At 38.0% G+C, this 144,179-nt stretch overlaps 2 protein-coding genes and 1 non-coding gene across 4 annotated transcripts; 1 reads left to right on the top strand and 2 right to left on the bottom strand.

Annotated features, from left to right (window-relative positions):
• Window positions 1-43,639: 43,639 nt before the first annotated feature.
• LOC145999380 (glycine receptor subunit alpha-2-like) lies at window positions 43,640-76,164 on the top strand. Its single transcript, XM_083136325.1, has 10 exons — window positions 43,640-43,655; window positions 47,531-47,626; window positions 49,526-49,614; window positions 51,008-51,075; window positions 53,475-53,710; window positions 58,009-58,091; window positions 66,439-66,570; window positions 68,432-68,636; window positions 72,040-72,259; window positions 75,083-76,164. The coding sequence occupies exons 2-10, from the start codon at window positions 47,598-47,600 to the stop codon at window positions 75,317-75,319; spliced, it is 1,299 nt and encodes a 432-aa protein (XP_082992451.1). The 5' UTR covers window positions 43,640-43,655; window positions 47,531-47,597; the 3' UTR covers window positions 75,320-76,164.
• Window positions 76,165-78,295: 2,131 nt separating this feature from the next.
• On the bottom strand, window positions 78,296-117,198 carry BHD (folliculin). Of its 2 annotated transcripts, none has more exons than XM_083136547.1 (9): window positions 117,116-117,198; window positions 114,552-114,786; window positions 106,740-106,886; window positions 105,465-105,945; window positions 101,975-102,222; window positions 95,880-96,099; window positions 84,774-84,876; window positions 82,311-82,505; window positions 78,296-79,935 (listed from the first exon to the last, which is right to left on the bottom strand). In XM_083136547.1, the coding sequence occupies exons 2-8, from the start codon at window positions 114,744-114,746 to the stop codon at window positions 82,328-82,330; spliced, it is 1,572 nt and encodes a 523-aa protein (XP_082992673.1). In that variant the 5' UTR covers window positions 114,747-114,786; window positions 117,116-117,198; the 3' UTR covers window positions 78,296-79,935; window positions 82,311-82,327. The 2 variants fall into 2 exon arrangements, with proteins under 2 accessions (XP_082992673.1, XP_082992674.1); XM_083136548.1 differs by lacking the exon at window positions 117,116-117,198 and adding an exon at window positions 116,909-116,925.
• TRNAT-UGU (transfer RNA threonine (anticodon UGU)) lies at window positions 110,918-110,992 on the bottom strand. Its single transcript has one exon. It is a non-coding gene; the product is annotated as a tRNA-Thr (tRNA).
• Window positions 117,199-144,179: the final 26,981 nt, after the last annotated feature.

Genomic DNA, 144,179 nt, shown 5'->3' with positions numbered 1-144,179 from the left:
TTGTTTTACAATAATTGCTACCACAATTTTTTAACCGTTAAAAGATAAGTAGTGTTACATAATTAAACATGAATGTGCTGAGGGGTTGCCAATAGAGGAAATATAGTGCTTCTTGTTTATAATAGTGATATCCCTAATATTTTATATGCATCGAAAGATGTTTTATGCTGGCTGATACAGGATTTGAACTGAGAAGTTTATGTACAATACACTTCCCAAGCACAAATCCCATACCGTGCCTTGCATTAATGCTCCTGAGTCTGGATCCCAGGGAAGCCAGAATGAACTTGGAACCTGAGAAAAATAAAAAATATATATATAGTTTGCACATGGTAATGAACACATAATCGTCACAACAAACTCTAAATGTTTACATGTGTTTGTGTCAGTACAGTGTACTGTTTTGTTCTAGCAGATAATATGTGCTCTATCTACACTATGCCCTAAGTATACAACGTGCTCTATCTACACTATGTCCTAAGTATACAATGTGTAAATAAAACCTGCTGTAAAGTACAATTTTTATCCACATCTAATTTTTAAATGACATATGTTTCAACAATTTGTATTAATGCATGATCATTATAAAAATTATTTCATAATAAATGCATAATTATTGTGCTGTGAAATTTAGTTATAAATTAAGTAAATGCTTAATAAATTTATGTAAAACTATATTTCACACAAATCTTGAGCACTGCACAAAGAAGAAAAATAGCTCTCATGGGACTTCATTGAAGCCCATGTTAACAATTGAGACGGTTAGGTTGATTTGATTTGCTTTATTTTGCTTCACTTTTGGCTAATTTGCGAAGATGGGAATGAGGGATGATATGATGAAATTGATGGATGGACACTCAGAAACAGCCATGCCCAGGTCAGGATTCGAACCCGGGACCCCTAGCATCATAGCACGATGTGCTAACCACATCGTTGGCAATTGAGAAGGCGAATGGAATGGCATGGATAAATAACAATAATAAAAACATCATCACAACGATTGTACATAACTGGCAAAAATATAGGCTGCTATGATAAGTGGTGTGTGTACTGTGAACATTTTCGATGCATGCGTTTGTATGATTTAGCAACCTTAAGTAGCCTATCAAGAGTTTTCATTTCTTTTCAGAAATGTTTTCACTATTTACTTTTGTCCTGTTACAGCCATCAATAACCTATGCACATTTTTTTTTCACTTAAGTTTGTGCTGCTTCTTCTCATCCGTCTGCCTGGAAGCACGTTCGTACAAAACCAAACTGCATACTGTTAGGGCTTGACTTCCGTATAATTACGATTTTGTCATGGCTTATGGGATGCATAAGATTCAAAATGAGTCGTTATTATTTATGGTCTGTAGAAGATGAAATTGCTGTTTTTAAATCGCATGAAATCCTAGGTAACAGTTCCGAATGTTTCATGATTTTTCACAAATTTTATAGGAGTATTAGGAAGTGTTTACAAAACTGGAAATGATTGTGGGAGTAAGTTAGAAACTTGGAGAAACTAATTAGCACAGTTAAAATTTGCACAAAGTATTAATTACAAGATAAATTATGTTTTGAAATGTATTGTGCACGAGCAGGAATGCCTGCAAAGAGGTGCTAACAAATTATGCCTACCAAACTTAATCTGCTCGTGGAAGTGTATTTTCATATAAATTAGTGCAAGATATGGATAATTATTATTATTACTAACTTGGATTACAGGAGGTTGAGAGAGAAACAATCCTTTTGTTGGGAAAATGAGGTTCCACAATTTTGATCAATCCGGCACCTCCTGTTCAGTGACAAATTACTATGAAGATATTTTCGAAACAGAAAAAGGATTTCCGATATCTCTAAGATGTGTTTTAAGTACACGCAAATGCCCACTGTCATTTCCTTCTGCTTTTCGAAAACGTGAAAACACAGATTATGGGCCATTTTGGAAGCTCTATTTTCTTCTTTGAAGTTGGATGTCATACACAAACACAGAATATGACGAATGCAGTTCGCTGTAGCCCGCTCTAGGAGGGTTAAAAAGGGTCCTACAAGAACTGTCTACAACTGTAGCCCGATATGTAGTCGACTGTAGCCTGTAGACCGCTGTAGACAGTTTCAAGAATCGCAAATTCAGGAAATGACTACAAATTTGACCACAAGCCTGACGCGGCTACATATTAGACTACATATCGGACTACTAACAGTTCGTGAATCGCGCCGCTGGTGTCGCTTGAAGTAGTCAATAGAAAAATTGTTTCCACACTTAGAGCACAGTTTGGTCGCACATATTCGCTTTCCCGGCACACAAGTACGACAGTGCCTTTGAAAATTTTTACTTGACACAGTAATTTGGCACGTAGGGCAATTTTTTTCAGAACGCATAATGCAGAGATTTTTTGGGGGTATGTTATTTAATACCAAATGCTGTGCAATGCAAAATATAATTGCTCACTTTTTTTAACTATTTTCTATGACCTTACTTTGGGTTTTTTTTTTCGCCAAATTATATGCTTCTAGTCTCCTATACAATACAATATACGTACAATATATTGTCAACAGTATTATATTTGAGCGGGCCGCTTGTCACCTAAACACTACAGCTCACAGGTCGGGAAAATCTGACATGAAAGCAGATAATACGTTTATGCCTTATTTATATATAATTTTTACGGGGCGTTCAATATTGTCAACAGTATTATATTTGAGCGCGTCGCTTGTCACCTAAACACTACAGCTCACAGGTCGGGAAAATCTGACATGAAAGCAGATAATACGTTTATGCCTTATTTATATATAATTTTCACGGGGCGTTCAATATTGTCAACGGTATTATATTTGAGCGGGCCGCTTGTCACCTAAACACTACAACTCACAGGTCGGGAAAATCTGACATGAAAGCAGATAATACGTTTATGCCTTATTTATATATAATTTTCACGGGGCGTTCAATATTGTCAACAGTATTATATTTGAGCGCGTCGCTTGTCACCTAAACACTACAACTCACAGGTCGGGAAAATCTGACATGAAAGCAGATAATACGCTTATGCCTTATTTATATGTAATTTTCACGGGGCGTACAATATTGTCAACGGTATTATATTTGAGCGCGTCGCTTGTCACCTAAACACTACAGCTCACAGGTCGGGAAAATCTGACATGAAAGCAGATAATACGCTTATGCCTTATTTATATGTAATTTTCACGGGGCGTTCAATATTGTCAACGGTATTATATTTGAGCGCGTCGCTTGTCACCTAAACACTACAACTCACAGGTCGGGAAAATCTGACATGAAAGCAGATAATACGTTTATGCCTTATTTATATATAATTTTCACGGGGCGTTCAATATTGTCAACGGTATTATATTTGAGCGCGTCGCTTGTCACCTAAACACTACAACTCACAGGTCGGGAAAATCTGACATGAAAGCAGATAATACGCTTATGCCTTATTTATATGTAATTTTCACGGGGCGTTCAATATTGTCAACGGTATTATATTTGAGCGCGTCGCTTGTCACCTAAACACTACAGCTCACAGGTCGGGAAAATCTGACATGAAAGCAGATAATACGTTTATGCCTTATTTATATATAATTTTCACGGGGCGTTCAATATTGTTAAGAGCGTTAGTTTTTGTAGAGCTCTCTTTTTCCATCTTTCCTCTATACAGTAAAGTTGTAGAAGACACAATTAGCTAACCTAGCATACAACATACCTTCCTAATTAATATGGATATTGTCACACATTCCTCTTATTTTATACTGTTGTAAATGGAAAAGATTATGTACGGTAAATGTTTTGTACATTATAGGGAAAAAATGCAAAATATCCCCCAATTTTAATTCGATCCACCTCTGAATCGAATTTTTACATATTCTCACGCCACCACATATTGTCCTATTTGCTTCTTTTACTTGCCTTGCTTAATTAACTCTCGCTAATTAGCATTTTTTTGGAAGAAGTCAACTAGAACAACATATGGCGGTATGAGAAATATGCAAATCAAAGAACATTTTAGCAATATATGGGCCCTAGCAATTAGCTTCGTCGACTAAGAGTACTCCTTCAAACATCTTCAGCTAGATCGTATTACTACGCGAGGACGTTTAAAATTTTTGGGTGTTGAAAAAGTTTGACGCTACTTTTTATTTCTATTGTTTGCTAATAGATGGCGCTAATAGTACCCCCTCCCCTGCCCTCTCCCCTCTTCTCCTCTGCTGTATGACAAATAGCACAAACATAAAAATCAAGATTTTGGAGAGCAAAACATAAAATTTGCATGCATCTGATATCGAACCGGGAACTTTTATCTTTCGGGGAGTCAACATTATTTTTTTACTCAGTCGTCATATAACATGAACACACGCAAAAATTCACATGTGCTTTTATTATTTTGTGTTCGGTAAGTACAAGTATATTCTTACATAAATTATTGTTTAATTTAATAAATTGTAAACTCGGAGCCTGCTATACTAACACTCCTTCTGTATTTCATTAAACTATTGAAAGCGAATGTTGCGTGCATGCGGAAATAACACAGAAAAAAAAAGCGGATGGAAGCAATTTAAAATCACTGGGGCAAGGTCAGTATTACGAGAGCGTAAAAACATGTGCTTCCATTCAACTTCGAAAAATAAGAATGAATGTGTGCATACAGAACACATATGCTTTCTTTTCACAGTTGTAAAATCATATAAATTGTACATGAGGTAAGTTACGGGAAGGCTCTCTCTTTTATGCCTGTGTATATGTTGTACAATTAGGTACAAGTATTGTACAATTAGGTACAAATTGTTGTACAATTATTTTCCCCAGTTGTCCAGTTGGAGTTGGGGGGGGGCATAACACTGGTATTATTTGTAATCACAGTGCTTACTCATGTATTTTGTTTAATATTTTATTTCAAATTCACTGTCAGAAACTAGTGTTGTTAGTTTCTGCATGTAGGTTTATTTACTCTGTTGGTTGTCACTGTCAAGTTTTTAGTATTCGTACAGCATAAAAAGCTATAACCCCCCTCTCAAAATATATACATTGTATACGCCAAGATGCCCAATAGCCTGGCAACACATCATGAAAAAACATGCCAAGAAGACCCAGTGGGTTTATAAGTCAGTGCTGCCAATTCCTATTTGTAGGTTAGCTTAGCCAGTGAAAGATCATATAGTAGAATTTTTGTAGAGTGGGTGTTTGCGAGTTCCGCGACGCCTTGCCCGAGGATACTCTATGCAGTGTCATCCTGATTGCAGAGAAGTCCTTCGCCTACGACGTGAAGAACGAGAGGGTCACAGAGCAGTTTTAAAATTCATAAAAAATTGCCACATACTAAAAATCAACATCCAACACATTTTAGGTTATATAAAATTTGTGAAAACCTTATAATACTGAAATATTAAAACAAACAGAGTCCCTTGTAGGTTAGTTCGGTGCGTAAATAAAAAAATGATAGGTTAAGTTATATCACTTAGGATCGTAAAAAAAATTAAAAAATCGTAAAAAAAAGGATAGGTTAAGTTGTATCACGTAAGATCGTGATATACCTACCAAGTATAAATGGAAAAAATGAGTGTAGTGAAAATTTGTACTAAAACATCGCTAAACGCTATAACATCGACAAAAAATTGTCAAAATATGTCAAAAACTTATATTCGATTGATAAAAAAAAAATACCTACAAAATATGATCCTCAAATGATGACGTTCAAACAGTGCATAAATAAAAAAATGATAGGTTAAGTTATATCACTTAGGATCGTAAAAAAATTAAATAATCGTAAAAAAAGGATAGGTTAAGTTGTATCACGTAAGATCATAATATACCTACCAAGTATGAGTGGAAAAAAAATGAGTATAGTGAAAATTTGTACTAAAACATCGCTAAACGCTAAAACATCGACAAAAAATTGTCAAAATATGTCAAAAAGTGATATTCAATTGATAAAAAAAGAGGATACCTACAAAGTATTGCGTTGAAACAACTAATATACACTACTGACATTTTTTTAAAAAATATATACATATATCTTTAAATGTTTTAATGCAGGAAAAACATTTTAAACAAATAAAACATTAAAAAAGTCTAAGACGAATGGTCGACAAGGTAGCTATTAATCATCGAAGGAAGGGCTGTGTTTCTAGTGCAGGAGGCCTTAGAAAGAGCATTTCGCGGGCTAACAGCAGACGTCGCTCGCACACTATTGCCGATACTCTCGTGTCGTCTGCTCCTCAGCCGAACAAACAGGCCGAGGTAGCAAGAGGCAGAGGTCACTCACCCGTCCAGAAGGGTGCAGCAAGCTAGCTGTGGCAACCGGGCTGCGTATTTACAAACCCTATAGTGCTGCACAACCTCCAGCGATGTGTGGCTTCTGATTGGCTCTTATTCCGGAAGTTAATCCAGTGTTCCCTCAAGATAACGCTAGATGGCAGGGTTGAAATTGACAATGTTAAGAGATCCATCCCAACAAGATAAGAAAGCCCTTCAAACTGAGGTTAATTTTGAGCACTATTTTTAAAAATTAAGGTTTTGAAAGACAGAAAGTCAGAACTCTTCTAGAAGTTAATGGTTTTCTTATTTAAAGTCACATTAGTGCAAACATTGTAACTACTTAAGTATATATTTTGTATGTCACGTCCATGGTTGATTATACAGAAATGGATTTATTTAGTATATTTCAAGATTTCAAGATATGAAATTTCTCCTTTAATGCAGTAATCACTTCGTATAAGCTACAAGTGCTTTCAGAGATATCAACATTATTATTCACGATGGCTTCATATTGATTTTTATCACCTGCAAACAATTCAATAACATTTTCAACATTTTTTCCATACAAATATATATTCGTAACATAATTTCGACAATTTGATTACAAATTTTATTTCTAAATAATCACGAGTCTGATCTTTCCATACTTATCCTGTAAACAGACAAACAAGGAACGACGGACAAGGAACATAAACTCTTCCGGTGCGCACAGCCAATAAGACAGCGTTATGTACAGTCATGGAAAAAGTTCTTCCCCATAAGGCTTTAATAGGAGCAAGTAATGCAGGAGGGTAGGCAACACATATTGCACCCTTCGATGATCGGGTGATTTTGCCTGTCTTAACACCGAGAAATGTGTTCCACGCGAAGGTCAACATGACAGGAAAGCAAAGAGGGTCACGTGACTATTGGTTACGTGGAGTGTTGTGCTTCTCCACGTCCCCAGTTCTTGATCCACATTGCAGAAAAAGTAGAGCTGCATGCAATATATGGAAATAGGTTGTTTTCAACTACACGCTTAATTATGATTTTCCCAATTGTAAATCTATCAGACGTGTCTCCCGATTTAGTCGGGACAGTCTTTTACTTTGAATTCCTGTTTGTCATAGGCGTAACTTGACGGGAGCAGAAAGGGCATTTGTAACCCCCCCCCCAAAAAAAAATCAGGTTTCTTAAAGCTGCTAAAACAGGAATTAAATACTATGATTTGACGCGTCCAAAAAAAGTATTATATTGAAAGATTGTTCCCAAATACGTAGATAGCAATTTAATACTTTGAAAGTGTCTCAGATTTGTTTATTATGTCACATCTTAGTGTGGCACAGGTCTACTACAAAAGTGGAATTTCGTAACAGAAATATGAACCCACTCCTTTTATTTCGTAGCCGATTTTATCTTGAAACTGAAATTAAGAATATTAGTTAACAATGTCATTGGTAAACAATAAAAAAATGTGTTAGACCCAATTCTTTAATACCTTATCATAATCTTTATCGCAAGTTTAAATTTTGTTGCAAGTCCACTTTATGCAAAAAAAAAAAAAGGTAAAGTTATCACCTGTGCTTAGCGCTACGCCATGAAGTCGTATAGGGGGTGTGGGGGTAACGCCCCACACTTTCTTGATTCGTTCGTGAGTGGGGGTGATGTGATCAGCATCACGCCGCCCCACACTTTCTTGATTCGTTCGTGAGTGTGGGTGATGTGATCAGCATCACGCCCCTGACCGCCTTTACCCCCAGGGTTTCCCCCAGGTACCCATGTCATTCGACGCTGGGTGGGCGCCGGGGTCGCTTCCAACGTTAGAAAAGTTCCCGGGCTTGAACCGGCCGGGGATCGAACCCGGAGCCTATAGCATGGTAGTCAGACGCGTTACCGACTGAGTCACCGGCACAGATAGACTAATCTGAAATGCATACAGTTTAAAGTGGGATCCGAACCACTATGTGCGATCACCTGGTATCGTACCCGAGACCCCTTGATTACAAGGCCTTATCACTACGCCATCAGTGAGGCGCACACAATCTTTGTATTTCGACCTTTTTAAACCTATATGTATCATATAAGAGGTTGTTTAACGTTGCTATGCCTCTATGGATTATATTTAGCCAGTATTCGAGCACATAGCTTCAGGTTTCATAGAATATAAGCTTCTCTTCCGTGTTTATGGTTTCCTGTCTGCAGTAGAAAAACTGGCAGGTTCCCATTGCTTTTCATTCAATAGTCTTCCAATGGTTGCATATCATATCACTCAAATTTGATTCATTCGTTGCGAACACAATCCCCGATGGCGGAGTGGGATCGTGGGCGCCTTGTAATTAAGGGATCCCGGGTTCGATACTCGGTGGAGGAACATAGTGGTTCGGATCCCCCTTTAAACTGTAGGTCCATTCACGATTAGCCTAACAGGACATAAAGTGGACTTAAGACACCAAATCAAGCAACCAACACAATCCCGTTATTGTCCAGATTATCGAATCCAGAACCTTCGTCGCGAATAACATAAGCAGGAAGACAACGTGAAATAACCGAACAGAAACAGAACCTAAAACCTACATCGGATAGATTGGATTAAGTCGACGATACAGCACGGGTTCTGAAATGAAAAAGAATACGAAAGTTGAAGGACCTCTATACGCACCCACTTTTCCTCCACTCAATGGGGAAGATATCCTTCTAGCTGAGAAGCCTTTACGTAGGAGTGCCCTGAGGGAACTTCAAGGCCACGACGATAAAGTGTTCTACGTGCAATGACGGGACCAAATCATACGTCAGATAGCTGTGTTCCTCCTTATTTCATACGCCATTGATAACTGGAACACGTGACCTCGTCTTTGGTAGAGCAGAAGCCTGCTTGCTTGCCACCAACCTTTAGTTCAGTGACCTTCGCCCGTAGTCAGCAAGAGTGAATGACTCACCAGATACTTGTTGTCTGTGAGGCTACACAAGAATAGATATTTCGTTAGTGGCTGTAAGTATTGTTTCATCTGCAGTTATATCAGTTAACATTTCAATAGTTTCCTAATGGTTACGTTAGTGATAAACATGTAAATTAGTTCTCGAGAGTGAACGTTTTATCTATTTGAACGGGGGATTTTTATACAGCCTGCATGTATTATTTTTTCCTGAAACAAGAAGAAATTCGAAGACGCAAAAAGAGTTGTATAAGAGTAGTTAACAAAAGGAAAAAAGAAGAAGAAAACGAAAATGTAAATGCTGAAATAAATTATGGTAGAGATCGAGTGAATAACATTTTGTCATGGGGCCTCCTCGATGGCGTAGTGATAACGTCGTCGCCTTGTAATCAGTGGATCCCGGGTTTGATACACGGTGGATGCACATAGTGGTTAGTATCCCACTTTAAACTGAAGGTCGAGTCCTGATTAGCATATCTGTGCACCAAACCAAAACTAAGAAAGAAATTGTCACAGTGTAAGAAAATTTCATGTTCAACCAGATACGAAACAAAAGGGAATAATATATTGCAGGTTGGAGTTCACATCTGTAGCATCTAACCAGCACAATTATGAATCGCAACATATTGTATCAGATCCATTTTTATTATACATGTATGATAATATAAGGGAAGTAGAGGAAAGAGAAAACCAAGCGAAACATGGACGCCTTCTCCAGAATTTCAAATCTCGTTACGTAAGGTTCTGGGTTGGAGTCCCGAACAGGCATGACTTTCTTGTTCTTGCCCTTTTATCTGCTTCATTTCATCATAATTAATCGTTATGGTTTACCTGCAGGGAAAGAATAATGACAATAATTGCCAATACAAAGCCAATGACAAAACAGAACAACTCGATTACGGAGGTGCCAAGAAGAAACGAGACTTGACAGTTTCTCCGTCTCTCGGTTTCTCGAATTGAAAATTGTTCTCCCGTTCTCGGTCTCGATTAGTTAAATATAGAAATCGAAAATGTATGTGAATGAATATACATGTATTTTATATATTCCGGTTTTGTAGGAGATTTCGTGAGAGATTAAGTAAGTACTCTTCCATCGTATTTATTTTTATAATTTTTATTCCCTGTTCGATGATCGCGACGATAAGGACGAGTGACCATTACATGAAATTGATGACGAAATAGTCAAACACCCCCGGCAAGGACGGTACTCAAACCCGGGAACTTTGGCGACAATATCGAATGTCAATCACTTAATGAGCTTGACCACCGAGCCTGCTTAATGTTGTTTCTGTCAGGTAATTCGTAATAACTATCATTTGCTTCATAATTTATCTTATTGTTGTGATTAACCTGAATTCAAAGAATTAGTTGAAAGGCAAAAATGCAAGATTGAATGTCTCTGATGTTACTTCGTGCCGAATAATATGACGTGGTATTATGATATGAATTTATTAATCATATAATATGCCTATTCATTCCATTGATTGATCCCAATTGAGCACACAAAATATGCTATAATGTCCACTCCATGGAGGAGTGGTTAGCACAGCGCGCTACGATGCCATGGGTTCCTGGTTAAAATCTCGACTTGGGCGTGGGTGTCCTTGGTAAGTGTCCCTTCATCAATTTCATCACAGCATCACTCATCTTCATCGTCGCTATTTGCCAAAAGTGAAAGAATAGCAAATCTAAATAACAAACATCCAATCAAATCGAACATCTCTACCGATTTAATTCTATACGGTACCGAATTCCCACTTTATTACTGCATCTTAAGTCATTTTACAGCATCTCAATTGTTTTCCGATTCGAAAACATTTGGAATGTTGTTTTGTGCAGTTGATTGTGCATTGTTTCGTTGTTTGGATTGTTTAATTAGCGTCGCATTAATTAGTTTTAGACCAATCGTGACGGGGGAAGCAAGAGCACAAAGGAAGCGAAAAAGACAAGGAAGAGACCACGGCTTTCTTTAGAGATAGCATCCCGTGAATACAACTCAAGTGACTGCAGAATATTATGAATAAAATTTATTTCGCTTTTTCCTTTTATTTCTATTTCAGTTATTTTACTTCGCTTTTCTTCTACCACTCGCGTTACTCGTGTCGGTGAGGAAGAATTATAAACTCGTGAAATGGACGATGGTACAAAAAAATATATGCCTCTCCCACGGTTCGAAACTGTCAGTACAAAATATTGTCTTATTTTTAAAATTTACGGGCAAATATGGTTTGTCACGTAGCAATTTTCGCTTATCTCTTTCTCAAGGGATTCCATTGCCTCTCTGATGTCGTAGTGGTAACGTCTCCGCCATGTAATGAAAGCCTTCCGAATTCAATACCAAATATAGAGAGGATTTGGTTCGGATCCCATTTTAATCTGTAGGTCCAGTGCATGAACTGGACTTAAACAATTAACGTGTGGCATGTGGTCTGTGATGAGAACCATCATTTCAGCGAACCTTCTTGACAATGACTCTAATATCACTTGAAAGAATAGTATTTCCTTACGAGTAGCTCTTGTCAAGAAACCAGTTCCTGAAATTTTCTTCTGGAGGCATCGTAGCACCCAGCTGTTTGTTGTGGCTGGGGCACGAGTCATGTGACTCATGCTATCAAAGCTCAATCCTTCCCGAGAACTCAGAATCACCAGGCAAACTTAAGCGAATATTTTGTTATTTGGGTTGCATAAACAACAGGCTTTAAGACGTTACGAAATTCTACGTCCCGTGGCCCAGGTATTTTTTTTCTAAGACTGTACATCTGGTTCTGCAGCACACTAGGGTTTGTAAATACGAAACCGGGCTCGCTCATTCGCGGACCTGATTGGTTCTCGCAGACACACCCCCATATTGTCGTCTGCTGCAAGCCTGCGAAGCGATCTTTCTAAGGCCTCATGGAGTATAACTTCCTGAAATGCCTGTTTATGTTGCTTGTAAACGTCGCATATGTGGTGTTCGATACGGTTCAACTATTCTAAAGTTGGCAGGCCCCACTCTACTATGGTTAATACGAACAGATACGGTAGATCTATGGACCGTTTTGCAGACAGGGGTGTACGGAGTAACCCTTTATCAAGACATCTAAGTCTCAACCTCACTTCCACGCAGTACACCCTGGACTGCATTTTGCGGACTAACGAGGCTCTGGCGTCTGAATCCATGACCAGCGTAATCCTCAATGGGACTTGTGTTTGTGTTGTCCATATGTGTGTGTGATCGTCCCTTCATCTACGTACTTCATCTAATCCCCATCTTCGCAATTAGGCAAAAATGGCAGAAACGCAAAGTAAAATAAATTAAATCAATCAAATGAACAAGCAGGCACGCTGACCCTTACGAAATCTAGAAGACGTATTACCAGTAACAGATCCACACGCATCCAAAATTTCAACACACCCCTCCTAAATTTTTCTCAGTGGTAATTTGGCTATAATATTACGCTTAAACCTCGTAAATACGAACTTACACACCCAGATGTAAATTTCTAGAGAAAAAGCCTCGTAGCACGTCTAGAGATTGGCTGGCCAATAACCATTCACCTTCTTACAGTAATCGGGCTCCACACGCGAAAACGAATATAATTAATAATACCTCAAGTGACAATTGCCGTGGACAATTACGAGAAGATGTCCATTTCCACTAATGATTTTCTTTTTTTTGTGCAATGTTCTTTATTGATCACTAGGGCTAGGATGTTTATGACCTAAAAATCACCAAAATATGCATAAAATATGCTCTAATGACCTAAAATTTTACAAAATATGCACTATAATTTGAAAAATATGGCCTTATAACTAGACTGTTTCAAACATCAAAATCTAACTTATGCTGAAATATTTCCATATACATACTATTTTTAGTTCACTTTATGGGCCCTGCTGAATTGAAATGCACAATGAATACTTCCTGTAAATTTTCAATTAAAAATTAAAAAGATTTTGCTACAGTAAAAAAAAACCTCGAGTAAACATGGGAGTAAGAACGAATCCACTTGGAAAATGACTGTATATTTCTTGAAAATGTGAAAATATGCTGAAAATGACCGAAAATCCATTAAAATCACGTAGAAATGGCCAAATATGCTAAAATATGCCCTTAAAAAGCACCTTAATTCAATTAGTTTCTTCACAATATGAATTTCTATATATTTAGGGAACACATCGCCCTTACCAAAAAAATATGCTAAGTCATAAAATAGCCCTATTGATCACTAACTCTTCGGACTTTTTACCATAACACTCAAGGTAAAGGCTGGCCTCATGGTGTGACAATACAGTCTTTAGAAAGCTCTATGATGTTTGTACGCCAAAGAGTAATCCTAGGTAAGAATTTATATCCACAATATAATCATTTATAAAGTAATATAATTAAGTCTTGTTTCCATATTAAAAACTCTAAGTTGCTGACCAATGCAGTTTATTAAGATATAAAAACACCTAACGTGTAACGTTTCAACTCTGTGTCAGGGTCTTCCTCAGACGAAGAACTAAACTAAAATGACGAAACACACACACAGCTGATACACGGTTGAAACGTTACACGTTAAGTGTTTTTATATCTTAATAAACTGCCTTGGTCAGCATCTTAGTGTTTTTTTTTTCATTTATAAAGGTTTTTTCCAAGTATATATGTACAAAAAGGGTGAATACATGTGAAACGGTCTTCCGTAAGATGTTAAAATTCGAAAATCAGTCAAATTGATTTGCATTGGAACCGTTAAACTTTCCCCTTGCATAAGGTCATGCCTGTAATATTTAACTTTGAAAATATCAACAGAAGAAACATAACATCTTAACTTGTGCTGAACTCTAACATGTTTATTCCAAGTTCATTGATTAACCTTCGCAAATATGTCGACAGAAGCTAAACGTAGTTTCGCAAATACTGATCCATCACCGTCAACAAGAGCGTCTGCGCTATTTTTATCAACAGTTTTCTCGCCTGATTTCTTATGATAAGGCATGATAATGACATACTCTTTCCAAGACTGCCCGGTAGTGCAGATCGTGTAGATTGCTGTTTTGATCCATACATAATTTCCTTGCATGTCTCTCAAGTTTCTTGCAAATTAATCATTCTGTAACGTCTGTTATCAGCTTTCCCGCACGTCAATAATTCAGCTTTAGAAATGTTGGGCAAAACTCGTCATAAACATCCGTTGATCGAAGAATGATCAACAGTGAATCGTGTAATTTCGAATCATTATGTTAGATGTTGTTCTGAAAATATTACACCTTTGCTGGCCGAATGAACGAATTACCTTGGATCGTAAGTTAACTCAACGCAACAAAGTTTTATTGGACTTACAGCTTGGATCGTAAGTCCAACCAATGTTGGTGGCACGTACAGGTGAGTCCGTCGAACAGTTGCTTGTGTCTGGGAATTTTCTTGCGAGATGGGCCTCATAAATTTACACAACACAATTCTAGACTGTCGTTTCTTCCAATCAAGGTTTTTCAATGGGACGCAAAAACTCACACCAGTGATGAAAATAATGCAAAGAGAGATTATTGCTTCTAAATACCGGTGCCTTCACGGAGTGTTAAGATAGGTCACTTGCCCCACTCTCCGGAATAAGGAAAAATTGCCTACTTATCCGTTCCTTTTTATATTTGATTTTTTTTTTCATATCTTGTATCTTCTTTATAGCTTCCCATCTTCATTTGTCGGTGTTTGCATATCTTGCTTCATTCTTACTCTCTCTCTCTCTCTCTCTCTCTCTCTCTCTCTCTCTCTCTCTCTCTCTCTCTCTCTCTCTCTCTCTCTTTAGTAATTTATTTTCCTGTTGTCTCATTTTGCAGACATGAAATTAGGCGGGTGGCAGAAGTTGGCGCTGTTGCCACGTCGGAGCACAACCCAGTGTGTTCGGAGGTTTACGAGAATGAAAGATCTCGTTGTAGAGTTGGTCTTTGTAATCCGTATGATGCAAACCGACAGTATTTGCTCGATAGGTCAGGGATGACACGAAAGTGCCCCGGAGAGAGGTCGGTCTGACGCTCGAACTAGGCAACGCAGCCCCGTTGACGTTGCCACACAGTGCGTGGGAATCGGTAACTTTTGTCCCGCTCTCGCTTTGCTTTTCCCATATGTGGCACCTGCGCAATTCTGCTCAGCCGCCTATTTTCATGGCCGTGCGTTTAGCTGACTTTCGACTTCCATGATTTCAAACAAGTTAACAACAAGTGCAGTAAACGAGTACGCAATCTCGAGTACTGCATGTCGCAGGCTCGTTTTATTGGCGCTTACTAACTGCACTAGGTGACGTCACTTCCGACGTACATGAAGCCTGTTTTTTGGATCTTTCGGATACAGTTTGAGGCAACAACCTCAAAGTTGGAGGTTCATTTTTTAAGTAACAACAACTAGCTAACTGAGTTATTCATATCAATAGAACCCGGCCAAGCTAAGTCCAAGTAAGTTGTTTACCTACGAAAAAAGGTGCGGTCAAACAGCCAATTAGGCCTACTGCTTCCCTCCTGTTTGGGCAACAAGTGGCAACTTTAGAATCCCTCCTCCACGACATGGCCAGCAGGAAAACAGGACTTTGTCGAAATAACCGTTCTGTGGTGTGAATTGAGGCCGGGGAATAGTGGTTTTTTTTTAGTAGGCCTATTTATATAACTGTACGTGTTTATTCCATTTTCCAGGATCATCGATAAAATAACAACATCTTGATTGAGTTTTTTATAGTTACGTGTTATAATAATAGAACGAGCAGCTGAATTAGTCAACCAACTTTTTAGCAACTACTGAATAATATAAAGGAATCCACAACTCTACCTTGATGTCTCGGTGAGTAACGAAAATATTACTAGAAGAGCGGGGAAGAAAATCAATGATTAAATTCGATCAGTAACTAGATATGCTGCTGATGTTGAAACGTCGAAACAACAAACATACACCAATCGAAAACATAGTAGCAATTAATGGACCGAAGAGGTGGGAATTTAACCAGGAAAGAGGCGCAGTTTTCACGCAACGTGCCCTTACCTTATTCCTCAATTATTGTCTTTGTTTGAGTAGAGCAGTATTGGTAGCGCTAGTGTGTACATACTTTGAAAGTTCGTGAGTTCATCATACAAGGTAATCTGTGATCAACGCGAGCAGTAGAAACATTACGTGCTGTGGAGTTATCAATCATTACAGTCGCTTGAGAATTATTTTCGTTTGTAGTGTAACGCGAAAGAAACATTAGCAAAAGTGGTATCAGTACATCACTAAATAGAACAAAACTGACAAATTGACAAAGTTGTTACATATGCGACAGAAGATAAAATATTTTCATTAACTCGAAACTAGGAGTAATGTAGAACAGCAATATGCATCAAGAATATTGCATGTACGTACATTCTCATCTGTATAGGCGAAATAACATTGCTGACATTTTACAGTTCAAGGTAATCGTTAAAATTCAATAAGGCAGATGAGTATACGGGACGTTGGCCGTTAAAGTAAGTGTACTGTCACCAAATGGATCGTTTTACGTTCGTTATGTGGATGGATTTTAGGGGTGTTTCTTGTCAATGTAATTTATTTTCGAAATCCCCCAAGGATATGACTTGTCTAATAAACGCTATCATGTTCTGCAGTAGTACTCCGCGCTGCATACGCGTGTCACCTGTTCCTCACGACAGACTACTGGGTGTGTGCACGACCTGAACAGGTAGGTTTGTGGACAGTTGTCAGTGGCGTCTCGTGGCCTCAAATTTGGCCGGGGCTTATTTTTTAAAGAATTTAAAATATAATGACAATTCACATGAATTACAAAAAATAGGTATTTTTTCTTCTAGACTACAAAACTGGACTTACTTTTTTGAAAGAATTTAAAATGTAATGACAAATTACATGAATTACAAAAATACGGGTATTTATCTTCTAAACTACAAAATTGGACTTATTTTTTTAAAGAAATTAAAATATAATGACAATTCACATGATTAGAAAAGAAACAGGTATTGTTGTGAAACATACCTTTCTACGAACGTTGATTCCTGTTCTTCTGCTCAGCAAATATTGTTATTCCTTTTTCGTTGAAGCCCTCTATGTTTGAAATGTATTCTATCTCTATTGTAAGCAAGTGCCAAGGCATTTGGTCTGTCTTGTCCCATTGCATTTCTTAAGCAGGTTTTAATACGCTTCAATGTGCTGAAACATCGTTCAGATTCAGCTGTTGCCACTGGAGTTATTAAAACTATGTTTGTCATTTTTACTGTTTCTGAAAAGGTACCCTCTAAATAATTTTAAATAAAAAATGAATGCAATCTACTGATAGAGTTTGTGTGTTTCACCTCTTCACTACAATAAAGAACACGACGTTACCTCTTCTATGAAGGGATAATAAATCTGGGAAGATGCCTCTGTTTAAAGATTGTTCTCTTTCATTATGTCCTCGTAGAGCAAGTTCATGTCGACCACAGAATTTTAAGCAATCGATAATTCTATTTAATATATGCCTATTTTTCCGGACAAATTCATTGTGTCTTGTAATTGACAGCCTATGTCATCATCAATTTGTGTTCGAACATCAACCCTTCCAAACTTACTCAAGCATAGCGAATGAAAGCCACCAAAACACTACAGTACAACACGCGAGATCGAACGTGACGCGAAGGAACTAGAGTGCGCGTCAAATCTCCTGCATATGACCTTGAACGACTGAACAGCACCAGCGAATCACGGACGTGCAGCGTTGCCTAGTTCAGAAGCTGTTTCACCTCGCTACTAAATCGTGTACCTGGCGCTCGGATATAAATATATTATTTCAAGTGTCAGTAGTTCAACAGATGGAAAGATAATGAATTTGCGAGTATGTACGAAAAACAAGCGTGATTGTAGCTTATACCGTTCCCTCTGTAGAAGCAATGTTATTATAAACGTATTTGCATTGTATCCTTTTTGCTCTCCCTTCGTTCCTGTTGCATTCTGAAACTTTCCGATTAGCTAAGGGAACAGGGCAGGTTCGTTCCCAGTGATGGCAGAAGAAGTTGACGAAGAGGATACCGTCATTGTTCGTTTTTTTGTTCATGTGTTTAGTGGGTGTGTGCAGCATGTCGTTGAGTAAACCAAGTGGTAGTGATGGCGAGAGAAGAGGGAAAAATACAGTGTTGTACGAAGCCAGGCACGACAGGTGATTTTTCAGGTGTACATTTTTTTTAAAAAAAAAAAAAAAAAAGTGTTCGAGTGAAGAAGAGAGCAGTAAAATCGACTTTAAGAAGTGCCAGGATCTAACAGCTCAAGCGTGTGGTGTGAATCAAGCTACCGTTTCTCGGATATGTTCGGGGGCAAAACAATGAGGATCGGGGCCTGCTCCAATGTTTCAATAACCTAGACTAGAAAGCACATTAACATACCGAAAAGAACGACAAATTTAGATGACTTTGAAAAAAGACGTAGTTCGTAGAACAGTCTTTGAAATTTACGATCGTGGCGAATTTTCTACTACCAAAAAGATAACGTACTCTTACAAAGGCTCTACAACTTCCACCTTGAGAATATTGAAAGAATTATGCAGTCCCTAATCAGGTATGTTCTTTTCTCCCATTATGTTTATTATATGTTATATTATCTAATGTTCCGTGCTCTCCGTGACAAGGCGTTTCGCTCGACCACGCTGTCTCTTTCCGTGTGAGATTTCGACATGGCACCGCTGCAGTGCGCTGCTATTGGCTATCGCCATATGCAGGAGATTTGACGCGCACTATAGCCCCGAATCAGCACTCAAATCCATTGGACTCTCCCCTTCTCTCTCTGCTAGCATGTGACCTTCACTGTAGCGTAGGCCATGCCTTCCTTTGCGACGTGCCCCGGAGATGGATAATTGACATCAATGCCACTAGGGACGCTGTCGTATCCATTGCAACAGACGACAAATTTACGTGGCTAAAAATCGCCTTTTAAAAGACTGTGTGATAGTATGCGTTATGGTGATTGATAATTACGTGAATACGTCTGTTTTTCTTTAGGGGCTAAGCCCCGGAAGCCCCAAGGGACGAGACGCCACTGACAGTTGTGGCAATTAGTGTCCTTGTTCACACGAACCATGTAATGCAATCTTAGTTCCATTCTTTTCCAAACAAGATACGCTATTAATGCTCAATTTGGGTGCTCTCCGTCTGGTAAGGTCATGGACACTTCTGGGTGATAACAATCCCATTGAAACTCAATGAGATTGATTGTTACAACCCAGAAGTGTCCGTAACTACAATTTTTAAACGATGGAGCGGTCAGTGGAGTTAGTTCGCAAACAGGAAGAAAAAGACCTGTGACAATGATTACATTGTTAACAAGTGCTTTTAACTTACTTACGTTTCATCAGTTCGCGAAGTGAGGTTGTTTACTTGAGGCTACGGCAATAATTCTTGGCCTGTGGGAAAGGAGATGACGGTAAATGAACTTGAGCAACAATTTTAAAAAATAATAACATTCGCCAAAATATTGTTCACATGACATTAATGGCAATCTTTTAGAATTTACCTTGCTCATTCCAGTGTAAGCTCAGTCACTTGATTGTGTATTTACAACTTACGCAGAATACGGACAGATGGATCTAGTGCAAATCGCTATCCTGCTGGCAACGCTGCAACCAGGTCACTATGTTAGGGGGAGAACGAGAAGTACCAGGTCTGGCCATAAATACTGTTACGCACTATTGTGTGAATAAATTGAATATGGTTCTAGATTTTTAAATGTCCTTTTAGTATGTTACACTTACCTATATTACACACAAATAGCACCAATCAGTTTTCAAAATGTATACTTTTCGCCCTCACACAGGCTCGAAGTCTCCTGGCCAGGCATCTATTGCAGCATGGATGGTCTTGATGGGAATGTCCGCCCCTGCTGCTATCAAGGAGCGCTTTTAACTTTCAATTATAAGGTGCCTCTTCTTGCAGACAGTCCCCCCTATCTCTGGGCACAGTTTGTAGTCCAAGGTACTGAGACCATGGCTACCAGATGGCCAATCAAAAGTGGAGGTGAAATCCAGTACACTGGTCTCCCGTCACCGTCGCGTCATCCTTGCCTTATGAGCTGAGGCAGAATATTTCTTGAACATCTAGGATTCATTGTGAAACATTGTTAGGTTCAACATTGTCACGAGAGGGTCCAGGACACTTTCCACACACACTTTCGCACGGCTTTTAAGCCCTTTTCTCAAAAATGAGGCCTGGTGGAACTCTCATAGCTCACCCCCCACCAAACCATGACAGGAGGGCTGGTGGCATCTCTGATTTTTGGGAACTCTCTCACAAACTTCTCGACAGTTTGAAGCATACACCCTTTCATTTTGGCGGTTAAAACTTTGTTCAGTGGTGAACAAGTTCTTATCGGTAAAGAGAATCCTGCAATGTCTATTGGCAACTTACCGCTGCAGATGCCATCTCGATTTCAGTTCCCTCTGCTTCTTCACTTGTGGTGTCAGGAAATTTCCAGTACTCCACCGGTAAGCTCCAATTCCAAGGTCTTCATTAAGTGCCATGAACATTGATTGTTGTGAAATGTTCAGCTCCTGTGCCATTATCACTTGCTTCCGGATGGGATTTCGGAGGATGCGAGTCACCACTGCTTTAACAGCAGCCACTGTTCATACGGTGTGAAGTCGACCAACCCTTGGGCGATCTTTCATGCTACCAGTATCAGTGAATCTCTGGATTGTCTGATACACAAACCTTTTGCTGATCTTCGGGATTTTTAGGGGTTGGACAATCTCAGTGAGTGACTTCCCAACCATATGCAGAGCAATTAGGGCTACTCTGCTTTCATATTCGCCCCACTCCATGCTATAAGCAAAAGAAGATACATGCTTACTCTTTCACAGCTGAACACACAATGGTCAGGAATGAACTTCAGCACAAGCATGGTTCATGAGCCGGATGTATAGTCCAAACCGAAAGTTTGTAACAGTATTTATGGCCAGACTAGGTAGAAAGCAAGGACACAAATGGTACAGGGCCGCGTAACACGATGTAAGATTGTAACAATAGATTTTTGTGTGTTTGCAACACTACACCTGTCTACAGTTTTATATTTCTTGTTGATTAAGTTACTTTCCTAGATTAATCGCATGATGGAGATGAACAGTGAATCGATGTATCGAAGCGCCTTACAAGCACAATAATACATCCACTACCTCCCCAGAATTTGAATTGGATTCCTAAATTGGTAACTCAATACGTGAAGTGCATTTCGCCAAGAAGGCCTGGTTACTGGAATATTTTAACCAGTTACTGGAAGTAACGGTTACTTTTTAAAATGTAGCTTAAGTTTTTCGCGATGTAACGTAAAGAGCAATTAGTTTTATTAAAAAGGTTGGGCAAATATGAATTATAATTTCATCGTAATTCAATATAATTAGGAGATAGGCGATACCATGGAAAGTCATCGTTCCTCATATCGTGTTTGTCGCTGCGTAGACAGTTAGTAGAAAAGCGACGCAGATGTGTGCGTTACCTTGAAACAGCAGATTATCATAAAAGTCCTCATTAAAGAAAGTTGTAACCGTCGGAAATCTGTTCTGGATTGAACAGACAGTATCGTGGGGAAACTGTCAAATCTTAGTGTGTTAAAGTGGTGCAGTGAGTTTCAAAATGGACTGGAAATGCTAGAGAATGAACTGCATGGGTGTAGTTCTAAAAAATTAAAAACCACATAGTCAGCTAGGAATATTATGGGTGCGTGCCGAAAATCTTAACGAAACGAACGCATTTCAACGAAAATAACTGAGCTCGTGAATCTGGTGAAACCAGTTATTTTACAGACTTATGGGACACACTGGGCGAATGCGCAGGCGCAGCGTTTTGTTTAGAGAAAGTTTCCACATGGCGTCCAGCGGAAGGAATGTCCTTATGGCAAAAATAAACTCTACTGTGGACACTGTTACTCATTTTAATCACATTCTAAGAACGGCTAAGGCATACTCATCTTGTGCATGTTGCTTCATATCGCTATCTGTTAAAAATATAATACATTTTCCGAACTAGTGCAGTTTGAATCCATCAGTACGCGCGTTGTCTGTAGGCAGCAGACGATTCTCACCGAACAAACCAGCCTCCTGGCCCTGATCTTTCACGAGACGCACGGAATGCGACTTTTGGGACAGCATAATGAAACTCGCGAAACGCACGGAAGCACTTATGGGACAGCCAGTTACCATAACTCGTTTAACGCGTTAAACTCGTGCGACTTTCGGAACGGGCCCTATGTATGGCCACCTTCTTCTAAGAAATTGAAGGGGCACTGTATGTCGATTCTCACATATTGTACACCCAACGGCGAAAGAAACGGTAGGCGAATTGTAAACCACCATTTTCATTCGGTCTGTATTACACAATGTGATGACAATGAATTGACATAATGACTTCAATAAGCAGAGAACAATGCCTGCTTCGAACCAACATAGTTCCCTTCCTTAAAACAACACAGCATGTAGAATAAAAAAGTAATGAAAATAGCGGTGGACAATTTGCCTACCATTATCTTTGCCGTTGACTGTACAATAAACTCCGGATTTGCTCGATACTCCTCGAAGGGTTTTTTTTTAATAGGGGAAGGAACCCCTGAAAGTAGCTCAGTCTTCACCCGCATACATTCAGGGGTATTAATTATTAATTAATTCCTAATTTAATTTATTAATTAAATCATACTCCGCAGAAGAGATGCAATAAACTAGACAACTCTATTTATATTTGCTGGAGTTGTAACGCAGTGCCGCCTGGTAATAACAGGTCCCAGTCTCGATCCGGAGACACATTGCGTCCAGTCAGGGGCGATTCCTCCATGTAGGAAGTGAGGAACTTCCAACAGTTCATTTACACTTATTTACAGTTTTCTACATTTTTAGGAGTTTAATGCGCGTTATTAAATTATGAGCGCAATATGCGTACCTTTTACTAGGTTTGCTACTGTTCACTGTCACTCGCTTGCTCCATCTGCCGCCCAAAGACGACAGTTGTTCCTGCTGCTAAGGAACCTCGATCTTCCACCTACAGCGGGATGGGCGAGGGGTTTGGAAGGGACGGGGTTGCTCGGTTAAATGGCCAGCGAGGAAGCATCGATGGCTTCCTACACTCAGTGATGCCAACCCTGGATTATTGTTTTAAACCTAGCATAATTTGAACTTCGCTGGCATCCGGCACCCTGTGTTTGGCAAAGTGCTCTAAACGCGCGTCTTTGGGAGACAGATAAATTTAAATTCAAAGGAAGATACTTTGAGGAAAGATATTTTACATCTCATTTGTACTCCTCTAGTGAGCTTGTTCCAAACAAGGGAAAGTGTGTCGACTAAAGGACAAGGTTTTACAATCACATCCCGGTCCATTCTCTTTAATCTTTTCTTTATACTCCCCGATTAGGAAATGAACGTTTTATGAAAGGAAATCGGTAGAAAGTTGGAGGTCACAAATAAAACGCCGTTCCCAATCGTCGAATTTTCTCCAGCTTTTTCAAGCACACTATACATTGTAATTGATTTGATGGGCGAAATTCTCAATGTTGCTTAACTGTAGTAAATAATGGATAACCCAAGTTCCACAATTCCAAAATACCTGCATAAATTGAACTTAAAACTACATAATTAGTTGCATTTAGCATAATTCAAGAGTTGAAGCAGCAATTCTTCTTATCAGGAGGTTGGCAACGCTGTCCTCAATACACACGAAACAGGCAAGGAGGACTCCACGAACGTCAAACCAGCTTGGTTCACTCAAAAGTTCTAGGTTGTTATCGAAACAAGTGGCGCGGTGTGTGAATTTTTGCAAGCCAAGTAGGCCCATACTCAGGTCTTTATATTCTTTTAGAGGGGAAAGATTCGAAATACTGGTGGAATATTAGATGCGACAACGACGCTACGGTAGTATTGAGGTGGACATTGCAGAGTTGGGAAAAAATTAAAACTCCCCCTCCTTTCCCAACCAGACAAACAAGCAGCAACGCAATCGCTTACAGACCAAGGCTGTCACACAGAGTACAATTTGGTGCTTCTGGTTTACACTTAATTCTTGGAAGTATTAGAATAGTACTGTATTCCGAAAATTGACATATTTTCAAATTTCCTTTAATTTTCTTTTACCAGTATCATTGAACAGCCACGATAATTCTATATTTAGAAAATAATATATTTATAAATTAAATGATGTAGGCCTACGTATTAGCAATGATTCTTGTAGTGGATTTAAATCGGGTATCGGGACGTCTGGTAGCCTTTCATCAATTGTTAAAAAATTAAAACGACCAAATATTGCAGACTTCTGGAGCATCTCCACAAACAACCCATTCGTTTACGCAAGAGAAAAATCGAAATTGTTTCATAATCTGAAAAATTGTCAATGTTATATTTTCGTAACGTCTGGTGAAAAAATATTGCACAAAAAGAAAACTCTGTGGTCAAGGGCAAAAACGCACATATGTAAAGTCCGCGCGTTCATTATATCCCCATCGGCAACCCTTTGATAAAACTTAACACTGGAAACAATAGCCAACAATAGCCAGACCGCTTCCGATAAGCGCGTGCACTCAGACGTTGTTGCCACATTTTCTTTACATTTCTTGTAGTTGCAAGGCGGAGCAGGCGGGTGCGTGAGTCTTTTCTCTTTACATATTGTTTAATTTGTTTGTTTCTCTTTCTTTTTCTTTACCCTTTCCTTCAATTTGGCAACATCGCTTTCCTACTCCAGTTTCTTCAAAAGAAAACCGCCCGCTTGGGTGTTTCTTTTAACAAAGAGCACCGCTCCCTTTGTTAACCGCTGGGGATATAATGAACGCGCGGACTTTATTTCGTGTGCTGGTTGGTATACAAGGGTGGTATCTGAACATCAATGAACAAACACATTCACACCGAGTCTGCTGACCTTGCGACAATTTTGGGCACTTTGTGCATAGATGGAGCAAATGTTGATGTATCAACATCGCGCAAGCATCTGCGGATCCGCTGGATGAGGGTTGCAACGGTTGGTGGTTGATAATTATTGGCATACACCATCCGCTTTAAATTTTCCCAGAAATCTTCAATGGGCCGCAGTTGGGGAACATTGGGGAGATTCTGTTCTTTGGATATGTAAGGGATACCTAAGTCCTCCATGGCCGCAAGACTTTGTGCGAGTAATGGCAGCTGGCTAAATCTGGTCAAAAAACAACATTGTCCCCACGATGGTATTCATTGATAAACTGCTTCACTTTAGGCAAACAGAACTTTACATACCGGTCGGCGTTGAGTGCAAGGCCAGCCTTGAAAAACTGAGGTTTCGACAGTCCTTTCTCACTCATGGCAAGCCATACCAACACCTTCCGTGGGAATTTGGTTTTGGCAGCAAAACGCACTGGATCGGGCACGGCAGCAGTTCCAGGATCATAGTGACACAATATTATAAACCGTACGACGGAAAAATCCTACACGTTGAAAATGTTTCACAAGCTCGGACTTTCGAACATCACGATTCTCTGTCCAATATTACAAGATCATTTTCCGACGGTCGTCTTCTTTCAGCTCCATACTGACTTGTTTTTACGCCATCCTTCTTCTGCTCTTCACACTACATAACTGGTAGACGTACGATCCTACACAGCTCCAATGGTGTGCCAGTGTACAGTATTGCCAGTTCCGCAGGGTTGCAAACTTTGTGCAAATTTTTTTCACCATACGTTATGCATTTTTAGGATAACATGTAAATATTTTATTGTTAGAGGGGCATGGCCCCCTTGGGTATAGGGTTGCAGCTAACATTCTAAATCCAGTGGACAGCACAAGTGATACGTGTGCCTGTTTAATTGAACACATTTTCAAAGTATTTTCTTTGTTATCTCTTTTGGTCTGTTGATCATAACTTCCTACAGCTAAGACAAGCCACGACTCGCCACTGGGTCCAGTCCCGATTAACCTATCTGGGCAAGAAGTGGACTTAAAACAAACTTTTAGCAGCGGAATGCAGTGAAATTTCGAGCGCCATGGCAGTGACTTTACAATTTTTCCATGTGGCAACACTGTTAGATTGACAGCAGAGACACGCGCTTCAAGAACGCCTACTTTCGAGCGTATGTACACAAATATCGCTGGTTACCGACCAATTTGCCACATTAAGGGAAATTTCCCTTTTGCAGGGAAATTCGGACCGAATTTTAAGCGAAAGGGAAATTCGATTAAAAATATCACAATTTCAGGGAAATTTGAAGACATCAGACTCTATTTTATTACAGTTAATGTTAAGTTACATTTTCATATCCACATTTTCAATTTAATTTTATTTATTTATTTTGCTGTTCCTTCTTATTTCTGCTCCTTTGAATACAAGCCTATATCTATTTATATTTCCATTAAGTTTATTGTACGTCGCTTTTCTGAGCCTTCAGGTAATAGTAACGATGAGGATTGACGGTTAAAGGATTCTTGACCAGGATTCAAACCTGGGACATCCGGCCAGGAAGTGATGAAGCTGACATCTACAGTATGTGAAAAATTTGTTTAACATTTTTTATTCATAGGAACATGGACCAACGGAAATACTACTGCTGCTACTACCACTAATAATAATAATAAATTATTATTATTATTATTATTATTATTATTATTATGCGATTTGTTTAAGTGAAGGAAAAAATTGGTCCAAAGAGAGAAATTTTTCCCCTTGGAAAGGGAGATTGTGGCAACCGACTCAACCATCACTTCCCAATCTGGAGAAAGCCGAATGGCTTGTTCAAGTCACGTGACCAACGTCATCATCTGGACTCTGGAGGCGGGGGTCTCAGTTATCGCACAACACTTGAGCACCCTTGTGTTCTGACGTCACGGGACAACGCTTTTAAATTTTAGGCTAAATTCATAAGTTGTTAGGTTAGGCTAGCTATGCTTAGTTTTCTTAGCCTAAATAATAGTTTTTCATTGTATTAATGCTAATGGAACCTAACCTAACCTCGTAGGCATTACTCATCTGACGTCAGAACAGAAGGTAGCAAAACTGTTGTGCGACAAGGAAGACCCCTGGAGGCGGGCGAAACAGCCGCCATGTTTGATTAACTTGGTGGAAGCAATGTTGGACCTTTTTAGTGAATCTTGAATTGTAATGCAATTTTAAGAACTGTAATGGAGTTTAAGTGAAGTGTCAACAATAAGGAATATGGTTTATAAATGTTGTGTGCCCAATTGTAGAGTAAATTATGATGAGAACAGTAAGGCTAATGTATTTACATTTCCTCAAGACGTTGCTGATAAGAGAAATGGATTAGGGCAATTTCATGTAATTTTGTCCCTACGATCAAGGGTAAGTAACACAGATTTTATACTTATAAATAAATTAGAGAAATAGTTAATTTATAATGTAAGGATTTAATGTGCACGAAATAGGCATCTAATATTCTTTTAGATTTGGTCAAGTTCTACTTGTTGCTTGCAAACAATTTTTCACCAGTATCGAACCAAGCTCATTTCTTTAGAAATGCCAAATAATTTAGCCTGAATTACCAAATTTTTGTTAACGTTACATCGTTATTTATCGTTGCAAAATGAATCGTTTGTTATAAAATATTGTCACATCTACCAAAGCAGTCTAGTGCTTCGATAACATATGTACATATATATTGTTCAATATCAACACTTCCATATAATTTACAAAAAAATTCAGCTTCAAAGTATGCTTAATGAAAAAAAAACTATATAACTGAGCAAAATTGAATAATATGCACATTTATTTTCTTATTTTTAACCTGCTTTTGTGCCTCTTAAGGATAATCTAAGATAATGGAAGACAAGTTGATATTTATGTTATGCACTGAAATACAAAGTACACTGTCAGGGTGGCTACAAACAAGCAAAAATGAAATTCCCTGACTTTTCCAGGTTTTCCAGGACAAAATTTACATTTTTCCCTGACAATTACAAACTAAACTAAATCGATGTTTTTGTAAATTGAAATAATAAACTCATACAGATCCATGCATGGATTTGTTAAACACCAATATTATCTTCTATGAAATTGACTTAATTCCTCTATTCTCTATGATTTGAATTCAAACTGCAAAATAGTGAATTTGGAAAATTATTACAATTCACAAGCTAGGGAAGGATTGATTACGGAATTTTGTCATACACAGTAACTTTAAAATAAAATACTTGATTATTTTTAAAGTTACGACTAAATGAGATAAGAGTGAAGAGTGAATGATTAAGAAATACAATTTGTAATTTATCAGTCTCCTTATCCATTCTCGGTATTATATGTTGATATTTCCACTCAAGTTTGGAACCCTCTGCTTGAAAGAACCATGAGTGCGGACTCATTTTTCAATGCATAAAGCTACTTCTCTCTTCTCTGTAAAGCAAAGAACTTAACTCTTTCATATAAGTGAAACAATTGAATCAAACAAAATAAAGTGTCATATTTCCTTACTTTATCCATGGGATTTCTGCTTCAGTACAGTATATCCAAGTGAAGTACTGTGAAATTAACAACATGCAGTTATACCTTTAATGCTGACGAAAAGGGTATGTAGGTATTAGAAATTTAACGCAAGAAATTTATAGAATTGCATTGTATAGGTACCTGATTTAGCTAACCACACATTAAAACAGGAACACTCTAATAATAAAAGCTTCTGAAAGTTCATATACGAGGGGCCTCCTGAAAAAAAACTCCAATGGTGCCTATACGGAACAATAGTGGTCGGAGAGTGACACACAAACATGCAGGCAGGAAGAAGTGGCATGTAGCTGTAATCTGGTACAGTTGTAATGCAGACGTTTTAGGACAGTTCTAGGTTAAAGATTGCAGCTATCATACAGTATCCCACAGACTGCGATGTAGCCTACATTGCACGCTCAGAATTTGGCACAGAGCCACCAGCAATTGTGTGAGGTATGTAGACCGGATGTCGTGAATGATAGCATGGTCAGACGATGGTGCAGACAATTCACGGAAGGCCAATCGAATGTGCACAACCCCATACAGCACAACACAGGCCCTTTGCATCACTTCATGTGAGAGATCTTGGACCACTCCCTGTACAGCCCTGCCCTTTAATGTACTGGCTTTCATCTCCTGGTTTAACTGAATAGGTTTCAGGCAGGGCAAGGATTTGACAGCTACACTGCGGTAGAGATAGTTCCAGTTGTTTGTTTGTCAGACACATATACCATGGGCATACAAAATTTAGTGCCATGCTACGACAAATGCGAGAACAACGGTGGTGATTATGCCGAAAATTAAGTTAGGACTCACTGTTACTAATGCAATAAATTACTACTGATATTATTGTTTTATTTATGCCTAATTGGTAGGGACCTTAATATTTTGTTATTTTTTTAAAATTGGTGTATTTTCTTATTTTTTATTTTTTACTATACAGTGTTATTTTTCCCAAAATTCACATTTTCATTTTAGCGCATTTTCTGGCAAATAGCTGAAATTACCTATACCTTCATGGTGTTTTTAAACTACTGTTTCAAATTGTAAGTCACATGGCTTACGCCTCTTCGTGAGAGTTTGATATCTTGAAAGTTATTTTCCATACCCCTTTTTTTTAATTTTAAGGTAAGGATTTTAGATAATGGAATTTTCTCCGTATATACTGAAGGGTGCATAATGACCATAAGTGGCGACGCACCAAAAAATTAAAATCAATCAATCTCACGTGACAGATACCGATATATTATAGCACCAAAAATTGGCATTATCTTTTTTGACTTGTTAGTGTTACGTTTCCCAAAATTCGCGTTTTTGTTTTAGAACATTTATCTGCCAAACATACCGAAACTTAATACTTCATTGTGCTTTTAAACTATTATTTTAAATTGTAGGTCACATGGTCTACGTATTTTCGTGACAGTTTGATATGTTGGAACAGATTTTTGAGGAAGTAAAAGTAAAGTGCTCCCCTGCACTTTTCCATGAAGGTGTATAGGGGTGTGGAGTTAGGGTCCCACACTTTCTTGATCACGGCTGAAGGTGGGGGTGATGTGATCAGCACCACGCTCCTGGCTACCTTTATCCCTCAAAGTTTCCTCAAGGTACCAGCTTCGTATGATGCTGGGCGGTCGCCGGAGCAGTTTGAATATGTGGAAAACATCCCGGTTCTCCACCGCAGGGGATCGACCCCGGGTCTCTCGCATAGCAGTCAGACGCCCTAACGACTGAGCTCCATTATTACTGGCTCGACAAATGCCGATGGTGCGCACTTAGGTAATTCAAAACATATCTTGTGTGACACATACGAAGATGTGGCTCCCGTGTGACGGTAGATATGCACTCGATCTCCTGTTAGAACCCTGCCACTTTGCTCTGTGATGCAAATGGTTTTGATCGTGGGAAATACATGACTTAATGTGTCTGTCGGAATTATTCCATGTTCGTATAACTCTACAATTTACTCTTGAGTAAAATGTTGGAAAACTTGCATGTTCTATGTACACAAACATGGCCTACAAAAGACAAGAATGTTGTATTTCATGGAATTTTTCGTTTTTTAGGACATTTCTTTAAAAAAAATCGTTAAAAATGCCAACAATTCGCATTTTATGCCAAATTCGCATTATTTCGATATTTCAAATGGGCGAAAAATGTGTCCAAACATCACTGCACATTCCTAAACATAACTTCGCAGCAATTACCATTTTTCATGGTTTTGGCGTTTGCGAAAAATCAATGTCCCTACTAATTGGAAATTACTTTCTGGCCACCCCTCATATAAATAGTAGATGGAAAGTGAAAATTTAGCAGGGCTGGCAGAGAAAATTCAATCCTTGAAGAAAGTGATTTGCTTTTATGATTGAATGAATCTAGTAAATATGATATTAAAATATTTACGTATTTATTATTAGTATTTTGTTTCATAATATTGGACATTAACGTTACCCTGTGAGAGATTAATGACCATCTCTCACGAGTTTAAACAGACAGGACAGAGAGTGGCGTTAATTTCAATGCAATACTAGTGTTACAGTAAATTTGAGGTTGGGAGCATGCTCTTGCCAATTTTTATAACGTTCACCATTGCAGATTTATGTTTAACTTTTTCGTGATAGTATTCAATATATATATCCCGTTTAGTTGAATTCTTCTTGATATCTAAGAATAGTGCATGTCATTGTAAACGTATGTTAACTTGTGCGAAACCAGTAATACATCAGGATGATGAAAGAAGACCTTCATAAGCACTGCTACATTAAATAAGGTGAAGTGAGCCAGAAGAGTAATAAAATTCCAGCCGCATATTTGCAGTATAAAGCTCTTGTTGTTTATGCATTCGATTTTTGTTGGATGTTGCAGTCCATGCAATTTCTGTCGCATGTTGTAGTGAGATACCTTGTCAGGTGGCGATATTCAACAAAAATCGTATGTATCAATGGAACCTATTTGTTACCATGTTCCTTCAGTTTGTCCAACAAAATGCCTTACTACGTGACAAGTCCCCTTACTACTCCCATATGGACAAGAAAAAAATATAATTCAATGCATTTTCCACGTAATATTTAGAGGCTTAACCTTTACTACCCCAATAATACCATATGGTATCATCCGAGTAACGTCGTACTGGCCTGATGATAGATACCATATGGTATAATTGTGCTGATTACGAAATGAATGTGCTTTTTGGACGTTCATACTCTTATGTTTGGGTGGAAACTCTGACACAGGTCTGGAGCAAGCCTGGGAAATTCATATTGATGACCAACCTCCCCCTTCTCCCCCCCCCCCTCCGCAACATATCCATTCCACATTTCCGAACAGAGTTTCACATTTTGGCTCATTATTCAATTTGTATGGCACCCAGGAACATGAAATATGTTTCAATCTCTTTGGAAACGTCCATTCTTTGAAGAGAATACTAAGATTTGCGCCTTCTCCCTAAAATAGCGGGAGAAGAGGGGGCAAACTTCAGATATTTATGTTTTTCCATTGAAATTCGGTGGTCGCGCCCTCAAACCCCATTCCTCCGTTCGACAGTCTGAATTGTACACAGTTGCATGCTCTGATGTTTTATCTGTAAAACAAAACTTATCCGAAGTAGATTGCTCCCATAGTGCCCGAGTTATAACAATTCTCCTCCAAAAATGCAAATTACGTATTTTTCGTAAAAAAAAAAAATATCACATTTTGGCTTATTATTCAACTTGTATAGCACCCAAGAACCTGAAACATGTTTCATTCTCTTGAGAAATGTCAATTCTTTAAAAAGAATACTAAACTTCGCGCCTTAGTCCCAAGTAGCGGGAGAAGAGGGGGCAAACTCCAGATTTTTATAGTTTTCCATTAAAATTCGGGGGTCGCGCCCCACAACCCCCCCTTCCTCAGTTCGGCGTTCTGAATTGTACACGGTTGCATGCTCTGATGTTTTAGCTGCAAAACAAAACTTTTACCGAAGTAGATTGCTCCCATAGTGCCCGAGTTATAACAATTTTCTGAGCAATATGCAAATTACCTATTTTTTGTAAAAAACAGTGTTTCACATTTTGGCTTATGGCACCCAAGAAGATGAAACATGTTTCATTCTCTTTGGAAACGTCCATTCTTTGAAGAGAATACTAAGGTTTGCGCCTCATCCCCAAAATAGTGGGAGAAGAGGGGGCAAACTTCAGATTTTTATGGTTTTTTCCATTGAAATTCGGGGTCGGGCTCCCCCAAACCCCCCTTCCTCGGTCAGGCGTTGTGCATTGTACACGGTTGTATGCTGTGATGTTCTATCTGAAAAACAAAACTTATCTAAAGTAGATTGCTCCCATAGTGCCCGAGTTATAACAATTTACCTCCAAAAATGCAAATTACATATTTTTCGTAAAAAAAATCACATTTTGGCTTATTATTCAACTTCTATGGCACCCAAGAACACGAAACATGTTATGTTCTCTTGAGAAATGTCCATTCTTTGAAAAGAATAATAAAGTTCGCGCCCTCTACCCAAAATAGCAGGGAAAGTAGGGGCTAACTCCATTTTTTTGTTTTTTTCATTGAAATTCGGGGGTCGTGCCCCCAGCCCCCCTTCCTCGGTTCGGCGATCTGAATTGTACACTGTTGCATGCTCTTGTGTTTTATCTTAAAAACAAAACTTATCTGAAGTAGATTGCTCCTATAGTGTCCGAGTTATAACAATTTTCCTCCAAACATGCAAGTTACATATTTTTCGTAAAAAAAAATATTACATTTTGGCTTATTATTCTACTTGTATGGCACCCAAGAACATGAAACATGTTTCATTCCCTTGAGAAATGTCCATTCCTTGAAACTAATTCTAAAGTTTGCGCCTTCTTCCCAAAATAGTAGGAGAAGAGGGGGCAAACTTCAGATTTTTGTTTTCTTTATTGAAATTCGGGGGTCGCGCCCCCCAAACCCCCTTCCTCGGTCCGGCGTTCTGAATTGTACACGGTTGCATGCTCTGATGTTTTAGCTGCAAAACAAAACTTTTACCGAAGTAGATTGCTCCCATAGTGCCCGAGTTATAACAATTTACCTCCAAAAATGCAAATTACATATTTTTCATAAAAAAAAAATAATAATCACATTTTGACTTATTATTCTACTTGTATGGTACCCAAGAAAATGAAACATGTTTCAATCTCTTGAGAAATGTCCAATCTTTGAAACTAATTCTAAAGTTTGCGCCTTCTCCCCAAAATAGTGGGAGAAGAGGGGGCAAACTTCAGATTTTTGTTTTCTCTATTGAAATTCGGGGGTCGAGCCCCCCCAACCCCCTTCCTCGGTCCGGCGTTCTGAATTGTACACGGTTGCATGCGCTTATGTTTTAGCTGCAAAACAAAACTTATCTGAAGTAGATTGCTCCCATAGTGCCAGAGTTATAACAATTTTCTGTTCCCGTGCAGAGTTCCATAACGATATCTTTAAATAAAAAAAATTAAAAAGTCAATGAAGACGAAATTCCCTGACATTTCCCTGACTTTTTTTGACACCTCAAATTCCCTGACTTTTCCCGGTTTTCCAGGTTTTCCAGGTCTGTCGCCACCCTGACTGTGTAACAACAAGCACTTTGATTGAATATTTGTGTGTAAAATTATGCAAGAATGTATTGATTGTAAAATAAAAGTTTTCATTTTTACACAATAGCATGCTTTTTACCCAGTTATGTGAATCAACAAACATAGTCATTTTCTTTATCTTTGTTTTTCTTGAGTGTATTTAATCAAATATTCTTTTCTTGCATGTGCATAAATTATTTTGACTCTATAAACTTTTGTGGGGCACAATTTTTTGATATTCCTAAACAAAATGACTAAGAAATTTTCACTGATGTTTGATTATTAGAAACAAACATCGGCAAACTGTTCAACCTATGCCACGTCCTCTCACGTGAGCATCTACCAGCTTAGCACACAGGGTAGAAACGATGAGATAGCTCTGGGTACAGATCAGGGTGACTAACACTACGAATATATGGAAAGAAACAATAGATTTAACCCACTACGGAGGGTACAATTCGTAATATATTTTTGAATAATCATGTACAAATATTAGATAACTTTGGAAATCTTGTTATACAATAATTTTCTTCTATTTTTATATCTCATTAATTGTAGCCAATCTTCTTCTTTGGGCTTCAACTTCTTGTAATAGCTAAGGCTTCTTCTTATTATTGCTAAGGCTTCTTCTCCTTGTAATTAATAAGGCATCTTCTTCTTATTACTACTATGGCTTCTTCTTCTTGTAATTACTAAGGTAAGGCTTCTTCTTCTTGTAATTACTAAGGCTTCTTCTTGTAATTACTAGGTCATCTTCTTCTTGTAATTACTAAGTCATCTTCTTCTTGTAATTACTAAGGCTTCTTCTTCTTGTAATTACTAATGCTGCTTCTTCTTGTAATTATTACATATTGTGTATTTTTTCTTCTCTGGACTTCTTTGTCGATCTTATCCAAATTGACGTAAATATTAAGAAAATCGATCTCCCAGACAAACAAAGAGAAAGGGTTTAGTTAAAGATCGCCGCCTGGCCGGCGCTAACCTTAACTTGGAGCTGCAATAGATGCGCCTACCAAAAGTGCCTGGGTGCTGCCGTGAGATGGCGCTACACCTGGGAAAAAACAACCCAAAAGCCACACGAAACTCTCAGTTCGTGGGAACCGAAAAAGACCCAGAATCGTAATTACAATTCGACTTCTTTACTTTTATATAATGATCGCATATGTTATTACTGAATATTAATTACCCTTTCCACCTTATTTATATCCTGTTATTGTGCTAAGTTCATTTATTTATTTCATTCTAATTAGTATTCATATCTACAATCATTATTTCACCACATCATCTCTTTTCTTTTTCTCTTTTTACAATTGTATACGTTTTCTTGAGTGCTGCCATCTCTGGCCATTTTCAACATTTGTTTAACGTCTTCCGTACAATTATATCTTTTTACATTATCTAGATTCTCTCTTCTTACTTCCTTTGACACCGTGTCTTGTATAACTATAGTATTCCTAAACGTATGTAATACAATATACGGACCTTCATACTTGAAAAACAGTTTTTTAATTGTGCGATCAATGGCCTTACTTATTGGGTGTGTTTTACAATAAACTATATCACCCCTTTTCACTTCTATCTTCTTCCCTTTCACTTCCTCTTTGGACGTCCTCTTCTTTCTTTGGTTATACAAATCATTGAAAAATTCTTTCCTCGTTTCCCTTTCCATAACCTTCTTTGGCCATTCTAAATCATCGAACATCATCGGCTCTGCTTCATATCCCAAGAAAATTTCTGTCGGGCTCATATTTGCCTCAGCTGATATAGAGTTATTTAATAATCGAACTATCCTGTTAATTACTGCACACCACCTTGTATGATGATCAAGACAGTACATTCTAAGTAATCTCACAATCTCTCCATTGTAACGCTCAATTGGATTTGAACTTGGATGATATCTTGTAACATTAATCAACCTTATCCCTTTGAAATATAGATATTCCTTGAAATATTCTGAAGTAAATTGAGTCCCGTTGTCTGTCAGCATTTTCTTTGGGCTACCATAATGTTTGATGAATCCTTCATCCAAGGTCCCGGGTTCGATCCCCGGCCGGTTCAAATCCGGGAACTTTTCTAAGGTTGGAAGCGGCCCCGGCGCCCACCCAGCGTCGAATAACATGGGTACCTGGGGGAAACCCTGGGGGGTAAAGGCGGTCAGGGGCGTGATGCTGATCACATCACCCCCACTCACGACCGGATCAAGAAAGTGTGGGGCGTTACCCCCACACCCCCTATACGCCTTCATGGCGTGGTGCAATGCACAGGGGAGCACTTTACTTTTTTACTTTTTCATCCAACTTCTTGACTATTTCTTTGGCTGTAGCTTTCTTTAAAGGATAGCACATGATAAACTTGCTACATACGTCCACACACGTCAATATATACAAAAATCCCTTAGACCTAGGTAATGGTCCTATTAGATCTATGGAAACCATGTCTAATGGCCAGTTAGCGATAATATGTAATTCTTCTTTCCTGAATTTTATCTTTGAAGGTTTAGTTTGTATGCAAACTGTACAATTTCTGACATGGTTAACAACGTCACGCTTCATAGTCTTCCATACGTAAAATCTCCTAGCTAATCTCAACGTTTTATCAACTCCGAAGTGGCCAGATCCTTCATGCACGACCTCAAGTACTCTTCTTATCAAAGTTCGTGGTACACTTATCCTTACTTGGTTCGGATTCTCATAGCTTACTTGGAAAACGATGCTATTTATAATTTTATATCTGCTCTTTATCTTAGACATCCTTGTTTTCTTGTTTCCTTCCTCTCCTTCCAACACCTTGATAATATCCTTTAATTCCTCATCTTCCTCTGTTCCAACTCGCCATTCCTCTTCTTTAATACCATTTACTTCTTCCTCAGCGATAGCGTTGATTTCTAGCCTAATCACTTCCTCTGGTTCCTGATTTCTCTTCAAAGGTGCTCTACTTAGAATATCTGCAACATGGTTTTCTTTTCCTTTTATATCCATAACATCAAAACTGTACTGTTGCAGTAAGATCGCCCATCTCGTCAGCCTTGCATTCCACTGTCTTGCAGAATTTAACCAAACTAGACTCTTGTGATCACATACCACCTTGAATCTCCTGCCTTTCAGATATGCAGAGAACTTTTCTATTCCAAATATTATCGCCAGACACTCTAGCTCGCTTATCGTATACGCTCTTTCGAAGTTCTTCAAGCTTCTGCTAGCATATTGTATCACAATCTCTTCGTTGGAGTCGTTTCTCTGAAATAGGTATGCTCCCAATCCAATGTTCGATGCATCTGTGCCTAAAAAGAACGTTTTCCCAAAATCAGGCTGGCTTATAGCTGGCGCTTGTATAAGGTCTTGCTTAAGCCTTTGGAAAGCCTCCTGTTCGTCTCCTTCCCATTTCCATTTTATATGTTTTCTGAGAAGTTCATATAATGGCTTGGCTTTGCTTGCGAAATTGTGTATAAATTTCGATCGCCAATTACATACTCCCAGGAATCTTTGAAGTTATTTCCTTGTGTTTGGCCTTAAGAACTTGCTTATCGTGTCATTTTTGTCTGGGCACATCTTTATTTCACCTCCAGATACTACATGACCTAGGAAACGTATTTCCTTCCTTGCAAAAGAGCATTTTTCCAATTTGACAGTTAATCCTGCTTCTGCCAATTTACTTAATACCCAATCTATTTTTTCTATGTGTGTCTCCCAATCTTTCGTATGTATACACATATCATCCACATATATAGCAAGCCATTCTCTTGTCTCTATACTAAATATTCTATTTAGAGCCGTCATAAAAGCTGATACTGATGAATTTAGACCGTATGGGAGCCTTCTAAATTGAAATAATCTTGATCCATATCGAAACGATGTATATTTTCTAGACTCTTCTTCTATTTCTACCTTAAAATATCCCAAAGTCATATCAAATGATGTGAAGTATATGCTGCCTGAAAAAGTGTGTAGTAGGCCTAATTCATTTATTCTTTCTACTTGATTTCTGGGAAGTAGCACGTGTTTATTTAGCTCTCTTAAATCCAGTACGGGCCTCACACCTCCGTCCGGTTTGTCTACCACGTGCATTGGGCTTACGTGTACGCTATTGGAGTTCTCTATTATCCCCCAACTTAACCATTTCTTCAATTCCTTTTCTACAGCTTCTCTCTTTGCAAAGGGTATAGGATATTGCTTTGACACTATTGGACTCGCTGTGTCTACCTCAATCCTATATGTGTATACATCCGTCACTCCTGGGCGTTGGCTAAATATTCCCCTATGTCTCAACAAAATATATCTTAAATCTTCTTTTTCATTTTCTGAGATCAAATGACACTCATCCACTTTGGCTTGTATTTCTTCTTTCGATGCGTTGTATTTATGGTACTCTATTTCGATCTCTTTTTCATATTCACCTTTTACATTTTCATTTTCAATTATATCATCGTAGTCTTTCTTCTTATACACTGCATCATGTTTCTGATATACAAGACTTTGCTTCCTAATGCCTATTTCGCTCTCGGAACCTTTTATTTCATCCTCCATAGGGACATCTACTTTCATGTTCTCCATTGATTCTAGATTTAGCCGTTTTCCTTTTATGTGTATGTGCCCATTGTAATTTTCTAAGACCCGGTGGAGGCACATAGTGGTTCGGATCCCACTTTAAACTGTAGGTCCAGTCCCGATTAGCCTTACTGTGCATAAAGTGGACTTAAAACACCAAATCAAACAATCAAACAATAATTTTCTAAGAAAGGTACTCCTAGGATTATATCACACCTCAAACCCTTTATAACCAGAAATTTTACTTCGAAATTAGCTCCTCTGATGCTCATCATGATGCGTACCGTGCCCTGAATTTTGTATTCTTCATTTCCCGCAGCCAGAACTAATCTGACTTTGTCCTTTTCAGAAGCGTCTAATTTTGCTTGTGGGTATTTCTCTTTAATTCTTTGCCAACATTTATAGCTCATTACTTCGACTACACTCCCACAATCGATCAAGCATTTAACCTTAATTTCTATTATTTCTGCTTCCACATACAATGATCTTCCAGGTTTTAAGTTTTCAAAACTCGGCTCTCCAATTAAAAATAACTTCAGAATTCCTTCTTCATTTATCTTAAGTTCTCCCTTCATATATTCATGATTTTCCTTTGCTCTCACACCTGAGAGTTGCTGCGAGAGCTCTACAAGTTTAGCCTCTCGACCGATTCCACGTTCCTCGACTCCTCATTTATCTGCTGCCAACCAGCATTTCCTACTTCGTTCTGCACTTGGCTTTTGACTAATTCCACTGTTTCTCTTCGCTCTTCATTTATCTCAGTATTTCCCCTCTCGTTCCTCTCGTTGTAATTGTTTCCTCTAGGTTGCCTTTCACCTATCTCCATCCTTCTTTCTGAGTTTCTTCGATTCGCATTTTGCCAATAATCATTTCTTCCTCTATATCCGCGGTTTCCTCTCCACGGTCCTATATTCCTTCTATCATAATTTCTTTGCTCTTCCTGAACATTATTTCGCCTTCTGCCGTTTCCGTTATCTTCTAAGAATCCTCTTCCTCTGCCTCTATATGCATTTCTGACTTCTATGTTCCTAATCCCGAATTCTTGTTTCCGGAATTTCTGCTCTGGACGTTGTTCCTCTTCAGGATGATGCCTCTTAGGATAATATCTACCTTCCTTTTCTTTATCCCATGACCTTTGAGTCTTTTTCAGCATGTCATCTGTTCTGAGGTAGTCTATCAAGTCTTCCACCTTCCTTATCTTTACTACAGCCACCGCTCTTTGCGTCCATATTGGTAGTGTTTGTATCACTTGTCTAACCAACTCTTCCTCATTCCATTTTTCATTCAAATTTCTGAAGCTCCTTAACGTTTCCCATGTGTGTGCTTCCAAACTCTTAACCTTGGACCAATCTATATATTTTCTTTTCAATGTCTCCAATTGCCTTTCCTTAATTTCCTCACTACAATAATATTCCAAAAATCTTTTACTAAACTCTTGGAATGTTCCAAACTTGTGCTGATTTAACTGATACCAGCCTGCCGCAGACTTTTCAAAACATCCTTCGATTAGGTCCAGTATCATATTTCCTGGTATCCTCATTAGCTTCACGTTAGTTGTTAGTTCCTTCAAGAATTTTCGTGGACACTTATGAGATATATTTCCATTAAACTTGGGCAAGTGTTGTAATTCATTAGGCTTAGGGATTCTTGTCTTATATTTTCCCACTTCCAAATTACTTCCGTTTACTTTTTCCAACCATCTTCCGTTGTCGCTCCCTTCTTCACTACTTTTCCATTTCCTTTTCTTCCTCTGATGATTCCTTTTATGCTTTATTTCCTCCTCTGTAGTCGATTCGTCGCTACTACTTTCCTTTTTTATTCTGATCTTTTCATATTCTTCTTTTCCATCATTTCCTTCTCGCTTGAAGCCTATTGGCTTATCTTGTATTCTCATATCCTCTATTTTAGGGATTATTCCTCTCAATTGTACTTTATTCTCTTTCTTTCCTTTGTCGATCTTACTTTCGAGGGTTTGAATCTTCTTATTACTCTCCTCTAATTCTTCCCTCACTTCTTGTCGCTCTCTAATTATCATTTCTCTAAATTTCAAAGTTTCTTTTACTATTGTTTCTTCTGTCACAATTTTCATTTCTTCTACTCTATTTTCTACTTCATCTATTTTAGAGATTTTAATATCTATCTGCTTCTTATTTGCCAAAATTTTGTTTTCTAAACTTGTACTTCTCTGCTGGCATTCTTCATTCACTCTTGAAGCTTCCTTTTCAATCTTTTTATTGGTTTCTTCATGTCTTTCATCTGACATCCTTATCATTTCTTCTATCTTTCTCTCAAATGCTTTCCTGTTTTCTTCGCATACTTCTGCAATCTCTTCTAACCTTTCTTTAACTTCTTTGCTATTTTCTTCCATTTTCTCTTCCAACCTTCTGCTGTTGTGATCTTGACTTTCTTTTATTTCCATCATCGTTTTCATCAACATCTCCATCGTGTTTTGTCCTTCTTTCTTTCCTTCCTTTTCCTTTAACTTTACTTTCCTGCATTCCTTGCATTCGTATCCTTCTCCCCTTTCACATATCTTCTCATATTTTTCTTTCCGGATTCCTTCACATAACCAGTGTTTCATTTCTTCACATACCTTACACTGTATTATTTCTTCCTTATTTCCTTCTTCGCCACAACATATATATTTTCCTTCTTCCATTTTTGCTTTACTTATCTTTCCAAATTCTTATTCTTTGCGTTATTTCAACCTCTGGTCTGTATCGTGCACCACACGTTGGTCGCCATTAATCAATGCCACGTCCTCTCACGTGAGCATCTACCAGCTTAGCACAGGGTAGAAACGATGAGATACCTCTGGGTACAGATCAGGGTGACTAACACTACGAATATATGGAAAGAAACAATAGATTTAACCCACTACGGAGGGTACAATTCGTAATATATTTTTGAATAATCATGTACAAATATTAGATAACTTTGGAAATCTTGTTATACAATAATTTTCTTCTATTTTTATATCTCATTAATTGTAGCCAATCTTCTTCTTTGGGCTTCAACTTCTTGTAATAGCTAAGGCTTCTTCTTATTATTGCTAAGGCTTCTTCTCCTTGTAATTAATAAGGCATCTTCTTCTTATTACTACAATGGCTTCTTCTTCTTGTAATTACTAAAGCTTCTTCTTGTAATTACTAGGTCATCTTCTTCTTGTAATTACTAAGTCATCTTCTTCTTGTAATTACTAAGGCTTCTTCTTCTTGTAATTACTAATGCTGCTTCTTCTTGTAATTATTACATATTGTGTATTTTTTCTTCTCTGGACTTCTTTGTCGATCTTATCCAAATTGACGTAAATATTAAGAAAATCGATCTCCCAGACAAACAAAGAGAAAGGGGTTAGTTAAAGATCGCCGCCTGGCCGGCGCTAACCTTAACTTGGAGCTGCAATAGATGCGCCTACCAAAAGTGCTTGAGTGCTGCCATGAGATGGCGCTACACCTGGGAAAAAACAACCCAAAAGCCACACGAAACTCTCAGTTCGTGGGAACCGAAAAAGACCCAGAATCGTAATTACAATTCGACTTCTTTACTTTTATATAATGATCGCATATGTTATTACTGAATATTAATTACCCTTTCCACCTTATTTATATCCTGTTATTGTGCTAAGTTCATTTATTTATTTCATTCTAATTAGTATTCATATCTACAATCATTATTTCACCACATCATCTCTTTTCTTTTTCTCTTTTTACAATTGTATACGTTTTCTTGAGTGCTGCCATCTCTGGCCAACTTTCTAAACTGCTTTATGCATAATCAAACGTAAGTGTCGTTCTTCTTGCATGCTGCCATCTACCTCAAACAACAACAATGCAGTTTGTGTACGTGACACCTAACCTTTTTAGTTAGTCGCCAAACTGTCAACCTAACCTTTTTCGTTAGTCTATGCAAATATTTTTGTTCTGTGTATGAATAGTAACCTGAATCCTTAAACCGTTTTGTAAAAAATATTGGTTCAAAGAAATAATTTTAAAAAATAGCATAGCTACTAGTTTTGGGACATGCTGATGTCATGTTTTATTTTTTTTGGCGTCACTTTCTACCATTTTTGGTTAATCGTGATGATGAGGACAAATGATGAAATTGATGAAGGAACCCTCACAAAGATCATCCATCCCCCAGCCTGGATTCAAACCCGGATCCCCTGGTGCTGTAGCATGCAGTGCTAACCTCTCAGCCATGGAGGTCGACTATCAGGTGACCTACAGGAGAGAATATTATTTTTCTTTCAACAAAAATATTTACATGTCTGCTTGAGGACAGGTTAAGTAACTAAATACTGTAGATGTGCATTGTTAATAAATTGGAAGAGCTTTCCCAGTTTGATCATTTTATGCTGGTGAAAGTGAACGTCATACCTGCCTGTGGTTTTCTTACTGCCAAAACCTCACGTCATGGCTTTTCTGAAAATTTTCATGGTAACCACACACTTGTATTTCTATATTTCAAAAACTGTCACAATTTCTGCATGATTTCCATTCTCTTATAACTTAAGTTCTGCTTGTATAAAGCAAGTACCCAATAGTCCACTTCATTCTAAAGTCCCCACTTTACCTTCATGTTCTCAGTTATAATGACACTGTTTCCTTATGCTGTTTCCAGGTGTGACAAGCACATTTCAAGACTGTAGAACTTGAATGGGATACTGTGCATGTGGATGACCGTACACGAAAAATCTTCAGAGTTGCAAGGCCTCAGATCCGTCCCGGTGCAATTCCATCTATTTTCCCTGGTTGTCCATCATACCTGCCTTCTGGAATGCAAAATGAAGAGGTGCGAGAATGTCCAGAAAAGAAGAAAGAAAAGAGGGAGGCACAAGCTTTAAGACAGACAGTATAGAGATGCAGTATAATGCAACCCACAGATTTTCGACCTTAAGTGAACTGAAGTGAAGGGTCATAAGTGGTCTGTTAGGAAAGTAATGAGACTGGCAACACTGTGCACGAACCGGCAACGCTGCTGCCCCCACCTTCACACGGCAGGTAGGTGAACGCTTCCCATTGACTCAGTACAAGTTTCAACTTGCTACAGTTGCTACACGATTGTTGAGAGCGTCTGACGCCAAGTGTTTGTGAGGTGCGTTACAAAAATGGACTGGCAAAAGTTTGAACAACGTTGTGCCATTAAATTTTGTGTTAAGCTTGGCGAATCCACTACTGTGACTTATGAAAAGTTGCATAGGGCTTATGGAGAACATGCACTATCTAGGGCACAAGTGTTCAGATGGCACAAGTCCTTTTTAGAAGGCCGAGAACAAGTGGAAGACGAACCTCGTGCGGGAAGACCTTCAACCTCAAAAACGGATGACAATGTGGAAAGAGTGAGGTCAGATCGTCGATTGACAGTGAGAATGATCAGTAGTGAGTTAAATTTGAACGTGTGTACCGAATGAAGTTCTTGCAAGACTCAGGAAAAGGGTTGCACATGTGCGACCAGACATTGCACGCACTTGGATTCTACACCACAACAATGCAGCATGTCACACGGCAGTCTCCATAAATTCATTTTTGGCACAAAAAAGCATTCCTGTGTTTCCTCAGCCCCCTTATTCACCGGATCTCAGTCCCTGTGACTATTTTTATTCCCCTTGCTCTAAAACCACTTGAAAGACCGCCATTTTGATACTTTGGATAATATCCAGAAGAGCGTAACCATCGAGCTAAAAGGTATTCCAGCAGAAGCCTTCCAGCACTGCTACGAACAATGGAAACAACGCCTCCATCGCTGTGGAGCTGCCCAAGGGAACTCTTTTGAAGGGGATAACATTGATTTGTAAAAATAATAAAATTCATCGTTTACAGAAAATCAGTCTCATTACTTTCCTAACAGACCACGTATTAACAAAATCCATCATCCTTCACAGTGGGATATTTTGCAAAAGAAAGGTTGCATTATTTTCTTATCCCTCAACCTGTCTGAAAAACCACATGCAGTTAAGTATGTTGTAAATGACTCACTCACTTTGTCAATGCTTTATCGTGGAGTTGATATTAATGCAAAGAGATTTTCACGAAAGGTTTCAACTACACATGTTACTGAAGATGCAATACATTTCCTTGAAATGTTCAACAGTGCAGAATCAGCATCTAATATCAGTAATATTTTGGAAGCCATTGAAATTCTTCTGGATAATGTAAAAGAGACTGTGCATGAAAGCAATGTGTCATGCTTCATTTTATAAAATCACAAATATGGTTGTTAAATGTTCGCAAAGAACGGCTGAGACATGATTCTGAAATTATTTTCTTATCTTTGTTGAATTTTATGGCTCCATGTGCATATAAGTTCATCCGTGATTCAAATATTTTATTTTACCCCATCCAAATACTTTGAAGAAATTATGTTCAGATATCCATGCAAGTTCAATTTTAGAGCAAAGTGAAGGTAATTTTCTGATGCATATGCAAGAAAAAGTGGTTCATCTTAAAGACCATGAGTTGTACTGCTCATTGATATTGGATGAAGTTCATATCAAATCCTACATCGATTACAAGGAAGGTACAATTGTTGGATCTGCCTCTGATAGTTCTGAAGCTCCAAAAAGTGCCCATGTATTTAACAGTGTGCTCTCTAAGAACAAGGAAGTTGTGCATATATTAACCGTGAAAACTTTAACTGCTCAGTCCATTGCATTGTGTAGTTAAGAATGTCATATTGGGCCTTGAAAAGTTAGGTATTAGGATTATATATGTTGTTTCAGATAACAACTTGATAAATAGGAAAGCTATGTCTATGTTTAATGTTGAACATAGACAGAACTTTGTATATGTTCATCAAACTGATAAGAAGAGGCCTTTGTTTTAGCTTGTGGACACTGTGCGCTTATTTAAATGTGTTAGAAACAACTGGATCAATCAGAAAAATGAAAATGTGAGTGTTGTTTCATCAGATTTTGAAAACCTGTGATGCATCATTTACAACTTTAAGAACACTCTTCAGAATGGAAAGTGATAATATCCTAAAATATGCTCAAAATTTATCATTAAAATCTCTGTGGCCAACTTCCCTAGAAAGGCAAAATGTGAAACTAGTTGCTCAAGTTTTCAACCACAAGATTATTAAAGGTTTAAAGCAACAAGGGCCAAAACACAATTTGCCGAACTATGATGACACTGCAGAGTTCATTAAGATTGTTTTAAACTGGTGGGAAGTAGTCAATATCAAGTCTCCATGGAAAGGTGTTAGATTAAGAAACATTTTACAGTATCCTCTGACAAACGAAGCCTCAGATGAGGGACTCATGCCTACATGAATTCCTTGATTGGTTGGAAAAGTGGGAAACTTTGAACGTCTTCATCAGGAAAATCACCAGAGAAACTTCCAGTGCACTGAAAATAACCACATATGGGCTAATTGAAATAACCAGATATTTTACAGAAGAGATAGGAATGCAATACCTTTTGCCAGGAAAATTTCAATCAGACACGCCTGAAGCATGATTGGCCAATACAGACAGTACAACATATCTCTCCATCAGATTTTTGGGACGGATGGAACAAAAACTGTAACTTGCCAGCAGAACAAAGTTGAAACTGAAGTCACTAAAATATGGTGACATATTTGTAAATCAAATTGACGAGCATGGTACATCTGAATTTACCCTGGCAGTTACAGACTTGACTGTATTTTAGAGTTTGAATATTTGTGCTGCAGATATTGTGGAAGCAAAGAAGGATCTTTCTATTTTGATGTACCTAGCAGGATATTGCTCTTACATTGCAAGAAAAAAAATTGATGTGTGATGACTGTAGCAACATTCTAGTTTTGGACAAGATTATGCAAGAACTTCCAAATAATTCATTGGATTTCATAAAAAGGTTTGGATACAGGTGGATTGTTGTGTCCTTCAGAGGCGGTTGTGGATATTGTGTTGATAAATTATGTTGTTGTCAAAAAACTAATAAGCCATGAATATGAAATGGATTCTTGTAAGCAGCAAACCAACGGGAAGTGGCATTCGATCTGAGCCTTGTGAAGTTGAGAGATGAAGATAAGTGGTGGGTGACCTGCAATAATAGACACGAATGCGAAAAAGTTCTGAGAATAATTTTGTGGTCCTCAACAAATGCTTTGTTAAATAATTATTGTAAAAGAGTAAATAAATTTGTTGAAGGCCAACACAAAAGAAGGAAACTCTCCTCACGTGACAATGTTCCACAACATGAAGTTGGGATCATTCAACAGACCAGGAACAAGGTTGGTAGACAGGCCCATCCCCTGCTAGAAATTTACGACACGGCTAGACGGAGACCCAATTTCTGTGACCATCAATCGACAATTTTAAAGAATTAGAGCTTTTAGAAATATGGAAATATACATGTGGCATGGCAGTATAAAAGGGGTCCAAACCCCTCCCATTGTTTAAGTGCACATTTTGCATTAACTGAATAATGAAATAAGAAAATTATAATTTCACTATATTATTTGGAAGAATTTTGAAAAAAATGTATAGTTTATTAATTTATTCTTCAATTAAAATAATGTTATTTTCTTCATAGCCTGAGCATGTTTCAGAATTTGTTATGGAAAAAATATACTGTAATTGTTGTGAGTGAGAATCATGAACACATAATCAGGCAATGCATGTTACCAGTAGTAGCGATTGGGTGCAAAAAAATGGGGGGGGCAAGGGCAGTTTACTTTCTCTTGGTAGCGGAGACCATAGTTTAGTTGGTAAAGTGGCAAAAATTGGGGTCATGCCCCTTCACCCTGATCGCTGCCACTGCATGTCAGTTCCCCTGACTCTGTGGCTAGTTGGCACCAGGCTCAAAGTAAAGAAATTATAGATCATAATGGATCAAAATGATGTATTGTAAGCAAATGTATAACAGTGTTTGATGCTCCATTTCTTTTGCAGGAATTTACCTTTGATAAACTACAGTAAAATCTAAACACAAGGGTCAATTAATAAAAGTACACTCTACATGGGAGCATCAATTTACTTATTAATATGGTAAGTGCACTTCTATATTATATGGCTCCAATTTGTATTCATGTGTGTGTAGTTATACAGTGCCTTTCAAGTAACACACGCAGGTCCTCTTCCAAAATTACTTCAAATTCTCTCCTGATGTTTCCTTTCAATTCTTCTAATGTATGGCTTCGGGTTTAAAAGTTTGGTAGCTCGCCATGCAAATGTCTGTTTCTTGTGCAAGGCACCGGAGAGATTTTTGAAAAGTGTGTACCAATTGTGCTCCAACGTCATCTAGTTTCTTCTCAGTAAGCACACGCCCTTCACTTCATATCAAAAACAGACCCTGTTTCCCTAAATTTGCTCGTAAGTTCTCAAACATTGTCTCCGTGTGGGACAGGACCATCTGGGAATTCTTCTGCCAAACACCTTCTGACTTCCCTACAAGAATTCCTAATGACGTAAGAGTCGTACATAAAAATCCCTTTTTTCAAATTGTATGCAAAGCGTGGCATTATTAAACTGCAGAAAAGCCACCAGTAATACGTAAAATAAAACAAAACAATCTTAAACACTTGATAACATCTTAACACTTCACAAACACATGCAAACCGACACTAGCTATCTGGATTCTGAAGCACTGATGCATCCAGTACCAAGGTCAACATACAGCTGTGGGTCTAAATGCCAGCCAACGCCCTCCCACTGCCCGGTGTATTAGCCACCACTTCACAGAAGACTCGACAGTGAAAGGCACTGTATATAATAGGTATGTTCTACCTAGGCTGCCAATCATTTCATACGTAATAGACTGAATATTTAATAATTTCTTCAAATTTAAATCGATCAAGCTGTGACTCCAAGGGGATCAGGTTTGAATCCCAGCCTGAGCATGGGTGTTTCTTAGTGTCCCCTCATCATAGGGGTCATTCCACATGAAATCGCCCAGAGCAGGTTGCTTCACAGTCATAGATTTGCTTTATTTTTGTATTTTTTACTGATAGATACTGGTCCAATATGACAAATATGCAACATTACACTTGTTCAACAAATACATTGAAAGTTACACATTTTTGAAACTTTTAATATTTTCAGAAATTGTGTGGGCAAACAAATGCACCACGTGGCAAAATGTGCCATATCTTGGAAACTCTGTGGAATATTGTGATGATTTAGGTATTGTTGGAGAGGAGAAGGACAGTTTGAACAGAAAATAACTGTATTACCATTCTTGCCTGATCAGAAAAGTAGAAAAATGTTTAAAGAATGTGATTTATTGTGATCAAGAAGACACTGAACTTTGGATAATTGTTTGATAGGGAATCCCAGGTTTTAGCACAATGAAAATTGTTAAACATCATAATCAATGCATGTCAAACATAATATAAAAAAATCAGAAAGGTAAAATTTTTCATAGTAAAAATATCACATGTTTCAGTTTAAGCTCTATGAACCAATTTTCCACTGCCATACAGCTATATTTTTTAAAAAAATTGCCTAAAACACTTAGAAATGATCAATTATATGTCCCATGTTGAATTTGTATACAATTTACTCTCTTGTTGCAAATTTAAACCCTGGTTGATGTATTTTTTTTATGCCATACCCCAAGCTTCAAAAGAAGAATTATTTGAATGTTCCTCTTCCACTTATTTCTTTTAAGCGACATGTTGGACAGTAGTAGCAAATTAAATGTTCGTAGAAAGCTCAATAAACTTTTTCACAGAGAAATCTAAGACTATTTCTAAACACACACAAGTTTTCTAAATTTAGTATCAGAGTGAAACAAGAGATACTTTTGAAACCAAATATTACAAACACGTACAAATCATTCTGCCATCATGTTATATATAATGTACCTTTAAAAATTAAATATTAATGCACAAATATGCGACAGTAAATATGCAATGTAATATTACAACTCTCATATTTGTTACGCAGCCTTCTTCCAACATTCACTACTGCATCTGGACCTCCAGAGGTGGACATACCGTCAGAGTATGAGGCAGACAAGCCTCCTGCCAAAGATGGTAAGTAGCAACACTTATTTTTGTAGAACCATAAAACATGGAAGCTACTGCATGTGCATGTGTTAGCTGGATGTTGGATTCCAGTTAAAATTAATAACTGCTAAGACAGTAAGTTCATTAAAACTGATGCAAAACTTCTTTGACAAATGATTTAAGGGAAAGAAAGATGCAGTAGTGAATTAATATACTAAAATAAAGACCTCATTTATGCACGAAACTACGTTCTATTAATTTTGATGGTCACACTCGTCAAGCAACTGTATAAGATCCCATGAAGGTAGCCACCGAAATTATTGGAATGTCATAATCCTTCATATCAGTATATTCTTGGATTATATTTCTTTACACTCAGACTCGACAAATGTCCAGAGATAGGGAGTGAGTAACAATTGATTTTGTGGAAATTATGTTAAACTTCAAGACTGTTCCATGTTTCCAGAGTAGAATTAATAGATAAGAAAAAGAAATGTGCCTTAGGTAGTTTAAAAAAATATTTTATTGGCTTTCCAACACAAGATACAAGTGTATTTTTAAACTGAAATTAATAATTTAAATATATACTGTTTTCACATACAGGGTGTTTCACTCGCTCTCAGTTCCTGATGTTCCCTCATGACTTTCAAATTAATGGCATGCCTTGCTGTACAAGAAGCATGACAGCCTCATAGCGAGTGTCAAAAGTGATTGTCATCAATATTGAGGCACGCCTGGTCACGTCTCTCCATGTTAATGGAATTTATTTATAATTGGCCTTCAATTCATGCAGGCGTCACAAGAGCTGCAGTAGAGAATAGTGCCGCCACACTTGTATCCTTCCGTAACCATGCATTTCATGTACCAATGTATATCCGTGTGAAATTTCACTGAATTGCGTCCATTAGTACGAAAGTTACAAGGGAAAATCAGGGACCGAGAATGACTGAAACACGGTATTATATAATTAATATTATTTTTCCTCTTGAAAAGTACACACATACAGGTATTGTGTCAAAACACTATGTAGGTCACTAGAAGTATACTGACATTATTTTTGTTTCACATTATTCAACTGTATTATTGTCATCAGTTTACAAGTGTTGACAATAATGGCTATATCAACCATATTTCCATCTCTAAGTATTGTAGTAATGCTGAACGGAAAATTTTACTGCTATCTTGACAGGCAATATCAGAGCTTTTCTTCTTTCTACTTTTACACAATAATAACAGAATTGAATACATTATAAATCTCCGAGACTATACAAAGCTTGTAATTTAGGCTCTGTGCATTCTTATGCCTTAAGAGGTGTGTTATCAACCACATTATTTACTTCAAAAAGAATTAATGATAGGATGGGATAAAATCCATTAGCTTAATCAAATATATTTTGTTAACTGTGTTAGTTCTTCACAGGATACCCAGCAAATGTTACAATGAAGATAGAGTTGGATACATATCCCAACATTCAAGAAATTAATGAGGTATGTGTTATTTTCACAATTTTAGCATATAGAATATTTCAAAAGTTTGCCAACCGTAACATTAATCACTTGTAACATAAGAACTGTACAAGATTTTTTTTTAAAAAAATTGCTTTGGTTGCCAGTTTATGCCATACAGGAAATTCTACGAATCATTTCATACTTCCCTCTTATAGACTATCAACTCGACTACTAACAATAGTCAGTATATTGTTCTGGTTACCCGAATATCTGATCCAGTAAATTGTATTGTTTTGTAGTATCATTGTATTGTATTGTACTGCAATTATAAAATAAAAGAAAAAGAAAACGGGGGAACCATAAAATTCCCTGGATATGACGCCCTGGTTTTTTTAAAGACACCAGGGCACTAAGTGCATACCCCTGGATGTATGCAGGTGGAGGTTGGGCTGCTTCAGGGTCCCCCCCCCCCCTTTTCTTTCATAAATTAATCCTAGATACATACTAGCAGTCCAGAATTTAAGCAACAGTTTTCACTTACTGAATGCAAATCATGCTGTAAACATAGAAATTTTACAGTTCAATTGTGATTTTATTTCTTATGGGAGACTCGCAGATAATACTGTGTAACTAACCACAGGAAATAGATATTCATAACTATTGGATATTATTGGAACATCAATACAGCAACTTCACCAAATTCACTTTTCTGTACAACCTGCTTTTGCCCTGGACTGTACTATGGTAATACAGTTATGGGGCGAAGTGTATAAACTAAAGAAAAATGCAACTGACACTATTATGTATAGCTTTTCTGCCACTTTTGGGAAATTCCGACAATGAGGATGAGTGATGATATGATGGAACTGATGAAGGGACACTCGTAAAGAATGGTCATGCCCAGGTCAGGATTCAAACCTGGCATCATAGCAACCATGGAGGTCAAATCAGCCTTCCACAAAGCAAATTGTAAACAAAAACCATTGCTTTAATAAATACTAACTAACTCTCTCGGCTTCTTAAACCCGAAGGTATGTGGATGCAGCAACACAAGCCTTCCATCTGTCCCTATCCTGGACAAGATCAATCCAATCTTTTCCATTCCTACCAATTTCCTTTAGGTCCATCTCAACATTATCCCTCCATCTTCGTCTTGGCCTTCCTACTGGTCTTTTACCATCAGGTTTCCCACCAAGAATCCTGTAAACTCTTCCATTTTGTACCACATAGCCTGCCCACCTAAGTCTCCATGATTTAATTATTCTAATAATATCTAGAGAGGAATACAAATTATGCAGTTCTGAATTATGTAACCTTCTCCACTCACCTGTCTCTTCTTTTGTTTTAGGTCCAAATATTATTCTGAGGATTTTATTTTCAAAAATATTGAAAAAATGGATACTTGCAACTTAAAAATACCCCTTGGGTACTCATTACATGAATATAATACATAATCTCATTTTTGAGATGCTGATAAGCCATGTAATATGATTTACTGACTTGATAACAATAGTTCTATTGTTATTTGAAAAGTTTCAAATGCACCAAATTTCTCTGTCTGTCTGATTGTTAATTTAGACTTCCATGCACCAATCAAGGCAATAATGTTGCAATAAGATCTGGTGTTCCACAAATTTCTCTTCCGGAAGATTATCACCTTGAGCAGAATATTGATCTTTCACTTTATACAGCATGTCCCAAAATAATTATCAGAGTTTCAAGTAGTTGGTATATTGCGACAAAGGTGAATGTTTATACGCACATGTACGATAAGAACAGCTGTGGAAGTTTCCTACCCTATCATTTGTTTCCTGTCAGTCACAGCAGCATAGGTGTATTACAAGATAGCGACTCCTGTGCAGAAGTCCTTTTGTGTGATTGAATTTGAAAGGTGTGGTTCTGCTGTTTCAGTTCAGCAAGCTATTGGTCGGCAATTTGGAAGTGATCCTCCGTCCGATAACAAAATTTGTTGATGGTTTAATAATTTTCAAACAACTGGATGTGTCTGCAAAGGGAAGAGTTCTGTACGTCCAAGTGTGTCAAGAAAGCATTGAGAAACATTGGACTACCGGATGAACGTGTGCTGTGTCACGAAAGGTGCTCACATTGAAAATTCATAAGGTACACTATGTAAACTTGTTGTTTACTCCCACTTAAGCTTTGTCCTTGTACCCACATATAAGGAAAATTAAACACTTAACTATGAAAAGCCGATAATCATTTTTGGACATGCTGTATTTTGCAAGAGTTGTGAAAGTTCAAAAATTCAAATAAAATAAGGTTGAGTTCCATTTGCTATGTAATAGTGATAGGTTCCATGAGCAAGAATGAGTTAATTTGCATCAATCTGATAAATTGTGTTTTTATAGCTCTTGTATTTTCAAATAGTTATAACTAAATTCTTATTGTTATTAACTTTTCTCTCTTTTTACGTGCAGGTAATTAATATGCATGGGGCGTTTGTCTTTTGTTGGAAAGATCACAGAATAACAAGCAATCACACTAATGGAAGGATTGTTAGTGACTCGTACGTCCAGAAACTGTGGACTCCTTCACTCACAGTGGAGCCAGTGAAAGATCTCGTGTTAACCAATGCTATGAAGGGAAAACAGAATTCGCTTTGGATGTTCTGTCCTGGTTTGAGTGATCCTTGTAGTTTTTGCTACAATATACGGTAAACGTCTTTCCTCTTATCCATGTAATTTTTATTTTAGAGTATGATATTGAAGTTGTGGTGATAGCCAAACCAATTTTATCCACACCTTCCAGAAACCACATAGTTATTTTGTCAGTTAGAACGTGCATATAATCTAGGCATTTGGAGAAATTTAATGCAGGCTTGACCAGGACTCCAAGCTAGATGTGTGTAATTGCTCTATCAAATGAGCCCTGTTTTGTCCGATTCCACAGCTTTACCTGCATGAAAAATCAGGCAAAGCATGGGCTGATTCGATAGCTCAGTTGCTAGGGTAGTCAAAAGTTCAAAAGTACGATGTTACATTTAACATAAATTTATTGTAGCTTGTAGCTTTTTTTTAATCAGTAGAAAAACAAAAAAGAAAATAATGTCACCAAGTAATGTGTAGCATGATATGTTTGTTACTTAGCAAAAAGTATAAATAGCTTTGACTTTAGCTATTGATCACGGTTGCCACTGATAATTTTCGTTCAAAATACTGCCTTCATTAAATAATCGTTCCTAATATGAATATGTTATATATAAGCATAAATAATTTATCAAATTATATTTATGCATTGATGTCAACGTTAATTTGTGAAACATCCTAATTGCAATTCTCAGATATAAAATTTGAATTGATAAAACTATTTATTTATAGGCAGCTTCTCAATTTCGAAAACTAATAAAAAGTTACAGATGGTAGCTAGCAATGCTATCAAAATATATCAAATGATTGGTGTCATTATGATAAATAACAGAGTCTATTACCTAGGAAGTACAGAGGGATGCACAACTATTGCCCAGCAAATTGTCTGTGACGATTTTAATTAATTTTTACCTTGCACTTTGCATGTTCTTAAAGATTGAATTTACATATGCTGGGGTAAATGTACTTTTGTCAGCAGCTTGTTGAGGCATTTTGTTTCAAACTACCATTGCATACACAGTGCGGTCCATAAGTTCCCGGACCAAGGCAATAACAAATTCAAAGTCAAAGGCGTATGAGTTGTGACTGTTGATTTAACAGAATCCATTTGATGTGATACATTGCTCAGCACGAGTTTTCAATCTCTTCATGGCCTCAGAAAAGTCTTCTTTCGGAATTGTCTTGAGTTGGTCAGTCACAGTCTTCTGGATCTCCCCAATCGAGTCGAATCTTGAACCCTTCAAGTGCATTTTCAGTTTTGGGAAGAAAAAATGGTCCGGAGGTGACAAATCTGGTGAATAAGGTGGATGGTGCAACGTTGAGACTTGCTTTTCAGCGAGGAACTGGCGATTTATTGCTGCCGAATGAGCCAGGGCATTGTCGTGCAGCAGGAAAAAAGCATGAGGGGTGAAGAGGTCTGGGTGAACTCGTTGAATTCGAACTAGCAAGCGTTTTAACACTTCCTGATAGAATTCCTTATTTACTGTTCTACCTGGAGGAACGAAAAACACGGTGAACATCGTGTTCACCCTTGATTTATGGAAGAGCAGTTTTTTTGGTCTTTGTGTCATGTTTGTGCTACACAAAAATGGTTGTCAGACTCAGTGCTGACTCACTGTACGCCTTCTGAATCAGTTCAAATGTCTTTGTTGCAGAAAAATCAGCTTTGCAGCAAAATTTAATTGCTACCTGCTGTTCCCCCTTCTCGTCCATCTCCCGAGTCTGACACACACACACACAACACCAGGTTATATCAGACATCCGCACTCTTCAACAACAACGTCTAGACTAGACTGATGCCTCTCAGCATGCCTGTTCGAAAGGGTTCAAACTACGTAGTTCAACAGTCGTCCGCTAGATGGGGTTAATGAGGAGGCTGCAAAAAAACTCAATCCGGGAACTTATGGACTGCACTGTGTATAACAAGTAAATTAACATGGTGATGGGCAATTTGATCAGTAATACTTATGCATCTCACTCTACAACTGCTAAAGGCGTTTGTTGAATATCCTTACAGTTGTTTTATTATTTGTGCAAAAGTAGCAAGTAGCACATATGAACAGCTATGGCGAAGTTACGTTTTGGTAAATGTAGCTGCAACTATAGCAATACTACTTTTATAATGTAGCATTCTCATAATTGTGTAAATATATTACAAACAACTTCTAATTGCTACAATGTCCATGCTTAAAGCACTGGCATCAGTCATAAGCAACGGCTCAGTGGCTCAGTCGTATAGCAATCGCATGGTATGCCAGAGAAGTCCTTGTCGAGCCTGCATTTTTCACTGAAAATTCTACAGTACTTTCTTGTTCTCACGATGATAATAATTCAAAGGCATACTTGTAAATTGGTTACCATTGCTTAACGCAGAATTGAATAAACTAAATTTTGATGTAACTTGTTTAGTCTGCTGACTAATATGAGTCCAAACTCGCCCATCTTTAACTTAATTCAATAGTGCAACAGAACATCCATTGTATACATGTTGATAAAATGTCAACTAAACTGTTCAGAGTTTGTGTTTTAAGTCCACTTTATGCACAGTAAGGCTAATCGGGACTGGACCTACAGTTTAAAGTGGGATCCGAACCACTTGTGCCTCCACCGGGTATCGAACCCGGGACCCCTTGAGTACAAGGCAGCAACGCTACCACTGCACCATCGGGGAGGCCCTAAACTGTTCAGTTTGCATTGTGTCTAGCTGGTACAAATTCTGCATTAAAACGAGTTTTAAGTTTAATTAATACGTATCCGTCTGATGGGATAAAATTCATTTTAGTTTTGATAGTGATTTTTATTACTGTTGTGAAAATTCGCTTCAATCTATCATGCTCGAATTTTATGATTGTGTGATGTCAAGTAGAGAACTACTGCTTATTGAAGAAAAATATAAACTGAATTGTCCCAGTTTTCCCCTTGGAGAACCTGGTCACTCTAACCAAGTGCGCAACAGCTACATTAAAGACTGCCCAGGAGAGGAGGTCACAAATGCCTCACTGAAAATCATAAATAAAATAGTCAAGGACAATTGGCCAAATGATACCTGTAGCCAACTGTACTACAGCAGAAATGTATATTGTTGTAATCCATAATAACCCTTTCCGGACGAGTGATGGGCATAGCACGTCGTACATTATTGTCAATACGACAACGGGCATAGCCCATTGTTCACTATAAAATTGTATTGTGAATGAATGATGGACTATAATTGTATCTCGTGTGCAAGTGTGTTTCAAATTTCAACCGCTAGATGTCACACTTTCTTTGTTGCTGAATTGTACTTGCACTTGTGTCGAATTGTTAAGATGATTCAACTCGAATCTCACAGTTAGTGATGATTTCGATCCTAAAAGAATTTAGGTTATTTTCGTGAATCAATTTTATGTTACCTATTAAAAATATGTTTCCAGTAACTTTTATACAATGTTATATTTTTTCACTTTCAAAATATTGTTACAGAAAAAAAATCATAAATGTGAGAAAATTTACATAAAATGTAACATTATTAGAGGCATATTTTTGGTAAATGAAAAAGCAAAATTTCAGTACAAAAACAAGAGTGGATTTCGGGTTCAAAAGCGGTAAATAAAATAAAATTTCGGTGTTATAGCAGTGAATAATCACGTCAAAAGTACTATATGAAATGACATTTTGGTTTTAAAATTGTGAATACAATCCTAAATTTGATTTAAAAACTGCACTTATTACACAAAATAAACTTATCCCTTCTAATAGCACATTTATGTAGTTACCAGAGTATTAAGTTCATTCCTGTGTAAAGGGGTCCATTTTTGCTTCTCTAATATTTACAGCCGAGTTAATCAATTTTCCGTGAATTGCATAGGATACTTCAGACTTCAGAAAGAAAGTGTCATGTCGGTAAATAAAGTGTAGATTTCGCGTTTAAGAGTGTATTTCGCATTTTGCAGTTCATTTTGTATTATTTCGTGACAAAACAGGGTAGAAAAATAAATGCACCTCACACCTTTCAGAAACATGAAAAATGAACATTACAGCATGTTATTTAATATTTCGTTTTTTTCGTCAAAAAGGAAATGTGCATGCCTTTAAACATTATATATCTGTAGAAAGAGGAAGTGTTGTAGATATTAGAAAAAAATGTTAAATAATACACTTCACAATATACTTTCTATGATTTTTTTTAAGAACACTAAAAAAAAAAAAGTCTCTTGGGGAAAACTCAATATCCCAAGTCCCATCCGGAAAGGGTTAATCTAATAGCAGAGGTGAAATATTTATTGTCAAATTATTTCTCTAAAATTATCAAACAGCTCGAAAGAGGACCATTTCTATTTATGCATACTTAAAACACTTAATACAATTAGTATCTCTTGTTTTCTAGGGCTTCTGTGACCCTCATTTGCAAAATGGATTTCACTAACTTTCCAATGGATGTACACGCATGCAGTTCTTCATTTTTTTCTAGTAAGTAAAAATATTTTATATAAAATGTAATAAGCATGCATGGTTGAGTTCAGTTGTTGTTAAGTCCAGTTTATACACAACAGGGTAATCGGGACTGGAACTACAGCTCAAGTGGGTTCCAAACCACTATGGGCCTCCACCAGGTATTCAACACAGAACCCCTTCATTACAAGGTGACGACAATATCACTACGAGACCCGGGAGGGCCACATGTATGGTTGACTCGCATAGGTTTCCGCCTTAGGGAAACAAACTTCATATTTGTAAATTTACTGAATAGAAAACCATGATATGAATTATGCCCTTACCTTTAAAGCAAAAATAACAATTATGTTATAACGGTCAAATCTTGAGTAAAAGGTAATTGCCCGTTATTAAGAATTAATTACAATAGGTAATATTAAAATCCGTCGCGAATAAAGATGTCTAGCAAATGCTTTAGCCAAGGCGAGCTTGCTCAACCACAGTTTTTCGCCCGAATCCTGATTTTACATGCATTCATATGGAGAATAACAGGGAAAGAGGAACTTCTAAACTACTGGACCGAATTGGATGAGATTTTAACCAGCGGAAGACCACATCATGCAAGTAGAGATTCCAGAATTTCAGCCTAATCAGAACCGAACTACGGGAGTAATAAATTATTAAAGATCCAATGCTGGATACAATGCAATATGGCATCCCCGTTAATAGAGGCCTCGCTGGATGTGCGAGACACAATAGCGGAGGAGTTAGCCTAATCTCTGCACGAGGGGCTGATAGCAGAGGTCAAGGAACAGCATTAGCACAGACCAGGATAGGAGGACAACGGTCAAAGCACCAAAAACAATAAATAGGCAGCTAAACACAGAGGCTAGAGCGTCACCACGTGCAAATCTAGAATGAAAGAGATGTTTGGAGATAGCCCGAACACAATTTTGCCAAGAATCGACACCGGAGTGTGAGCTACGTGCGACCTAGCTCTGAATCGCGATCAGACCCGTGGTCTGGACTTGTCTTTTTAACACGAGCGATTGTTTAAAGCCATGGAGTAGAGCAAAGTAGACCCAGGGGGTTGTTTCCCCTCGCCGTCAATGCATCTGTGTACATATGTGTGGTTATGTGAGAATAAAACCAGACACGTCCACCTGTGTCAATCATCCGGAACAACGCCCTAAGTTAGTAGAAGTTAATAACAATTGATAGCAAAGTTAATACCGAAGTACATAACAGTCAATACCAAAGTTAATAACATTTAAGATCCATGTGTGTCCAGGTGAAACCGCGAATGGCTCATTACGTATGTTCGTCTCGACACCTAAGCCATGTAATCTCTACGTACGAGTGACAGCGAAGGACTGACCTACAACTGCGCTAGTTTTCGTATGGAGTCGACAGTGTGCGAGTACCGTCATCGACATGCCAACGAAGTGAACATGTGAAGCCAGCATCCGATGATGCCATATGGAACTGCCGAGTGATCCACTTTCGCCGACCAGGATAACCGCGAAGTACAACACCGGAGTGTGGACGCCTTCTAAAACTGTAGGACCACTTTCACCCTACCCAGGTCAGAGGGAATGCAGCGAAGGTAAGATCCAACCATGTGTGTGTCTGAGAGATGACACCAATCTACCGTGAATCTGCGTAAATCATTGCATAACTTAACTGTGCTATGGCATAACTAGACATCCTTATTCCGGCAGACAAAATGAACGTTATAGAACAAAGTATATATTAACAGCCAAACAATAGTTAATTGAAATATATTTGTACCTCCAGAAATGATAAAAGGGTTCGCACAAAGAACAATTAATCGCATTACACCTAAAACTCTAAACAGTAAATTGTAAAAGGCAATGTAGCCAAGAAATCATATGAGTATCGTCAAAGTATTAATTAATTTAACATTTGTAATTGTAATAGTGTCCCAATATGCCATGGAATGTGTGTATGAATGAACGATAGAGTGAAAGAGGGCATGACGTACTGTTTATGTACATGCATCTGTGTTTTAATATATGTGTATATTCTGAATCACCGTAGTACTATGTCACGTCATTTCAGGTGCTTGAAAACAAATCCTCCTAGGTTTATTCTTAGTAGCTCCGACTGTAGGCACTTATCCTGACCGTTTTATAATTCAGGTAATGGTTTACTTAGTGTGACAGGTGTGTCACGGTAAGCAATTCTGTGTTATTTTGTTTAATTATGCGTGGAAAAGAGTTGTTTCACAATGTAATTGGATGATCCTATAGTAAATATCTCTCAACGGTACAAGAGCATTCTTGAGGTTAGGGCTTAACAAGTGGCTTTTTCATTGAGTGACTCATGCATTTGAGTCCATTACCCCACTGTTTTCTGGCTTTCGAGACTGGAGCCTACTACTTTTCAAGTAGCTTCCCAATTGTCCTCACGATGCTGGGTCAACACCAAAATTTTGGAGTGGTGTATGAGTATTTTCACTTCACTGATATTCAATATGAAGTAGCGTATGTGACCTATAAGTAAGGCTAAGCTACATGCATACCTAGAATAATGAAGGCTTTCCCTTTTCTTTTTTAAAGTTGGGTTAAAAAAGCCTTGGAAAATGTAGTAACAGAATTTTAATACTTTCCATAAATTGAAGTTACAAGGTATGGCATTTGAACATCTGCAAAATCTCATTGTGTATGGTTTGATTTATTTGGTACCCAAGTCCATTTGGTGTTCTCATCAAAACTGCGAGTTTCCTCAACATATTATTTAATGAAACCCAAGTGTTACCAAGTGATTTTTTAAATGTAGCAGTGCATGCAGCTTAAAGATAGGCTATTTATTTTGAAGGGTCAAAGCTGGTAGTAGATATTATTTTATGTTGTCTGTATTTTCGACCTATTTTTTCCAAGGAAAGACATTCGTGGAAGTAGATATGAGGCAATCACAGAAGATTCAAATACATGTTTTGATAGGATGAGAGACAAGCCTGGAGTTGATCTGTGCATGAACAATCTATGATGTCATTCTTCCTTTGCTAATGTGCTGAGAAGAAGTAACTTGTGAATATTTGTTATTTGTGACTGGAAATTGAATGTTCTGTAGGGGTTTTAACTGGAGAGGACTATTGTAAAGGCACTTTTGGTAAAGTAGCCAAAGACGTAATTAATCTTAACGAACCTAGTAGAAATGATAAAATACTGCTCAGGTCAAGGCTATAGGTGGATGGCATGGAAACATGCAAATACAATTCAAAAAAGTTCTTAAGTATAAATTTTTGTGTGGTAAAGTGTGTTGTGATCTTCTGAAATACTACTTAAAGGTAACATTAAGGGAATTTTTAAAATCAAATTGTGTCAATTTGGCAAGGTCAAATAGTGTCAACTGTCAAGTAAGTCTTAGACCAGATACATCAATATGCCCACCACGTTATAGTAAAATTTTCATCTCTGGAGAAAGTGACTCGCATAAATCCCAGGATAGAAATGATGAAGTCTTCGTGCCATCTCGGGAAACACAGAAGTAATTGTATGAAGTCTGTTCTGTTTTTGATGTGTCTTCTGTTTCAAAACTGAGGAGGCTGTAGAAAAACAATAAAGGGCTCTTGCTCGCAAAACTATTTGCCTCACACAAGGTGTGCAAAGGAAACTAGAAAGTTTTTTTTTCATAAAATATTAGAACTGAAGAAATAGAAGGAAAGTGTGACAATTCTTTGATTTAGTTCGTGTTTCAACTCTACTCTGTGCACAGATAGGCTAATCGGGACTGGGCCTATAGTTTAAAGTGGGATCAGAACCACTATGTGCCTCCACCAAGTATCGAACCCGGGAACCCTTGATTTCAAGGTGACGACATTACCACCATATCATCAGGGAAGCATCCTTTGCATGGACAGTACAATCATTTAATTGAAATGTTAAAAAGTAAAATGTAAATAAGCAAAAATAATGTTGTAAAGATCAGAATCATCAGTTTGACTTCTACCACTTGGTCAAGAAAAGATGTATGTTATGAACTTAAGGTTTTTGATCATTTAGTGAAAGTGAGTAGGAACTTTGTGAACGAACAAGGAATTCGGCCTAATTTGACAAAGAGAATGAATAGGAAACTATAGGTTCTACACAAATGGACTTGGGTACCAAATAAATCGAACCTTACACAATGAGATTTCGCAGATGTTCAAATGCTACACCTTGTAATTTCAATTTCTGGTAAGTCAAGTATTAGAATTCTGTTATTACATTTTCTGAGGCTTTTTTAACCCAACTTTAAAAAAGAAAAGGAAAAGGCTTCATTATCCTAGGTATGGATGTAGCTTAATCTTACTTATATTAGGTCACATACGCTACCTCATATTAACCAAACGAGTTGAATCTAAAAGTTGAGATTTTCACTATGAGTTAGGTTCATGCAGGGCTTCCTTTATGCCAAATATCAGATTTTTTCATGAGAACCCATCGGAGATATTTAACCCGAAAATTGTCAAAATTCGATAGACGGCCATGTTTGAACTCATGCTGAGGAAAAGGGGGTGCATTTCTAAGCATTCATATTTTATTTGCAGACACCCTGCAGGTAGGTCTAGACATAAAACAAATTTCAAGCCTTAGACTAAACCCCTTCATTAAAAAAATCTGACTTAAAATCCATTTTTTAAACTATTGTTTCCCAAATTTCTGCCATAATTTTCACACTTACACCCGGTCCTCACGGGCAGAAAGAATGCTTAAAAAGTGCTTAACGTCTAAGCATTCTTTCTGCATTGTGTCCGTAAGGTAATGCAGAGAAAATGCTGACACTCAGCAGAAACTGAAAATACATAACTACTATTCAAGTGACAGCCAATTATATTTTGGTGAGGAATGTAAACATTTAAAAAATGATATTTTCACAAAAACAAAAAAGTTGAGCCCCTTCCCTTTTTGGGAGATGAGGATGGCTTTTATGTTGGTGTATTTTGAGATATTTACTAGTAACTTTTTTTTTAATTACTGATCCGAATTAATGTGTTTGCATGCCGTGAGTTACGAATAAGCTCTCGTACACGAGTCATGACTTACCAACAAACAGATTTCCTCTCTGCATCTGAAAGCTGAAAAAAGGTTTCTGGACCGTATTAAAATTGATGCGTGGAAATAAGGTTCCTGGACCGAAACTGGTTGCTACCTTATTGAGCTGCACTATACCTATAGAATTGGCAAATCTACGGCCAGAAGGGTTGTCTGAACAGTTTGTCGTGCAATATGGGACACTCTACAGAGCCAGGGCTTTCCTCACCTCAACCAACTAAAGAGGGGAGGAAGAATATTGCAAACTGCTTCGAATTTTCCACACTACATAGGAGCAATAGACGGGAAGCATGTACATGTGAATAAATCAAAGATGAGTGGTTCGTTGTACTAAAACTACTGAAAGCTCTGTGAAGTTTGGTAACAAAGTACAGCAAATTTCATTCCACACCGAATCTTTTCGGTTTTTATATTCCTCACACCGAATATCCCAAATGCATGGCCTCTTTTCCACTTCCATAATAAATACTTCTGTGTCTAATTTATCTATATCCAGATCACCCATCTTCACCTGCAAAAACAACTCAGCACTACGTGGTGTGAAACAATGCACAAAGCACGTGACGTGATCATTCAGCCCCGCAGACGTTCCGCTCGTGTGGACAATACCATAAGATGCAATAGAAATAGCAGTAAGCCCAGTCTTCGTTCCGCACTTTGTCCGCTATGGGCGATGCTTACAGAATGCGGCAGACGTTCAGCATCCGCAGGGTAGTCAGTCCGTGTGGCCGATCCTATTACTTCCTTCAGCCATAACAACCAATGCTTAAAGAGTACTGAAATGCTAAGCACTCCTTAAGCATTCTTTCCGTCCGTGTGGACCGGGGCTTAGGATGCAATTTTCAGCAAAACAGTTGAATATCGTAGAAAGTATACTTCATTAGCTAGAAAATTAATTTTGTCTCGGGTCTCTACCTCTAACGGTTTTGGAGATATTAAGGTTTCTGTATACTGCTACATGAGCAACAAAAGTCGTGCACCATGTTGAAAAAATGGCCACCTCAAGAGAACCAAGGACAGGAAATTTTTTGAACACTGGTTTTGATATACAGGGTAAGTCAAAATGATGGACCTGATTACAGAAATTTATTCTGTGAATTCTAATAAACATATGTTATTGTGAGACATGCTCTTCGAAAGGTTAACTTGCAAAGTTTAGTTTCCACGCAGTGTTTCCACTTTCTACCGCTAGGAGTCAGCAGCGAGCAGGAAAATGGTGTTGACTGGAGAACAGAGATCTTTCTGTGTGCTTGATTATCATGTGAACAAGTCTGTGATTAGTGTGCAACGGCATTTCCGTACCAAATATCGGGGAGAACCACCTACAGGGAAGGCCATTCGTAAGTGGTATGAACATTTCAGAGATTCGGGCTGCATCTGTAAACGAAAATCGACTGGACGTCCGTCGACTGGGGAAGAGACAGTGGAACGAGTGCGCACATGTTTCTTGCAGAGTTCACAGAAGTCCACCTACCGGGCAGCGAGAGAACTTTAACTTCCACAGAAAACTGTCTGGCGGGTTCTGCGGAAACGTTTACAAATGAAACCCTACCGCTTGCAACTAGTTCAAGCCTTAAAAGACACTGATTATGCTTTGCGCGTGTCCTTCTGTGCTGATTTCCTCGCATTAATGGAAAGGATGGGTTGTCCGAGAGGTTAATTTACAGTGATGAAGCAACTTTTCACCTTTCAGGGAAAGTAAATAGACACAACTTAAGGATTTGGGGAACTGCTAACCCCCATGAATTTGTGGAACATTAACGCGATTCTCCCAAAGTGAATGCCTTTGTGCCATTTCCCATGAAAAGATTTATGGGCCCTTTTTCTACCATGAACGTACTGTGACAGGACTTGTTTTCCTCCATATGCTGCGACTATGGCTCCTTCCACAGCTTGCAGAGGATAGCGCAGATTTCATTCTCCAATTGGATGGTGCCCCTGCGCATTACCATGGCAGCGTTCGGGACCATCCCAATGGGGCATTGGAACAACGTTGAATAGGCCGTGCATCTCCAGAGGATCAACCTCTCCTTCATTGGCCACCTCGTTCCACCGACTTGACCCGATGTGTTTCTTCATGTGGGGTTTTGTCAAGGATCATGTTTATGTACCACCAATTCCAACAACATTGGATGACTTGCGTGCCCGCATCACAGCAGCCATTGCTGATATTGACCGCAACATGCTACACAAGGTTTGGCAGGAGATAGACTATCAGCTTGATGTGTGCCATGTTACGCGAGGTGCTCACATAGAACACTTGTGATTTGTTTGAAAAAAACATGACAGTTTACCTTTCTTAGCACATGTCTCACAATAACATTTGTTTATTATATTTCACAGAATAAATGTCTGAAATCGGGTCCCATCATTTTGACTTACCCTGCATCTAGAAACATGGGTAACAGTTCGGTATATCGGAGACACATTTCTTCATTTTTACACAAGAAACTAGTTACAGAAATGAGTTTCTCTAAGGTTTTTAACGTTCGTCGAGGTATTTTCTTTCATCGTGGAATCTATTTGACCTGGAAATCATGTATTTTGCAAGAGAAATGTCCCACCGACGCATAATTGCCATTGCTTTCCTACGTGAACCAGAAGCTTGATACGTTTGATGACGTAACCTTCTGTCAGTGTTTCCAACCCCCTTTTTTTTTAACTATGCTTGCCCAACCAAACCTAACCTAACCTTATCAGAAATGGTTTGTGGGGCTATCCGTGAATGGTTCGTGGGGCTATCAGTCAGCTACCCGTGCATAATGTGCACATGTGACGAACACGATAGTAGGTATTTTTCGGTGAAGAAGGTTGAAAACACTGCATACCCACAATGGTAGTCAAGTGTCCGCCATATTGTGTGTTAGGGAAGCGAAAAAAACAATAACAAAAACTACTCTCTATGTGAAAAATTGTGTTTGTTTTCGTGTAAAAACCTTGGCACCTTGAACTATGTTCCGCAATATACAATTGGTAAGTACGAACCATGAGAAACACAAAATATCCGATTTTAATGTGTCTCTGATATAACAAACTGGTACCGAAACATGTACAAACCTATGTATTAAAGATGATTTTTTTCTAAAATGGTCATGCAACCAATTATTATTTTAAAATTAGTTGATTTGGCATGGAATGACCCAAAGATCTCACCCCAATGTTTGTTTCGATGCCAAATAAAAAATATGTTAGTAATAACATATAGTACTGGGCCCTAATGGGAGCATAAAATTGTGATCCACTTGCGGTAACCAAAAGAACATAGTTTACAGAAATTTGTAATATTTATTTATATTTATATATATATTTTGTTATATTTGCAGCAATTGCCCAACATTTGCTAAATTTGAAATGGGACAAACCAGAAATAGCTGAAAGAGACAAGCCAATAAAGAAGAATGAACTAAGTCTACCAAATTACATTTTCAAGTACATGACATCATCTGAAGTTCATGGTAAGTGCATGTGACCAAAAATGAGTGATTCCTCATGAAATCAGTCAGTAACATGAACCTAGATGTTATGGATTTCACTCATTTTCTGGAATATTTGTACCTCATTATGAGATAAAAAATATATATTTCTAGACTTTTTTTTTAATATTCAGTATTAAGTGACTAAATTTAAACCACAGGGAAAAATTATGCATAATCCTTTATTGGGAATTTTTAAGTTTCACAAATCGCTCTGGGGCTCATGCAACCTTTCATTAGAGGGTACCTGTGGGCAAATCCGAAAGGAAGTTTCAGAATTTCATATTCGGTAGGCTCTGGAATAAGGAACGTTTTACGAGTGAGAATCTGGGAGTTGCGGTGTTAAAAGTTTCCTTGTGTTATGTCCACGCAATCCAAAGGAGAGCTTGTGGAGTGGGAATGCTACATCTTAAATTTTCATTAATGATCATGCATAGTAATTTCATGTCTCCAATGTATCTATGAGATTCTGGGGTTAAAATATGAAAGTTTCCAAATAGATCTCTCTTAGGAGAGGAAAAAGCTGGGAACGCTGTTGATCTTTGAGGTATGGGAATGGACAGCCACATTCCATACGAGTAAACAGTATTCTAGAATAGGGGACAAAACCTTCTTAATATGAGATTAACAGCCAAAGCATTACGATTTTTTACACGCAAGAAAATCGTATTCTTCTTGCAGTACTATTAAAGATGTTCCTAACTTCTCCCACAGTCAACACAAAAAATTCAGTGATCCCATTGCAGGGTTTGGAAGAAAAAAAAGGGTGGGTTTAATCGTTTTTTTTTTTTTGGAGTTTTTTTTTCAGGTTTAATTGGGTTTTGTCGAGCTTTTATAAATAAAATGTGAATACATATTCACATTTGTAATTGCCGCTCAACCTACCCACTGCACTTCTTCACCCGGCACACCAACTAGCAGACCACAACAAACTGCTAAACCATAGAAATGTTTATTTTTTATCCTTTATTCTCTTATGATTCCTGGTTACCTCCGATAGAAAGTTTGTATGTTTGAATTGATATTAGCAGATGTTGTTATCAATAATGGATACATTACGATATAAGATACATTACGACTTTTGTCAGAAGCATCAAGAGATCAATTGCAGTTGTGTACTATTATCTTGTCACAAGCATAATAAAATAGCGGTAGTAATTATATATAGTATACATAGTATTTCCTGATAGTAGATAGAAAGAAACTGACTTCAGATCTGAGTTCAGTGACTTTTATTTACAGCTTTACTTACAGCTTAATATAAGCCTATGTAATTTCTTAATAAAGATTAAATGTTTGTATTGGTGTACTGAGCTCTGATATTTTGTTCTACTTCATATCAATATTACAAGTGTTGTGCATTTTAGATAGCAAAATTAATCTCGACTTATAATGACAGTCGTGATCGCATTCTAAGAATCTAAAATGCAATCTTCATTAGTATACACCTCTATGGCGTTCCTTCATTTCAGAAATCACTGAAATACCAAAGTTAATAAAAAACCCACTGGGTATTAAAAAGTTTTTTTTTTTTTTTTTTTTTTTTTTTTCAAGTGTACTTGGCGAACCCTGTCTTATTGGCAATCACACCCAAGACTACTCACAAGGAATATGTAGAGTTTAAGTCCGCTGTATGCTCAGAGAGTCTAATCAGTATTGAACCTATAGTGGGGACTCAACAAGCCATGGTGCAAAGAAATGTGAAACAGGCTTCCCTGGGAATCGAACATGGAACCCCTGGATTACAAGGTGCCAACTTTAGCCACTATATCAGGAAAGCCTCAAATGCGAGAGAACTAACAAGTGTCCAAGAAATATAGCAAAAACCTCGTATTTCTTACAGGTAGCACTTATCCCAAAGTACTGAAGCTAGAAGTCTCCTTCTACAGACACCTCACCAACTACGTGATAATGACGTACTTCCCCAGTGGATTGATGGTGGTTATCTCCTGGGGCAGCTTCCTCGTGCCTCCCGACATCGTTCCCGGAAGGATGGTCCTGATGGTCACCAATCTGCTCACCCTCGTCACCATGTTTAATTCTCTTAAGTAAGTATTTCTATTTTACCTCTACATGCATAAAAACATCACTTTTGCCCTAGTTTAAGTAACTATTTTCCTTGGCTTAAGTTTGTCACCTAAAAGCGTGGGATGGTGGAACATGAATTTTATCTTTTTCAGAGGTCCAAGGAGAAAAACTTAAAACTAACTCTCTAGCCTTCTTAAACCTGAAGGTTCATGGCTGCAGCAACACAGGCCTTCTATCTGTCCCTATCCTGAACAAGATCTATATACTCTTTTCCATCCCTACAGATTTCCTTTAGGTCCATCTCAACGTTATCCCTCCATCTTCGTCTTGGCCTTCCTACAGGTCTCTTACCATCAGGTTTCCCAAAAAGAATCCTGTAAACTATTCTTTCCTCTCCCATTCGTGCCACATGACCTGCCCACCTAAGTCTTCTTGAATTATTTTTATTAAGGAAAACTTCTGGGAAAATGTAAAAATCAATATTTTACACTTGATTCATAGTTTGTTGGTTGAGTGTGTGCCAGTGCTGAGCAGATATTCATGCATACTTTTCCAAAGCAGTATCCATTGCAAAACATGTACTTTTGTGGCTGATGCACTTCATTCGCTATAGCCTAAGTCTGATTCATAAACATTAACAATGGTGAAATAAGAGATACACAGATGTGGTGAGAGCGAATATGCAATACACAATAAAAACCAAGCCAACTGTAGAGGATCCTATTTAATTAATTCACATTTTAACCTTCCAGTAAACTATTAATATGATAGTATACAGTCAAAATCTCTAATTTATACAGACTTACACAAAAGAATGGTGTCGTTTCAAAAGTTAATAAAAAAAATTCTCATCTTACACGGGTTACGTTGGCAACTGTCAAAGTTTCTCATGCGCTACCAACAGTTACTTCTCATGCTTACTGTGCACCAACGGCTAATTTCCAAGATGGCGTTGCAGCAGGAGAGGGCTTTTTGTGTCTTCCGTTTTGAAGTGTCCAGATCTGTGATTACAGTGCAGCATGAGTTTAGTACACGGTTTAACCCTTAAACAGAAACATTGGTCTGTGAGACCTTTAAGTGTTTTGTAGTTCTACAGTGTGGCAACACTGATTGAGCTGTCTCTACCCCACTCCACAGTATCTTATTATCAACCACTTGCCTACCCTCTGCACATGTTGCTGCTCAGTTTGTGACTGTTTGTTACGAGAGACTTATTGTTGTTTGAAAACGTGCAGGTCTAACACACCGGGTGTTTCGCATTACGTATTCAATGCCAAGGTTGGAAGTGATTTACATAATACATTTTCTTCATTTTGTTCCCATGTAATTTTAGTTTTCAATAAATTTGAGTTATTAATCATAATTTTGCTCTTTTATTGTCTAAAAAAACTTTAAAAATGTAATAACAAATATTAAAAAATAAGGCCTCTCAGACCGGATGTTTCTAATTATGAAGTAAAGACCTATGTTTCTGTTTAAGGGTTGAAAAAGACTCACCACACGAGAATAACAACCAAATGGTACCAACAATTTGTGGAAACTGGAAGGTTGTGTAAAGGCAAGGGTCCTGGCCAACTTCGTGTGTCTGATGACAGCATTGAAAGAGTGCACGAGGCATTTCAGTGAAGTCCCCCACCCAAGTCAGTGACTAGAGCATGCAGGGTGCCCAACTGAATACCAATTAATTACGACGATTACATTCTACAACTAGACTGAGATCCCTTCCCCCTCCATTTTCACAGGAACGTATGAGTGCTTCTCAATGGTGTTCTTTCAGTGCTGGATCGGACGTATTGCAAATAGAGACAACCTTCTCCCTTGACCACTCCGTTCACCGAATCTTACACAATGTGATTTCATTCTTTGACGGGTCGCTAAAGGCAGCGTTTATGTGTGACCATTGCCCATGTCCATTCATGAACTTCGTGATCGGATAACGCGTGCACTGCAGGCTATTACAGAGGACATGCTACACAGAGTCTGGGATGAGTTTGATTGCCATGTGGATGTGTCATTTTACTCAGGGTGCACATTTGGACAGCTGTCGCCGCTGATGGTGTATGTTGTGCCCATGTAACGTGTTTTTTTTTTATTATTATTATTAACTTTTGAAACCGCATCATTCTTTTGTGTATATCCAAGTGAATTTCAAGTTTTCATTGTGTTTACTGGATTTCTTTGGTCTATTGGTTCCAATACTGATTGTCCTGTAATTTGTAATACATTACTTCATTCTTGTGTATTAGGGATGGGCCGATCAAAATGGAACCAGGTATCAGTCTCAAATGGAGAATCACATAATGAATCTTGGATTTGAGAACGGATTACAAATTCTGGTACCAAGAATTGGGTAACAGTTTATAGAACGGAGAATGAGTTATCAAATCCTGGATTTGAATATCACTTGATTGGGATTCATTTTGAAACACCCATCCCTAATGATTGATTTGGTGTTTTAAGTCCACTTTATGCACTGCAAGGCTAATTGGGACTGGACCTACAGTTTAAAGTGGGATCCAAACCGCTGTGCTACCACCGGGTATCAAACCCGGGACCCCTTGATTACAAGACAATGACGCTAACACTGTGCTATCCGGGAGGCCCATCCCTAATGTATACTAATGACTCGCACAGTACATTATTTTACATGGAAGTTCAAAAAAAGGGAGAGGGAGAGGGGGAGAGAGAAAGAGAGAGAGACAGAGAGACAGACAGACAGACAGACAGACAGACAGACACACACACACACACACACACACACACACACACACACACACACACACACACACACACACACACATATATATCTTCATACACAGATTTTCGCTTATAACTTTCGACTGAGTCGTTTCCGGACCAGGGTTCTTTATCTCAAATTGCTACATGTGCCCTTCTCCATCATCCCTGAAAGTTTGTATCATCAGCCTGGAAACACCCTGTGTATATATATATTGGAAGCATTACTTGGAAATTATATGTAAATCAAAAGTACACAATAAATAAGTTTAATTTCTGGATACCTATCATTTGGCATGGTTGTCAAAGGTACAGGAATTGTAAATAAATTCAATTCTCGTCCAAGCGAGAGAAAATCAGCAAGAACAAATGGGTTCTGGAATCTACAAAGAACCTTTTTATCTTTAAAATATTGCAAATTCGGTCCAAGAACATTTTTTTTTCCAGATCAATTTTAATACGGTCAAAGTTCGGTATCGAAATGAAACAATATGCAACTTGGACCAAATTTAAATCGTGCACAAAAAAGGGTCCGGTCCTGTTACGGAACCCAATAAAATTTATGGGCTTTTTCAACCCTGTCATTTGGTCACTCTGTATTGATAGTTTTATTGTGATTGTGGCTAGATTAAAAGGCATGAAAGCATGGGAAGAATGACTAAAGATATGACTGCATCCTCATTTCAGGGAGTCTGTTCCAAAATCTTCCAACATCAAGCCAATTGAACTTTGGATTATCGTGTGCATCGGATACATCACTGCAGCTCTCCTAGAATATGCAATCGTTCTGTTTGGATTCAGGCAAAAAGCCCAATGGGGTCAGCAACACAAAAGAGACCAGAAGGATTTCCAAATCCACCATCAAGGACTGATTACGTTCCCGCAAAGAACTAGAGTTACTCAAAAGGTAATTTGATTGATTTTGTGTTTTAAGTCCACTTTATGCACAATAAGGCTAATTGGGGCTGGACCTACAGTTTAAAGTGGGATCCGAACAACTATGAGCCTCCACTGGGTATTGAACCCGTGCCTCCTCGATTACAAGGTGACTGCGATACACTTCACCGTCGGTGAAGCCCAAACGGTAAATTAAAATTACAAGAATTCTGATATTTTAATGTACACGATGTCACTGTACAGGACATGCAGAGGACATCAAAATGAAGACCATCTTAATGAACCATTTACACGAGGCCAATTGTGAAGATATTCCACTAAGCCAATCCAACATTGGCATCGTGTGAATGGAATGTCTCCAGCCATTGTCTCAAGTCACTCCACTAATTTAGAATTGTTTCAAAATTTTCGGCACCAGTAGTCATTGGATTATTGGCTTAGTGGAATGTCTTCACAATTGGCCTCGTGTAAATGGTCCATAATAATATTTGCTTCTTGTGGCCTTATATCCATGCTACCAATAGTTCTAGGTTTGACTCCTGACCTAGGCATTCTTGTGCAACTTTATCAATACCATGTAATCACAATTTATGCTTACTCTCTGCCAAAAGTGTATATATACTATACAAGCCCTCAAAAAACTGTTTTATCCTGTACAGATATGTAAATGACCCACCTGCATATCTCTGCTGCTCGGCTGTATATATGCAGGATAAAAGTATGTTTTTTTAAAAGCTTGTAGCATCAAAATCAATGAACAAAATGTTATCAAGGAAAGTGTGTTCACCTTGATGTCCTCTGCACACTGTGAAAGTTTATCAGTATTGTGCAGTCGTGAACATATCTGGATCGAAATAACCCCATGAGCTTTCATTGGGATTATAATCCAGAAGTGTCCACGACATCCGCACACTGCATATTAGCGTTTAACAGGAAAATGTGTTCATTCAGATTTACATTATTACATTTGATATTGAATCATGAAATTAATTATTTTGTAATATATATATTTTTCGAAATTTAACTGCATCTGCAAAATTGATGTGCCAAATGTAACAATTGTTTATTGCTGTCCTAAATTAGAAAGCTGTTCTTTTCTTCTAAACTAAAGAAGATATGATGAAGATGTTCTCTTGGATATCAGACAAGGTCACTTCCGGATATGCTTCCAAGTTTTCACACTCATCTTTGACAACTTACCTAAGTGCAAAGATTGCAATCATAACCTTTATTTTTCTGTTGACCAAATTTTTCATGGGTATGTATATAGTCTCATGCGTGTGAAACCAGTTTACTTTATGTATTTGGTCTACGTGGTGGAGCAATCGGATATCACCTCTAGGTCCACTATCGCCCATCAGGCTGGGTCCAATTCAAATCCTGTGTATAGCTGTTGCTGCGTTGATGATGCAGTTCCAATTGTTGCGAAGTTAGTTCTATGGCCCTCATTAATATAATATGTCTGCTAACCAGAATAAAATTCTGGCATGTTCTTTGCAACACTGTTTCATTCTCTGCTTGGTTTGTATGATGTAAGCTTTAGCACAGGTGCACACAATATGGCAACCCAAGATGTGATCAGTCCTACATTTTCTTTCAGATTTTATGCTGAGATTCTGATTTTCAGTGGCACTTTGTGACAAGTCTTCATGTGTTTTCAAAGGATGCAGCTGACGAGTGTGTTAGCTCGGATACATATCCGGAACCAACCTGGCCGATCAAGAGAATCTTCATCATTCGCCACTATAAAAACTTCAAGAATTACACCGTATTTACGCATGTATAGTGCGCGTGCGTGTATAATGCGCACTCTGGTTTTGGATGGGTAAAAGTGACAAAAAATTATATCTTGTATATAATGCGCAGTACAATCCAGTTTCAAGAAATGGCTTTCTTAGTTGTAGGTTGTAAATCTGTTGCTATGCTGATCAAGAGTGAATGACGTCATAACCATTCAATTGCTCATTCCTTCTTTTTCAAAATATAAACTTTTTCTTTCCGTGACTAATGTAACATTTATACGAGGCACATTCAGGACCTTCCAAATAGCAGTTAGTAGCACAAGATTTCTTCCATTACAGAATTTACACACTCCACGTATCTCATACTGGCCAAATAATAATACATTTTAATTTTTATTATCTTTTTCCTCATGTTTTCTGTCATCCAAAGTACCATAAAAATCAGAACGTTTCTTCATTTTTTTGATGAACTTATTTCTACCGCATTTCACATTAGTGCCGTTATCTTGTATGGAATACTGTTTCCATATTCAGAAACTGCAGGATTAAAGCTTTACAATGATATATAACATGATAGGGTTCCATAAACAGGAAAAATAAATGCAAGTGTCCCAAAATCATGGAATGACCCTGTACGGTTTCATGTTGACCGTCTGAATTATTCCATGCATAATACGCACCACAGTTTTGGGGGGTAAAAATTTTGGAAAAAAGTGTGCAATATTGGTAGCAGTTTACTAAAGTTTCTCCAAACAAAGCAAAAATTTGGTGTGAAAATTTTGTTTACTGCTACTATATGCTGGAACAGCCATGTTCCTGCATAAAGTGGCTCTGTGGCTCATCCAGCCTCAAATCAATGGGTACCTTGGGGCGGTAAAGATGGCCAGAGCATGGTACTGATCACATCACCTCCAAAATGGCAGAGATCAAGAATGTGTGGGGCCCTACTCCCACATCTCCTAAATGTGCCTTCATGACACAGTACTATATGCACAGGGAACTTTACCTACCATGCACTGATAACACAACCTGTGAACACATTAAATTTCAGTCTCCTCACCTGTCTGCTTATAATTATTTATTTGTTCCAGGTTTACCCTCTTGCGGAAACAAAACAGCAAAAGAACTCCTGCTGCTTTGTAACGAAGAAATGCATGTGCTTTCTATGGATGCAAGCCAGCAGAGATGGAATGCTGGACTTGGCCTCCCTAATACTGTTTCCAATTTCCTTCATTGTATTCAATATCTACTATTGGCTGACCAACATGCAGCTGAGAGAAGACCATGTAAACAAGCAACCAGTGTTTCAATTTGCAGCAGTGAAATAGTACGTGATTGCCACACAGTTGCAGGTTCCTCAAACAGTTGGACACCTTTGTATTCCGAGCCAAGTCGTGTCCTCATGCATATCAATAATGCTACTTCTTATCCAATATATCCCACCACTGACTGACTCACTGACATAAATGTTCTCCATGAAGGAAGCCCCGGAGGCGAAAAATGCCAGATTACGACCCCTCATGAAATCGTCCCAAAAGGCCGAGAAAATTCAAAAATCGCTCAATTAGCCCTTCCTTAAGGGTGAAAATGCCCTTTTCTCACGTCCTTAGCAACCGTTGCCATGGACATTTTTTGCAGTGCACATTGTTTCCTTCAATTCTTAATTGTCGAGATACATTATATTTCTCACAGATCAATAGCACACAGATGAATGAACTCATGGTTTTAAAAAGGTGCCTGAAACAAGGGTTGACATCTACATAATAAGGAGTTTCAGCCCAGATAAAATTACATATATATTGTTATACTCAATGCGTAAATATCTACATTGTGCTTGTTTTAACTAAATGTTTAGGGGGTATAATGACATGCAATTCCTTAGAGCTTGCCGTGCCCGTTGTTGTCCATGGAAACGGACGTTGCTAGGGAATTTAAAGGAAGTTTATTTTCACCCCGGAAACTACTGTAAGGGAATTATGCTAGACTTTTCAAATTTCAAAATACGAGCATCAGAATTTATTACAGAGGCAAGGTAGGGATTTGAGGGGAATGACGGAAAACAGTTATTATCCAATTACGTTCAAAAATGTGAAAATAACAAAATACGTAAATATTGCATTTTCAATTTAGTCGCTATTCAATTCGTTGATGCAAAACATCCAACTACTTATCTTGAAACTGTAATTATTTACTCAGTTCATTATGAAGAAAATAGACAAAAATAGTTTGAATATTTGTACCTTATTAGAGATCATACACACATAAAGTTACTTTCTAAACTTTTCAAACTTATACATATGTTCCCTATCATCCAATACAACATGCAGACATTTTCAAAGTCATTAAGATCTATGAAGAACCCCATCTATAACATGATTGCGCCCACAACGTGGCCGAATGTCATGCATGCGAGCGTACAAGGCCACGTCGAAAGTACAGGAGTCTTTTTATAAATTTGGGATGTGTCAGATTAATCAGTACTCTGTAGGGCTAGGATTTTTCACCTAAAAATCACCAAAATATGTAAAATAAAATATGCTTCTATGACCTAAAATTTTACAAAATATGCCCTTATAACTGGACTGTTTCAATCATATGGTGAGATATTTTCACACACGTACTATTTTAGTTCACTTATGTGCAATGAGTAGCTATGCACAAATAATACTTTCTGTAAATTTTCAAAAAAAAAATGAAAAATATTTTTCTGCAGTAAAAAAAGAACCCTCAAGTGAACATTGGAATAAGAACGAATCCACTTCGTAAATGGCTGTATATTTCTTGAAATAGCGAAAATATGCTGAATATAACCGAAAATCCATCAAAATATGCTTATCGTGCAGAAATGGCCAAATATGCCCTTGAAAAGCACCTTAATTTAATTAGTTTCTTCATAATTTGAATTTCTATATGTTTAGGGGGGGAATGAAAATCCTATCTATCAGTACTGGTTGATATAGACATATTGGTAAAATTACTGATAACTTTACGGATCTGATATATGTATTAATATCTTACAATTTAGTGCAATATTCTGCCAATTTTTGGTAATTTTTATACATACAATCTCCATGCCTTACTTTTTAAAAAAGGGAATATCTAAATATGCAGCTTCTTTTGCTTTACAGTCACCTGGTGGTGCATTTATTAAAGAGGTGAATGAATCCGTTATCGGTATAGGTAAATTTTATATTGGTACAGTGGGATCCATGAGTATTACCCTGCAAATTGTCCATGACTATTTTTATTAATTTTTTCTTACATCTTGTGTGTTTTTAAGCGATTCATTTTTATGTATGCTGGTGAAGAAGTTGTCAACAGCTTGTTTTGAGTTTTTTTTTTAATTCTTGAAGCTCTTATTGGGTCAAATAGAGTGCACGAACATGGTGATGGACAATTTGCACGGTAATACTCATAGATCCCACTGTACTCCATCAGTATTGGCCAAAATTTCATATCAGCTCATCCCTATTATAAATTAAGACATGAGGAAAATGGTTAAGACTGTATTTGTGTTTTTGGCTGTCTCTCTTCTCTCTCACTATGTGGATGAAAGAAAATTGAGAAATACATGAATGAACAAACAAAAAATTATATGTATGTATACCTCTTGCAAGATTAAAAAATAGTGTAATTAAATTATTTCAAATCAGTTTTTGTACTTTTTTTTATTTTGTGCTACTTATGGATAATTGCAACAATCAAGGTTAATTGACATTGACAAGGGGGACACCACCACTAAGAAGCATCAGTGTGAGAGACTGGGAACATATTGTGGCTTAGGTAATGTTTGAATTGTTACCAGAACTGCAAACAGTGTCAAGACTAATAGGAGAGAGGGATGACTTCCACCGACTTGTAAATGTACAATTACTTGCATGTTTTAACATGCAGCAGTTCTTCATTTCTCCAAGTAGAAAATGACAAGTGTTTATTTCTGTACAAGAGTGAAACATGTACCAACCAATGTTTTGGTGTTTACATTGTCTCCCATGTGTGGAGAAAAAGCTAATTTTTCATTTTAAAAAATAATAGACATAAGCAAGTAACTAAACACACTTGGAGAGGTTCTATTAATTTCTGTGGTTATTGATGAGTGACCCTACAAGTTACAGTCCATACCAGATGAATGAGAACTAGTGACGCGAGATGGTTCCACCAATGAACAGTGACAAAAATGGGATTGTGTAATGGGCGACAGGAGTTACCCGATTTCCTGCAAGTTTTGCAAACTTTTGAAAAGGATAATACCGAACACACATGGCAAACGGACCATATTTGTCTCCAGGTCCGTACGATTGGTTTAAGAATTTCTTAGAGAAATATAAGGGATAAAACTGCAAGAGCAAATTTTGACAAGCCGTGCATTTAGCGTATGGACTAAGGTCTGGACTGTACGGTTGGCAACGCTGTGCTTTCACACTCCATTTTCCTCTTCCTCCTCTGCCGATATGCACGGCCCTGCTCTACAGTTATCTGGTATGGACTACAGTTTCGTGAAATTACTCTTACATCTAATTATTATCTACTACATCTTTTATTCCCCAAAACATGAAGGAAGGAAGAAGGAAGGAGGAAAAAAAAAGTATGTTTTAAAAATTTCTTCTTGCATGTTTTTAATGGGCAAGTCATGATTTGTACTGAACAAGAAGCAGCATGATCCATAACTCTACCATCATTACTACATTTGAGATATTTACAGTAGTACTTAATTTCAAGTGATGTGCTTAAAACAGCCTTAACATTTAACCTAATTGCTGAAATAATTCCATCTAAGGCTCTTGCTATCAGGTAGCCCAACAATTTTGTTTGTTTTTCTAAGTCCAATTTATGCACAGATAGGCTATTTGGAAGTAAACCTAGTTTAAAGTAAGATCCCATCCACTGGGTACCAAACCTGGGACCCATTGATTATGAAACAACATTATTACTACTATGCCAGCGGGGAAGCCCCCAGCAATTTTGTTACTATGTGATCAAGACAGGTTCCATAAAACCTGAAAGAAATAAAACTCATGAAGTTTTATTTGTACTCCAAACAACTGAGCTAAGCATTTTTGATATGCTTCTTTGTATACACAATTTGGCGGGGGGGTTATGATGGAGTGACTGGTATGGTCCAATTCCTTGGCCTCCACATTCACCAGACCTTAACCTGCTTTTTTTCCCCTGCAGACTATGTTAAGATTTGGATGACCTAAAGCACAGGATTACAGCTGCCACTGCAACAATTGCTGAGGAAAAAAACTGGAGAGAACGTGACAGGAAGTTTAATGCTATATTGACGTTCCTACAACTAAAGGTGCTCATGTGGAGCCCTCTAACATCACAAACTGGAACTTCGTTATATATTCAAAATATTATATATTTTCTGTTATATTGTAGCTAATGTTGTAAAGATAATCTGAAACACCCTATTTTTGTATTACACGAGGTTCAAAACTTCTTTTCACTTTGTTGGTAGAAAATCCTGCTTCCAAGCAAAAGACCCAAGTTCGAATCCCAGGGCAGGTGATCTGGACGAGGAATCTTTCCAGTTATTTTCCTGGTTCTGCACGGCTCAGGCCCACCTAGACTCGTCAATTGGTACCTTGGGGTTAAAGCAGCTGCGCATGATGCTCATCACATCCTCCAAACTATGGCCGAGATCAAGAATATATGGAGCTCTAAACCTTAACATCACCCCCATAGGCCTTATGGCATGTGTGCACATGCAGAGGGTTACCTTTACCTTTGGGATAGGTAGTCGCAGAAAGTACGATGGTACCAATGCCAACGTTGGTTTCAAGTTCACTTCATGAACGAACAAGTTAATCGAGGCTTCATCTATAGTTTAGTGTACAATCCGAAACAATTTTGCCCCCACTCTAGGAAGTGTGCATTGTTCTTTTCACTTTAGGCCCAGCCTCGAGTTTGAAGTGGTATTCATGGATGTGTGATCTCACTGAAAAATAAACATGGAACAACAGCATTAATCACTATGCTACTCCGAAGGTTCAGTCCCAATTGGGACTTTAACCCTTGATTAATGAAACTTTCTTCATGTATGCATTTTTGACCATTTAAGGGGGAGAGGGACAATTTCCCCTGCCGATCACTGTTGTCTTTTGAAGCCAGATCTGGCTCTTTCATGCACTCGTTTGGCTGTGAACTGTGGCACCCACCCTCTGCCCCACTAAGATGCCACCACTGGCTACGGCCCATAAAGACCACCTTTTGCCATGAGTGAACATTTTGCACGTGCATCACACCCCCCTCTTATCTCCCCATTATTTTTATATATTGTACCATGCATAAGGTGAAGATGACAATATTGTTATCCGGGAATCCTTTATTTCGGATTTCATATAAGCATTATTGGATTATTGAGATGAGTGATGCCAAAAAATCTAGGCGGTGAAAACTAAGAATAAATTGCCATCACTTTAAAGCTAACGGTAATAGCAGCACCTACACCCCTCTGACACCTAAAATTACCCTGCACTTTATGCAGCCTTCGTTAATCTAGCTCCTTGAAAGTCATCTGTAGCTCTTTTATGCACATCAGGTTTGGCAACACTGCCAGGATGGCCGTAAGAGGCTAGGAGAAATGCATTAGGTTTATGGGACCATTATTTTATTCGTTCTCTCCGGAACATCAAACATCCAATGATGCAGAAAAGTACATGGACGGAAAAGGGCAGGTTGAAGTATGTCAAAGTAGTAGGAAAAGTTGAAACTCCCATTTGATTAGCCGTAACTTGAAGTTGAAGTTGATTTCCCATAAGGAATACGTGGGATTCGGTAAATACTTATTAATCATATTTCTCAAACATCGTGTCTAGCTTACTAATCAACTTGAAAAACAGTTTCCACTTGCACCATGGAGAGAAATTCATAAACTCTTGCATACTAAACCCTTTTTTTTAATAGCAGTGCCCAATCTGACTATATTGAAATAAATGCACAACTGGTGCGTAACTGTCCCTCTTTACCTTAAAGAAAAAAATACTGTAATCAGACAAAGTCTGTTCAGATAATGAATCATTAACGCAGATCCATCTTTAACTGCTTCACATTTCTACTCCCAAATGTACAACTTAACTCACGCAAGTACAGTGATTTGGTTTATTTTACTCTGTTTTTTTTGCCACTTTTGACTGTGATCTTTGGATGAAATTGATGATCATGTAATAGCAATATACAGGGTGTTTCAAAGTGACCCAGACACTACATTATTCTCAAGAACGGGAGATCGTATCAAGTTGAAACAAAAAATGCACCACTAAGTTGGGCCCAAAGAATCCGTAGAAAGTATTTGCAACAGCCCGAAAGCCAACCTTTGTGTTTTTAGTGGGGGGCACATGCGATTTTCAAATTGAATATTTGGAATGCAGATTCGGAAAGGCGGGGAAAAATATGATTGTCATATCAAACATTTGTCTGTACCACCTACCGTTTTCCGTGTAGAAAATGGTTTTGCAAAAAAAGGAAGGTGAGCCAAATCGAGTATACCGAGCTTAACAATTAAGATAAGTGCAGCACCATAACAGTTTCGGAAAGTGCAGGACACAAGCTTTCCAACGATATGCCACGTGATGACTGCGCGACTAAAAAAGGATGAAACCACGTGACCCAAAAAAGGGGGTCTAAAGTTAGGGAAGAACTCGAAGATTTCAAATGGCAAGGGGATTCAAGTAATACCTCGTTGTAAAGTTCACAGAAAACGTGAAAAGGATGTGAACATGATTTTGTAATCCACTGACCGGTTTCAAAATGGCGACCAAAACAATTCCGACCCCTGAAGTTGGTGTTCCAACGTGAGGAATTACGTACGTAAATAGCAAAACACAAACACTGGACAGAGTACATAAGAAAAAGATAGTGTCTGGGTCATTCTGAAACACCCTGTATATTATGGAAATACACCTTTGCATATTTTTTCAAGGTATTTATGAACTAATTGAAAAATTGAAATCACAATTATAATAAAGAAGTTATAGTTGTAACACCCATGCCCTGGCCAGAAATCTAACACTGGACCCCTGGCATCATAGGGTGCTGTGCTAACCACTGCACCACAGGTCAGCATTAACACAAGTAGAAAAATCTTAGTCAACAAAAAAATCTATCTGCCTGGTTTAACTACGCGAAGATCCAGCAAGATGGAATTGAAATCCATTTTTAAACAAATAACACTTCTACCTCTTGCAATAAATAAAGGTTTGAACTTGTTACAGAAAACCCTGTTCTAAGTGATGGTGAAAGCTCAAATAAACTACAGTTTAACTACAAAATAACTATATTTATAACAAAAACAGGTTAAAATTCTGTACATACATTCAGTCTTCGGTACGTCAGACAGCTTCTGCAACTTCAAGGGCTTCACTTTTTGCCCACTGGCTGCTGCAGGAACCCCAAAAGTCCAACAGCTGGCGATCGTGGTCATGGGCTCCCAGGACCTTCATAAGCTGAACAACTTCTGGGGAGTTCGGGCTTCCAGATTTTTGAGTCCGAGCAACCACTTTTGCAATGCTAGAATGGAAAGAAAAATTCAAGCGAACGTTTTCTGTTTTTAATTTCATTCAGTTTGAAGTGTGTTTAATGACCCTACAATTATATATTATTATCTTTTTTATGAACAGAACAGTACGAAATAGTAATCCATTATATTGGAAGGCATATACAGGGTGTTTCCATGACGTTGTTCCAAAATTGCAGGATGGATGGAGACTGGCCCAAGTACCAACATGAGATAAGGAACCTCGGTCCGGAAATGTTGAATAAGATGAGTGAAAGATGCGGCTTGTAGATTTAATATGGATGTTACTACGGTGTACCGTAACACTCTACGACGAAAACGTTACAGTAGGTGTTCAAAATGACAGCCCCAAGCGTCGATGCAGGCACGATAGCATCACAAGAAGCTCCGTCGCATCTGCTGTAACATCCCTGGATTCATTCTGACAATATTACACGCAGCAAGGATAGTTGCAAGGAGAGGATGCAAAGGATATCCCTCGTTTGAGTGTGGAGGAGAGGACCTGTTGGCAAGAATCCTTGCTATATCGTCAGAATGACTACAGAGTGGATACAACGGAGCTTCTTTCAACGCTGGGGGCTGCCATTTTGAACACCTAGTTTAACGTTTCCATCGTAGAGTGCTACGGTACACAGTAGTAATGTCCGTATTAAATCTACTAGCCGCATTTTTCACTCATCTTATTCCACTGACATAGGAAGCCCCAAATAGTTTTGTCTCAACTTTTTAATGGTGCATTTCCGGACCGAGGATCCTTATCTCATATTGGTACTTGGGTCAGTCTCCATCCACCCTGCAAGTTTGGAAAAGGTCACGGAAACACCCTGTATAAACTGAATAATTCTTGTTCCGAAATTTTGTAACTTCGCTGTTTTATGTGCAATTACACAGATCACGAAGCGGTAAAACAGATAAACCAATCACAACTTAACATGCATTCCTAGGATCAGAACTAGTGAGGACATAGAAATCAGAAAAATGGATTTCTAGAAAAGCCATGTGGATATTCAGGTGACAAAGAAATATCATGATACCCACAATTTTTTAAAATTCAGGCAAAAAAAAAAAAAACTTCATATCCAGATCCAATTTAGGAACTGCTGTAGCTCAGTTGGTAGAGCATCTGGCTACCATGAGGAAGACAGGGGTTTGAATCCTGGGGCAGGTGATCTGGACCAGGTAATTTTCCAGTCATTTCCCTGTTTCTGCACGTCTGAGGCCCACCCAGCCTCATATAAATGGGTACCTGGGAGCAACCCTTGGGGACTAAAGATGGCTGAGCATGATGCTGATTACATCGTCCCAACTATGACCAAGATCAAGAATATGTGCACACATGCAGGGGTACCTTTACCTTACCTCCAGATACAATTTTATCTGGATTTATCCCTCCTTATTTTGAACCTGAAACTCTTGCCTTGCAGCATATTACAATGTGCAAGTGGATATACCGTATTGGCCCAAATATAAGTCGCACCCTAAAATTTGAAGGAGCGAAAAGAAAAGATGATGATAACCGAATATAAGCCAAGGGAAGAAAAGAAAAGACCGGTGACCATTTACCTGCAGATTCAGGGAAATATTAAGCTTTGAGAAGAACGAACACAATCTTAATAAAATCAAAGAGTATGTTATCAAGAATGCCGACAGTGTTGTCAATGCCCATTTAGAAACAACAATGCTATTGTTGGATAACATTATGGTATATACAATGCAGTTTTTGCAATGCTATTGTTGCATTATCCTTATTTCAAATTGAGAAACCATCACATTTTTAACAGCATATGATTTGACGAAATGTCAATTTTTTTAAGGTCGCATCCTAATTTTTCACAATTGAAATTTGGATAAAATGTGCACTTTACATTTTGGGCCAATACGGTATATAAGATTAGTAGTTACTGTTTATTTGTATTGCATGTCTCTATACAGATATTTGTAAAACGTTAGTAGACCAAAAATCTTTTCACATTAATATTAAGAACTCAAGTTCCTACCAAGGAGAAAAGCATCAATGATTCATGAAGAACAAAGAACAAATCAACACGAATACAGTGGAAGCTTAACTTTACATTTTTCACATTATACATTCACTCTAGATGGTCCCAACATAGCAAAATGTTACAAAATTTTCCCTGGTATTACATTTTTTCTGCAGTTTAAGATTTTCAGCTTGCCCCTCTGAAAAACATAAAATTGAGATTCCATCGACATTACCACTATCCCTACATACTATGTTACTTAATATTACTGCTACTTACTTCAGCCATTCTTCCTTCAAAGCAACGAAGTGATAATGGAGCACACTTTCACTAAGCAAGGGGTTTTCCAAAGCTTTCTCAACTTTTGTAAGAAATGTTGGACCTGCAATGCAAGAATACTTTTAGAATTAATTGATTGATTGATTTAGTTTATTTTACTTCGCGTTTTGTGCCTCTTGGCTAATTTGCGAAGATGGGGATGAGTGACGAAATTGATGAATGGACATTCACAAACCACCAAGCCCGAGTGGGATTCGAACCCGGGACCCTTGGCATCTCAGCGCAATGTGCTAACCACTCGGCTACAGGGTCCGGCTACTTTTAGAATGTTTGAGTAATTGACTCAAGAGTTTGTGTGTGTTGGTTGATTTAAAAGTTTGCATGCATCAACCCGTCAATGTATACAGGGAAATATCCCATCATCTAAAACTGTTACCTTTTGGTTTAAAATAAAAGTGTTAAAAAGCCCCTTGAGAAAAGTTAGAAATGCAAGTTGTAGAGGGACCTGCATAGGACAAACACAACACATTAAAAAAGGGAAGGATAATTTAAAAACTACTTAGAAACAAAACTGGCTGCGTTGGCTCAGTCGGTTATGCATCTGACTACCATGCTAAAGGTCCCGGGTTCGATCCCCGGCCAGTTCAAATCCGGGAACTTTTCTAACGTTGTAACCGGCCCCGGCACCCACCCAGCGTCGAATGACATGGGTACCTGGGGGAAACCCTGGGGGTAAAGGTGGTCAGGGGCATGATGCTGACCACATCACCCCCACTCACGATCGGATCAAGAAAGTGTGGGGCGTTACCAGTGGCGTCGCGTGCTGTTCCCATACGAGTGTTCGCAATAATGTTTTTGTACTGAATGCAGATTTACTCCTCTCCCTTGTAACTTCATTTTCAATTGAAAAAGTGAGAATAGCAGTTCAAATTATTTTCAACAATTTTCCCTCAAAATCACTCTATATTTGAAGTAATGCAAGAAGGACCTAGGGGAAATTGTCCCTCTCCCCCTTAAAATCTGCCAGGTTTAGTGAATCCTCACTAAAGTTTGCTACTATGTAGCACAGACCTTTTCGAGTCCCCCTAGACATGCCTTGTATATGCTGCACTCTGGTGCCGAATGTAAGAAATATTTCCTCTTGCATCAGTGTTCGCACAGCGAAGTGAACATCTTCGGGGTATAGTGGCCAACAGCTCCTTACCTGTCAGCTCTATGCAAAATGCACAGCAATTGTGTTCAACACAATCCGTGGAACACCGTGGGAGTCAGGGTTACCAACTATCTAGAGAAGTTATCAGACGTAAAAGAAGTCGTGTCCGACTAAATTGTGTGTATATACTCGTACATCAAACCTAGTATTCTTTCGAATAAATATATGTATGTGTGTGTGCATTTAATATGTAAGTAATATACATGAGTGTTCATGTGCTCATGTGAACATTATCAGGCTATGCGCCTAGGCGTTACTCCCACAACCTCTATACGCCTTCATGGCATGGTGCTAAGCACAGGGGAACACTTTACCTTTTTCTTACCTAGAAACAATAGAAGAGGCCTGCTCTTCTCAAAAAACTAAAAATATTGGCTCAAACATGCTCATCATCTCCCAACATAGCAAAAAAATCATTGGAAAGGTTTAAAGCCTGTCTAAATGTGCTGAACACTTAAAATAACATTTCAGGTACGCCACAGGGGAGGGTCCAGCCCTTGCAGCAAATGACGATGTATGAGACGGTTGTGTCCGATTGGAAGTCACGTTAAGATGGCTTCTTCTCAACAGGAGGGGTGAAAACAGGAATGCCAAGCACCAGTGGTAATAGCACGAAGCTTGTTCCCCCATACCTCATCCCAATCTGCCTGCCACATTTCAAGAAGGGAGCAACAAAAAACATTCTACAAGTTGCAAGCTGGCAGAAGGTGGACGAGAACTTCACCATCTCGCATCAGCAGACTTGGCGGCAGCATCAGCTGCTTCATTTCCTTGGATGCCTACATCACTGGGGATCCAGCAGAAGAGGACTTCAGCACTGGCAGATAAGGACACAAGCTGGCGAAGGATGCGCTGTAATACAGGATGCCTAAAAGTCAGCAATTCCAAACTCTGGAGCACATTGATGAAATCTGTGCATAGAAGGATATGTTGAAAAGTGTGAACTACAGCAAAGTCCAGGGTCTTTAGAGTTATCGAACATGCAGGATGTAAAGCATAGCTGTAACTTTCAAGAGTCCACAACAAAGGTGCATCCAACTAATTCAACAGATTTGGACCTATCGGTATAAAACATTTTGGGCCTTCCCGATGGCAGAGTGGTGGCATCGTTGCCTTGCAATCAAGGGTTCCAAGGTTCGATACCCGGTGGAGGCACATAGTGGTTCGGATCGCACTTTAGACTGTAGATCCAGTCCCAATTAGCCTTACTGTGCATAAAGTGGACTTAAAATACCAACTCAATCAATCGGTATAAAACACTTTAAAATTGGGATACCATGATCGAAGTTCTAAAAACTGCATCTCCAATGTGGCCACTCTAGGACCTTCATAAAATTCAATTATAATTCCTGGTTTTCAAGGCGAACTTTCCAAAAAATCAAGGGTACAAGCAGATGTTTTCTCTATTTCAGCCTTACATATTACCACCTCTCACCACCCACATACATACACACACAAATATATTAACAATGTAAAGGGTCTGTGCGATTCCAATTTATCCAAATATTCTAATACAATTCAAAATATATAAAATATTTAATTTAAGATGCGGAGTTTACATTTGCCATTTCACATACTCAGACTCGAAATACATCTACAAACACAAGTCACAAATGTTACGGGATGTATTAATCTACGAAAAACTGTTAATTGTATAAGAGTTTCAAACTAATTTACCTAATCAACTTCAAGAATAATTCTGTTTTATTTTCCACTTGGATTTCTTTTCTTTTCCTTCCGGGATAAAAATAAAAGTTAAACTGTGAAGAACTTGCCTCAGAGCATTAATAAATATGCATAAATTGAATGGGATTTGATTAATAAAAGTTGCAATTTTTCATGTCTACAGAGAAAATTTCACGTAGAATTCACGCATAATTCACGGAATTTCCTGATCTTGTATACAACCATTGATGTTTCTACCTTTGGGAGAGCAGTCAGAGACAAATTGATGAAAGGTGCAGGAAATTTGAAGTGGAGGAGCAGCCAGGAAGAGTGGAGAGATGCCAGGCTGACGGGATCTTGTCTGCATGGGCACCAAATGGTCTAGTGGCGCGAGGATGTAGCCGGTACATAACCAGCCTTCTCTCGTCTGCCACAGTGTGATACGAAGGATGTGAAGACATCGACAGAGGAAGTAGGTAAGTATAAGCCACTGTCTTCTCACACCCGACCATGTAGTCGCGTAATGTCACCTTGTAATTGATACCTAGTGGCCTCACATAAGGGTTTGAATCCAACTTTGAACTGTACATCCAGTCCCAAATCATCTATGCATCATCATGCATAAAAGTGTACTTAAAACAAAACAAACAAATTCCAGGCTGAAATGTGTAAGCAGCCACGTTCAAATGAATTAGCTACATAAAAAGTGTAACATATGGACATTCTAAACTCACGCAGATATCAGGTTGTGGAAATTGTGGGGGGGGGGGGGGCAGAGGCTGGCTTGGTAACTTGTGGTAGAGGACTGTCACAGTGGTTGAGCCACAATTTTCACTTAACTTTTACTAAGTTATAATCTAAAACACAGTTTCTATATTTATGTATGATTTCTCAAACTAAGTACTGTACTACTGTAGTCAAAAATGAAAGTAAAAATATATACATCTGTTACAGAAACGGAAAAGAAGAAAATCAAGTTCTTGCACTCAAGTTAAAAGAGTAAAAATACGGGATGTAAAGCCAAAAAAAAAATAATATACTGTATTGACGCATGTATAATGCGCACCCTGGTTTTGGATGGGGGAAAGTGACAACCAATTATATCTCGTATATAATGCGCAATAGAATCCAGTTTCAAGAAATGGCTTTCTTAGTTGTAGGTCGTAAAGCTGTTGCTCTGCCGATTAAGAGTGAATGACATCATACCTATTCAGTGAGTCACCTGTTGCTTTGTGGACCACGAGGATAACATCCTCTTGTGTAAACAATGAATCTCCCCCACTGTGTAGCCACACATGCCTTGAAAACTTCTGTCAGCGTGCATCGTTCATAGTATAAGGCAGTTGATTCACGAGTCAACAACAGCATTTTGTAGTCAACTGAACATGGCGCAGTTCGTGCCAGATAAAGTGTTTTTGCGGGGTGTTCTGCTTCATTACTTTAACATGCAGAAAAGTGCTACCGAAAGTCATCGTATTTTGGTGGAAGTGTATGGTGACCATGCGCTAGCTGAGCGAACGTGTCAGAAGTGGTTTGCACGGTTTAGAAGTGGTGATTTCGGCCTAGAAGATCAAGAGCGACCTGGACAGCCAAAAAAATTTGAAGACGAAGAATTGAGAGCATTGCTCGATCAGGATTCGTGTCAAACGCAGGAAGAACTTGCAGAAGCATTAGGCGTAGATCAAACAACAGTTTCCAAACGCCTCAAAGCCATGGGAATGATTCAAAAGATGTCACATTGGGTTCCACATGAATTGAAAGACAGAGACGTTGAAAGATGAAAAACTATTTGCGAATTGCTGCTTCAAAGACAGAAAAGAAAAGGTTTTTGCATCGCATTGTTACTGGCGATGAGAAGTAGATCCATTACGAGAACCCGAAACGAAAAAAGGCCTGCGTGAAGCCAGGTGAACCAGGTCCATCACAACCGAAACGAGATATTCACTGTGCAAAGGTTATGCTGTGCATATGGTGGGATATGAAAGGTGTGGTGTACTATGAGCTGCTGCAACCGGGCGAAACTATTAATGGAGAACGTTATCGACGACAATTAATGCGTTTGAAGCAAGCTCTGGCCAGGAAACGACCAGAATGGGAGAACAGACATGATAAACTTATTTTTCAACATGATAACGCTCGCCCACATGTTGCAGAACCGGTCAAAACCTATTTAGAAAATGTCGGATGGGAAGTTTTACGTTGCTCCTTCGGACTACTACTTGTTCAATTGCATGAATAACGATTTGATTGGACAGCAGTTCACTTCTTCAGAAGATATCGAAAAATGGGTCTCTGACTGGATCGCTTCAAAGGATGAGGACTTCTTTCGCCACGGAATCCGTAACTTGCCTGACAGATGGGCGAAAGTGGTGGCTCGCGATGGACAATATTTTTCTTAAGGTATTTATGTATTTTGTGTTTGAACTACAGCTTCAATGTGTGCGTAACAACCGCACGAATTAATTCCTAGACCAAATATTATATGTCCAGTAATACATTTTAATCATTATTTTCTTTTTCCTTGTCTTTTCTTTCATCCAAAGTACCATGAAAATCAGAATGTTCCTTCATTTTGTGATGAGCTTATTTCAACTGCATTTCACATTAGTGTAATCATCTTGAATGGAATACTGTTACCATAGTCAGAAACTGCAGAATTTAAGCTTTACAACGATATATAACATGATAGGGTTCCGTAAACATGAAAACTCAATGCAAGTATCACAAAATGATGGAATGATCAATGATGTTTGGTTTCATGTTGGCTGTCAGAATTATTCCGTGCATTACGCACCACAGTTTTTGTGGAGCAAACATTTTGGAAAAAAGTGCACATTATACATGAGTAAATACGGTATCTAGGATGTTTGGGACAAGATACATAAGTCACAAACTGCGATTTTCTGTTGCTCCTATTAAGTCACACTGAATCAATTAAAGAAATTATTATAAGCATAATTTTATATTGGGCATGTGTAAAGATTCTAAACAGTGAAGATCCAATATGTACATCATGTAAATAACGCTTGCTATTACAAGAATAAACATAAATAACTATCAGCTGTAAAAATTTCATTTTTTGACCTAAATGCTTTTTCCTGAACAACATATATATATATATATATATATATATACAGGGTGTTTCTAAAGGTCGTTTACAACGCTTGGGAGGTGATTCCTCACACGAAAACAAGCAAAAAGTCTAAGTTCCAGTTTTACGACTGAGGCTTCGTTTCCGAGATAGGAGCCTCGCAAAAGGTGGCAAAGTGAACGTCACACCTGACTGGGACGAATACTATAACAGATAGAGAGGCGGTTCCAAGGGAATCATAAAGGAATCGTATGTGCTCAGTCCGGAAGTCACTATGAAAAGTTCACTGCACGCATGCGCAATGGAGTCCTCAAAGGAATTGGGGATTTCCAGCAAGAACAATACATGGAAAGGGTATGTAACGCAGCAAGAAGGACCGTGACAATGAGAAATGCGTTCAAGACAACACATCCCGACCTCAAACATCAAAACATGAGCACCGAACACAAAATCCGAAAAGTTGAGCACGGTTGCATACCCCAGTTACACGCGAGGAATGAACGAATCATGTCATGTGGCATACGAGAGACACATTACTCCACCAGGAGGAGGAAACAAAAACACAATACCAGATGATTGCGACAACGTGTATTTTTACACGCGACAACTATGTAATATCCCCCCCCCCCCCCCGCCACACACACACACAACAAACAACAAATGCTACAATATCTTATGCACAGACAGTCCGTGTCACTGTACACCAACTGAAGATGTCACTTTCACCACACAAAGGGGGTGGGGAGCAATACCAAAAGTGTTCGCACGCGATCATTGTGACGTAAAAGAGACCAGTTTTGGAAGCGCTGCACAGGCAAGTCTGGCTCTCCTAGTCTACGTTTGACCTTCATGACTGCTGTTCCCGCTAGAGGAGCTCGAAGGGTTGGTTCTCTCCGGCAGTCGTTCCAGTCGTGTTGCAGGTGCTTGGATATGATCAGCAGTTCGCTCTAGGTTGTCATACGCATTGAAGAGTACTAGTATGTTGTATTGAAAGAAGTTGACGTGGTGGAGTGGGCACGTCAAGTATCGCAACAATTGGTCTGTGGTGTTCGTAGGGTGATACGGCCAATTTGTGCAGTGTGCCAGTGTTAAACAAAATCAATACTTTGCAGTTCCAGCTCCCTATTACACAGATGGCTGCGTATACGACCCAGCAGCTAGCAGACATGCATCTCATGTATGGGGAGGCACGTGGTAATAGCCGTGAGGCAAGGCGTCTTTATGGAGAACGCTTTCCACATAGACGTTTACCGTCTCACACCTTCTTTCAGGTAGTGGACAGTCGACTGCGTGAAACAGGGTCAGTGTTACCACCGCGGCAAGAAGTTGGAAGACCCCGAAGTGTACGCACACATCAGTTTGCAGAAGATGTGTCAACAGCGGTCGCATAACATCCTGGCACCAGTACGCGAGTGCTCGCTCGGGCACGAAACACGTCTCATGTGAATATTTGGCGAGTGTTGTCAGAGGAAGGAATGCACCCTTTTAAACTGCAGAAAGTACAAGAACTGTTACCTCGTGACTTTCGCCCTCGTATGGAGTTTTGCCAATGGTTGTTGCATCAGCATCAGCACAAACCCTCACTTCGGGGCAAACGTATTGTGGACAGATGAAGCCATTTTCACCAGGATGGATGTCTTTAATAGTAGAAAGAGTCATGTCTAGGAATTTGACAACCCACATGCACTTTTTGTGGCCCATCACCAGCACAGGTTTTCAGTGAATGTGTGGTGCGGGATAGTACATGATCATTTAATTGGACCATACATTCTCCCTGTTTGCCTGAATGGTCGCACGTATCATGCATTTCTTAGTGAGGTTCTGCCTGAACTGTTGGAGACCGTACCTTTGGCACTGCGGCAAGAAATGTGGTACCAACACGATGGTGCACCAGCTCATTTCGATTCTAATGTACGACACTTCCTGCATGACGTGTTTCGCAATAGGTTCATTGGTAGGGATGAGCCTGTGCCTTGGCCACCAAGGTCGCCAGATCTTAACCCTCTCGTTTTTTCATCTGGGGAGAAATGAAAACCCTCGTATACAACACACCTGTCACATCAGCTGAGGACCTCGTTGCTCGCATCAACGTCGCCGCCGTAACGGTAGCAGATACACCTGGCTTGTTTGCTCGTACTCGACAATCCTTGATTCGTCGCTGTCATCTCTGCGTAGAAGTAAACGGCAGACATTTTGAAAATCGTCTGTGATTATTGCCCTCGGCAAATCTCAGTGAGAACATTCTTGGTATTGCTCCCCACCCCCCTTTGTGTGGTGAAAGTGACATCTTCAGTTGGTGTACAGTGACACGGACTGTCTGTGCGTAAGATATTGTAGCATTTGTTGTTTGTTGTGTGTGTGTGGGGGGGATATTACGTAGTTGTCGCGTGTAAAAATACACGTTGTCGCAATCATCTGATATTGTGTTTTTCTTTCCCTCCTCCTGGTGGAGTAATGTGTCTCTCGTATGCCACATTACATGATTCGTTCATTCCTCGCGTGTAACTGGGGTATGCAACCGTGCTCAACTTTTCGGATTTTGTGTTCGGTGCTCATGTTTTGATGTTTGAGGTCGGGATGTGTTGTCTTGAACGCATTTCTCATTGTCACGGTCCTTCTTGCTGCGTTACATACCCTTTCCATGTATTGTTCTTGCTGGAAATCCCCAATTCCTTTGAGGACTCCATTGCGCATGCGTGCAGTGAACTTTTCATAGTGACTTCCGGACTGAGCACATACGATTCCTTTATGATTCCCTTGGAACCGCCTCTCTATCTGTTATAGTATTCGTCCCAGTCAGGTGTGACGTTCACTTTGCCACCTTTTGCGAGGCTCCTATCTCGGAAACGAAGCCTCAGTCGTAAAACTGGAACTTAGACTTTTTGCTTGTTTTCATGTGAGGAATCACCTCCCAAGCATTGTAAACGACCTTTAGAAACACCCTGTATATATATATATATATATATATATATATATATATATATATATATTTTATTTTATATATTTTTTCATTTTGTATATTCCTTTTCTGACACGGCGGGTTACTGTATTGATGAAGAGGAATGGTGATTGAATGATTTATTTTACTATGCTTTTCTGCCACTTTTGGCTAATTGCGAAGATGAGGATGAATGGTGATAAGTAGGACTCGGAAGTTGAAGACCTATAAATTGCCAAAAAAAGACATAAAATTATAAAAAAAGGACCTAAAAATTGAAAAAAGGACGTATAAATGTGATCCAGTTCAGTTTTAATTACATATTTAATGAATAAAAAAAAATAATTGGTGGTATGGAACACACAGTGCAAAAAAACTATGTGAATGAAATGCATCTTCTTTCAGACATTATATATTTTTTAGATTAACATAATTTGAAAAATCATATTTGAAGAATCATATTCGCGACCTTCCAGACAAGTTACGGTTAAAGGACCTTGTACCGTACCTGCTTCAGTCGTCCAAAAATGTTTTTCTCTCGTTTCAGGGATGGTTCAAATATATTTATTTATTTTTCTTTACTACAGAAAGGATGTTTAAGAGGTGGTGATGATTCGAATTGAGAATGGGCAGTGAAAACGTAGTCGAAAGAAGGTGAAGTTGCAAAAAAAAAAAAAAAGCCGTTACGCCCTAAAAAAAAGGCTAAAAAAGGACCAATAAGTGAAAAAATGCAGAAAAAGGCAAAAAAAGGACAAATAAAACCCACCTTTTTCTGGCCTACAATGACCCAAAATGAACATATATTATGTTGGGCCTCGTCTTCGGACACTTAAGAAAAAAAAGGCTTTTTCCTCAACTTCCAAGCCCTAGTGATAAGATAAAATAGATGAAGGGACAATCACAAACGTATATGGACAGCATACAAGAATAAAGATGGACACGGAAGAGTTGAGGGTAGTGGAGAGCTTGAAATATCTAGGAAGCATAACTGAGAGAAGTGGAAGAATAGATGAGGAGGTAAATGGGTGATGTACCTATGAAATGCAAGAAGGTAATATATAACACATACTATGTGCCAATAATTACGTACGGAGGAGAGACTTGGACAATGACCGAGAGAGACAAAAGAAAGATGCAGGCAGTGGAGATGAAAAATTTTAGTAGTATATTGAGGAAGACTAGAAGTGATAGAATAAGGATTGAGGAGATCCGACAGACAGTGGGAGTGGTGAAGCTTCAGGACAGGATAGATCAGGCACAGATGAGATGGGTCGGGCACACGAAGAGGATGGATGCAGAAAGACTACCAGTAAGAGCTTACAATGCACAAGGAGTGGGAATAAGGCCAAGGGGGAGACCAAGATGTCGGTGGAAAGAGCAGATAGTGGAGAATGTTAGGAGAAGAGGACAAGATTGTAGCACCATGGAAAGAGAGGAGTGGTGGAAGACCAAGAAAAAATGGAGATGCTTGACTTCTATGCCGACCCAGTCAGAGACAGGAAACGGCAAAGGATGATGAAACGAAAGTCTCAGTCTCACATGCAAACAAAAATATGTTACCATATTGAATTTAGTCTACTTACGTAAGTGAGGATGTATTCGTTGTAAACTACGTTTAGGAAACTTTACTAGGGCTTTCAACGGCCACTCAAGCACACCGTGGGTGTGATTTTAACATGTTTTTTTCGTGAATTTTAAGGGTTTTTAACCCAAACCTTTCAACTAATATCTTCGCATGACACTTCTCCGACGTGGCTTGATTTTCCGAGCCTAAAATACAACCTCCTGAAGAAGGAAGCAGTAAAGTTTCCGAAACATAGTTTACAACGAACACATACTCACTTACGTAAGTAGACGAAATTCAATACGCTAACGTATTTTTGTTTATAGTTAGTGAGTAACACGCACGTAACCAATATGCTATCATATGCCCATGGGTCCAGATGGCAGAGCCTCGTTAGTCTGCAAAATGCAGTGCAGGGTGGAAGTGAGGTTGACATTCGGGTGTATTGAGAAAGGGTCAAGGAATGATGATTAGATGGAACTAATAAAGGTGCACTAACCCATGCCCAGGCTGCGACTTAATCTGAAACTTTCAGTGGCAGGATCATGAGTCAATCACTCAACACACAAAGACAATTAGGCGACAATGATAATACATTAGAAAAAACAAACAATGATTTTCTTCTCGCAACTTACATTTTCTTGGTAGCTTTCCTCCCCACTTGATAATATATTTGTAACTGTCTAACATTGTAATGTCTTTGTCCTCGGGCAACAAGATGTCCAACCTCAGAATATCGGGACTAGGTTGAGGGGCAGCAACGTGGGGTTCCAAACCAATCAGATTGCACTGTGCACGGTCCAGGTACTCAGGCGAGTAGCAAACTGGTCGATAACAGCCTCTTGGCACCAACACCTGGAATACAGATTTCTAATCAACTTGACAGATAAGAAATAGCACACATACAAATTGTATACAGGGTGTTGCTGAACAATAAGCACAAATTTTCAGAGCATGTAAAGGACAAGGCACAGATATTCAGGGTTCCCACTTAAGATAATAAACCAAATTGCCTCCAGACCATTCCACAATGATTCAAAATAGTAACAAAAAATGATAAGTCTTCAACTTTCAACACTATGCAAATAAATTATGTTTGCTAAATAATCCTGAAAGTAAATGTACAAAAACAAAATATAAAAAATCTCCAACAAAGAACTTGGTTTAAAAGAAAATGTAAAATGTGTCTTCAGCTCTCTCATCCAGACAAATCGAAACAACACATTTGATTTTCCTGAGCTTTACAGTTACCTTTTTAAAAATATGTTTACAAAATTCCCCCACTTTCCCCTTGACATTTTCCCTCTTAAGTTGATTTCTGTGACTTTTCCATTTTCCAGGTCAGTGCATTTAATGATGCTAGCCCTCAAGATACTGTAGTTGTATTTTGCTGTTTGTGCCAATATACTAGGAACCTTGGTAAAGTACGGACATGCCATGGTTGTTACATTTAGTACATTTTCCAACAGAAAACAAATGAATGTGGCAACTACAAATGTGTGTGACATACACTATGTTGCCATTCGACACCGGACACCCCATAGCAGTACATTAATCCGGTCGCAGCACCACATCAGTATCGTGTAGAGCCACCTTTCGCCGCAACCCTTCGAGGAAGACTTTCCACCAATTTGTGACACGTGTCGATGGGAAAATTGCCCCCTTCCTCCTGCAAAGCGGCAAACAGCTCAGTGGTGTTTTTTGGGCAGCATGGCCTGGCTCTCAAGCGGCGCTTCAACTCGTCCCAAAGATGCTCAATGGGGTTGATATCTGGACATTGGGCTGGCCAATTAAGTTTTTGCACACCCATGTCGTTGAACAACGTGTTGATAATGCCTGCCGTATGACATGGAGCATTGTCGTGCTGAAACAGGTATGGGCCAATACCGAATTGTTCACACAATGTTGTTAGCGCAGAATTGTCCATAACTTTTTGGTACGCGTCGGCATTCATGTTTTCCTGAAAACAAGAGAACCAAGACAATACAACGAAAAGCAGGACCACACCATGCCACCTCTGCCGAATTTCACTGTGGGTATGATACAGTCCTGTAAACAGCATTCACCGGGCATATGCCACACCCACACACGTTCATCGGACTGCCACATCTGGTAGCATGATTCATCACTCCATAGTACGGATTTCCATTGTTTGAGAGTCCAATGGCGGCGTTCCTGGCACCACTGTAACTGACGGAACGCATTGCAGGCTGTGATATGCGGCTTGTGAACTGCTGCGCGACCATGAAAACCAAGTGCGACGATCTCCCGGCTAACAGTATGATCACTTGCAGCACTACTGGAAGCCGATCGAAGCTCCTGTGCCACCATCTGTAACGACGCCTTCCGGTTTGACTTCACCACACGTTTCAAGCACCGACGGTGATGATATGGGTCGGCATGACATGACCCTCTCTTGCTTCCACTTCACGATAACATCACTCACTGTTGACTGGGGTATTTGAAATTTGTTGAAAATCTCGCAGGTCGAATGCCCAAACCTGAGGGCTCCAATGATCACCCCTCTTTCCGCCTCACTCAGTTTGCATTGTCTGTCCATATTGACTGCTGTAGCTGATATGAGTGTATTCTCAACCGGCAACACCTTTTATAGGTTGTGTGACGTGTACAGACGATCCCAAGCACTTTTTGAGGGGTGTCCGGTGACGAATGGCAACATAGTGTACACCCTGGACAAAAAATTAGTCACCCCTACCAGAACTTCTGTAATTGCCGGTAACACCACTTCTGGCTTGCATCACTGCATGAATCTGCTGCGGTAAGAGTGCTACAAGGTTGGGGAAGTGAAGTATACATCATCAGTTTGCAACCATTCCGTTGGATTGAAATCGGGGGATTGAGCAGGTCAGTCGAGATGAGAAAGTGTGGTGGAATGCTCATCATGCCATGCAGACACAATACGAACTCTGTGGACATGGCAGTTGTCGTCCTGGAAGACAGGAGCATTCCTACCATGAAGATATAGGGTAAATGGTCATTCAAAATGGCAAGGTATATGTGCTGGTTTAAGGTCTCAGCCACCTGTAAGATAGGGACGAGTTTATGGTTTGAAAAACAGCCCCAGAGCAACTTGAACTGTACCTGAAACACAATATGGATGAAAAGCCTCATGTGACCTATGGAGCACTCCTCGCCCTGCATTGTTCGAGTACAAACAAAAAACCCGATTCATCAGACCATATTACACATTTCCAGTCCTCCAGGGTTAAGTCTTGGTGCTGCCGAGCCCACTGATGACATGCTGCTTTGTGAACCGCTGTTAGAAGGGGTCTCTTCCTGGGTACTTGACTCCATATGTTCATCTTATGCAGTTCTATTCTCAATATCCTTTTCGGAACTGATTGAAGTGACCCTCATTGACAGTTTGGAGTAATTCCTGGTGAATCTGAAACTGATGTGCTACGAGACATCCAACACGGTGACGATCCCTGTCGGTCATAAGAATATTTCAGCTACAGTTGCAATGCCAATTTGAGGTTTCTTGCAAGGTACACCACTCCTTGCACACCCTCTGGACTCTCCGCTTTGACACACCTACAAACTGGGCCACTTCATTCACTTTGTGTCCATGTGCATGCCCAAACACAATGGCACCTTTTTGCCACTCTGTCATGTCAGACTTGCAACCCATTTCACAAACTGCTTGCACGTGACTGAAGCTCAAAATCTCGCGATGTAACTGTTCAAGCCATATCACAAAGGTCGCTGCCCATTGGCCCACCGTCTATCTGAGGGTGGCTCAAGTTTTGTCCAGGGTGTGGTTGGGCACAACAGCATAAACTGCAGTTTTCTTCAAGAGCTCACAGCTTGAAAGCAACGTTTCAATAAACTAGATCTACTCTATACACTTATTAAATTGGTTGGTGTCGTGAGGGCATGCTATGCATGTCTTTAACATGTGATGATAAAAGTACATATCATTTAGTACACTGAAATTTCATCTTAACAGAAAATTGTCGTTAATTTTTATACTTTTCATGTCTATCAACAAAGTTTTAGCTTGCAAAAATCAAAGTATTTACAAATGTGCTGGATTTAAATGTTTGTGATTTTTTCAAAAGGACAATAATATAATGGCAAATGATTGGTCGCTTGAAATAGTTGGCATCATTCAATTTGTAACACACCTACATCGTACCTTCATTAAAAGCACTATCTCAGCACAATGACAACTGTTGCAGTGAAGAGAAATTCAAACTTCAAAAGTTACACTTCAAGATGACAGCCAAGTGCAACATTGCTGTATATCTTCAAAAAATGGGCAAGTTTGTTACGTTATTTGGTCAGATCCGTACTGAGAATTCAAAACACAAAAATAAACAATTGCATCAGTGTTCAAAATTAACAGTTACAACTCTCAAAATACAACTGTAAATTTTATTCTGATGAATAACAGAAGTTTTTGGGGTCATGCAATGATCAATATTATAATGGATGCAATTTTTTTTATATAGATATAAAGTCCACTTTATGCAGAGATATACTAAGCAGACTAAAACTACAGTTTAAAGTGGGATCCAAACCAAAATATGCCTCCACCAGGTATTGAACCCAGGATGCCCTTGATTACAGAATGCCATAGGGGAGGTCCTAAAAATGTGGATGGATGTTATATTGAATCTTCTTAATGCAGAGGAGAGACAGAGCAGCATGCAATACTGATGATAGCATACTTGGCTTAACAATGATGACGAATGATGAGACAAACACAATGACACATAACCAGGATTCGAACTTAAGACATCTGACTTCATAGAATATCACCCTAGGGTTGTATTTCATAAGTGAAAATTTGGGACACCGCTGACCGGAAGGTCGTGGACTCAACGAGTTATGGACTAAACACTAAAACTGCAGAGTTCGAAAGATGGTAAGGAATTTCAGAAACTATTTTCAAGGCCACAGAAGAAAATGAAACCACCACCTTTTAGCCTAATTTCAGAAGACACATTTTTGCAAGAAATATCACAAAAATTCAAGACCCAAAAAAAAATTCAGAAAACCACTTTGTGCCTTACGTAACAGATTTATGTAATAGCAAATTTCATGAAAATGTAATCTTAATCAATTCTGCATCCTGAAAACACTTTATGACACTGGGACACATGATACCATTCCAGGAATGTCCTGGAAAATCTGGGACGTATAGAAACCCTAATTTACGCTGACCACTCCACCATAAAGACCAGTTGGTTTCTTGTACTGTTTGACCAGCGATCCGAGAGCTCCAGTTGGCAAAGTGCCAAGAAAAAGGGGAAGTTGGCGATAGGAAGGCAGGCGCGAGAACGCCGCTCGCGGTTGCACGTTGAACAGTGTTACCAATCTGCGAGGATGCTTATCCACCAGAACATAGGTAACGAAAACCGAAGGACATGCACAACCATGCCGTTTGCCAATTTTAGGTTCACTGTTGGTATTTAAGAGTTGAATCTTGATTAGTGTTATTGTGCTGTGCTATTTTTTTTATATATAATATAAAACCTTGGGAGTAAAACGTCGCAGTGAATGAATGGATGTCTAAACACTGCAGGCAAATGTGACAACATCGCTTTACGGAAAAACAGGCGGTGGCCATGGACGTCCGCAGGATTTTTTCCAGGGAGGGGCAAGGAAGGTTTTTTTCCAGGGGGGGGCAAACAAGGCACATTTTCTCCAAAAATAGTGCTGTTCCCTAAAAAACGCATTGCTTAAATTTGAATTTATGGCGATCATGCAATAATTAACACATATTATTGTGGCTAAAATGAAATTATATGTGCGAAATACATAATTTTTGGATGACTTTCATTTTTCAGGGGGGGCGTCCCCCCCTTGCCCCCCTTCCGGACGCCCATAGTGGTGGCTCGAAACCAGATACGGGTCCAGTCGGCTTCCTCTGGGGTTGGGTCAAAGATGCCGAACTGGCGCTACGTTCAAGACTTCAGCTTTTGCAAAGACGCCTCTCCACGGCCAGAGCACTTCCAATATCTTGTGACAATATTCTCCGGTTGGCAACATTGCTCTCTTTCACCACGTGACACTCGCGCTGCTCGCGTTTCAGAGAAGCGGTTCCACAAACTCCCCCAATTTACGACTGGACTCTTCTACTTCGGGCATGCGCAGAAAACTCGAGAGCTCTCGGATCGCTGGTCAAACAGTACACACACTTGATACGCACCCACTAAATGTATCATTTTCAGTGTTTAATATGTTAAATGTCTATGACGTCATAATTTGTTTAGTCCTATTTGGTAGTCTGTTACAATGGTTATGGACTAACCTTAAGACATTTGAGTGGGGGTTGCTAGGTGAGATATATTATGAATGTAAAAGGTTGAAGTAAGTGATTTTGAAAAGTGAGTATGTTAAATTTGTGTACTCGAAGAAGAATTTTGATCTTAATACAGTTTTCTTAGTAACAAGAAGTTTAATTTCGAGTGCAAATGTGGGATATTAACATCAAATGACATTTAAAGATATTTTAGTGTGAGAGTTAGTAAATTTTACGTAACCATACCCGTACTTGTTTCCCACAACCTGAGGGCATCATAGTAGGCTGATAAGTCTTATGTTCGCCGTAGTGTATTAATAGTAAGTAGATCCACTGAGTATAAAACGGGAACCAGACTTTTTGCTACTGAATCACATTGCCAACCAAGTTTCTGCTTTGGCACCTAACTCTCCAAGTCTAGTTTCGAATCTACCTGTAGAAATGCATATGTATACATACCTTTAATGACTTAATAATGCTTGTGACAAAGCTGCTTGGCTGCCCTCGGATGACAACTTGATTTCCAACCACAAGGTTGTAGGCCAGCATCAGAAACTGCGGGTGGCCCATGAGTTGCCTGAGGTGACGGACGTTTGTGATCACGGGATCCACTTGATCTATCTCGCAAGAGCCACTTGCTTCCAAGTCTCTTTCCGAGGACTCCAACGTCTCTCGGGCAGTCACCAGAGTAAAACCTTCCTCTGTTTCTGAAAGAGGAATGAGGGGAAAATTACTTACTTTGTATAACCACTACTAATGTACTACTACACTATATTAAGAGAGCATCCTAGGTATCAAACAGATTAATCGGTATTCTATCTAAAGGCCGATATAGGATATTGGTATATTGGTAAAATTACCAATAATTTTACCAATCCAATATATCAATAAAAATCTTACAATGTAACGCAGTGTTGTGCCATTTTGTAATAATTTCTATAGATATAAACATATAATCTCCATTCTGTAATTTTTTAAAGTAAATACGAGGCGTATTCGTAAAGTAAGTACAATTTGCAAATATTGCCACTGTAGCACTGCAGTCGCAACTGTGCGAGTTCTAGTTGACGTACTTCATCCGTTAGTAAGCCACAGACACGCGTGGAGCAGGTCATGCTTTTTCATCGTAGATTTCTGAAGGTTTGAAATGTTCAAGAAAATCAATTGGCCGGCCGACTGTGAAGTCCGGTCTGTGATTCGTTTTCTCAATGCAAGAATGGTTGAATTCTTGCCTAGAGGACAGACCATCAACAAAGATGTCTACTGTGACACATTAATCCGGCTGAGTTGTGCAATTCAAAACAAAAGATGCGGAATGCTTAGCGAAGACATTGTGTTGCTTCACGACAATGCTCGTCCGCATACGGCCCAACAAACTCAAGATCTGATCACGTCACTCGGCTGGGTACAATTTGATCATCCGCCCACAGCCCTGACTTGGTACCAAGTGACTACCATCTCTTTCTTTATCTGAAGAAGTTTCTTGCTGTTCAGCGTTTCGACGAGGATGACATCGAAGCAGCAGTGCATGGATGGCTTTCATCACAGGCGGGAACATTCTATGATGATGGGATACAAAAACTTGTGCCACGTTACGACAAATGCTTGAATAGTGGAAACTACGTCGAAAAGTAGTTTAAGGGCTGTAGAATGCAATGCAAATAAAAAAAGGTACGAAACTATTTTACTTTCCGAATACGCCTCGTATCTAAATATATAGCTTCTTTTGTACTGCAGAAGCTTGGTTCATTTGGCAACATGCATGTATTAAGGAAGTCGATGAAGCATTTTGTATTTTATATTGGATTGATAGAATAAAGGTTATCGGTATTGGTAAATATTATATTGGTATCAGCAAAAATTCGGTATCAGTCCATCCCTACTAAATAGCATATTAACAAAGCAACATTGGTGGCCAAATATTTAGTCTTCAACTCATGAAGTTATAGTTTAATTTTTCCCTAAATTTATGTGTTATTTTTTACTGCAATTCGGTGTTATTTCTCATGGTTTAGGGCAAAATTCGGTGCTACTTTTTCATGCATTTTTACTATTCCTTTTATGCAGAACATTTTCACATTGCTTTAGTTCTGGAAAACTGAGACACAGTTTAGTCTTAATGATAAAAAAATAAACTTAAGGCTTACCTTTGCAAGAAATGACCAAATTTTTTGCATTTGGAAAACCATTTCATCTCATCGGCCACTAAATATGAAATATTTATTGAAGGATATCACTCAAATCTGTGAATACAATCATATTTCCAACATTTCACTCTTGCAGAATATTTTTTTTTTATTCTCTTTTCAGTTTACAATAACATCGATGGATGATTACCGTAGTAAATATTCACAGTATTCAATCACAACATTTTCCTACACAAAATAGTGGTTTCTTTTGATTCACTCCAATGGAATGATTGCTTTAACAAAGGATTCCACGATTCAACGTATGTGATGTACTCCTTATCCTTCTTTCTTTTAGGCTTCAAGAAGAAAGTTTCTGGTTTGTTACCATTCTTTTTGTGTCTGTGTGCTATGCTATTTTGCAATTGCAGTGATTACAAAATATGTAGTTCTATCTGAAGCAAGTCTTTCAGAAGCAAACTAATGCATTTACTTCTGGCTTTGGCATGCTGCGGAAGTACACCACAAGAATCAAAAGGAAATGCAAGATGATTCAAACCCCCAAGGATTCTGATTGACTGAAATTTCCCTAACAATGTAAAAAAATCTGTCTCCAACCTCAAAATACCGTTTTGTGTACCGAAACCCTAGGAATTATACTGGAAGATTACAAGAAGCAAATTTTATCACATGTTTCTGAGGGGCACAAAAGATTCAAGGCAAGTGAAGAAAACCCAGAAGACCATCCACATTGAAAAATGATTGATTTGGTTTATTTTACTTCGCATTTCTGCCACTTTTGGCTAATCGCGAAAATGAGGATGAGTGATATGATTAAATTGATGAAGGGGCACTCATGAAGAATGCCGACTGGCATCGTAGCATGCTGTGCTAACCACTCTGCCATGGAAGCCAGTCATCCACATCGAAAACTGAGGTGAAGATAGTTGTTTATCAATAGCTAAGATTGCATATTTCATATGCAATATTTGACATAATGCACATTTCATATGAATTGGCTCAAGACATAATACATATTGAAATGGGCTACAGAGTTGTAGCCAAATGGGTAGCATCATCAGGTTTCGACGGAAACCAATTTCCTAAGCAGATGAGTCTTACACCCCACAAAGTCCACCTGCCTCCTCATGTGCAAAAACAGCTTCATGGATGCAATTTTCAATCAGACTGAGCTGAACAATGTGTGTGGTGTGCTAAACAGGCTGTCAAATAAGGGCTTCAACAATTGCTTTGAAAAGTTCAGTGAACATTGGAATCAGTGTATCACATCACGAGGTTATTTTAAGAGTTTGCAATTGAAATTCATTAATGAGAGACTGTAGTCTTAAATTAACATTACAAGAGTGTCCCACATAAAAATGGTACACCTGTACTGAACAATACATACAATGCTTACTGGTTTTACGTGGGGCACACTGTATTAGTCCCATTATTGTTTTAAACACCCTCGGAAATCATACCTAAGTGTCAAAGGAAAGCACTTAATTATGTTTCTATATTTTAAGTACTTAATATTTAGTTTTAAGTACAATTCATGTTTCAGGGTTTGGAATTAGTGGTTGCAAATTGTAAAATGTGAGTAAATTATTACTTGACTAGTATCTTCCAATGGCATGTGGTGCCACTTATCCTATGGGAAGCAATCCCAGAAAAAATGAGAAAGTCAAAATCCTTAATGTCTTTCCTCATTCAAAATGTGGAAAGAGAAAGGTGATTGTGATAAGTTTCGCTATTTGGCACCTTATTCCCAGTTTGAACTTGCATCAAACATTCAAAACGAAAAGAAATGTGAAATATCATACCTTCCTGCTGTGCAAAATCAAATAACCAATCCTTCATGGGTAGTGCATCAACCAGCTTTTCATGCAGACGATTGGCACCTGCTCTCAACAGCCACGTAAACCACAAGTGAAGCCTCGCGAATACAGACTTGTCCTGAGTGATGTCCACCAGGGACCTGATCGGTTTCGAGCTCTGCTGCTTGAGGAAGTTATCAGGGTCTCCAGCTGCAGTCAGCCTCAACGCTCGCTGCGGACACTCTGCCTGCTCTGCATTGTAGACCTTCTCGGCTTTTGCTTGGAGTTCAGATATCATAGATTTCACATGATCAACAAAAAATGGCCACGAATTCAGAAGAAAGAATCTGTCCCTCATCACAATTATAATGCTGTACCATCTGTGGAATCCTCTGGCTTGGGAGTCCTTCAGGAAAAATGTGTAGCTCAGGACGTTGGCTCTTCTGTCCTCACCAAAAAACACTGGGCCTTCTTTTCCTGGACACACCTACAAAGAGGAAGGGTACTTTTTGAGATTGAATTGGTTAGTCTATTATGGAATGGTTCTATGAATAGTGTGCATCCTGCACCGTGGCCGTGCGGTCTAAGGTGCAAGCTTTTGGAATCGGGCTACGGAACAGGCACAGGTTTGAGTCTCTCGGGGGAAGTGTAAAAACTTTTCTCCCGAGATTTCGGTCTGTGTACGAGACAGGTGGCCACTCAACATTGTCAGGAAATTAGGGATCTACAAATGAATAGCGTAACCTGGTCATAGAAAACATACAACAATGACAGGAGGTTCATCATGCTGACCACACGTCACCCCATGACTGACTGAGACTGGCAGTCAGTGGGTAGATATGGTCCTCAGGGGCTGTTACACCATGGTTATTATTATTATGAATAGTGTGCAACTTAATACACAATCCTGTCATCTTTGTTATTGCCATTATAAACATTTCAATTATTTTACTACACTAAATTTGGAGAATGAATAGAACTTTTAATGGATTAGTGATAAATGACCTCAAGCTAGATATAAATACCATGTCATTACATTTATTTAAACTTTAATATAAGGCAGCCTCTTGCAATAAGAGGTTTTCAAGCAACTTGAAATGTGCAGTGCTGCACAAAAAGATTCAACGAAGGAAAACTATTTAATGTATTACACCATACTATAAGCACACAGGTTTTTTCTCTCAAAATTGCACTCTTAAGGGAAGAGAAAATCTGGTATCCCCTTCCCAAAAAACACAATTTGAAGAAGAAAATTTAAATTTTGCACAAAATTTCCCATACCTCACAGCTAAGACTCCTCACGCAAGCCTGCCTCACCAAGCTGGCAACCTCATGGTGGGTGGGGTGCTGGGTGCTCAGAAAACTCACTTGAGCATCGTGGTCGTTGCTTATGTACCCCAGTCCATAAGAAGCTAGGGAATGGCATCCCTGAAATAATTATTACTGTAAATATACGTCATGGATGCATAGTGCACAATGTACAGAAGAAAGATGAAAGTTCATAGGTCGAGTGGAAAAATCTAGGAATAATTTTGTATACACGTAATATCAAATGATCGAATCATCTTACTACTTCAGTTCAGAATACCACATCTCCTCGAGCATTTATCAACAGCATACTGGTATACTAAAACTGAAAATGGATCTTCCTTCAATGTACTATAATTAAGATGAAGTAGTGTTATAAAGTTTATTGTATTGTAATAAAAGTCAGTTATTCAAAAACAGAAACCACAATTTTTATCTCCTTTACACTCATATATTGATGAGGGAAATAGGGGTGAATTTCAAAAATTATAATATACATCTCTATCTCTCTCTCTCTGTGTACAAGAATGCTGACCCAATCACCCAAAGAACATTGAGCATGCCACTGCCACTGCACAGTGATCCGGAGTACGAAAAAAATCGGCAAAAATCAGGAGCTCGCTATTTGACCCCTAAATCAACACAAATGTGTAAGATTAGCAATTTTAAGGAATAATTCACACTTTGGGTCCACAGAATTCACATGAGATTGATTATTTTGATTTTTATACAAAAAGTATAATTTTGGACTATTTCAATACACAGTGAAAATAAACAATACACTTGGAAGATCGAAATCCATTTCCAGAAATAGATTAGATAACAAAAATAATTAAAATAAGGATTATAATAATAATAAAATAATAATAATAGTAGTAGTAGTAATAATAATAAATGTGAGAAGTATCATTAAAATTAATTTATGCAGAATAAATGTTTAAAGCGAGGAAAACAGATTTCCTATATAATCACTTTAAAGATAAATTAATATCTGTTAAGGCATTAATAATATTTCTTTATTAGTTCCCACATCTTTCCTCCTTCCTTTAAATGTACTTTGGTGGTGAATGAGAGTTCCTTAGATGTATTTTCCCAGCGAACCTCTTCAGTTTATCGCCTATTATTTCTGTCACTACTTTCTTCAAAACTGATAATCTGCTTTTGAGATTGCATAGAGTGAAGAAAAAACAACTACAAACACCACATTATTTTAAAAGTAAACTGAATTTTTATTAAGAAAATTGTCTTCTTTTCACCACAGTTTTCATATCCTTAAAATTCTTTGCTGCAGCAGCGCGACACATCAACACTAAAGGTCTTAACACAATCTTAAGCGATATTTTCAAAATTTATGGAATCTAACACGAATGAAACATTAACACGAATTAATCTGATAATTTCAATCTTCATCAGATTTTTCAGGAATGATGTTTCGTGGATTTCTATGACACATCATCACCATTAACCCGCAAGGTCACGTGGATGGGTAAAAATGACCCAAAAGATTTTGAAATATTTATTTCATCTTTACCAATAAGTGTGTCTCAGTACCATTCCAGTAAACGCTTTTGAATGTCATTACCTTAAATCAGCTATAAGGCTTTGTTAGTTCCCCTCACAGAGCCGTAGAAACATCGCCTCTGTAAATTTCACCCACACGTGCGCTCCTGCGTTTCAGCTTGGTATTTAAACATGATCTTTTCTCTCATTTTTATAAATTGCAAAATACAATAAAGATGTTCAAAATTAATACAATTAGTTTAACCAATGAAGGTATTGTTCATCAAATGCTTTAATGTAATTATAACTCGGATTTACGAAGTAATTTTACAGAAGTGGCCATGTTTTATCCCCTAACCAAAAAGTCAAAATTTCTATTTTTGCAGACTTTTTTGGCATTCTGTGCACTGGTGAAACAAGAAAATTCCTTTGACACTGCCAGATTGTACACCTCTGTTAGGAAGTCTATGTTCTTTGTGACTGGATCAGTGTATTATTCAGAGAGTGTGATGTATTTTATGATTACTGACATTCACCCAATTTCTCCAATCAATATACAGGGTGTTTCAACAGTTTGTTTCCAATGCGTAGGAGGTGATTCTACAAGTGAAAATAAACACAGAAGATCATGTGACGAAATGCCGAAAACGGCACCCATTCAGATTTATTGAAGTGGGGAAAAGTGCGAAAATTATGTTTACAAGGAAATAGTGGCAGAGCGGCCAAAGATATGACCATGGCGAAGGGCGTTCCACAAAGAAATGCGGCATGCTCTATTCAAAAAAAGCACATGGCAGGTGAGAAATTGATGCACAAGGGATTCCCCAAAGGAAGCAAATGGGTCTGTTGAAGTCATGGGGAGATGTGTTATCCACGGAAAGTGATATGTGGAGACTGACAACAAAGAAGAAAGCAAATATCCTTAGTGAACATCACCATTACATAGAAAAACAAAGATGGTGGTGGTGCTGCGCTAGGTTGCATATGTGTCGACATGTTCACTGTGTGCAGAGTGGAGGTGCTGAGGGAATCACATCACAGACGATTTTCAAACTGTCTGCCATTAACTCCCACACAGAGATGACAACGCCGAATCAACGATTGTCTAGTGCGAGCAAACAACCCCATGGTGTCTGCTATAGTCGCTGCGGCGACATTAATGCGTGCAACGAGAACCTCTACTGACACAAGGCATTTCAGCTCTCCCCATAGAAAGAAGTCCAGGGGAGTGATGTCCAGCGATCTCGCTGGCCATGGCACAGGCCCACCCCTACAAATACACCTATTATGAAACAAGCCATTGAGGAAGTAATGCACATTTTGGTCGAAATGTGGTGGTGCACCATCATGTTGGAACCACTGTCCTTGCCTCAGTGCCAAGGGCACGTCCTCCAACAGTTTAGGAAAAACATCATGAAGAAATGCATAATATGCGCCACCACACAGGCGAACAGGAAAAATGTATGGCCCAATCAAATGGTCATGCACTATCCCACACCACACATTAACCACAAACCTGTGCTGATGGTGTGCCACGAGAATTGCATGTGGATTTGCAAAATCCCAAACATGACTGTTTTTAGTATTGAACATGCCAGTTTTGGTGAAAGTTGCTTCATCGGTCCACAACACCCTGCTTTCAAAATTCGGGATAGTTTCCATCTGATGTAAAAACCATTGGCCAAACACCACATGTGGGACAAAGTCCTGAGGTAAAAGGTCTTGCACCTTTTGGAGTTTGAAAGGGTACATCCTCTCTTCACAGAGGACACGCCACGCATTAACATGGGAGGTGTTGTGGGCACTGGCTATAGTACGCATACTGGTGTCAGAACGATCCCTGGCAGCATTTGACACTGCATCCATAAACTGATCTGTGCGCACACTTCATGGTATTCCAATTTCTCGACGGGGTGGTAGCACTGATCCTGTGTGCGATGGCAGCATCCCATTTGGAAAACATTCCCCATACAAACGTCGTGCTGCACGGCTATTACTTCCTGTCTCGCCATAAATGAGATGCATGTCTGCCAGCTCCTCTGCAGTGTATACAGCCATCCCTATTGCTGGACATTTGCTGACCCGTAGATGATAACACTAGTGTACTGTACACAATGGGCTGTGCCTATCGATAACACCTACCAGTGCCTATTTCGATATTTGCCCAATTAGTCAAGTTCACGTCCTTCCACTCGTACGTATTCAACTGTATTCACGTATTAAGCAAAAAATAGTTTCTGCAACAAAACATTTCTTTAAACACATGACACAAATAATTATTCACCATCATTAAATGCTCTTCAGTAATCGGGTGAATTTTGGTTGTAGTTACCAAAGTATTAGATCAAAAATTACCAAATGTATTAAATGCTTTAATTATTATTTTTGTTTGTCTTCTTGTTTTCATTTTTGTTAATTCAAAACAATCAGGTTTATTCCCCTGTTGCAGTGTAATTTACGTTATAACTTAGTTAAATCATGCCTTCATAATGAGCATAGAATGTTAGGTATTGGAGCACTATTATTGTATACTACAGGCAAGCTACTGATACTAACCTGAAAGGTTTGAGTTGCTGTTTTAAGTCCACTTTATGCACAGTAAGGCTAATCGGGACTGGACCTACAGTTTAAAGTGGGATCCGAACCACTTGTGCCTCCACCGGGTATCGAACCCGGGACCCTTTGATTACAAGGCAAAGACGCTACCACTGCGCCATGGGGGAGGCCACTCTAACTAACCTGAAAGGGAAGCCCCATTTAGTTCCCTATACATGTTGTTCATGTGGTCAGAGCAAGCAAGGAAAAATTAAACGAGTCACTAGAACTTTTTAATTTAGGTGGCATATTTTCGTAAAACCTACTAAAAGTTGATTGATATTTGATGTAGTGGCTAAAGCATACATGCATGTTCAATTTTTCCTTTATTTTCAACATCGCACCCCATAAATTTCATTCCGCACCCCCTCAGTGCCCCTACATGATTAATCTTGGCACATCGCTGAATGCTAAACTAACAAAAACATAAAAAATGACAATCCATGTCAAACCTAACGAACAAAGTAAAATTACTATCATCATCAAACCCAACATTCCTAAAAACGTAAAACTACCAGCACCATTGATTCAAATACTCCTTACACATATGCAGATGATGTAGACTTACTGGGGGATGATGTGAATACAATTAAGAATAATGCTAAAATATTTTTCAAAACTGCTAAAGAGATAGGTTTGGAAGTTAACAAAGAGAAAACTAAATATATGCTTACAGGGCAAAACCAAGTGTTAGGTAATAATCAAAATCTAATTATTGATAACAACTCGTTTGAACCAGTTTCCAAATTCAAATACTTAGGAGTAATATTAACAAATGAAAATTATATTAAAGAGGAAATAAAAAGTAGGCTTAATTCAGGAAATGCATGTTACTTCTCTCATCATAAACTTTTGTCTTCTCGTTTAATATCTAAGAAACTAAAAGTTAAAATATACAAAACAGTAATTTTGCCTGTAGTATTATATGGGTGTGAAACTTGGTCCCTTACATTGAAAGAGGAACATAAATTGAGAGTATTTGAAAATAAGATCCTTAGGAAAATATTTGGACCTAAAAGGGATGAGGAGACAGGTGAGTGGAGAAGGTTACATAATTTAGAACTACATAATTTGTACTCATGTCCAGATATTATTAGAATAATTAAATCAAGAAGACTTAGGTGGGCAGGCCATGTGGCACGAATGGGAGAGGAAAGAGGAGTTTACAGGATTCTTGTTGGGAACCCTGATGGTAAGAGACCTGTAGGAAGGCCAAGACGAAGATGGAGGGACAACGTTGAGATGGACCTAAAGGAAATCGGTAGAGATGGAAAGGAGTATATAGATCTTGCTCAAGATAGGGACAGATGGAAGGCCTGTGTTGCTGCAGCCATGAACCTTTGGGTTTAAGAAGGCTAGAGAGTTAGTTAGTACTCCTTACACAATAAAATTGATGTCAAAAGAAAGCCATAGTTAAGAAATATACACACATATTCACTTTCTGCTGTGTAGTTGTAGGGTGCCACACACATGACTTTCACCAGATTTTAGTCATAAAAATTAGGGGAGCCGTTTACCCACCGTAACCCCTCGAAAATTATATTGAACTTCTTTTTAATCAACAGATTTCAATGTTTTATATAATGTAAAAGTGGTTCCAGCATTAGGAAATCACAAATAACTGAGATATTTGATCCCAAAGAATGGCCCACGTAAGTTAAAACCTGCAATTTCTGAGTATTTTCGAAGCTTTTTGTTACTAAAAACTGTTTGTATGTACACTAAAATAGCGAAAGAACATGCTGAAAATAACTATCACTACCAAACCTAACAATCCTAACCTGACTAAAGTTCAAATCACAAACCCTGAGACCTTCTGTAAACAAAACCACGTGCATGCAGAAAGAATTGCAAACTCATAGAAGTAAATCCAGCGTTGTTACAGGATTCATTACGTAAGGTAAAACAACGGCCAACGGCCAATTTGTAGTATGGGATACGCTGCCGCAAATGACGTCTCACTTTAAACCCAATGCTCTTTCTTTTTTTACTTATTGCTTCACCTTTATGGTTAACTCTTTGCACCAGTAATCATTTCCCATAAATTTGGCTTCTTTCTTGCATGTGAATTGAATATATTTTACTTGCATTTTTTTAGACAAAATGATATAACATGGTAATGTATGGATGATATAGATAGGAGTGTATTTGAAATTTGTTTGTAGATTTTATGTAAATTGTATCTTATGTAAATAAAATATATAATGGGCATAAACAGCCATGTGCAATGCTGTAAGTCCAATAAATATATATTGATGATGATGATCAAAACAAGACAAAGAAAATTCGTAAATTTATTGCGGTTGGAAACTTTGACAAGCATCCTAATAACGATTTTTGTTCCGCACTTCGTAAAATAACTTGGTGACATGGAAAGGCAAGGTAAGTGTGAACATTTTGTAGTAATATGCATTGTAACTTTCAATAAGCTTAGAGATTTGTGTACACAATGATATTTTATAACATTGGTTATTTTCTAAAAATAATCATGTGAACAGCAAGGAAGTAGTGCAACTTAGTAATATTGCCTGACTTATCCTTAGAAAAATAACATGCCGAGTTATATGCGTGCGGGAAAGTCTCCGTGTTCTCCGAGCTTGTTTTCAAAACACCAGCAAGGACAGCCTTTGAAAAGGGATGAGAAACAGATTCTACTCAATATTTATGTAACGTTCTGTCAGTGGTATCCTGAGAAACCAGTAAATGAAGTGGTTAAGTTGGTATCCCAGTGCAGTGGTGTGTCAGTGTCTGCAGTTTTAAGAGTTATGAAAGAGAGAATGACCGGGAGAGTAACAATGTATGCGGCTGCATATTCGTCTGATGTTTTGAGAGCGGGTTCTCACATTCAGAGGCTCTTATATAAAATGAATAGGTGCGGCGAACTATGAGTGTAACAGCAGATGATTGCGGTCATGAATCAGCTGACGCGGAGTGATACATTGAATAGGTGAGACAGTTAGTTTACAGAAGGTCTCAGGGTTGGTGATTTACACTTTACGTAAAATTATAACTGATGTTGTGGGAAGTAGTTTGGGTGCTATATTCACTTGCGCTAAGCCTTCGGGCTGTTCTGCTTCACAGTAAAGTAACATGCTAAGGTAACAGAGTACTTTAATAACACATTTCCGAGAGCTAAAATGAACTGAAAGCGTTCATAAACAACATAATCTTCATAAACCATGCAAGATATTTCACTTTCTCTAGGGGGGGGTGGGTACAGAGGGTCAAGGGTACTAAATTAGGTGTATGCATACTAAAAAGCTTTTTTTTTTAATTGATAGATTTCACCATTTTATGCAACATTTAACTTTCTTTCATGGTGCAGAAGCCACAAAAAACAGATATTTGATTCCAAAAATACCAGATAATAAAGCCACACATTTACTTCACTATAACACATCTCTGCAAGCTAAAAACAGCGTAATGTACTCATAAGCACCAACATCTTCATAAACCCACAAACTTTTCCACTTTCTTGTGCATGTACAGATTCTCAATTATAAAATACAGCAAGTTCATTATGAGCTATTTAGAGCAAAATTTATATTTATAACCACAAGTGAAAAATGCACATTTGATAATTTAGGATAAATAATGAACAGATGTTGAGAAGCACTGGACATATAAAGTAATTCTTAATTCATGAAAACAATCACTACAAGACATACAATTCAACCTGCAAAAACTTACTTCGCATGTTCCAACCTTCTCGCCTTGAAGTTTCTGTAACTTTAAGTGATCAGGGTTGCCATAAAAAGTCTTCTTCTCCTTCTTCTCAGCTAGAACTTCATTCAAGGGTTTTATTTCATGAAATGGCTGTGTGCAAAACAAAATACATGGTCCATGTAGTTCACAAAAGTGGCATAGGGCTATGACAGCATTCATGTTATCACCTTTGATGCAACCATGTACTTATCATCATAACCTGTAAGGAAAAACTTCGAACGTCATTTCATATGCCCATACAAGAATGGAATAAAAATAAATAATTGCCCTTGAACTAGAATGCAAAGATCTTGGTACCAGTTCGTTATATCGGAGATACTTGAAAATCGGATATTTTGAGTTTCGTATGGTTCGTACTTACCAATTGTGTATTGCGGAACATATTTGAAGGTGCCATTAAGGTTTTCACACGATTAGAAACATTTTTTGCACTAAAATAAGCCATTTCTCGAAGTGTTACGGAACGCACGTCATGGTGCAAGACCCACAAACCATTCACGGATAGCCCCACGGACCATTCACAGAAGGTTAGGTTAGGCAAACAGTTAAAAAATGGTGTGGTTACGTTTTCGCTTAAAATGAAGCAACGGGAATTGATTTCCGACTAAAATGGATTCAAAGATGAAAGAAATTACGTCGAAGAACTTCGACAATGCTACAGAAACTGATTTCCGTAAGTAGTTTCTCCTGTAAATTTGAAGAAAAGTGTCTCCGATATAACGAACTGTTACCGATCATCCAGTATTGAGAACTGGATACAAGATTTCAGTGAATTCTACTTAAAATGGAAATGACATTTCTATAACTAAACTGATGGCAATTTGCATTATTGCCTAGTTGCTTTTCTACCTCTGATGAACAACATAATAAAATGATTAGGCTATGCATTTACACAGGATTCAGACCTAAGACCATGTACATATTGCACTACACCTACCACTCTGTGTAGTTGAATTGCCAGGTATGTGGACTCTCACTTACTAGAACATTCATAACATATACTTTGTCCTAGTGACCTTCAATAGGAGTTGAACCTAGTTTTCGTGCTATTTTCATCAGGTCTCATGATTTGGGGATTTCTTTCATAAAATATATACCATTTCTTGCAAGACGCTTTCTTTTTGCATTGCTTGTTAGGCTAGGCAGTTAGGTTGCATGTCTCTCTAAAAACAATCAAAAATTTCCATAGTGTGTATGTGAGGTAATTAGGTTAACTGTTCTCTATGAAAATGGTAAAAGTATGCTATAGGGAAAACACATTTCTTCAAATTTACAGGAGAAACTACTTACGGAACTGAGTTTCTGTAGACTTTTGAAAGCTTGTGGAAGTGTTTTCTCCCTTCGCTCAACTTATTCGGCCGGTAAATCACGTATTTTTCGACATTAATGTCTCTCCAATGCACAGAAGCTGTTGCCTCCATTACGTTCGACTACGTAAACCAAATGTTCCGTGCGTTCAATGATGTAACCCCCGGTCAGTGTTTCTAAACTCGCAATTGTTTTGCCAGAACATGACAATTTTAACTATGTTTCCCTAACCTAACAGAACCTAACCTTGCATGCATGGTTCATTGGGATATTTATGAATGGTTTGTGGGCTATGCGTGCATGGTTCGTGGGGCTATTTATGAATGGTTTGTGTATTTATGATTGGTCTGTGGATCTACACGTGCATGGTTAGTGGGGTTTTCCAACCTGGAAAAAAATACAAAATGAGTAACATGAAAGTAGGTATTTTTCGGTGAAGAAGGTTGCAACACTGGAAACCCACTGATCATGGACAACGCTAGTCAAGATTTCTCCGCCATATTGCGTGTGAGAGGAACTAACAATAATTACTCGTTATGTGGAAAATTGAAGCTATTTTCGTGAAAGAAGCGAAATCCAACCTTAAACAATGTTTCGCAATGCATAATAGATAAGTACGAATGTAAAAACTGACGAAATGAACGAGTGAAATGTGTTTTCCCTATAACATACTGTTACCATGAAAATAATAATACTCAATTTTTTCCATGTCCTTTATGCTTAGTGCGAGTGATTTAACTTACAAAACGGCGACAATGTGTGAAATACTGTCTTTGCTTAGTGCGAGTGATTTAACTTACAAAACGGCGACAATGTGTGAAATAGTCTTAATTTTAAAAAAGGTGATGAAAATAGCAGAATCTGCTAGTCCCATCATCTGGTGGGTGTTATTTTTTGTTATTCCAGTCTAATATTTAAAAGTATAAAATGTGATATAGTGATATTTACGGTTATGCTAAAATAAAGCGATCGTAAAATAAACAAAAAACATGTATAAAACAAAATTACTCAACAGGCTAATGTCCCGTAATTCTTTCGATCAGCATTTGACTTTCTACATGTAAGATAAATTTGATGAAAATCACGAATATATGCACAACTGACATGAAGTAACAATAACGAAAATGTTAAAATACAGCATGCAGTTTCTCAATATAGCATTGCATCTATGACTTTTTTTAAAAACTCTTGCCTCAAAACAGATATTAAATATTACCTACCGTTTGAAAAACTTTTACCAAGAGTAAAACTCCAATTTATGACACATGCAAGGGTGCAGACGAAAAGTCACGTGAATGCCGACGTTCCGTTCGTGAACGAGTCGTTCATGAATCGCTCTGTTAAGAGTCAAAAGATTCGTGTTTGGGGATGCATAAAATTATCAGGAATTTTAATTTCGGCATACTCTATGCAAGGATATATAATTGAAACAAAATACCAAAATAGTAATTGACAATCTCTGATCCAGCATAAAGGCAATTTCTTTACAAGCACGAAACACAGAATAGAAAATGACTGGTAATAGTTGCGCATCGAACTGTACCTTCTGCAAAAGAATCGTTTCCTATGAATGAAGGAATGAGCGGGTAGCTAAAATTGACCTCCAAATTCAAAGAACAGAAAAACTTGTTTATATAGGTGGCGTGCCCAAGAGGGTGTGGTGGGGAGTATTGTAGTACATCCCCTTTGGTCTTAGTATTAGTATTCCTATAAAAAAAGGAAGTCAAAGGCAGGAGAAGATGGCAAAATGAGGGATGACTACTAAAAAAAATATATAATTAATCCCCCCTTCCAAAAATCTTAGGCACGCCATTGGAAAGCTGCCATTATTATAAAGTTTTGCAGTAAAGAAATGACGGCGCCAGAAAAGAATGGATGGGAAGACTAAAGAGAGGCGAGAATGTTTTCTGGAAGGGGGCAGTCACATTTAACATGCTACTAAACATGGGCGTCCTGAAGGGGGGCAAGGGGGGCGTGCTCCCCCTGGAAAACGAAAGTCAACCAAAAATTATGTATTTCACACATACAATTTCATTTTAGCCACAATAATATGTGTTAATTACTGCATTAACACCATAAATTCAAATTTAAGCAATGTTTTTTTTTTAGGGAACTACACTCTTTTGGGGGGAAATGTGACTTGTTTGCCCCACTGGGAAAAATCGTGCGGACGTCCATGCTACTAAATACCATAGAAACAAATATTTGGGTTAAAATTATTTGCTTTGTTGTCTGTTGTGGGGCGTCGCCCCCCTTCTGATGGCATCACTGTATTACATAAGTACAAAATTCTCGCTCGATTGATTGAGTTTATTTTTAAGTCTACTTCCACTTTATGCACAGAAATGCTAGTCGGCGCTGTACAGTTTAAAGCAGGATCTGAACCACTGTCTCTCCAAAAGGTATCGATATAACCAGGGACAACTTGAATACAAATCTACCACTACACCATCGAGGCCAGGAAATTCTCGCTCACTTTTCCATCATAACATTCTACATCGCCCAGCACTCATTATAGGGGTATTTATTATTAATTTATAATAAATAAGGTTTCCTTGTTGATCACCTCCAGAATAAAACATCTTGAACTCATCACTCACTATTTCACCATTTTGTTCCCACCTCACTTCTGATATTCCCATCTACTTTGTTTCTTCTCATTTCTACCTTTAAGTTTTCTAGCTTTCCAGTCTGTAACAGGGTTCTGACATTCCACGTTCCAATCCTTAATCTTACCTTCTGTTTGCTTCTCTTTTCCCCATCAGTGTACTTCCCGGACATCCCTCTCCCGGACAACCAAATGGGGGGCTAGTTTACGTCCGGAATATTTTGCCTTGGAATGACTTATCATGATTGCAGTTTTTCTAGGGAAAATATATATGCGGTAGCTTCCCGTTGCTTTCCGCACACCACTCTCTCTTTCGCATCTTGAAAGATCCCAGGGGGCCCCAACGAGGAGGTGAGGAGAGTGGATTTGGCTAAATGAGCCCTCCGGACTTCACCGACATTCACTGCACCAAACTTATGGTGTTTGGATATAGGTTGCATATCAGTTCCATCAGGGTTTTTGACTCAAGGTCGAGAAATCCCATTTAGCCTTTGCGCTAGGACCACGTGTGAGACATAAAGTTATAGCAGTGTGTTATGTGGATGACAGAATTATAATGGTGAAACTTCAAGGAAAGAAGAAGGACTTGGCATTAATTCAAGTGTATATGCCACATAGTGGATTGTCAGAAGAAGTGGAGGAAAATTATGAGATGATAGAAGACTTGATGGAAAAAGAGAGAAAGGGATCATGCATTATCGTAATGGGTGATTGGAATGCTGTAAATGCTGTAGTAGGAGAAAGGCAGGATGGAAGTACAATAGGAAGATATGGATTAGGTGAGAGAAATGAGAGAGGGGAAAGCCTGGTAAATTTCTGTAAAAGAAACTTCCTAATTGTTGGAAACACACTGTTCCAGCAACATAAGAGAAGGAGATACACCTGGATATGTCCAAGAGATTGCAAAAGATACCAGATAGATTGCATTCTGGTACAAGAAAGATTTCGAAATTGTTTGAAAAATGCGAAGACATTACCAGGAGCTGACATTAATTCAGACCACATCTTGCTAATAGGTGAAATCAATCTTAGATTGAAGAAGATAACACAAAATCAGATGAGCAAGAAACCCCACTTAGAGAAGCTAAGGGAAGAAGAAGAAAGACAAAAATTTGCAGAAACATTCCAAGGAAACTATACTAAGTTTAAATCTAGTTGTAACAATAAGGATGAGATGTGGGATGGAATAAAAATCTGCTTACAGAAGGCAGTGGATGAAACAATAGGCTACAGGGAAAGGAAAAGTGCAAAGAAACCATGGATTACTGAAAGTATGCTGGAAAAAAATGGAGGAATGGAGAAAATAGAAGAAAGTAAATACAGAAGAGGGAAGAAATAATTACAGGATACTGAATAACCAGCTAAGAAGAGAAACTGACAGGGCAAAAGAACAATGGATGAAACAAAAATAGAAGAACTGGAAAAAAGAGGAAGGTACAACTTGATGTATCGTAAAGTAAATTGCTTGGGCTTCCAAAAGAAGAAATGGAAAACAATGTGGATGATAGAAGATGAGGGAGGATGTGAAATCACAGACAAAAAAGGAATATCGAATGTGTGGGGAAAGTACGTTGAAGAGCTCTACCAGAAAGAGAATCGCCCAGACAGTCTAAATGAAGAAAATGAAGACGACGTGCCTGATGATGAGAAAGGATACTATATCCTGAATGAAGAATTTGAGCAAGCACTCAAAGAAATGAGGAATGGGAAAGCAACGGGCACTGATGAAATTCCTGTTGAACTTATCAAATGCCTGGGAGATGGAAAAAGAGAAATACTGCACTTATGCAACGAAATCTATGAGAAAGGGGATTGGCCACAAGATTTCACGGAGACTGTTTTGGTACCTCTGCAGAAGAAAAGCAATGCCAGAAAATGTTCTGAGCACAGGACAATCAGCTTGATATCTCACTCAGCAAAAATTCTTCTAAGAATTCTGAACAGACGCCTATACTTCAAGGTCAGTGGCGAGTTAGAGGAAGAACAGCTTGGTTTCAGGTAAGGAAGAGGTACAAGGGATGCAATTGGTTTACTGAGGACCATTGGGGAAAGATATTTAGAGAAAGGAAAGGTGGTGTTTGTAGTATATGTAGACCTGGAAAAAGCCTTTGATAGAGTGAATTGGGTTAAACTTTTAGAAATTCTGAAGAAAATTGGTGTAGATTGGAAAGAGAGAAGACTTCTAAGTAACTTATACATGAATCAACGAGTTAAAGTGAGAACAGGAGACGAAATAACAGAAGGCTGTAAAATTGGAAGAGGAGTACGACAAGGATGCTGCCTATCGCCTACTTTGTTTAACACATTGGGGTCTCACGACGGGCATAGCCCGCAGTGCACTTAAAGTCAATGTGGACGAACAACGGGCATAGCCCATCCTTTGCCGATTTAACGACGGGCTATGCTCGTACTTCGTCTCATGTGCGTGTTCATTGAAGCCGCTCTGTTGAAATTCCGATGCTAGGTGACTCATGTGCTATTTTTATCTCGAACCTGTGACTGTTTGTTGTCGGGTTGATGTACTGTGCATTGTTTAGAATAGCGTCGTTACATCCAGACTGCATAGAGGATTCTGCCTCAGAGTTTGAAGTTAGCAACGATTTTGATGATGCAGATGAATTTGAAGATTTGGAAAGTAGGTTATATTCGTAATAATTATTGTCGACAATATAAACAGTGTTGCAAACTCTATTATTTTATGAATGAAGTGAGAAGAGGTATTTTTTTTGGGTCTATTCATCTTGCCTCTTCCTTGATTCTCCTACATGCACTGATGTATTTTTAGTTTTTCCATTTATTATTTTGTATAGTGTATGTAAAATGAAAATTTATTTTATTTATTTAGTTTATTTATTTATTTGTTTAATTTTTACAGATGACGCAGAACCAACTGATACATCGTCTGGTCCTGTCCTGCAGCCACTTTTTCATACAAAAGATAATTACTTGCAATTTGTAATTATTTGTTGTTATGTGCACATAAGAATTATTCTTATGCAAGATTCAAAAGATGTATTTATAGTTTATGTAGATAATTATTGAAATTTCCAGATTACGAACTTAAAATATCTCTATATTAACATTTGTTACAATGTTGTACTTTTTTCTTCTTCACAAAACATTGCTGAAAAAAATATTAAAAAACGTCTGAAAATAAAATTTAAAAAAATGTTTGTTCATTGAAAAGAGGAAGTTTTGTAGATTTAAGAAATATGTGGTAAATAAAAACAAATTAAAAATATTTTTTCTATGATTTTTTTGAAAAACAACCAAAAACCGCAGACCAATGCTGTATTATGAGGCCAGACCCGAATGTGTTAATATCTATTTAGAAGATATAGTGAAAAATTGTTTCCAGGGCACAGAAGGTGTCAAATTGGGAGGAAGAAGAATAAACTGCATAAGATTTGCTGATGACATGGCATTATTTGCTGAGGATGAAAGAACCATAAATAGTATGTTAGAAGAGTTAAACAGCAGCTGTGAGCAGTATGGGATGAAGATGAATGTAAACAAGACAAAGGCAATGGTTATAGGATGGAAACCAAGGAATATTAATGTGAGAGCAAACAGTGAAAGAATCCAGCAAGTGGATAGCTTCAAGTACCTCGGATGCAGTATAAGCAGTGACATGAGCTGCAAACAAGAAGTGAAACTGAGAATCGCAATAGCAAAAGAAGCTTTCCATAGAAGAAAAAATGTTTTTTGTGGACCCATGGACATAGGTCTAAGGAAGAGATTAGTGAAATGTTTTGTGTGGAGTGTAGCACTATATGGTACAGAAACCTGGACGTTGAGAAGAAATGAAGAGAAATGACTCGAAGCTTTTGAAATGTGGACATGGCGAAAAATGGAGCGTGTAAAATGGACGGACAAGGTAAGAAACGAAATCGTACTAAAAAGAGTTGGTGAAAAAAGATCTATACTGGAGACCATCAAGAAGAGGAAAAGAAACTGGTTAGGACACTGTCTAAGAAGGAACTGCCTGCTAAGGGATGCCTTGGAGGGAATGGTTGAAGGAGGAAAAATCCATGGAAGAAAGAGATATCGGCTTATGGATGATATTAAATTAACTGGGTCGTATGCTATTACGAAGCGTAAGGCAGAGAATAGGGAAAGCTGGAGATTGCAGTGAAAAACCTGCCAATCAGGCAGAAAACAATGAATGAATGAATAAGGTTAAAATTTTGATGATTCTGTAAAACACCTTTACCTATGCGAATTTTACATCTTGGGACATTGGATAAATCATTCACTCTGATATACAACATTGAACGAGAAAAATTACTTGTGCTTGCATAGATAAAGGAGCAGCTTAATGGCCAGGCGACTGTCTGGGAAGCAGATTAATTGAAGTTGCTTTGAGTTGAGTTGGTGTTTTTAAGTCCACTTTATGCACAATGAGGCTAACTGGGACTGGACCTACAGTTTAAAATTATATCCGAACCACTACGTACACTTCCACCAGGAATCTAACCCCGACTCCTTGATTATAAGACGATGATGTTACTACTGCGACATCGGGGAGGCCCTAATTGAAGTTACTGCTGCATAATATAAGAGGGTAGCTATTCTAGACCATGATAAAATTCAAGTATAATTCCCGGTTTTCAAGGTGAACTTTCCAAAAATTCAAGGGTACAAGCAGATGTTCAACCTTACGTATTACTGCAATAACAATATAAAAGGTCTGTGTGGTTGCAATGTATCAAAAAATTCTAATTCAATATGTTATTTAAAACTCATTTTAAGGTGTGGAGTTTATATTTGCCATTTCATATACTCACTCGAAATACATCTACAAACACAAGTCACAAATGTTACGGAATGTACTAATCTACAAAAAATTGTTAATTGTATATGAACTTCTAACTCAAATTTACCTAATCTACTTGAAGATATCTTACATTAATCTTCTGAAGGGCACTAACAAAGTAAACACATTGAGAGAATTCTATTATATTTTCCACGCCACTTTGTTTTTTTTTTCCTTCCTCGATAAAAGTAAAAGCTAAACTGTGGAAAAACTTGCCTCGGAGCACTTGTAAATGTGTTAATTCATTTGGATTAATACAAGGTGCAATTTTTCATGTCTTTGGAGAAAAAATCACATAGAATTCACGCATATTCCCGGTGAGTAGCCACCCTGTATAAGTATATTGCAAAAACAGTTATTTTGATATTATGCAGGTATCAATGGGCTCCCGCACAGCCAAATAGTTAGCGCTCTCGCCTTTGGTACGTACGAACAGTCCAAGGTTCGTATCCAGGTGGGTAACCCATTTCAGCACTGGCCCTGCGTCATGAAGAGCTATATTTGAAACGAATAAGTAGGGGGCTCCTGTCTCGAAAGCCAAAAAACAGCAGCAATGGGACTCGATGGGCTGACCACACGTCACCCAACGAGAGCCGCTCCGACAGGCGCTGGCAATTTAGAGAGATGTTGCACCTTTGCTTTATGTAGCTATTAATGTACAAAACTACAGCAAACGTGTTCTTTAACAATGACACTCAAGGCTATTATTTTCTCACATCTAAAATGTAAATATACATGTATGGTCATATTTTTCATTGAGTGGTGGTGAAAAGTAGTAGCACCAGAGTGGGGGTGGCAAGACAGAAATTTGGGGGGGGGGGCCGAAATTCCACCTCACCCGGGTGAAAATTTTATCTTGAGTCACCCCTCTATAGATCCCACGATTGTATAATTCCGTATCAGACAAAGTTGAATTATACATTTAATTCCATTTTCTAACGATTGAGCTATTCCTTATATGTACGAGGGTTGCTGAAAAAGTTTCTGCAATCAATATGAAAAAAGACATGTGAAATTCTGGGAATGGGTTTATTGTTATTCAAAGTATTCACCCTTAAGATCGATACACTCATGCATATGCTCAAACCAATTTTGAAAGCATTTTTTCCACTCTGAAGCTGATACCTCAGAAACCGCTGTTCGGTATGCGTCAACAGTTGCTTCAGGCGACACAAATCGCTCACCACGCATCTTATTTTTCACGTGTGGGAACAAAAAGAAGTCATTAGGTGATAAATCAGGCGAGTACAAACAGTGAGTCATTAATTCAACATTTTTACTGGACAAAAAATCAACAGTTTGGTGTGTTGAGCAGGAACTGGCGTTTTCATAGTGAAGAATAATGCGACAATTTGGGTTTGTTTTACACAATTCATTGATGACCTCTGACAAACAAATTGTTGTATACCACTCAGCATTTACAGTCCTTCGATCTTCTAAAGTTATTGTTGCCACATGTCCGGTATAACCGAAGAAACAAGCAATCATTTGCTTGGCAGCACTCCTCGAACGAACGGCTTTTGTTTGAAACACCTAAACAGTGGATTGCTGTTTAGTTTCGGGTTCGTATGAATAGATCCAAGTTTCATCCCCTGTAACAATGTAGTACCCAAATTTGACTTGCCTCGGTTGAATTTTTTGAGCATTTCTTTACACGAGCCTGTTTTTGAGCTTCAGTCAAGTTGTGTGGGATCCAACGGCTTCAAAGTTTCCGTACGTTCAGATGACAATGCAAAATCGTATGTATTGCTTTCATGTCAATGTTCAAGGATGCCTGAATATCATGGTATGTCACTTGCAGATCTCTCTCAATCATTTCAAGCACAGCATCAACATTACTGGCAACAACAGACGTAGATGGACAACCTTCACAAAATTCATCACTGAGAAATGTGCGACCATGCTGGAATTCGGAAAATCAATTGTACAGTGGGATCCATGAGTATTACCGTGCAAATTGTCCATCACCGTGTTCGTGCATTTTATTTGACCCAATAAGAGCTTCAAGAATTAAAAGAAAACTCAAAACAAGCTGTTGAGAACTTCTGCACCAGCATACATAAAAATCCATTGCTTAAAAACACGTAGGATGTAAGAGAAAAATTAATCAAAATAGTCATGGACAATTTGCAGGGCAATACTCATGGATCCCACTGTACACAGTCCTATTCGCGATTAAAATTAACCGATATGCCATCTGCCGGGATTTTCAGGAAGTACTCTAAGTAGGATACGTTGTGTTGAAGTCAAGCATGGTGAATATGCGAGAAAGTAAGGTCTACTGTTCAGTTTTTTTTTTTTTGCTCTAAATAGTTTTATGGGTCAGAACAAATTAAAAGTTTTCATGTGTTTCCACCCCGTGGATTCAACAAAATGAAATTTGTTAATAAATCAGGGAAAACGTAATTGACAGAAGATTGGTATGGGGGATATAACACTGTAATTCGGCAAGGAAATTACGAAGAATGCACGAGTCTGCTTACTTTATTTATCGAGAGATAAATATATATTTCCATGAAAGTAAAGTTTTAAATTGTACTTTATAAATAAAGCCTTTTTTTCCCGAAAAATCATGAAGCGTCTTAACCAATGCGTCCAAGTATTACCGGTGTGAAATTTGGAACAGGTGCAAGTCGATTAAGAGGGAAGATGAAAATAGTTTGAGAATGAATTAATGTCAAATGTAACCAGAAAAAAAGTGGATATGTTAATGTTACTGTTTCATTCAGTACGATGTCCTTTTTCAGTGAGTATAGCCTGGTCATGAAATCGTGAATATTATTATTAAACCAGCCTTTCTCTTTCGAGAAAGAACTGCAACGATATGTTCGCAATTTTCTCCTGTCCCAGCTTTTCAAGTACAGGTCAATTTTAATTCCTTTATTTTCAAATAATTTCCGAGAACCCCAGTTACATGACGTGCAGATGATACAGCACTGCTTTGGACAACCAGTGCGTATACATAGTTTCGTCTGCATTTTCCGTGTTATTTTTGCCTATCATAATTAAATGCTTCGTTCTCAGTACAGCTTCACGTTTGTTAGAGTACCTGAAATTCACATCGCATTCGCAATATTTAAAAATAATGCGTAATTTAAACGTTTTCTACCATACCAGTCATGACAACACGCTGCTCTTTTGTACTACTGCTGAATGTAAACAAAGATCTTTCCTACTTAGAGCGGCCATATTGGAAGCGACACTAGCCAAAGAGAATGGGGATGTAAAGAGAGAAGAAAGTTCCTATACCCACAATGGAAACTTTTCAGCAGCCGGCTTACAAGACAGCCAATCCGGAATGAGAAATTTAAACGAGAGCGGCCAATCAGGAACAAGCAGAGATTATGCTGCCGCCACACGCATGTCCCCCGAACTACTGCGGTTACCATAGCAACGCCGGGAGCAACGCGCTTTGCGTAGATGCTATTATATTTTTACGTCGCAACACGTGTCTATATTTCGAAAAATTCCATGGCGAAATATGGACACTCTAAATTAAGCTGCCTGACTGCTGAAAATTATTACCAACGTAGTGAACTTTCGAAGGGAAAAACATTTACAATTTAAATAAATGTATTTAGGAATTCAGGTTTCTGCTAGTTTTTTTCTTTTCTTTACAGAGTATTGTAATTTTCTAAGTGTAGAAAATTTAAACGTAAATTAGATTTTTTCCTGAAAATTACACGTAAAAAAAAGGGACGGGAACTTACTTATTTCAGCATACACCATCTAAATGCGATTCTTACAATCGTTCACGAACTTTCTGTATATGTATCTTCATGTGCGAGCAATATTTTACGAAAAACACATGCACATCATAGAGGTTTCAAAAAACAAACACCATATTACATCAGTAATAATGCAGCCACAGCTTTGATTTTTCCAGGAGAGAGGAGGCGGGCAAAAAAAACAGTAAATCCCATGAAACCAGTCCTTCATTTTGAAGGACTGTAATCTTATAAAAATTATCATATATTGCTGTTACTTAAATGAAAGAACATGTGTGAAATATAAATTTAAGTTGATAATCATTTTGCAAGGGGGGGGGGTCCCATCTTCCTGATGACCATGCACACATTTCACCTCAATATGATTTGCTCATTACTAAACACCTTGTACAGTTAAAACAAGAATGTATTCAAAACTAAACATTAAAAAAATTGAAACCCTTACCTGATACATTACTTTCTGAAAATGTGTAAATAATTCCATAAATTAATAATTTCATCTCTCTCTCCGATAAAGTGTGGCAATTACAGGGTGCGAAATCCTGCGGGGAATTTCCCCCCCACCAACAATATTGGCCTCAAAAATCCCCCCACCAAAAATTTCCAGGCAGGGAGGGGTTTTTGTTATAGCAAACAAAAGATAAGCAATTACTTTTAATTTCAAATATACTTTACTAAGAATAATATAGAAAACACACACAAATTAGTGTAGTTATGAGTATCGAATGCATTCTCTCTCAAGAGATCATTAACAAATATACTACTATTTTTGCTTTTAATAACATTACAAATATGTATCACATATGTTTGTGGGGGAGGGGTTTTAGATGAAGAACTTTCTCCCCCCACCAGTTTTCAATGATTTCGCACCCTGGGCAGTTACATTAGTGATCTGAAGGATAATCTCGGCTTTTCTGATGATGTTGACTTGTAATCAGGAGAAGTCGTGGGTGGAGGCTTAATGCAGTGGTTGATTCAATTTTAAATTCAAAATTAGCCTATCTGAGCATAAAGTTGGCTTAAACCTCAAACTTTGGCACAGAATCATCTGGTCTTACTTAGGGCCAGTACTTTTTTCTGGGAAGACAGGTTCCAGTACTCTCCAAAAAATTTGTTCTTGTGTTCATCATGAGAACTACCCAGAATAGTAAGGTATGTTCACATGTGATCCTGCATTCATACAGTTACACACAAACACAAACTTCTAACATTAAAATAAAATGATGTTATTTTTTATTTTCACATGTAAAAAGATACCGGTATGGCATACAGTTTGCATACCACCAGAAAAAAAGCACTGCCTAGGATTTAGCTTTGCATTACATTACCACCTTTACCCACATAGGATCTAAATATTCCAATCACCAGGTAATTGTAACATGCTTTTTCCTGTAGCACATAGCCGGAGGCAAATCTAAACCAGTGGCGTATTCGTAATATTTTACCTGGTTAACCAGAACAATTCTTACTTATTGTATAAGTTTATTATATATTAGATATAAAAGAAATAAAACACCAAGTAAAGTAAAACAAGTATCGAATTACAACAAATTCAAATTTTGAGGCAATTTCCACATGTATGCAAAAAGCTTGTTTAACAATGGTAGACCAGATAATATGGATGAATACACCACTGTTCTAAACTCAATGATAGGGTAAAAAGCATCATTCATCATCATCATCCATGAAAAAATGTAAACTGAATTCAATTAAAAATAAATCCCATTCATCACAACTCGCATGTTCACATCTTCACTGAACAAAGAAAAAAAAGGAATTTAATTGAGTCGTAATCCATATAATGTTGACCAGGACAAATATATGTATCACAAAATTCCATCAGATCCTCCTTACGATATTTTCCCAGTAAGAAGTAAATGTGCTAATTACATTTTTATTATCTACATGTGGATGTATGTTGAGTGTTCTGCATGTAGAAGAAAGTATTTTCATCAATATTTAAATGAAACTGAACTCAGATAATATATATTATATTATGATAAATTGAGCGCACAGCCATTTCTACATGAAACAGTAGCACTTTTCATTTGACACACTTCTGCAGTGCAGAACACTCAACCTCTAATAGCTGACGACTCTCGACTGTAGGTCTTTTGTGGAGAAATGCAGTAACAATAGGCAAGTAAAGAAAGGATAATATAAACAAAGACAGATACTCAAAATTATTTCATTATTGTCTCCAAATCATTATAACAGTACAGACATGTAATGAAAAACTATGTAAATTATTATTTTTACATAGGTGAAACTGTTCCTCTTTGTAAACATAACAAAAGTTCCAGGAATAAAACTTCACCCAATTTTATAATGAAGACTGAGATGACATTTTAACCTCTAACATGGGATTGGTATGACAATTGAGCCTATATATTAAAGTAAAAAAAAAAAAAAAGTAAAGTGCTCCCATGAAGACTTCTAGCGGGTGTGGATTCCACACTTTCATGATCACGGCCGAAGGGCATATTTACAAACCCTATAGTACTGCAGAACCTCCAGCGATATTTGGCTACTGATTGGCTGCCATTCCGGAAGTTGATGCAGCGTTCCTTCAAGTTATCGCTAGATGGCAGGGTTCAAATTAACAGTACAGATTTCAGATATTCATCCCAACAAGATAAGAAACCCATTTACACTAAGGTTCATTTTTTAGCAAAATTATTTAAATTAATGTTTTAGAAGACAGACCTCAGAACTCTTCTTGAAGTGAATGATTTTTCTATTTAAAGTCACATCAGTGCAAACATTGTAACTACCAATGACTATTGAGAAAATTATGTATATCCAACGTATAGCATTTTAAACATTATATTTTATTATATAAACGTATATTATATTAACGTATATATTAACATAATTTCGACAATCTGTTTACAAACTTTATTAGTATATAATCACAAGTCTTATTTTTCCATACTTTTGCTGTAAATGAAGAAGCAAGGAAGAATGGACACGGAACATAAACACTTCCGGTGCACACAGCCAATAAGAAAGCGTTATATACCTCTGGTTCTGCAGCACTATAGGGTTTGTAAATACGCCGGCCGAAGGTGGGGGTGGATGAAAAAAATTCTAATGATCCATTACTTATTCCTATATTAGCCGAAACCAGTAAACAATCAGTTAATCTGTCCCTTCTGTACTAAAAGCTTTCTAATTATGGGTCACTTCTCTGACATAAAGGGACTCTCACAAAGAAATATCCAAACCCTGGCCCAGACTTGAACTGGAACCTTTGGTTATGAGATTAGCACTAAAAATATTCTAAAAAATAATGTTGAGGCTGCATAAAACACTTATATTTTAGGGTACTTTAGTATTATACGGTATACCTCATTTCAGACCGTGCATTTAGGGATTTTTTTTTAATGCTAAGAGAACCAAACCTGGTCTGCCTAACCTAACCACATTTTGTTCAATCTATGCTTTTGTGGTTAGGTTAGGCAGGCCAGGTTTGGTTCTCTTAGCATTAAAAAAAAGTCCCTAAATGCACAGTCTCAAATGAGGCAGTCTGCATAATACTAAAGTACCTATTTTAGTGACTAACATGTGTTGTATCTACACTGTGTTGGAGCATTATATTTACTAGCTGCCCAAATGCAATCAGTACTGGGTCCTGCACACAAGCAAATGTGCCACTGAGAACTGGAAATACTTTTAATAAGATTACTAGTGAACTAACACAAATGCAGAGCATTGTCACTATATTTTTATTCCTAAAATACACTGGCTTTAATTCACAATCTAGATTTCTAAAATGGCTCGGTAACGGTTCCGATTGTTTTATGATTTATCCTAGCACAAAGACTAATTATCGTAGAATTTTGGAAATCATTGTCACACGAAATTTGAACCCTCCTTAAAGTAATGAGCACTGTTATTTATGTTGAAAAAAAAACTTTAAAATTATCTTACGCACTTCTCATGGACACGATATTCTCTGTCGACAAGCGACAGTAAATATCGTAGAAGTGTGGGAATGAATGTAGAAGTAAATCGGAAACTTAGTAGAATGCATTTAGGGACTTTATTTTAATGCTAAGAAAACCAAACCTAACCAGCCTAACCTAACCACGAAAGCATATATTGAAAAAAAACCTTAAGTAATCGCTAAAACTCCGCAGTATGTGTTAACAGACGCACACCGAAATTGAACCATGTAAAAATTGCATTCGTAGCATGTTGAAATCGCAACAAAACAAAAGGAACTTGGGCCAATGACTCAATTGCAGTCAATATGTTTTAGTTAGTAAATTAGAAAGAAGCAAGAATTGCCTTAAAACTTGTGGAACCAGAAGAGTGACATACCGGAGTTAAAATTTGAATGTGGTTTCTTACCATAAGGGAGGTAATCCATACCCTAAGCTGCATGAAAGTATGAGAATATGGTTGTCAAAACAAGCACTTTGTTTGAATCCATGCAATTTTCTTCATAACACTGACACTATTAATGACAAAATACATACTCCCTTGTTTTTCATGTATCGATCCGAATATAGTCTTCTCATCTTTCCTTTTTGAATAAAGATGCATTACATCTCATAAAGAAAAAGGGCAAAAGGCACTACATTTGGAATTTCTCACAGTGTATCACAAGTTTTTCTCACTTATATACATCCGCACACAAATGAAGAAATGGCAACAAGAACAATTAAACTTTTTAAGAATCAAAGCTCTCACCAATTATTTTTTTCTTGAGGTAAACTATGCACCAAGAAAATATTTCAATATCAGAAGATTTTGGAACGCTGTTAGTCCACAGTGAGGCAGTAAAAATAAATTTTTATCACATTTCACACTTGTCACTAAATCGTAGCAGAAATCACTTTCATGTTATGTATGGACACTGCACAGTATTTCTCCACATTTTGTGCTTTCAGGACTGGTCAACCATGGGAACATCTGTAATATAAAAACATAAGTTGATTAGATTCATAATTTACAGTTCCATGTACAAATACAATCACATGCATTCTAACAAGCAGATCTAAACACATACGTGTGCATATGGTATTTAAGATCCGAAGAACTTAGAATTAAATTTTAAGGTTTCCACACAATGTTTATTTATATATTTTATTACATCATTTAATTTAAATACTGTGTTATACAGAGATGTACTTGATTTCCTTCTTCCCTGGAAGTTTTATATATATACACACACAATCTCTCTTTGTTTATATTTCTTCTCCAATTTTTCAGAAAATCTGTATTATAGAAGCAGAAAAACGTGCTTCACAGACTGAGCTTCTTGCGTGTCGAACTGACAATTTTGCCTTCAAAGGGGCTTGGGGTAAGACTGCAGAATATGGGCTGCTTAGGAGGAACGCGGTTCATAATTTTTTGGTAACGTTTTGTAGTTAGTAATCGGGAAAAGTAAGTTTTAAAGTGCGGAAAAAAATGTTTCTTTACAAAAAACAGAAAAACGTGTCCAGGTTGGGCGGTACTGAAATCGTAGCAGCGAAGGAAAAGGCATATTCCTGCACAAATCTAGTGAAAGCAAAAAATGCCTGTGTTGTTAGGTAGCTAGGTTTAGTTTATTTAGCCTAAATAATAATTAGTCATTGTATTTATGCTAATGAAACCTAACCTAACCTTCTAGGCATTCCTCGAAGAAATAATGAAAGAAACTGTGCGTAAACAATATGGACACGAACGAATGGAGAAATGCATTGCTTTTAGTAGCAGGAAAAACATTTTTCATTGTATTTATGCTATTGGAACCCAACCTAACAGGCCTAACCTAACCTTGTAAGCATTCCTCGTCTGAAATAATGAAAGAAACTAAGCGTCTGTGGGTGGAATCCGGAGTGACAAATCAACTTATCGCACAACACTTGAGTGCGTAAACAATATGGATGCCAACAAATGGGGAAATGCATTGCTTTTAGTAGCAGGAAAAACATTTTTTACGGGCAATAATATAATAGTAATCGTAAAAGGAACACCAGAAAATGGAAGTAGAAGGTACGTACTTTCAGTTGATATAAATTTCGTTCGTCTATTTAGAGGGAAAAGGCAGCCCATGTTCTGCAGTGAGACCGGGCTTGGTATGTTAAAAGTATTCTTAAAGGCCTCCTTTAGATAGGGGAAAAAAATCACAAATTCGATGGTGGACTCCGAATCACCGGATATCCGTTCCTTTTGGCTCCCTTGAGCTCCAGCCAACACGTCTTATAGGACAAAAGTGTGAAATTTCGTGAAAATAGAGGGTGGACCAACTGCAACTGTGTTATGATTGTTTACCTTATATATATATATACACACATACTAATATGTTTACCTTTGGTGATCGCATTATTTATTAACAAACTAAGAATTTTCTAACTACATTTTCCTAATGTCTCGTAAGATTTATTGTACATACCTGTCTGGATCCTTCGGAATTCTGAAACGCGAATTTATCCAAGCTTCAGATCTCGTAGATTTTTCCCGTAAATTAATCGAACTCGTAATTTACATCTACGAGGTATGGTGGGCTTTGAATTGCACTTCAGTTGTTGCTAATCGCCTAAAAAAATATAGCCAAAAAATACATCCAAACACCACGCCAAACACAGAGCACGAACAAATTTCGGCGTTCTACCGACGCGAGCAACATCGACGGTCCTCCTTCTCCTTCTTCTTCTGACCCTGTCAGACAAAAACAACATCGACGGTTACTTCAAATTCAAACTTACGTGCAACGCTTCCTTGAACAAGGAAGTTCCTTCACTTGTTAACAGTTGAGCGCTGTGTTAGTTCGTGAGTTTCGGGGGACCAGGACGAGATGCCGCTAGTGTAGCTCAAGTCCCCTACCTCCCCTCATTTCCCCTCCTAGCAGACGACGCACGATTTCCACATTAGGGGCTGAGTGCCAGCTCTCGCTCAGGTGGTAATTTTAATCGCGAATTGGATGGTGCCAAATGAAGTCACTCGATGCATTGAATCGGTGTTCAGGCATCCCGCACTGGTGGAAAAATCCGAATAAGGTTAATTTCGGAATTCATTTGTTCGTGCATGAATTAACCAGCTACCAGTCGGCACCACCATCGATGCTAAATCCTAATTTTCTCATTAAAAATTTAGTTTATTTATCTATTAATCAATGATGATCACTTGTACGTGATTTTATATTTTATTAAATGCCTTTCCCTTCTTAAACATGTATAAGAAAAATCGTATTTTTAAAGTCACTACTTCTACATGACGTAACATCCTTCCATATGATCTGTCATGGACGTACACTAACTATTTTAATAAGGATGTTGAACAAAAAATAAAAACAATGCCTTATTGTGCAGATTTTTATTGTAAAAACTGTCAGAAGAGGAATCCAGAGCTGTGTTTGTGTTCCGTCATATCCTGAAAGGTTAGTTATTTATGAATTCTGTTCGCTCTTTATGTAAAAATAATTTCCATAAAGTTAGTTTCCACGGAGAATAATTCCTAGCATGTCTTCGTATTCTGTATTTTGCTTCATTTAAGTAAAAGGAGATGTGTTAAATAAAACGTCTGAAAGATTAAAGGTTCGATTTTGTAACTTAATGTTATTTATAAGTTACACAGGAGGATAGGAAGCCAACGAGAATAGTAGGAATGACTTGAAGTTTGTTTGAAGTTCGGAAAAGCTCATTTGTTCATGTTATAATGCAGAAAGTTGCAAGTTATCGCGCTCCTATTCGCTTCTGCATGAAGTTTATTTCTTCTAGCATTTAAAACTTTGTCAACATGTACAGAAGATGAAAAAAAGCATGTAAATATTAAAGCAATGAAACCTAAGGTAACGGTTCCTATCGTTCTATGATTTTTTTTAAAAAATCTCTTAGCAGGAAGACTAATTATCGTACAATTTTAGCAATCATTGTCACACGAAATTTGAACCTTTCTTAAAGTAATTAGGGAGCGAATTTACAATATAGAGAAAGTCTCCAATTTTGTTAATTTTCGGTATACTAACTAATTTTGACCTCCTAATCACGAATCTGTTGAAAGAAACCGGGGGTCACGTCTGAAAATTTGAAAAAAAGCCGACTGAATTTTTTATATATATAGGTGTATATGCGTAGTATTACGAACAAAAATGTAATATCCTGTCATTGTGTCCAACCACGCCGTTGTTTTACAAAAAAATGATTTATGATGTTCAATTCTAGTACGATCCCTATTTATTCGATGAATGTAGGTGAAATGAGTGCTAATTGAACCTAACCTAACAGGCCTAACCTAACCTCGTGTGAATGGTTCGTGGGGCTACCCGTGGATGGTTTTTGGGGCTAACGTCAATGGTTTGTGGGGCTACCCGTGGATGGTTTTTGGGGCTAACGTCAATGGTTTGTGGGGCTACCCGTGGATGGTTTTTGGTGCTAACGAACAATTTATTCATCAAAATGTACAATTTCCAGACGTGACCCCCGGTTTTTTACAACAGATTAGTGATTAGGAGGCCAAAATTAGTTAGTATACCGAAAATTAACGAAATTGGAGACTTTCTCTATATTGTACATTCTAGCCGTAATTAGCACTCTATGAATTTTTTAAAAAGAATATTTATGTTGAAAAAACAACTTAAAAATTACCTTACGCAAGCTTGCACGCTTCCCAAGGACAATGTATTTTCCATTGACAAGGGACTGTAAGTATCGTAGACTAGTGGGAATTAATGTAGAAGTAAATCGGAACCTTAGTAAAATGAATTTAGGTAATTTATTTATAATGCTAAGAGAACCAAACCTGGCCTGCCTAACCTAACTACGAAAGCATACATTGAACCAAATCATAAGTAATCACTAGTTTTGGAAACGAAATGGGTGTAACTAACCTACATGTGCAATTTATGCAAAATATTTTACGAACATTTACACATGTGTTACTGTAAAGAAAATTCCTTTCTCACTGGTGCCACGGGAGGAAGATTTTGTGTTTCAAATTGCATTTTAATCTATCCTTATGCAAAATATATTAATTACTAGTGATTCAATAAATATATATATATATATACCTGAATAACAACGTGTTTGTTTATTTTCCCTTACATTTGTTATTAGCAATAGAATATAATGTTTTACATTTCCACAGTATGAGTATTAAATCATTAAGAGTAATGTACTTACTCGGAAACTGTTCTCTTCTTCTGGAGTATTTCAACATGTAAATTCATTCTTGGTGAAGTATAACATGTCACCATAGTGAGTGTCCGACCAAGAAACCTATCAGTGTGACACAATGGTTTGTCTAATGGAATTTCATTAACAATATTATGATAATATTCAATACAGTGGAAATTATTTGATGTAGGGTTTTAAGGATTTCTTATAGTATTTTACTTTATATTCCATATGTTTAATGCTAACAATATAATATATATGTGTAATTGGAAGTAAGATGCTTGAAATAAATTTTGGGACTTGTAGGTATAATGACCATATTGGGCCATTCAATGTATGTGAGGAAGAATCCTCTTATCTAATATCCTTACTTGAGTTTGAACTGTTCTTTTAGGTCTACTTTATGCACAGAAAGGTTAATTGGGTTGAAACTACCGTTTAAAGTGGGATCCGAAACACTATGGGTCTCCACCGGGTATCGAACCCATACCTGAGTTAAAGAATGGGTGTGAAGAGCCCCTTGAGAAAGGTTGAAAGTGAAATGTTATAAAGACTTGCAAAGGATATGCACAAAACTACGAACTTCCTCAGTGACAGTATAAGAGACCAGCTCTTCTCAAAAAGGTAATAACATTTCTTAAAGTGCTTTCATTATCTCCCAACCTGGTCAATAATTGGTAAGATCAAAAGTTTGAGGAAAGTATAATCTACACATTAGGTAGGAATAAGCCAATCACTTAACATTTAGACATGACACATTGGATGGTCTAGCCCTTGCAGCAAATCATCATGAGTGAGACACCTATGTTCAATACGAGGTCAAGTTAAATTTACTTCTTGATGGAAGGGATGATATGAGAAACATGCACCAATGATCGACCTGATAGTGTGAAGCTTGAAAGAATGATTATTTATTAACTCTTTATGTTCACTTTCTTTTAGACTGACTAGAAACATGTGTGACATTATTTAGAAGTAGCAGGGATTTTGTCAATATGGCATCCACTATGAGTGAAATGTTGCTGTTCATTGGTTCATTTCCAAGTGGCATATGTCACATGTCACTTTGGTGTGAAATATCTCTAAATTGCAAAAAAATACTGTTGGTTTCTTTGTCATCAGCTGGAAATTTGCACATTTCTTTTGTTTTTTAATTAGCTTTAAAAAATTCATGTGCAATATTTATTCTGAATGCATGGATTGTATCATCTTCAGTACTGTATTAAGTATATGAATATATAAAATACATATCTGTGCAGGATAAGATCTTTCAGTGGTGTGTTTTTAATTCCATTGTGTGTGTGTTTAGGAGTGGGGGGCTGGGAGTGTGCTTATCTAGCTTGATCCTACATACTCAATGACTGCTTTGTTTTTTATTCTAAGACATTCATATTTCGAGTCCAGATTATTGTGTAACTATGAAATATGTAATGCCATATGATGAAATTGTAGTCTATATGTAGAATTGATTTGGTGTTTTAAGTCAATTTTGTGCACAGTGAGGCCAATTGGGACTGGACCTACAGTTTAAAGTGGGATCCGAACCACTGCGTCTCCATATAGGTACAACTTCGAGATGAGGTGGTTGCTATATAGGCATTCTAGGTTAACTTGTGTAAGGTGTGACCTTTTCTTACTCTATTTTCCTATAACTATTCATTATCACCATCATAGTAGTTTTTACAGAGAAATAGACTGATAGAATTAAAACAATTACAATTTTATTACAGAAATTATTCTGTTTGATAACTTCCCCAATGAGCTGTGTCACTCATAACTATTATTTTATTCTATTCTCTCATGGCAGATGGCACTGAACTAGTTTCTATGTCATATTGTCCAAAATACTATTTCATCTACAGAACACTGAATGTAAGTTGTGATAGAAATTAACTGTAGTGTAAAATATTTACTTTCATCTACAGCATAACATAACCCATGGTTCTACAGAATAGTTTCTCAACCTATAGGGTGCGACCAACTCCTGGGTCCTGAGGGGACATTTGTTGGGTCGGGAAGTTGGGTTCGAAACTTTGTTAACTGGGTCTTAAAAAACCTATTACCTTAAATTACTTAGATATATTGTTTTAACAATTTAAATTCAGGCCTTGTTGTTGTAAAAGAGCAAATATATGATTATAGACTAGGTGCACACCCCTACAAAGTAATTCCGCTTGTTCCCATCTTATGGGTCCCATGAAGTGTAATATCCTTCAAGGTGGGCCCCCGACTGAAAAAGGTTGAGATCCACTGCTCTACAGCCCTGGAAGGTCCTTGGCCTATCAACTGACTGCCAGTCTGCCTCCCACAACCCTACCTAGAGGTGTGGAGATCTTCAACCAGTAATGGGGTGACGTAGGGTCAGCACATCGAACCCTCAGCTGTTATAGGAGATTTCCCAGACTGGGTTACGCTACTCACTTGTAGGTCCCCAATTTTCTTAGGATGGTGGTTAAGTTTGGAAAACAAGTACTGACTGACTATATGTATATATCTTTTATTCCAGTATATTTCATACCTACAAGCCGCCAGTCGATTTGTAATGGTTTCGTTAGATGAATAGTGTTAATGTTCCATCAGTAGTTTTTAATATACGTTTTATGATTTATTCTTATTTCCTGAGACAAAACCTTCGAATCCTGTCTTTTGTTTCCCTGGCATTTTCAGCATCAAATCCCCCCCCCCCCCCTCAGGGTACTCCACTGATATCAATTGCAGAGAAAGTGGATGCATTTGTCTTTCGTTTTATGAGGCCATAGACAGATGAATGGAATTTTCTACGTTTGTAAATCAGAAGTGTCTACATCTTGCGATTGAATATGGTAGGCCTACACAAGGGAGAAAATTACAGTGACGGCACCAGAAACAGTTGCTGGTATTAAGTGTGCTGTATTCTGCAGATTTCCACCCACGTTAAACTGTGCAGCAATTGTTATGAAGAGAAAGAGACAATTTGGGAAATGTTGCAACATGGCTCGAGCACCCTTTAGAACACTTTGGGTAGCGCAATGATCTGCTCACCCCACCCTTCCATTCCTGCTTTTATTTTCTTTTAATAATTCGGGACATATCTCGTAAGGTCGTAGTATTTATTTTATTTAAGTTCATAAAAATGTTCTACAAGGATAAATACCATTGTTCGGTTAATGCAGGGGTCCTGGGTTCGAATCCCTGTTAGAGCTTTCTTTGTGTCATCAATTTTTCATAGCATAGTCGCGATTAGCCTAAAATTGGAAAAATGCGACGCTAAATAAACAACGACGAGTGAGGGGTAAAACGCATTGATCTACGAACAAAGTAATCGCTGTAGAGTTTACACAAGATAAAATCGCGATTTGCCCACATTGTCAGAAAAGCAACGCATAATAGGGAGAATACGACATAAAAATACTTATTACCACAGATAATACACGGACCATTTTTCATGCACAACGGAATGATTTACATGCTGGAATTTCAGGAACTTGAAATTATTTTCGTATGTTGTGCTTCTGGGCTACTTATTCTGTATATCTCGTAACTTAGATGTAGAAATCATTCAAACGTAACGTGCATTAACTGAACAATGGTATTTTTCCTTGTAGAACATTTTTATGCACTTATATAAAATAATTAATTCGACCTTACGAGATATGTCCCGAATTATTAGCAGAAAATAAAAGCAGGAATGGAAGGGTGGGGTGAGCGGATCATTGCGCTGAGACGCATTCAACTGTCACTGCCAAGAGTAAGATATGATTGGCGGAGAGGTTGCTATGACAACGCTTTACGTTTCGAAACAGCCGTAGGGTGGCTCCACATGTCCGGTTTGGTATACGCACAGATTACAAAGCAGAGATAGGAAGTAAGCGATCTTATTAATCTGTGGTTAAACTACATTTGAAATCACAAAAAATTATTGCCCGAAAGTGTTGACGACAAATTTTCATTTCTCACACGAAACTACTTCTTCAAACTTCTGTGAAAAATAAACGAATAGGCTTAAACAAACAACCAAAGATAATTTAAAACATAAAAAAGATCTATTCTTCCGATTTTTATAATAGCGGAACACTAGCGCCACTGTTGGTGGTAGTTTGCAGAAACTTTTCCAGCAACCCTCATATACAAGACCATCTTATATGTCCTAAGTACTGGTCATATTATAAAAAATAAAGAAGTACATAGGTGTAATACCAGACAAATAGCAGATTTTCGCAGGAAAACATTGAAACTTAATGTAACCAAGTCAGCTCTGACAAATGCAGGTAACATATTCTACAATAAATTACCAACAACAAAAAGTTAATCCCTCAGAAAAATATTCAAATCAAACCTATAAAAATGTATTTAACTGGTAGAGCTCTATACAATGTAAGTGAGTATATGGAAGAATAAAGAAAATAAAACATTTAAATACTGACCAAGGCAGAATTTATAGTATAAAAAATATATACACTAATATATTTATAATATATTTTTTATACTATAAATTCTGCCTTGGTCAGTATTTAAATGTTTTATTAACATGGAAGCAAGGCTTAATAGTGTCACCACTGGAAGAATAAAATATAATACTTTAGTATTTCTCACTTCAGAGTTATGTATAACATTTTTAAATATTACTTTTTAAATACTTTTTTACAAACTGTCAAACTGTAAAATAATTTGATGTATTCTAACTAACTCTCTAGCCTTCTTAAACCCGAAGGTTCATGGCTGCAGCAACACAGGCCTTCCATCTGTCCCTATCTTGAGCAAGATCTATATACTCTTTTCCATCCCTACCGATTTCCCTTAGGTCCATCTCAACGTTGTCCCTCCATCTTCGTCTTGGCCTTCCTACTGGTCTCTTACCATCAGGTTTCCCAACAAGAATCCTGTAAACTCCTCTTTCCTCTCCCATTCGTGCCACATGGCCTGCCCACCTAAGTCTTCTTGATTTAATTATTCTAATAATATCTGGACATGAATACAAATTATGTAGTTCTAAATTATGTAACCTTCTCCACTCACCTGTCTCATCCCTTTTAGGTCCAAATATTTTCCTAAGGATCTTATTTTCAAATACTCTCAATTTATGTTCCTCTTTCAATGTAAGGGACCAAGTTTCACACCCATATAATACTACAGGTAAAATTACAGTTTTGTATATTTTAACTTTTAGTTTCTTAGATATTAAACGAGAAGACAAAAGTTTATGAAGAGAGAAGTAACATGCATTTCCTGAATTAAGCCTACTATTTATTTCCTCTTTAATATAATTTTCATTTGTTAATATTACTCCTAAGTATTTGAATTTGGAAACTGGTTCAAAAGAGTTCTTATCAATAATGAGATTTTGATTATTATCTAACACTTGGTTTCGGCCTGTAAGCATATATTTAGTTTTCTCTTTGTTAACTTCCAAACCTATCTCTTTAGCAGTTTTGAAAAATATTTTAGCATTATTCTTAATTGTATTCACATCATCCCCCAGTAAGTCTACATCATCTGCATATGCTAACAACTGAGTCACACCATTTAATTTTAGTCCTTCTTTAGTTTCTTTTACCTTCCTAACAGTATATTCTAAGGCAAAATTAAAGAGCAATGGAGATAATGCATCTCCTTGTTTTAACCCATCATGAATTGTAAATTTGTCAGACATATTAAAACCACACGAATTTTACTTTCTGTTTCACTGGTGCATATTTTTATCATACTGACAAGCTTCTTAGGTATTCCAAACTCTACTAATATATTATATAATTTATCTCTTTTGACCGAATCATATGCTTTTTTGAAATCAATGAATAGCTGATGGACATTTTGATTATATTCCCACTTTTTTTCAAGTGTCTGTCTGATGTGAAAAATTTGATCTGTAGTTGATCTGTTACGTTTAAATCCACATTGATAATCACCTATAATTTCATTAGCATATGGGGTTAGTCTTGTTAAAAGAATGTTAGATAATATTTTATATGTTGTTGAGAGTAGAGAAATTCCACGGTAATTATTGCAGTTCATTTTATCACCTTTTTTAAACACAGGAACAATTATGGATTCTTTCCACTGTTGATGGATTTCTTCTTTATTCCATATTAAACAAATTAATTTATGGATTTGACATATTAATGAATTTCCACCATATTTAATTAACTCAGCTGGTATTAAATCAATGCCAGGTGCTTTGTTATTCTTTAGCCTTTTAGTCAAGTTAGGTTCTGGAACTAAAGGTTCTGCTGTTCTAACATATGTAATTACTATAAATTTTAAAATGTTGTAATAGTGTGTTTATATATGTAACTGTAAATGAATTGACCTGTTCAACATCATGTACATTATGATCTAATGATTGGAAAATAAATGAATGAATGTTATTTTACGTCGCTTTTCTGCCACTTTTGGCTAATCGTGACGATGAGGATGATCGACAATATGATGAAACTAATGTAGGCTCACAAAAACACCCATGCCTAGGCTGGGATTCGAACCCAGGACTCCTGGCATCGTACCGTGTTGTGCTAACCAGTACACCAAGACCATCTTCTGACGAGTTTTGACATAAGTCCATTTTTTTTCCACATATATGCTAATTGAGATTGGGAACTTAGATTACAACGCAAGAACATTGCTTTTTGAGTAATCTCGTGAAAAGAAAATGGTTATGAAGATGGCTTGTCATTAGTTTGATGATTTGTGTAATTTCATGTGCATAAACTATAAAAATATTAAAATGTGAAGAAAGTAAGTTTTAAAGCCCCTACTCCACACCACCGCCTGTATTTGCAACAATTTGAATACTGCTACCCAAGATGCCTAAAACTAAAAGTCAATTATCAATTAGTAGGGTAAATTGCAATCAGCTGAGTCCTATTGCCGCTTAAAAATAAGCAGCCTCCTAATATGAGTGATGTTTTAATGTTAACCCACCTATCGCATTTTACAATGCAAATTTTTTCAAGTAATAATAATGTAAATATACTGTGCATAGTACTTGCGAAGCGAGTAAAGTGGTGATGATTACACGAGTAAAATAACAGTGTATCTATCTTATGCTTCCTTCCACACGATCAAAAATCTCAGGTGCTGCATTTATTCCACCAAAAAATGTAAGCCAAAAAATAATAAAGTGATTCACAATTGTAATATAATGTTTAATGAGCTATTCTAAAGTTATACTAATTTTGACATCTGTGTGGTATGTTGTCCTCTACATCATTGTCCCCTGTGCACTGGTATGCCTGAAGTTCCTGGGAAGAGCCGTGGTAGTCTCGTCGGTAGGGCATCTAACTTCCATGCAGGAGACCTGGGTTCAATTCCAGCCTTGTCCCCGCATGAAGCGGCTCTGGAACTCATCCTGCCTGAAATCAATGTGTACCTGGGGACAACCCTAGGGAGTAAAAGTGAGGTGCTGATCACATCACCTCCAAAATGGTTGATATATAGAGAGGTGCTATGTGCATGAGGAACTTTAGATTTACCTGAAGTTCCTGAGAAGGGCACAGGTGCTGTGGAACATCAGTACCAGAGTGACCAAAAGTTCTAGTCCACAGAGGGGAAGGACCATGGCCGTAGGCAGGAAAAGATCGCAAGAAATTTGAATAATAGAAATAATAACAATAATAATTATTAATTAATAATAATTAAAATTTCATTATAAATAACTAATTGATACAAACGTATTGTTATTATTATTATTGCTGTCCTTATATCCTTGAGGAGACTTTTCTACTCTATCCATCAGAAGTGTGAATATGCAGCATAAATGTTTTTATTATTATTTTTACGTTTCATGCAGTGTATACTGAGATGCAAAGTTATTATATTTTGTTATTACGTTTTAGGTACCTCAAGAAAAAGCTTTAAAAGTTGCTTGGAGATTTGTAATAGTTTTGTGGTGCATGTAGGCCATGAACTGAATATTACAGAGACAAGGATGTATTTAGAGGAGGATCCAGATCTCCACCTTGGAAGAGTTGCTAAATATTAAATTTTAGTAAGAAAAATACTTGTATGCAGTTTGCTAATATTGTTTATTTTGGGATGAAAAAGTTTTGTACT

This window comes from Lepisma saccharinum, chromosome 15 (assembly GCF_977018435.1).
Source record: "Lepisma saccharinum chromosome 15, izLepSacc3.1, whole genome shotgun sequence".
Lineage (NCBI taxonomy): Eukaryota > Metazoa > Arthropoda > Insecta > Zygentoma > Lepismatidae > Lepisma > Lepisma saccharinum.
This window is presented reverse-complemented; position numbering and strand designations above follow the sequence as displayed.

Coding starts and splice junctions, on each gene's coding strand:
- LOC145999380 (XM_083136325.1), top strand. CDS start 47,598: ATGGGAGCATCAATTTACTTATTAATATG. Junction 47,627..49,525: donor TCAATTTACTTATTAATATG/GTAAGTGCACTT, acceptor TTTGTTACGCAG/CCTTCTTCCAACATTCACTA. Junction 72,260..75,082: donor GAACTAGAGTTACTCAAAAG/GTAATTTGATTG, acceptor TATTTGTTCCAG/GTTTACCCTCTTGCGGAAAC.
- BHD (XM_083136547.1), bottom strand. CDS start 114,746: ATGAATGCTGTCATAGCCCTATGCCACTTTTGTGAACTACATGGACCA. Junction 102,223..105,464: donor TGATTTTGCACAGCAGGAAG/GTATGATATTTC, acceptor TTCCTCTTTCAG/AAACAGAGGAAGGTTTTACT. Junction 82,506..84,773: donor TTGAAGGAAGAATGGCTGAA/GTAAGTAGCAGT, acceptor TTTCCATTCTAG/CATTGCAAAAGTGGTTGCTC.